The sequence below is a fragment of the Dama dama genome, chromosome 12, assembly GCF_033118175.1.
Source record: "Dama dama isolate Ldn47 chromosome 12, ASM3311817v1, whole genome shotgun sequence".
NCBI lineage: Eukaryota > Metazoa > Chordata > Mammalia > Artiodactyla > Cervidae > Dama > Dama dama.
Genome location: NC_083692.1, coordinates 76635766 through 76750951, shown reverse-complemented (window position 1 = coordinate 76750951; position 115186 = coordinate 76635766). Strand labels below are relative to the sequence as shown.

The 115186-nt window shown below is 39.3% G+C and overlaps 1 long non-coding RNA gene, 1 pseudogene and 5 gene segments (V, D, J or C); 1 reads left to right on the top strand and 6 right to left on the bottom strand.

Annotated features, from left to right (window-relative positions):
* Window positions 1-26086: 26086 nt before the first annotated feature.
* On the bottom strand, window positions 26087-27692 carry LOC133067353 (T cell receptor alpha variable 22-like; annotated as a pseudogene).
* Window positions 27693-40093: 12401 nt separating this feature from the next.
* LOC133066955 (T cell receptor delta variable 1-like) lies at window positions 40094-40897 on the bottom strand. The segment is given in 2 exon segments: window positions 40094-40554; window positions 40774-40897. Coding segments are annotated over 2 exon segments (510 nt in total).
* An 11119-nt stretch (window positions 40898-52016) lies between these two features.
* LOC133067352 (T cell receptor alpha variable 8-3-like) lies at window positions 52017-52741 on the bottom strand. The segment is given in 2 exon segments: window positions 52017-52439; window positions 52570-52741. Coding segments are annotated over 2 exon segments (393 nt in total).
* A 9115-nt stretch (window positions 52742-61856) lies between these two features.
* On the top strand, window positions 61857-101249 carry LOC133067351 (uncharacterized). Its single transcript, XR_009695232.1, has 3 exons — window positions 61857-61936; window positions 99150-99209; window positions 101091-101249. It is a non-coding gene; the product is annotated as an uncharacterized LOC133067351 (long non-coding RNA).
* Window positions 66237-66888, bottom strand: LOC133065868 (T cell receptor delta variable 1-like). The segment is given in 2 exon segments: window positions 66237-66583; window positions 66796-66888. Coding segments are annotated over 2 exon segments (396 nt in total).
* Window positions 75984-78827, bottom strand: LOC133067350 (T cell receptor alpha variable 24-like). The segment is given in 3 exon segments: window positions 75984-75997; window positions 76358-78564; window positions 78730-78827. Coding segments are annotated over 2 exon segments (414 nt in total).
* A 10758-nt stretch (window positions 101250-112007) lies between the features above and the next one.
* On the bottom strand, window positions 112008-112692 carry LOC133066954 (T cell receptor delta variable 1-like). The segment is given in 2 exon segments: window positions 112008-112327; window positions 112559-112692. Coding segments are annotated over 2 exon segments (369 nt in total).
* Window positions 112693-115186: the final 2494 nt, after the last annotated feature.

Here is a 115186-nt window from a genome sequence, read left to right as displayed (position 1 = left end):
AGCAGAAACGGTTCTCCTCCATGAGAAAAGATGTGTGAGGAGGAGCTGGAGGAGTGAGGCAGCTGCGAGGCTGGGGGGGCTGCAGCAGGGTTTGTGTGCAGGCAGCAGGAGACCCTGGAGCACCGCGCCCCTGCACAGAGGTGGGGGCCTGCATCCCCAGGCTGGGCTGCAGTGATGGGCAGCGAGCTGTCCTTTCTTGCCTCACCAAACGGAGCCCTTATTCTCTTCTGTTCCTTCATTTCTTTAGGTTTTGTTAATGTCATCGAAAGGACAGGCCCTTCCTCGGGCTTCTGTCTGTACCACTGAAAGAAGGTGAAGGTGCTTGAGGAGCTGCAGCGCACGGTGACATTTCCTCCCTCCTGGATACGTAGAAACTGCGGATTCTGCTCCAGCTGCTGGTGCTCTCCCCTGTTTAGAAACAAAGCAGAATGCAGCAGGGAAGGGAATTAGGGCCTCCTTCCCAACCCGAAATGATTATTTTCTCCCTTGCTCCTCTCTTGCTCTCTCCCTTTCTTCTTTCCTTCCTAACACTTCCTTTCACTCTTTACCATAAAATAACCTGCCTTCAAGGTTATTTTTCATCTGCTGAGGATTTTCTGTTCATGTAGTCGGTAACTTCTCAAACTCACATGCCAGTTGAATCCAAAAGACCAACACCAAGAGTTTCTGGAACATCTTTTCTTCTTATCATTTGGTGGCTACTGCCCCTGATTTTAGTTGTCCTTGAAAAATTCCCTCCTGAAAGAGGCTTTTCTGGGATATAGTAACACTTGCTATCCACTTTGATCTCAGTAAAAAGGCACAGACCTCTGTGTGTCAGCCAATTGAATCATTCACCCTCCACCCCCACTCCCGTTTCATCCAACTTCAAACTCTATTTTGATTCTGGGAATGACTTTGCCTTTTGAAATACTGCCCTCCTGTGGAGAGGTAGAAAAGTAATTTACTTTCTTTTTATTCTTCTTATTGACAGTCTCACGGATTGAACCCAGTAGAGTACAAGTAGAGAATACGTTTTTTCTTTTTTTTTTTTTCCTTTCTTTTTTTTTTTTATTAGTTGGAGGCTAATTACTTCACAACATTTTAGTGGGTTTTGTCATACATTGATATGAATCAGCCATAGAGTTACACGTATTCCCCATCCCGATTCCCCCTCCCACCTCCCTCTCCACCCGATTCCTCTGGGTCTTCCCAGTGCAACAGGCCCGAGCACTTGTCTCATGCATCCGAACTGGGCTGGTGATCTGTTTCACCATAGATAATATACATGCTGTTCTTTCAAAACATCCCACCCTCACCTTCTCCCACAGGGTTCAAAAGTCTGTTCTGTACTTCTGTGTCTCTTTTTCTGTTTTGCATATAGGGTTATCGTTACCATCTTTCTAAATTCCATATATATGTGTTAGTATGCTGTAATGTTCTTTATCTTTCTGGCTTACTTCACTCTGTATAATGGGCTCCAGTTTCATCCATCTCATTAGAACTGGTTCAAATGAATTCTTTTTAATGGCTGAGTAATATTCCATGGTGTATATGTACCACAGCTTCCTTATCCATTCATCTGCTGATGGGCATCTAGGTTGCTTCCATGTCCTGGCTATTATAAACAGTGCTGCGCTGAACATTGGGGTGCACGTGTCTCTTTCAGATCTGGTTTCCTCAGTGTGTATGCCCAGAAGTGGGATTGCTGGGTCATATGGCAGTTCTATTTCCAGTTTTTTAAGAAATCTCCACACTGTTTTCCATAGTGGCTGTACTAGTTTGCATTCCCACCAACAGTGTAAGAGGGTTCCCTTTTCTCCACACCCTCTCCAGCATTTATTGCTTGTAGACTTTTGGATAGCGGCCATCCTGACTGGCGTGTAATGGTACCTCATTGTGGTTTTGATTTGCATTTCTCTAATAATGAGTGATGTTGAGCATCTTTTCATGTGTCTGTTAGCTATCTGTATGTCTTCTTTGGAGAAATGTCTGTTTAGTTCTTTGGCCCATTTTTTGATTGGGTCATTTATTTTTCTGGAATTGAGCTGCAGGAGTTGCTTGTATATTTTTGAGATTAATCCTTTGTCTGTTTCTTCTTTTGCTATTATTTTCTCCCAATCTGAGGGCTGTCTTTTCACCTTACTTATAGTTTCCTTTGTAGTGCAAAAGCTTTTAAGTTTCATTAGGTCCCATTTGTTTAGTTTTGCTTTTATTTCCAATATTCTGGGAGGTGGGTCATAGAGGATCTTGCTGTGGTTTATGTCGGAGAGTGTTTTGCCTATGTTCTCCTCTAGGAGTTTTATAGTTTCTGGTCTTACATTTAGATCTTTAATCCATTTTGAGTTTATTTTTGTGTATGGTGTTAGAAAGTGTTCTAGTTTCATTCTTTTACAAGTGGTTGACCAGTTTTCCCAGCACCACTTGTTAAAGAGGTTGTCTTTTTTCCATTGTATATCCTTGCCTCCTTTGTCAAAGATAAGGTGTCCATAAGTTCGTGGATTTATCTCTGGGCTTTCTATTCTGTTCCATTGATCTATGTTTCTGTCTTTGTGCCAGTACCATACTGTCTTGATGACTGTGGCTTTGTAGTAGAGTCTGAAGTCAGGCAGGTTGATTCCTCCAGTTCCATTCTTCTTTCTCAAGATTACTTTGGCTATTTGAGGTTTTTTGTATTTCCATACAAATTGTGAAATTATTTGTTCTAGTTCTGTGAAGAATACCGTTAGTAGCTTGATATGGATTGCATTGAATCTATAGACTGCTTTGGGTAGAATAGCCATTTTGCCAATATTGATTTTTCCAATCCATGAACACAGTATGTTTCTCCATCTGTTTGTGTCCTCTTTGATTTCTTTCATCAGTGTTTTATAGTTTTCTATGTATAGGTCTTTTGTTTCTTTAGGTAGATGTACTCCTAAGTATTTTATTCTTTTTGTTGCAATGGTGAATGGTATTGTTTCCTTAATTTCTCTTTCTGTTTTTTCATTGTTAGTATATAGGAATGCAAGGGATTTCTGTGTGTTAATTTTATATCCTGCAACTTTACTATATTCAATGATTAGCTCTAGTAATTTTCTGGAAGAGTCTTTAGGGTTTTCTATGTAGAGGATCATGTCATCTGCAAACAGCGAGAGTTTCACTTCTTCTTTTCCTATCTGGATTCCTTTTACTTCTTTTTCTGTTCTGATTGCTGTGGCCAAAACTTCCAACACTATGTTGAATAGTAGTGGTGAGAGTGGGCACCCTTGTCTTGTTCCTGATTTCAGGGGAAATGCTTTCAATTTTTCACCATTGAGTGTGATGCTTGCTGTGGGTTTGTCACATATAGCTTTTATTATGTTGAGGTATGTTCCTTCTGAGAATACGTTTTTTCTTTTCCACCATTGTCCCCTGAAACCTGCTCTGTTGAGTTGCTCTTCCTTGACCTTAATTAAAATGTTGGCAGACTCCAGGGATTTTCTAGTCACTTTCAGATAGTAAAAACTATAAGAGTAGCCTAATATCACAGGGTTAATTTCTCTTTCATTCTAAGTCTACTTAAAATGTGAGGAAGTCATGTTTTCACCTTCTCTAGGCTAAGAAACCTGCAGCAGGGAAGGGAAATGTTGGAATTTCCTTACTGAAAAGTGGCTTGCTTTCAATGATGCTTCTGTTTCTCCCAATTTCATTGGGTATGCACAAGTATCAAGATTTACATGTAAATCTATGGCTGATTCATATCAATGTATGACAAAACCCACTGAAATGTTGTGAAGTAATTAGCCTCCAACTAATAAAAAAAAAATAAAGAAAGAAAAAAAAAAAAAAGATTTAAATAAGTCTGGTGACCTGGTCAGACATGAAAATATGACCTTTAAAATTTACCATTTTTAGCCAAGATAACAGAAGATAAAGAACATATCATCTTATCATTTCTGGTATCCTCAACAAGCATGCTGAGCAGTGAAGTGTCTGTGTAAACTGCATTTGTGGGTGAGTGTGCACTGTGTTTTTTATGAAATTGTATCATATTTTCTGAGTCATATGGTATGGGTCAGTAAGCAGCAGTGAAAGTCTCTCAGTCATGTCCAACTCTTTGCAACCCCATGGATGTAGCACGTGGGGCTCCTCCGTCCAAGGGATTTTTCAGGCCAGAATACTGGAATGGGTTGCCATTTCCTCCTCCAGGGGATCTTCCTGATCTAGGGATCAAACCTGGTCTTTTTTGCCTCCTGCATTGCAGGCAGATTCTTTACTTTGAAGTCAAAGTGGAATAAATACTTGACTTGACAATGTAAGAATTAAGGACAACCACATTAATACATAAGCAAAAGAAAAGTTTGTATGTTAGAATAAAATATGCAAAAATATAAAATCAAAATGCTAAGATATAGAAATAATTCTACAAATAAAAAGAGAAAACCTTAAAGAAAAATGATCAAAAAATAGAAATAAGGATATGACCAGTGTTAAACAACAGAGTGCCAATTCATGGAGAAAAAGTTGCCTAAAAGCACTCGGGTTCAAAAAAATGTATGTAGGTAAAGTATGTTCGGATTGTTAAAATAAAAAACACCAGTAATCCCCAATTTGTAGAGAATGCAAAATGTACCTGCTCATTCACTGTTAATTGAAGTATAATTGTTTAAACCATTTGGAGGGCAAATGGTTACTGTCTTCATTTACATGTGCTTTTCTTTAGGGTTCTTTGGTAGCTCAAAAGATAAAGAATTTGCCTGCAATGCAGGAGACCTAGACTTGACCCCAGGGTCAGGAAGATCCCCTGGAGAAGGGAATGGCAACCCACTCCAGTATTCTTGTCTGGATAATCCCATGGACAGTAGAGCCTGGTGGGCTACAGTCCATGGGGTCACAAAGAGTCAGACATGACTAAGCAACTTTCACTTTCACTTCTTTAGAAAAAAAGTGACTTTCTTTCACTTTCATAGCAATTACAATTTCATAAATTTCATTAAATAGACACTTCTACATACATTAAATTGCATGTACATAGATGTATAAGACATTCTCTATGACAGCAAAGAAACAGAAACACATCTGCATTAATAGGAGAACAATTAATTAAATAACGAAATGTTTCAAAGTGCTAAATCAGTATCAAAAAGGATAAAGTACATCTGTTCACATTTTTCAATTATAGAAATATCTCCAGGACACTATTAAATGAAAATATAAAGGTAAGTTGGAAAAATTAAATTAATCCAGCTTACATGGCAAATTCTGTGTGTCCATGTATGTGTACACATATATGAGTGCATGTGTGTGTTACTGTATAGTGTTAATCACTCGGTCGTGTCCGACTCTTTGTGACCTCATGGCCTGTAGCCCACCAGGCTCCTCTGTCCATGGAATTCTCCAGGCAAGAATACTGGAGTGGGTTGCCATTTCCTTGTCCAGGGGATTTTCCTAAGCCAGGGATTGAACACGGTTCTCCCCCACTGCAGATAGACTCTTTATCCACTGAGCCACCAGGGAAGCCCTGTTAATGTATACGTAGTTGCATAAAACGATCTGCAAAGACATACTTATTGAAACAGAATGGGCTGGTATCATAAACTATCAGAACTGGTTTTCTCAGAGAACCATGGGAGTTGTGCTGGAGTGAGTCATGGGCTTTCCTGTCTGAGACTTTCATGATGAGATGGATCTATGTGCTGCTTCTCTGTGTGTGTGTGCTCACTCAGTTGACTCAGCCGTGTTGAGAGAGTTAATTCTTAGGTAGGTTGGGATAAGAAGTCTGGTTCCCAATGAGGAGAAAGGGAGGAGAAAAGGACAACAATTTTAGTCTTAGTCACATAAAATATTTTTCTTTTTGCTTTTCTTCTTTAAGCCTAGAGCTAATGATTATATAGCAGAGAAGAAAAGTTATGACCAACCTAGACAGCATATTAAAAAGCAGAGACATTACTTTGCCGACAAAGGTCCATCTAGTCAAGGCTATGGTTTTTCCAGTGGTCATGTATGGATGTGAGAGTTGGACTATAAAGAAAGCTGCACGCTGAAGAATTGATGCTTTTGAACTGTGGTGTTGGAGAAGACTCTTGAGAGTCCCTTAGACTGCAAGGAGATCCAACCAGTCCATCCTAAAGGAGATCAGTCCTGGCTGTTCATTGATAGGACTGATGTTGAAGCTGAAACTCCAATACTTTGGCCATCTGATGCGAAGAACTGACTCATTTAAAAAGACCCTGATGCTGGGAAATATTGAGGGCAGGAGGAGAAGGGGATGACAGAGGATGACAGGTGATGGCATCATCAACTCAATGGACATGGGTTTGGGTGGACTCCGGGAGTTGGTGATGGACAGAGAGGCCTGGCGTGCTGAGGTTCAAGGGGTCGCAAAGAGTCGGACATGACTGAGTGACCGAACTGAACTGAACTGAATTGATTTACAATATTGTGTTAGTTTCAGGTGTACAGCGTAGTGATACAGTTACAAATATACATATATTCATTTTTTTCAGATTCTTTAACCAAACAGGTACCTATATTCATGAGGGATAGTTCTCTGTAGTTTTCTTTTTGTGACACTTTTAAAATGTTGGTACTAAAATAATACTAGTTTCAAAACATGAGTGAGAAATTATTTTCTTCTATTTTCTGGAAGAAATTGTGTATAATTCATGCTAATTCCTCTTCAGTGTTTGACAGAATTCTTCAGTAACACTGTCTGAGTCCAGGGACTTTTTTAATTAAAAATTCAGTTTCTTCGTAGACATCATGACTTCAGCTTTCTCTGGCCCTGCTCTGAGGGGAGTTGAGGAGGGGCGGCCCCTGGAGCCCACAGTGAGGTTTGGGGACAGACAGCAGGTGCTTCCAGAGCACTGTTTCTGGGCACAGAAGTAAGTTCCTACATCTGAGGGCTGGGCGGCCGTGAGGGGCAGGGAACTGTGCTGTCTGGATTCTCCAAACCGAACTGTCAGTCTCTGCTGCGTCTTTACTTTTCCACTCTTAGCTAATATCATCAAGAGGACAGGACTGCCCCCAGGCCTCTGCTTATACCACTGTAAGTTGTAAAAGTTGCTCGAGAAATTGCAGTATGTAGTGAAGTTCTCTCCTTCCTGTAGAAGCAAGAATTCAGGAAAATGCTTTATCTGTTGTCCATTCATTTCTGTTCAAAGAAACAGAGGGAAGCATCAGAGAAAATCTGGTTAGATGTCTAATCCGTCAACTACCCTGTCTCTCTCATTCTTGTGTATTTTTCTCCTTTGTTTCAAGTCTCCCTCCTCAACTCCCTCTATCTTCCTACTTTATTATTTCTGTGCTTTTTCACAGCTTTGCTCTCAATCAGAAAATCCCACTCCTGCAGTTGTCTGCAGATAAGATTCCACTGTGCTGAATTTCCTGGGAGCAATCAGGGAAACCCCAAACTCACATGGTATTTGCATCCATAAGGTTGACATTGGTGCTAAGAGCAGCATCTCCCTCTTCTTCCTCGTCAGGAAGAGTTGCTGAATCTATCTGCTCCTAAAGGGTTTTCTTTGTACAGGCTTCTTCCAGACCCACAGAAACACGGTCTGCACTGCTCTTTGGAAAGAAAGGTGAAAGGAGTGACCGCAGTTTGATGCAGCCAATCAGGCTTACCACTGCTTTACTCAGGTTATTTTCAAGAGAGGCGGGTTTATAGATGCTGCCCCCATGTGGTTGGATCAAATACTGCTGATTTTATAACTAATTTCTTACAAAGTTTTCTTTCTCTTTTTATTGCAGATATATTTTAAACATTTATTTTATCTTAGAGTATAGTTGATTAACAATGTTGGGCTAGTTTCAGGTTTACAGCAAAGTGATTCAGTTGTACATACACATGTATCTATTGTTTTTCAATATTTTTTCTAGCTCATGTGGTAAATACTTGTCAAGGCTTGGAAAAAGTTTACTCATGCTGATAGTGTTTAAAAGTTGGAAGAGAAAGTGAAATTCGCCCAGTCGTGTCCAACTCTTTGCGACCCAATGGACTATACAGTCCATGGAATTCTCCAGACCAGAATACTGGAGTGGGTAGCCTTTCCCTTCTGCAGGGGATCTTCCCAACCCAGGGATCGAACACAGATCTCCCACATTGCAGGTGGATTCTTTACCAGCTGAGCCACATGATAGTGTTTGGGGAGGTATGTTTTGCCCTTCAGGAATGGATTCTGTGATTCTTTAAAAAGCAGGGCATCAGAATGAAATAAAATGTTTCACTTGCCATTTCCAATTTTATCAGAATCATGTAGTGTGTTTTTCTGTATGTACTGATGGAATATATTAGGTCATTTTAATAAATGTGGAAAAGACCCATAATTTATTGTTAGACAACCTATGATGTCAAAATGGAAGATAAAATGTATCTTTTTGTCTGCTGTCATATAAAATACTCTGGCTGTAAATTATCCAGTTTAAAACTTATGGCTCTCTCACCATGTTACTTTACCACATACCAGGGATTTTAACAAATCAATATAATTCAAAAACAGTCTTATCTATCTATCAGACATGAACTACTCTAACGAGAATTTCTTAAAACTAAGCAGTTGAATAGAATACCATCCTATGGCTCTACAGAATTTCAGAAATTCTCACTTAGCACTATTAGCTTGTATTATAATGATTTGTTAATTGTGGGGGCTGGCTCCATGTGCCTAGAGGGCATGTACTGTATCATCATCAAGAACTAAGCTGTCCTATATGTTGGCTACAAGCAGCTTAATTTAAAATGAATTAAGATTAAACAGTGGAGGTGAGAAATAGACTCAAGGGATTAACTCTGATAGACAGAGTACCTGAAGAACTATGGACAGAGGTTCATGACATTGTACAGGAGGCAGGGATCAAGACCATCCCCAAGAAAAAGAAATGCAAAAAGGCAAAATGGTTGTCTGAGGAGGCCTTACAAATAGCTGAAAAGAAGAGAAGTGAAAGGCAAAGGAGAAAAGGAAAGACATACCCCTTTGAATGCAGAGTTCCAAAGAATAGCAAGGAAAGATAAGAAAGCCTTCCTCAGTGATCAATGCAAAAAAATAGAGGAAAACAGTAGAATGGGAAAGACTAGATACCTCTTCAAGAAAATTAGAGATACCAAGAGAACATTTCATGCAAAGATGGGCACAAGGACAGAAATTGTATGGACCTAACAGAAGCAGAAGATATTAAGAAGAGGTGGCAAGAATACACAGAAGAACTATACAAAAAAGATTTTCACGACCCAGATAATCATGATGATGTGATAATTCACCTAGAGCCAGACGTCCTGGAATGTGAAGTCAAGTGGGCCTTAGGAAGCATCACTACAAACAAAGCTAGTGGAGGTGATGGAAATCCAGTTGAGCTATTTTAAATCCTAAAAGATGATGCTATGAAAGTGCTGCATTCAATATGCCAGCATATTTGGAAAACTAAGCAGTGGCCACAAGACTGGAAAAGGTCAGTTTTCATTCCAATTCCAAAGAAAGGCAATGCCAAAGAATGTTAAAACTACCACACAATTTCATTCATCTGACATGCTAGTAAAGTAAAGCTCAAAATTCTCCAAGCCAGGCTTCAACAGTATGTGAACCATAAACTTCCAGATATTCAAGCTGGATTTAGAAAAGGCAGAGGAACCAGAGATCAAATTGCCAACATCCTCTGGATCATTGAAAAAGCAAGAGAGTTCCAGAAAAACATCTACTTTTGCTTTATTGGCTATGCCAAAGCCTTTGACTGTATGGATCACAACAAACTGTGGAAAATCCTTCAAGAGATGGGAATACCAGAACATGTGACCTGCCTCTTGAGAAATCTGTATGCAGGTCAGGAAGCAGCAGTTAGAACTCAACATGGAACAACAGACTAGTTCCAAATTGGGAAAGGAGTATGTCAAGGCTGTATATTGTCACCCTGCTTATTTAACTTATATGCAGAGTACATCATGAGAAACACTGGGTTGGATGAAGCACAAGCTGGAATCAAGATTTCTGGGAGAAACATCAATAACCTCAGATACCCAGATGACACCAACTTTATGGCAGAAAGTGAAGAAGAACTAAAGAGCCTCTTGATGAAAATGAAAGAGGAGAATGAAAAAGTTGGCTTAAAGCTCGACATTCAGAAAACTAAGCTCATGGCATCCGGTGCCATCACTTCATGGCAAATAGATGGGGAAACAATGGAAACAGTGGCAGACTTTATTTTTTGGGGCTCCAAAATCACTTCAGAAGGTGACTGCAGTCATGAAATTAAAATACACCTGCTCCTTGGAAGAAAAGTTATGATCAACCTAGACAACATATTAAAAAGCAGAGACATTACTTTGCCAACAAAGGTCCATCTAGACAAAGCTTTGTTTTTTCCAGAAGTCATGTATGGATGTAAGAGTTGGACTATAAAGAAAGCTGAGTGCCGAAGAACTGATGCTTTTGAACTGTGGTGTTGAAGAAGACTCTTGAGCATCTCTTGGACTGCAAGGAGATCCAACCAGTCCATCCTAAAGGAAATCAGTCCTGAATATTCATTGGAAGGACTGATGCTGAAGCTGAAACTCCAATATTTTAGCCACCTGATGTGAAGAACTGACTTATTTGAAAAGACCCTGATCCTGAAAAAGATTGAAGGTGGGAGGAGAAGTGGCCGACAGAGGATGAGATGGTTGGATGGCATCACCAACTCGAAGGACATGAGTTTGAGTAAACTCTGGGAGTTGGTGATGGACAGTGAGGCCTGGCCTGCTGCAGTCCATGGGGACACATAGTGTCAGACATGACTGAGTGAGTGAACTGAACTGAACTGAAAATTAAATAGAATTAAATTTTAGTTTTTCAGTCATACTAGCCACATTTCGCGGCTTCCTAGATGGTGCTAGTGGTAAGAACCTTCCTGCCAATGCAGGAGACATAAGAGATGCAGGTTCGATCCGTGGGTCAGGAAGATCCCTGGAGAAGGGCATGGCAACCCACTCCAGTATTCTTACCTGGAGAATCTTGCCCATAGTGCCTGCTGGGCTACAGGCCACACTTATACTACTAGGCTAGGGGTTATTAGATAGTTCAGATAGAGAATGTTTCCACCTCCTCTGAGAGTTCTATTGGACTGTGATGTTCTAGAAGGGAGAATATGAAAACAAGAAATTTTGTCTTTCATATTATAATTAAAGTCCCAGGTATGTGGTATACACTAAATAAATATTTGTTTATTGTTCATAACCAGGTTCCCAGAAACTACTTGAATACTTGGTGAATAGTGAACATTCAAACATTGTTGAGTGATAAATAAATGTGTGTATTTTCATGCTTGAGAGTTTGAACTCAACATAGGCCAAAGACCAATTTAAATGCATTCTCCCATGAATATAAACAATCAAAGATTGACTATAGCTATTTAGAAATGTTACTTTTAGGAACTGTGTTAGAATCCGCCTTCTATCATAACAAATTATCACAAATTTGAGACCGAAATGCCTCCAATGATCCCTGCTTCCTGATATCCATGCCCTTGTGTAGACCCCATGCACACTTGGTCTGTGCTGGCTTGGTGACTCACTGTAATAAACAAATGCATCAAAGTTAATATCGTGGCAGTAGTGAGACTAAACATGAAGACGCTTTCTCAGCTTATGCTTTTGTGAGGCATCAGGTGAGATGAACCGCTTCCCTGAGAGACCACTAAAAGAGAGCACATGGAAGGGCCATGGTAATGATTATGATTATGGAACTAATTTTATAACTAAGCTAATTTACCAAAAATTACTGAACTGTAGATGCAAAATGGATGCATTTTATGGAATGTCAGTTATACCTCAATAGAATTGGTTAAAGTAAATAAGATTTATGTTCTATTTTGCCTGTGTCACAGCTCACTAATCAGGTTAGTTTCACTGAACATGCACACATTAGTTTAAACAATGATTTTGTGCCCGTGATTTCTAAGCTCCAAAAGTTATAAAGGCAATATTATCTGTTCTTTGTAAGCTCAAAATGTTGTTGGAAAAATAAAACATAATCAGGGAAAATTTAATAGTGCAAGATAGCACTAATTAAGATTGTTCAGAATCTAAATCTACTTCTGGGAAATCAATAGTATAAATTGATTACATAAACTTCTTTCCAGTGAACAACTGAAATAAACAAAGGAAACAGAGTAGGTGCTAAAACTAGACAGCAGTGCCTTCTACATACTCAAATTTAAATTGTGTTCTGAAAAGTGGAACAGAATTGGAAGCCATCTCAATGACTAACCTCTATCTTTCCTGCCCAAGAGAAGAGATGCAGAAATCCTGTCATAAACACTCAACCAGCTGCAGGCAATGTACAAATTCTTGGGGCAGGGAATTGGGAGACAGAATTTGAAACTGCAGAGGAATCTACCCACAAGATAAATCTCAATATTTTTCTCAGGTGTATTTTATTAGTTTACATAGCATATTACATGTATTATCCTAAGTATCCATGGTCTATCATGTTTCTCACTGTCAATGGGAAATCAGTTCATAAGGTGTTATACTGAGAGAATGGGTGGAATATTATAATAAGTAATGAGTATAATCAAGCAATATTTGCCATGGTTGTTTATTTTTCCCATTATTAACTCTTGCTCCCACTTCTCAGGCTATTTCTATACTACAAGAAAGGACATAACAGTAAGCACAATTTCACTTCTCAGGGAAGAAACTCTCACCTTGTGAAGTAATTTAGAGCTTTCTTTCCAAGGTAGCCTCTTACTCTCCAGCCAGAATCATCCTATGTATTCTATGTTTGAAGTCAATCCCTTTTATATCTGGCAGGCAAAAGAGAGGGAGAGGAAAAAAGAAAAAGAAAAAAAGGCCAGTTCTCCTGAATTCTCTCTCTCCAGATGTCTGCATTGAGTTTACTGACTGGTTCAGCAACCACAGGCCCTACCTTGATGAGACTTCCTCACAACTGAGTGCTTCCCAGGTGGCGCTAGTGGTAACGGAGTGTAGGAGTGTCCGTGTAGGAGGTATAAGAGGTGTGGGTTTGATCCCTGGGTCGGGAAGACCCCCTGGAGGAGGGCATGGCAACCCCACTCTAGTACTCTTGCCTGGAGAATCCCACGTACAGAGGAGCCTGGCGGGCTACAGTCCATGGGGTCGCAGAGTCGGACACGACTGAAGAGACTCAGCACAGAGGGCAGCAAGGAAGCCCGTGTAAGTCTCACAGAATGTTCGAGTAGGACAGCAGGTGGCAGTGCTTCGGCATTTACTCCTGGTACATGCAGTGTGCTGGAGTCTGGTTCTCAAGGAAGGAAAATAGAAAGAGTTAAATTAAGAATTCACCAAGTAAAGATGGGTAAAGATGTAAAGGAACTTCAGAGATAACACCATGTAGATGTTTGGGAAGATAGCCTCACAGGAGTGTTTAAAGAATAATACCCCATCGTAGCTCTCAATTTCCCCAGCATACTATTAAATAAAAAACTTGCTAAAGCACTCAGCACTGTTCACTGATTAGTGGATGATTTCCTCATCTACTCATCCTGGGACTTTGTGTCTAGGTTTGGCATCTTCTCTTCTAGTTCACTTTAGGTTCCAGTTTAAACCAGTAATGTCACCATCACTCAGATGTCCAGCCACCCTATTTTGAGTCCAAGTGCTTCTCCATAGTCCAGACCTTGCTCCTCAGGAGCCCCCTAAAATGTTACACTCTGGCTGATAATAAAAGGTAAAGAAACATTTCACAGTTAGGAAAGTTATGGTTCATTTCCCAAAGACTAAAAAAAAAAAAGAAAAAAGAAACAATAAAACCTATCTCAAAGGATTTTGATATTTAAATTAGATGATGAATCTGAAATGCATACCACAGTGCCTGACATAAAATAAGCTCAAAAAATACCATCTTTTTTTCTAGTGAAACCTGCCTTTTCTTTAATATCCAGAATCTGTGACTTGTTACTACCTTTTTTTTTTCCTCAACATTGGTTTCATGAGGGAAACTATAGGAAATTTATTTAATCACTTATTTTCCTTGAGACAGTCATTATTTTTCCCTGTCCTCTTGGGTCATATTCTCCTAGCTACATTAGTACATTCAGGGTGCTGAAAGAGCACAGATGGAGCATTCAGAGGAAGCTTTATTTTCACTTACCTGATAAATAATAATATTATTTTTAGTATATTTATTAGGTATTGAATATCAAATTTCTGAATTGGATCTCCAAGATTGTCCCATTCTTCTTGACTGTTTTCTTTACTGATTAATATGTATGTATTTTATATATTTTTTTCATTTGAGTCCTTTTTCAGAAATATGCATTGCAAATATAATTTAAAAGTCTGCACATTGACTTTCCACCCTCTTAGCATTGATATTCAACACAGACATTTTAATACATGTCTTCATTTTCATAAGAAGCTAGCTTTAAAGTTCTGTTTATTTTCTTAAACACTTTAAAAATACTTTCCCATTGTAACTTCTGTTGGTCTGGATGAGAAGTCAGGTATCACTGTTTTTTCAAAGTTTTGATAGCTCTTATTTTTTCCAGTAGATTTATTATCTCTACTTTTAAAATTAATTTTTATTAGAGTATAGTTGCTTTACAATGTTAGTTTCTGTTGTACAGCAAAGTGAATCAGTTATATGTATACATATATCCACTCTTTTTTAGATTGTGCTTCTGTATAGGTCATTATAGATTATTGAGTAGAGTCTCCTGTGTTATACAGAAGGTTCTCTTTAGTTATCTATTTTATATATAGTAGTGTGTATATGTGAATCCCAGTCTGCCTGTTTATCCCTCATATCCCTTTCCCCCTTTGGTAACCATAATTAGTTTTCTACATCCGGGATTCTATTTCTGTTTTGTAAACACTTTCATTTGTAAATACCACTTTTTAAAATTCCATCTGATAAAAGAGATATCAGAGGATATTTGTCTTTCTCTGTCTGACCTACTTCACTCAGTATGACAATCTTTAGGTCCATCCAGGCCACTGCAAATGGCACTGTTTTGTTCTTTCTCATGGCTGAATAATATTCAATTGTATATATATGCCATATCTTTTTTATCTATTATTCCATCGTTGGACATTTAGGTTGCTTCCATGTCCATGCTACTGTAATTAGTGCTGCAATGAACATTAGGGTGCTTATATCTTTTCTGCTTGTATAGACTACTCCATCAGCTCTAGCAAATGCCTGAGTTCTAATCTTTACATATAGCTAAACTCTTATTCTACATCACTGATGGTCTGCTTCCTGATTGTACCTTAAGTGACACAAAGTCTAAGAAGAAAGGACTAAGGAAATGATTTTCATAATGATTCCAGATAACTATACCCAAGTTTGTGATGTGAGTGTATTTTAGTGAAGCAGTCACTTTAAATTATTATGGAGCAAGTTTATAGCTTTAGACAAGTTTACACATGTTCTGTATGATTGATTTAAAGTTGATAGTTCAAGAGAAGAATGTATTAGTAGAAAGTTACTGTGGACACCTGCTTCCAAATAACCTAGAAAGATCTTTGATTTACTTGAAGATTTAACTACAAAGTTTAATGAAGGGAATATTTATAGATTTGCAGGCAGGGTTAAGGAAAACAAAGAAGAGATGGGAAGCATCAAGATACTAGCAAGAGCTGAAAGCCTGTATTGACCTGGGCAGTCAGAGGAAACTCTGAGTGAAAGGGGAGGCAAGAGCTGTGAAGTGGATCCACCAGAAAGGAGTTGCAGGAGATAAGATGTGCTTTCACAGTTCCAGCGTCTACTGGCCTCCTGCTCAAATGGGGGACCCAAAGCAGTGGTGGGAAATTGGGGGACCAAAGGGAGGGAGAAACCACAGTGATTCCCTGTCTTCTTCAGGCTCCAGTTCCTGTGGGGCAGGCCCACCTGGTTCTAGCTGTAGCCTGATGATCCACCTAGAAGGAGCTTTTATTTAGAATTAAATCTTCTGATCCAGACCAGAGAAGAAGCAACCACAGGACTACCATTTCTCTTCTGGGATGTGCAGGTGTGCACTTCAACTGAGGTCCTGAAGCAGTGTGCTCTCTCTTATTAAGCTCTGGGGTTTTTGTTCAGCTTTTCCCATTACTTCAAGCACTGTGAGCTCCCAGAGAGCACAGAAGTACTTTGCAGAGTCTTGGAGCTGTAAGGCTGAAATGATGAGGCTGATGGATTTATCTGCTTTCTGGAAGTTTACAGAGTAGCGGCCATTCCTTGCATTCAGGTGTTCTGAATACTGATGAATAAGGAAATTCATCTCTCCACTGGGAAGCTGTTTATACCAAAAAATGTAGTAGTAGTCCGTGGTCCAGCTTACTTCATAGCGACAATTCAGGGTGACTGTCTGCCCCACTTGACTGGTTATGGCTGTCTGGACTTGAGTTACTTTCTGGGCCACACTGGGTCCTATGGGGAAAAAAGCAGAAAACAGAGATGAAGTAGTAAATAAAATAGTGTGGGATTTAGACTAATTTAGGACCCAGAGACAAATCAAATTGAAATTGTAAAATGCTTCTTTTTCTCCAGTCCTCCTTCCCCACCAAGTCCCTGTGAAGCACCGCACGTCTGTGTGCAGTCCTTTCACCCTGAACACTCACACCCATGCTTGGAAGCATCCCTACCAGAGAAGGTGAAGGCCAGGAACACCCAGAGCAGGCTGGAGAGTGGCATGAGGTGTGGATTCCCCTGCACAAATGTGCTCAGTCCTGCCTCAAGCTGAGAGTTCAGTGTCTCTGTGTGCCTGGCGGCACATTTACATAGTACCTGTGTGACTATGTGTGACTCCTCAGACAGGAAGTGGGGTTTGTCATGTTCATAGATCACATGGTCTTTTTCACAGATGGGAAAAACTTTTGGCTCACAGATGTTTAATTTTCTTTCCCTGATTATTATGTTAGGTAGATCCTGAAAGGGTCATGGAAAAAGCAGTTGGTATTATATGTTTGAGGGTTTCCCTGATGGCTCAGATGATAAAGAATATGCCTGCAGTTCAAGAGACCCTGGTTTGATCCCTGATTTAGGAAGATCACCCGGGAGAAGGGAATGGCAACCCACTCCAGTGTTCTTGCCTGCAGAATCCCCATGGACAGAGGAGTCTGGCGGCTACAGCCTATGGGGTCCCAAAGAGTTGGACACGACTGGGCGACTAACACACACACGTTAAGGGTTTGAGCTGAGAGAAACAGAAGACTCAGTAAGTTGACACACATTGATAATAATTTTGCCAGCCCATTCAAAACATAGTAGTATACACTAGGAATCCTTCCTGTAATCTACTTACTGGTCATTCTGGTCATCCATTTAGCCGATGCTTACATTTCTTTATCCAGAATTTAATGACTCTTAAAAAAACACACACAATAAAACAAACTCACGGATCTTTAGCTTTCTCATGTGTGTGTTGTGCTGCTGCTTCAGTCCTGTGCAGCTCTGTCCAACCCCATGGACTCTAACCTGCCAGGCTCCTCTGTCCATAGGGATTCTGCAGGCAAGAACACTGGAGTGGGTCCCCAACCCAGGGATCAAACTCGTACATCTCCTGCATTGGCAGATGGGCTCTTTAACACTAGCTCAACCTGGGAAGCCCTTTAGCTTTCTTGACAAAAGGCAGTCTTTTCCAAAATAATTAACATATCTTTTTCTTTTCTCACTTGGTTCTAGGTCTTTGTTTATATTTTCCAATAAATAAAGTTACTTACTTCAATATCAAATGATAAAAAATCACTCCTGACTTTCAGAATCTATTCGGTTGTGTGTGTTTTTTTAGGAAATGGTTAACAGGAAAAAATATTAATCTTTGAAATCTGACATTGAGTTTTACTTAATAGACTTTGAAGAGCATCAGTATATTCAATCCTGCTGCCTTTACAAGTAGAATTGTATTTATTAGATCAGGTGTCCTTAAATTGTCCTGATGTCATATTTTTTACCCCAAAGTGTTCAGTCTCTCTTGTTAGTGGTTTGTTATTTTTCTCTGTAAAGTCAAGCTAAGCATGCTGAATTTTTCTGTGACACAATGCTACAGCACGCTCCTAGAAAATATGGTATCTGTAAACACTTAGTAAATGTTGACACCACGCTATTTGGTGACTGAAGTTTTGTATACTGTACATGATCATGTAGAATGTCACTGTCAATCTTCCATTTGATTTCATTGTTTTAACAGCTGAATTAATATAAAAGAACCAAAGGCAAATAGACAAGTAGAAAAGAAAGTACAGAAAGGCCTAAAACAGTGCCGGTTCTTTGATTTTAAAGCCAAAATAACACATTAATGTGATGCAGGGAGGAGAGTTTATATTTGGTTGAGACATCTAGCCTGTTCCATTTCACCTCTGGGTGCTGGCAGGCAGCAGATGTCCTGGTTTCCAATTATCTGTAACTAAGTAGAGGACACCACAAATGCCCACAACAGCACGGGGAGCAGCATGAAGGCGGTTTTTCCCCTTTGTTGATATGGCCTTGCTCTGAGTTCCTGACAGTAAAGGTGCATGTTCCCTCAGCTGCGTTATAGAATCAGACTCTGAAAAATGTAGCTTCTGGCTGGATCAAGTCTGAACATGCTATGACACTCAGGTTGGAAGATTTAGACTGTCCTAAACATTGTTCTGCCTTTCCTTGTGATTTACTAATAAATGATAATACCCGGTAAAGGACAGCCAGAGTTTAATGTTGAAGGACGAAATTGAAAGAGATTTTTTACTTAAAACTTCCAAATTTAGTAGTAAATTAATCTCTTCTAAAACCCGGGACGTTATCTGAAACAAATTCATTATGAATCATGCTGGGATTACAAATATTCATTCATGTTCTGATTGTTCTCTTGCCTTTCTGATTTTAATTCTAAGATAATTATACTAACTGCTCCCTAGTTTCCCTAAAAAAGACCAACAAGAAGCCATGAGCTCCCTTTTCTTCCCACTTTCCCACCAAACCATGTGAACTGGTAACTTTAGCACATAACTTCAGAATAGCAAATATCACACAGACAAATGAACACAGAATAAACTTCTGACTTCTGCAATCTCTCCAGTTGTTATTGGAATACCAAATGGTAATGGCTGTGAAATCATACTCATTTGTGATGTAACTCTGTGATTAACTTCTTAAAGGTTTAGGAAGCAAGAACCAATGGGTCTTCTAAATTCAAATATTTGACCATGTTGCTGTCATGGATGCAGTTATACTCTTTAGTACAATCTTATAATTCTCATTATATATGTTTTCTAAAATAAAAAGATTTCTCTTTCTTGACATTGAAGGAATGAAAATTCTATTTCATTTTATTCTGAAATTTCATGTAATGAAGTCATTTACATCAAATTGATCAAATTTCAAACATCCTATTTTTGTTTCAACACCTCATAAAGAAACCCCAATAAGAATAACTTATTCTTTTTATAATTTTATTTATTTATTAATTTAGAGTGTTTTGGGTCTTCATTGCTACACGGACTGCTCTCTAGCTGCAGAGAGAGGGGTCACTCTGGAGCTGCACTTCTCATTGCGGTGGCTTCTCTTACTGTGGAGCATGGGCTCTAGAGCATAGACTCAATAGTTGTGGTGCACAGGATTAGCTGCTGCGTGACATGTGGGATCTTCCTGTATCAGGGATTGAACCAATGTCTCCTGCTTTGGCAGGCAGATTCTTTACTGAGCCACCAGGGAAAACCTAACTGAGTTATTTTATAATAGATTGTCCTTGGATTCTCCTTGGTTCCTTCATAGGAATTCCCAGACTCACATAGCATATGAGGGCACAGAATTACTACTGAGGTTCCCAGATCTTCCCTAGTCCTCCCTCTTACATCTCTGGTGACTGTCTTCTGAAGCTCACCCTGCATTCCAATCTGGGTACTACATCCTATTTTGAGTTTTGCATATTTCAGTCATCTTTCAATGAAAGATACTCCAGTCCAGTAGTTGTACATCCTATTCCAAACTTGTTATTCAACTGTTCAAAGCACTAGAAAAAAAAAGCAAAACAAACTTCAAGAGGATTTCGCTGGTGGTACAGTGGATGGGAGGTCACCTGCCAATGCAGGGGACATGGGTTCAATCCCTGGTCCGGGAAGGTTCCACATGCCCTGGAGCCACTGAGCCCAGGCACCACATCTATGGCATTTTTGCTCTAGAGCCCAAGAGCCGCAACTTCTGAGCCTGTGAGCCACAACTACCAAGCCCGCGTGCCACAACTACCGAGCCCGCGTGCCCTAGAGCCTGCATGCTGCAACTACTGAGCCTGTGCTCCTAGAGCCTGTGTTTCACAACAAGAGAAGGCATGACAGTGAGCCTGTGCACTGCAACCAAGAGTAGCCCCTGCTTGGTGCAACTAGAGAATGCCTGTGTACAGCAGCAAAGACCCAGAGCAGTCAAAAATTTTTTTTAATTAAAAAAGAAATCTTTGAGAGCCTAGAGGGTTTACATACTGACACCATTAAAAAATTTTTTTATAGTCATCATGCTGTACATTGAATCCCCAGGACTTATTTCTCTTATAACTGGATGTTTCTGTCTTTTGAACATAGTCACCTATTCCACACCCTACACCCCCAGTCTATTCTCTGTATCTATGAGGTCTGTGTGTGTGTGTGTGTCTGTGTGTCTATACGTCTGTGTGTGTGTGTGTGTGTTCCTGCATCTGTGTCTTAGATTCCACATATAAATGATTTCATACAGTATTTGACTTTGTCTGCCTGATTTATTTCACTTAGTATTGTGCCATCAAGATTCATTCATGTTGTTGTAAATCTATGAAAAAATTTCATTTTTTACCACGTTTTCTTTATCCATTCATCTGTCAGAGGACACAGGTTGTTTCCATGTCTCAGCCGTTGTAGATGAACTGCAATAAACATGGGGTACAGATATCTTTTTGAGATAGTGACTTCATTTTCTTCAGATGAATACTCAGAAGTAGAAATGCTGAATATCATAATAGAGCTAGTTTTAATTTTTTGAGGAACCTCCATACTGTTTCCATAGAAGCTGCACCAATTTATATTTCCAGCAACAGTGGGCAGGGTTCCCTTTCTTCTACATTCTTGTCAAAATTTTTTATTCCCTGTCTTTTTGATAGTAGCCATTCTGGCAGATGTAAAGTGATAGGTCTTTTTGGTTTTGACTTTTATTTCCCTGATAATTAGTGATGATGAGCATCTTCTGATTTACCTCTGGTCATTAGTATGTCTTTTTTGGGAAAATGTTTATTCAGATCATCAGCCTACTTTTAAAACAGACTTTTGTTCTAATGACTATACAAGATATTTATATATTTTGGGTATTAGCCCCTTATCAGATATATGTTTGGGCAATATTTGCTCTCACTCTGTAGGCTGCCTTTTCGTTTTGTTGATGGCTTCTTTTGCCGGACATAAGCTTATTAGTTTGATGTAGTCACACTTGTTTTTTACTTTTTTTTTTTTTTTCCGCTCTTGTTGTCCTTGCTTTTAGTGTCAAATACAAAAAAAACTGTGGCCAATACCGTTGTCAAGGAACTTACCCCCTATGTTTCTTCTAAGCTTTATTGTTGTGGTTCTTATATTCAATTCTAAAATCCATTTTGATGAGTCCAATTTCATTCTTTTGCATGTAGCTTTCCATTTCTCATAATACCACTTATTGAAGAGATGTTCCTTTCTTGAGTGTATATTCTTGGATTCTTTGCTGTGAATTGACCATGTATACAAGGGTTTATTTCTGGGTTCTCTATTTCGCTCCATTGATCTATGTGTCTTTGTTTAATGCCAAAAAACACACACACTGTTTTTATTACTATAGCTTTGTAATGTAGTTTGAAATAAGGTCATGTGATGCCTTCAGTTCTGATCTTTCTCTAGTTCACTTTGGCTATTGGTAGTCTATTGTCTCTCGTATAAATCTTAGGGTTGGTTTATTCTATCCCCATGAAAATGTCATTGAATTTTGATAGAGGTTTCATTGAATATGTAGATTTCTTTGGGTAGTATGGATATTTTAGCAATTGATTTTTTTTTTTTTTTTGGTCTGTAAGAACAAAGTATCTTCTCATTAATTTTTGTCTTCAATTTCTATAATCAAAGTCTTACAGATTTCAATATACAAGTCTATACTTTGCTTAAAGTTATTCTTAAGTATTTTCTTTCTGATGTGATGGAAAAAGAATTGTTTTCTTAATATCTCTTCCAGATAGTTCATTATTGGAATGCAGATTAATTTGTATCCTGCAACTTTGCTGAATTTGTGTATTAGTTACAACATAGACTAACATCTTGGGGGCATGTCTCCCACTGCTAAGCCAGATGATCTGATTTTCTTCTCACTTTCTCTTTTTGTGTACTCAAAAAGTGTATATTTTAACTCTGGCAGGATGTCTCAGTGCTGTTTATTTTCAGATGAGTAATTTCTAGAGCTTAAACAAATTAAAAGCTTTTTCTCTGGCATTTTATTGGCCTTTTATGGCCTATTAAAAGTACATCTGTCAAAGTTATAGGTAATAGGGCTTATCTTATTCCTTCCATGAATTGATTGTGGTTGCTACCATCCAATTTTTAAAATTTAAAAAAAATAATACTAAATAATTCTTACAGTACACAAAATTATGTGCAGACACATTTTCCCCTGCCAATGATGGTAAACAGATATTTAATTTTGCTATATTTTCTATAGCTCTTTCCAAACATTACAGACAAAACTAAAGAGTAACTTCTAGTACTTTTCCTATTTTTAAAGTAATAACTACTACTGGGAAGATTCCATGTATGTCTTTTCAATTTTACTGTTATAGCTATGTATCACAAAACAATATATTATATTGTGATTATATTCTGAAATTTCTCATAAGTAGTGTCATGAAGCATATATCATTCTGATGCTTTTTATATTCAGCATTTTATTTTTGTAAGATTTATCTAAGAAAACAATATAAGAACTGTTTCTTTGCTTGCAATAATTCACTGTATTTTGACTTCATATGTAAATCATTTTTCATTCATTCTGTACTTGAATGGTTACACGTTTGCTTACAGGGTTGGTGTGACTATCCTTGTAAATGCCTCCTTGTTCAAATGTTGGAATTACTTGAATGTAGGTAACAGGAAGTTGAATTGCTTGACTTTTTAAATATATACATTTTCTTCTTTATTAAATAGTTCAGGCAATTTTTCTCTGAAGCTGTTAAATAAGTGTTCTCTATGTGGTTGCTTTTCTCCATCTGGAGAAGTTTTAATAGTCTTCCTCTCCCTGTATTTGGGTCAAAACTTAATGCTACCAGACTTTCACATTTCTGGTTATCTGACAGAAATGAGATAGTAATTTGCTTTAATTTAATTTCCTCTGATTACTGCAGAAGTTGATGTTTTATATGTTCACATGTCTATTTCCTCTTCTTTAAATTGGCTTTATGCAAATTATCTTTAGTATCTCTTTTCATTTTGAATGTTTTTCTTATTTATTTGTAGAAACCCCCTATATAAACTTAATTTCTAATATTTTCTTGGTTACATGGTTTACTATATATCCTACTATGCATTCAATTTTTAATTATGTGGTGGGGCACACTTGCAGGTTAAAAACTTCCCATCTATTAGAAACTCTCTACAAATTTATATTTCTAATTGTCAAATTACTTTAATGATTACATACTTATTTAGCTTTTCTATTTCTTCTTTAACTATTTTTGGTAATATATATATTTTAGAGCATCTATCAGAACACTGAAATATGTGGCCAAGTCCTCTTCTTGTGTCAAGGATTTCTTCAGTTAGTAAATCTCTGCCCTTGTTGAGGTCCCTTATGAAACCTTCTCTGTTCCATATGGAGGCATGTCTCACGAGGGTCTGGAAGCCTTGGTCTGGGTGCTGGACACACCAGGAGGAAGCAGGGCTCTCAAAATACTCATGATAGAGCCTCACCTGTCCTGGGATCCCTTCAAAGGCAGAAACTGGCCCTCAGGCCGAGTCACTGCATGGGGCTGTCTCTCCTCCCATAAGATCAACATTAGATCAAGGAGATTGCTCACACTGAAGAGAATATGTCTCTAAATAGATTCTAAATCTGACAATTATTCAGTGTCATTAACAACACTTGATATAGTTGTCTTCTTATTTTTAGCCAAAATAATGTGTGTATGCTGCTGCTGCTATGTTGCTTCAGTCGTGTCCGACTCTGTGCGACCCCATAGACAGCAGCCCACTAGGCTTCCCTGTCCACGGGATTCTCTAGGCAAGAATACTGGAGTGGGTTGCCCTTAATGGGTGTATAGAGATCTAACTAACTTGCATTTCCATGATGACTAACGATGTAGAAGAGGGGATTACAAACATCTTCAATAAAGGGTAGAATAGTAAATATTTTTGTCTTTGTAGGCCATTCAGTCTGCTGCAACTACTGAACTCTGCCATTGTTTCATGAAATAAGTTATTGATAATACATAAATAAATAAGCTTTCTTATGTTCCAACCAAATTTATTTACAAAGTAAATGGCTGAATGGACTGGTTCATGAGCCATATTTTGTTGATTCCTGATATAGAGGACTCTGTGGCTTCACAGGGTAATTCTCCAAACATTTAAAGAATAGTTAGGTCCCATCCTTCTCAAATTTTTCCATAAAATTGAAGGTGAGGAAATATTACCAAACTCACTCAATGAAGCCTTCATTACCCTGATGCCAAAACTAGACAACAAAACTACAAAAAGAAGGTCAATTTCCCAAATGAATATAGATTAAAAAATCTTCAACAAAATATTAGCAAACTTCAATTCAGTCAGTTCAGCTGCTCAGTCATCCCGACTCTTTGCGACCCCATGGACTGAAGCATGCCAGGCTTCTCTGTCCATCACCAGCTCCTGGAGCTTGCTCAAACTCATGTCCATCAAGTCAGTGATGCCATCCAATGATCTCATCCTCTGTTGTCCCCTTCTCTTTCTGCCCTCAATCTTTCCCAGCATCAGGGTCTTTTCCAGTGAATCAGTTCTTTGCATCAGATGGCCCAAGTATTGAAGTTTCAGCTTCAGCATCAGTCCTTCCAATGCATATTCAAGACTAATTTCCTTTAGAACTGAATTAAGTTAGAAAACTTAATTCAACAATTTATGAAAGAATCATATATCATTTCCAAGTGGGATATAGCCTAGGTGTACAAGGATGGTTCAATATTTGCAAATCAATCAACATGATATGCATTAATAGCATGAAGGATAAAAACTTATATAATTATCTCAACAGACAAAGAAAAAACATTTGACAAAATTCAGCATACATTCATGTTAAAAACTCTTAATAAACTTGGTATAATGGGAACAGATTTCAAAATAATAAAGGCCATTTACAACAAACACACAATTAATATCATATTTGATGGTAAAAACTGAAATCTTTTCGCTAAGATGAGGAACAAGACAAGGATGCCTACTCTCACCATTTCCATTTAACATAGTACTTGAAGTCCTCGTCATAGCAGTCATATAGGAAAAAGAAATAGAAGGCATCCAAATTGGAATAAAACTATTAAAATGCAAAAAGACAGCCTATCAAACAGAAGAAGATACTTGCAAACCATTAGTCAATAAGGGGTTAATGTCCAAAATATATAAAGAAATTTATATGCAATATCAAAACTATAAATAATCTGATTTTAAAAAAGGCAGAGGACCTAAATAGACATTTTCCCAAAGAAACATACAGATGGGCAACAGACACATGAAAAGACATTCAACATCTCTAATCATCAGGTAAATGCAAATCAAAACCCAATGAGATCTCACTTCACCCCAATCAGAACACTATCATCAAAAAGCCAAGAAGTAATAAGTATTGCTGAGGATGTGAAGAAAAGGGGCCCTTTGGGCACCCTTGCTGGGAAAGTAAACTGGTGCAGCCACTATTTAAAACAGCATAAAAGTTCTTCAAAAATTAAAAATATAAATACTACATCATCCAGCAATTTCATTCCTGGATATCTATCAGAAGAAAACAAAAACACTAATTTGAAAATATATATGCACCCTAATATTCACAGCAGTACTATTTCTAATAGCCAAGATAGGGAAGCAATCAGTATTCATCCATATGAATAGATACATTTCATATATATATATATATATATATATATATATATATATATATATATATATATATATACAATGAAATATTATTTAATCATAAAAAGAATAAAATCTCATCACATGAGACAACATGAAAATCCTGGAGGGTATTACACTTAGCAAAATAAGTCAGACAGAGAAAGATAAATACTATATGTTTTCACTTATATATGGATTCTAAATTGCAAAACTAACAAATAGAACAGAAACAGACTCAGAGATACAGGGAATGAACTACTGGTTACTAGAGGGGAAAGGGGTGGGTGTAGGAGTGAAATAGCTGAAGCGGATTAAGAGGTACAAAATTATGTGTATTTTCCCAAACTTATAAATAAATTTATGTAATGTGCAGTAAGGAAAGGAATCGACCCTCCCAATACCTTAACTGTAGCCAGTGAAACTGATTTCAGACTTCTTGCATCCAGAATTGAAAGAGGATAAATTTGTTTTAATTAAACGACCAAGTTGATATGAACCATTGAGCATATATGTATTTTTCGTTTGCTGTGCTGCAGTAGTAGGATGAGATGTATCTGTAATTGTCTGTTGGGACACATCATGGTGAGGCAGGTTTGGATGGACATTCTTGAGACAGCCAACTTAGCTGAATAACATCTTCTTGGAGTCACTTTTCTCTTCCTTTAGTTCCTTTCACTTCTTACCATTTTGGAGTAGAGCATATTGTAGCTAAATATTTATTTTGAGAGGGCTTCCCTCACAGGTCGGTTGGTAAAGAATCCGCCTGTAATGCAGGAGACCCAGGCTCCATTCGTGGGTCGGGAAGATCCGCTGCAGAAGGGATAGACTACCCATTCCTGTATTCTTGGGCTTGCCTTGTGGTTCAGCTGGTTAAAAAGATCCCCTGGAGAAGGGAAAGGCTACCCACTTCAGTATTCTGGCCTGGAGAACTCCATGGGCTGTATGGTCCATGGGCTCGCAAAGAGTCGGACCGACTGAGCGCCTTTCACTTTCACTGTCTTATCTATTAATAGATACTCTCCTAGCTACAAGTTTGAGACTCTAGCGCAGAAGAAGATACAGATTGAGAGGAAGATAAAGACCAAAGTCTCAAATCTGGAAGGCCAGTAAGAAGCACTGCGAATGCCCTGTGGGGCCCACGGTGTGACTGAGGCTGGAGGAGGGGCCGAGCCCCGGGAGGGTTCGTGTCGAGGCCGCAGGAGCCTGGGGAGCACCGCACTGCGCAGCACAGAAGTTAGTGCCCGAGTCTGTGGTCCGCGAAGAGGAAATGTGCAGTGAGCTGCGGCGTTCTGCAGGGACTGTCGTGGCCTTTAATCTTCCATCCTGCTTTGTCCCTGAAGGAATGTAAATGAGGTGGATGAGGTGGCCCCCAGGGCTCTGAAGGTACCACTGCACACTCTCTGCCAAGGTGGAGAAATTACACCACAGTGTAGAGCTGGCTCCCTCCTGTGGAGTCAGGGCTGGGGGACTCTGCGCCACGTCCACCCCTCTCACTCCTGATGAGAGACAGTCACAGGTGAGGCTCACTGTAACTCTGGAAAAACCCCGAACGTGTCCCTCCAGCTCCCACAGACATTGAGAAGGACAGGACGTGTGCAGGACTTGCCAACCCTTTCTACTCCCTCCCTCAGCAATACAGCAGCTGCTCATTTCTTCAGATTCCCCTGCTGGGCAGCCCCAACTCACAGCAAACCCGGGCAAACAAAAGCCCCAGCACAGTGCCCACTAGCCTCTTCATGATGCCTTGACTTGCTGCTGAGAAATTTTCACCTTAAAATACACAGCTAAACCCATAAGTGGTGCGTCATTTCTTGTCTGGAAATTTCCTGCTCCTGCAACCAATCAGCTCCCCCAGCAAACCCTGCTCAGGAGACCCTCTGTGACAGGAAGCCTGCCTAACAGTCAGCTCCCCTGAGAACACGGAACTGGAGAAAACAAATCTTTCCTTTGCAAACTGAAAAGGAAAGGAAAGAAAAAAATCTAAGATGCCCATAGGAATGAAACACTTGCAATACTCTAATATTCTCTGTACTGTTTGCCTTCACAGAACATGCCTACTTCCTGAAAATGACACAGGCTGAAGCTGTAAGTCCTTTAAGCTCCCAGACCTCAGGGGTTTGCAGATAGCTCCCCCTATGGTCCTAGTCACCATGTCACTCAGAGCATAGAGGTACTTGGTCACATTACTTCAGTGGGCTTTTTCCTCAGGTGAAAGGAAGTCTCACTCTTCCTAAATTCAGACGCAAAACCTCTGATGGCTGAAACAAGGTTGTTTCCAGACATGTACTTCAGAAGCTAGAGTCCTTGGTTGGGGTACTGCACATATTAGCAGAAGCAGAGATTTGGTTGAAGGGAAATTGAGTAGTTGCACCTCAGCTCCAGAGGGTGATGTGGCCATCGGTCTGGGTCACTGACTGGGCTCCTGAAACATTACTACTGAATCAGTGAACTCAACTAAACGAAAGTCTCTATTCAAAGTCAAACCAGAACAATGTTCCATGTGTGGACAAGAGAGTAAAATGGGACAGTACTCCCTCAGCAGCAGGAGTGCCTCATGCATCAAGGTGAACACCAAGGTCTCGGTGGAGCAGTGAAGAGGCAGTGAGCTGCTTTCTGGGTGATTCTCCACAGACAGAAGTCTCATGACTGGGGGACTTGAATCCAAGTTGCTCTGAGGTTGAGGAGCAATGATGGTGATAGAGGTTTCTTCTTCTGGTGGAGACTGTAGACTGGGCTAAGAAGAGAGGCTGTCTTAAAACTTCCTGTCTCTAATGTCTGAGATGCTTTACATGTCATTGTGTAAAAAATGGTGTCAGGATATCTCTTTAAATTGTAAGGAAGGAAGGTTTTTTTTAGCTTATTCTGATCCTTTCTAGTTTTCACAACAGTGCCCTCCAGGGGTCAGATAGAGAAATAAAGAGAAGTTCACAATTTTTGTTCACCCCGTTGCTGGCTTTGTAGGGTTGAATTTTAAAGCATTATAATTATGTAAGGAGGAGAATTTATGTTTTGTAGACTCTGAAACTTAAAAAATTGCACTTTCTAAAACCACACAAAATTATGGATAAAAATTAAATACAAAATAATGTTTAGAATGAGAAATAAAATCATAACAAATTATAAATTTTAGAAAGCAAATTCCACAGACAGCATAAATCTAGAAAATTGAATCCTATTTTAGTACTTATTTCCATGACACACTGCCATAATACTTTTTGTTTCTATGCTTTTTGCCTTCATACTTTTTGCTTTTTTCTTCATATGACAATAAATTTATAAAAGCTTCCAATACAGAGAAAAGAAAGATAATCATTGATTGAAATTTGCTTTCTTAAAAAATGCAAAGTGTATTTTGATAATGGATGAAAATTTATAGGATTATGGTCAAAATTTGGAAACTGTCTATCACAGTACTATGTGCTACAAGATTTCATTACATTCCAAATTTTCTTGTCCTAACAAATCCTATCAACTGATCAATACTATCAACTGATCACACCAATTAACAAGTTTATTGTCTATGTTAGTTTCCTATTGATAGTGACAAATTACCTAGAACTTTTGTGATGGAACAACATCTGTTTATATCACAGGTTCTGTAAGTCAGAAATCAGGACACAGTTAAGCTGAATCTCACAAGTTTGTAGTCAAGGAGTCAACTAAGACTGTCTGGGGCATGGGCTCCTCTTCCAAACTCGGTGGTTGCTGGTAGAATTCATTTCCTTGTAGCTGTAGCACTCATGGCAACTTGTTTCCTCAAGACAAGGAGGATGTCTCTGATCTCAGGAAACATTTAAGCTCTTTTTTAAAGAGCTCACTGGATTAGATTAGGCCCACCTAGGACAATCTCCTTTTGATTCATTCAAGGTCATACTGATTAGAGACTTTAATCCCACCTGCAAATTTCTTTTGTGTGTGTGTGTGTGTGTGTGTGTGTGCTCAGTCCCTTAGGCTCTTTGTGACCCCATGGACTGTAGCCCACCAGGCTTCTCTGTCCATGGCATTTTCCAGGCAAGAATACTGGAGTGGGTTGCCATTTCCTCCTCCAAGGGATCTTCTCAATCCTGGGATCAAACCGGCATCTCTTGCATCAGCAGGCAGATTCTTCACCACTGCACTACCTGGGGGACCTTAGTATCATCTACCTACCATAGTTGTTAATGCCCTCATTGTACTGGCATACTATGAATTTCACTTTATTCTCATAAATGTAAAAAATTGTGACCAGTCAGCATGGACTTAATATGAACAGTAATAAATATGATCGAACAAGGCTGTTTTCATACCAAAGGAAGAACATAAGTGAACTCATTTTCCAATCTATAGAGTGAAATGCACAGATATTCCACAGAGTGGAATGTAACAGCATGCAAGGAAACCATAAAAACATATTGGAACCAATTAGGAAAGTGTTACATGCTTTTAAACACTGGAAGTTCTGGCAATAGACTATCATGCCTTTTGGAAACAAAGACTTGATGAATCATTACCAAAGGAGGAGCAGTACAGTGTAATGTAAGGTAATCAGCATTAGTGTCAAACGGATTTTTGTTTGAAATCTGTCTCTGATGTTTAGCCTGTGAGATCTTGATGACAAACACTTATATACCAAAGTGACTGTGAGCTGCATAAATAAATTCCACTATGTCAAACTTATATGCATTCTTAATTTAAATTCACTCTTGCAGATGCCAAATAAGCCTGTGGCTCACTCTGTCACCACCTGACAAACTAGAATTATAGTAGAGTGGAAGGTGGGGTTTAACAGGCAAGGATCTTAACTCGTTAAGATATCTTATTTTTTGGTGCTCTGGCCTGGTGCACTGGGAAGACCCAGAGGAATCGGGTGGAGAGGGAGGTGGGAGAGGGGATCGGGATGGGGAATACGTGTAAATCTATGGCTGATTCATATCAATGTATGACAAAACCCAGTGAAATGTGAAGTAATTGGCCTCCAACTAATAAAATAAAATAAAATAAAATAAAAAGAAAGAAACATTTATAAAATATGGCTGGGGCCCTACACATCTTGGAAATGTCATGTTTATGTAAGGGGCACTGAAGCTTAAGCTTTATTTTAAAATGAAATACTAAAAGTGTTAGTTACTCAGTGGTGTTTGACTCTTTTGATCCCATGACCTGTAGCCTGCCAGGCTTCTCTGTCCATGGGATTCTCCAAGCAAGAATCCTGGAGTGGGTTGCCATTCCCTTCTCCAAGGTATCTTCCTGACCCAGGGATTGAACCCAGGTCTCCTGCATTGTAGGCAGATTCTTTACTGTCTGAACTTCATAAGAAATATCTTATTTCATACAACAACATCTTGGATTACTCATTTTTACCCTCCATTTTACAAATGGTAAACCTAGCTTCAAAGAATTTAAATTACCCAGGATTGCAGTATTTTTAAGTGACAGGGTAGCGATTAGAATCTAGATCTATTTTGATTTCTTCTATGATTTGTTGGTTATTCAGAAGCATGTTATTTAGCCTCCATATGTTGGAATTTTTAATAGTTTTTTTTTTCTGTAATTGAGATCTAATCTTACTGCACTGTGGTCAGAAAAGATGACTGGAATGATTTCAGTTTTTTTGAATTTACCAAGGCTAGATTTATGGCCCAGGATGTGATCTATTCTGGAGAAGGTTCCGTGTGCACTTGAGAAAAAAGTGAAATTGATTGTTTTGGGGTGAAATGTCCTAAAGATATCAATTAGGTCTAGCTGGTCCATTGTGTTATTTAAAGTTTGTTTCCTTGTTAATTTTCTGTTTAGTTGATCTATCCATAGGTGTGAGTGGGGTATTAAAGTCTCCCACTATTACTGTGTTACTGTTAATTTCCCCTCTCATTCTTGTTAGCATCTGCCTTACATATTGTAATGCTCCTATGTTGGGTGCATATATATTTATAATTGTTATATCTTCTTCTTGGATTGATCCTTTGATCTTTATGTAGTGTCCTTCTTTGTCTCTTTTCACAGCCTTTACTTTAAAGTCTATTTTATCTGATATGAGTATTGCAACTCCTGCTTTCTTTTGGTCCATTTGTGTGAAATATTTTTTTCCAGCCCTTCACTTTCAGTCTGTATGTGTCCCTTGTTTTGAGGTGGGTCTCTTGTAGACAGCATATATAGGGGTCTTGCTTTTGTATCCATTCAGCCAGTCTTTGTCTTTTGGTTGGGGCATTCAACCCATTTACATTTAAGGTAATTATTGATAGGTATGGTCCCGTTACCATTTATTTTGTTGTTTTGGGTTCGCGTTTATACAACATTTCTGTGTTTCCTGTCTAGCGATGATCCTTTAGCATTTGTTGAAGAGCTGGTTTGGTGGTGCTGAATTCTCTCAGCTTTTGCTTGTTTGTAAAGCTTTTGAATTCTCCTTCATATCTGAATGAGATCCTTCCTGGGTACAGTAATCTGGGTTGTAGGTTATTCTCTTTCATTACTTTCAGTATGTCCTGCCATTCCCTTCTGGCATGAAGAGTTTCTATTGATAGATCAGCTGTTATCCTTATGGGAATCCCTTTGTGTATTATTTGTTATTTCTCCCTTGCTGCTTTTAATATTTGTTCCTTGTGTTTGATCTTTGTTAATTTGATTAATATGTGTCTTGGGGTGTTTTGCCTTGGGTTTATCCTGTTTGGGACTCTCTGGGTTTCTTGGACTTGTGTAACTATTTCCTTCCCCATTTTAGGGAAGTTTTCAGCTGTTATCTCCTCGAGTATTTTCTCAGGGCCTTTCTTTTTGTCTCTTCTTCTGGGACTCCTATGATTTGAATGTTGGGGCATTTCACATTGTCCCAAAGGTCCCTGAGGTTGTCCTCATTTCTTTTAATTCTTTTTTCTCTTTTCCTCTCTGCTTCATTCATTTCCACCATTTTATCTTCTACCTCACTTATCCTATCTTCTGCCTCCGTTATTCTACTGTTGGTTCCCTCCATAGTGTTTTTGATCTCATTTATTGCATTATTCATTTTTAATTGACTCTTTTTTATTTCCTCTAGGTCCTTGTTAAACATTTCTTGCATCTTCTAAATCCTTGTCTCCAGGCTATTTATCTGTAACTCCATTTTGTTTTCAAGATTTTGGATCATTTTTATTATCATTATTCTAAACTCTTTTTCAGGTAGATTCCCTATCTCCTCCTCTTTTGTTTGACTTGGTGGCCATTTTTCATGGTCCTTTACCTGCTGGGTATTTCTCTGCCTTTTCATCTTGTTTAGATTGCTGTGTTTGGAGTGGCCTTTCTGTATTCTGGTGGTCTGTGGTTCCTTTTTATTGTGGAGGTTTTTCTCAGTCGGTGGGGTTGGACGATTGGCTTGTCAAGGTTTCCTGGTTAAGGAAGCTTGCGTCGGTGTTCTGGTGCGTGGAACTGGATTTCTTCTCTCTGGAGTGCAATGGAGTGTCCAGTAGTGCATTTTGAGATGGGTCTATGTGTTTGGTGTGACTCTGGGCAGCCTGTATATTGATACTGAGGGCTATGTTCCTGCATTGCTGGAGAATTTGTGTGGTATGTCTTGCTCTGGAACTTATTGGCTCTTGGGTGGTGGTTGGTTTCAGTGTAGGTATGGAGGCTTTTGGATGATCTCTTATTACTTAATGTTCCCTGTAGTCAGGAGTTTTCTGGTGTTCTCAGTTTTGGGGCTTAAGTCTCTTGCCTCTGGATTTCAGTCTTATTCTTCCAGTAGCCTCAAGACTTCTCCAACTATACAGCACTGATAATAAAACTTCTAGGTTAATGGTGAAAAGATTCTCCACCGTGAGGGACACCCAGAGAGGTTCACAGAGTTACATGAAGAAAAGGAGAGGGAGGAAGGAGATAGAGATGAGCAGGAGGAGAAAAAGGGGGACTCAAGAGGAGAGAGACAGATCTAGGTTGTACTCTGTTCCCTAAGTGTTCTCCATAGCCCAGAACACCCACAGAGTTTCACAAAATTGGATTGAGAAGAGAAGGGGGAGGGAGGAAATAGAGGTGATCTGGGGGAGAAAAAGGAGAGTCAAAGGGGGAGAGAGTAGTCATCACACTCCTAAATAAAAATGGGCACTGAATATTGGATTCTCAAATGTCCAAAATTGATATCAAATACTGAAAAACAAAGATTAAAAATCTAGAGTAGAGGTTAGACTCTTAAAAATACAATATTAAAAACAAAAACAAAAAAAAATAAGAAATATATATGAAGTTTGCTTTAAAAATAGGGTCTTTTTTTTTTTTTGCAAGGTTATAGTGAAATGAAAATGAAAATTAAGGAGTAATAGAGGACTTTAAAATAAAATATAATAAAAAGAATCTAGATCTAACTCCAGAGACCAGTCTTATGTGCACTCCACTAAGACTGCTTGCATGATAATTGAAGCAATATGAGCAGATGAAATTTTCAAAGAATAGTGTACAGATTGAGAGGAAAGAGGCCCTAAGCAGTAGGAATGCTCTTGATGTGGGATGGGTAAAGAAGAATAGGAGATCTTGCAAGGGATCTCCCAGAAATTAAAGTTTAAAGTTGGGGTACTGTGTGCCAGGAGCACAAAGGTCTCCAAAAGAGTGGCAAGCACTGCAGAGAATGGCTGCTCGAATGTGGTCTATAGGTGGGGAGCATTTGCATCACCAGGGAGCTACTCTGACTTCAGAATCTCAGGCTCAACCCAAAATTCCTATGCCAGAATCTGCATTTGAATAATATTCCTGTGCACATTAAAATTTGAGAAATACTTGTCTAGATGAAAGAGGTTAAAAACATCCTTTGGATTTAAAAATAAAGAAATTATTGGTGATTTTTAAGAAAACAGATTTTAGAAAGTATTGGGAGAAAAAACAGAAGTGTATGGAGTGAAAAAGAGGTGACAGAGTGTAAGCAGTTATATGATTAGGGCTTTTAAACAATAACCAGGGAGTAAAAGATAGATTGGTTGCAGGAGTGGCATGTATGGGGTTTGGGGGAATATGAAATATTTTTTTCTGAGATGAGAAAGCTTGAATATTTTAAATGAGTCCTAAAAAATCAGACTATAGAATTTGGATGATCAGTGGCCTAAGGTGCCATAGAAATCAGAAAAAATGGTGTCGGTGAAGTGTTTAGGCAAAGAGATACTACTTCAAAGTAAAAGAGATAACCTGTTTTATTATTATGGGAGGGAAGGTGAATTACAAGTGTAAAAGCAGAATGTTTTATGAGATGTAGAAAGTTGAAGATTCATTTAAATATACTGAAATGGAGTTGGGCTCTATGGTCCTTGCCTCCTATGTCCTCAGCCTGCCCTTGTCTATGAAAAAACTTTAGCCAAAGAAGAAGCTTAATCAGACATCCCCTGTAAAGTCACATGCAAAGAGAGCTGACCCCCCTCTTTCAGCAAAGAGAAACTGAAAGTTTCTGAGAACTTTCAGAAATCAGTTTCCTCACTGTGGACTGCTGCTGTTCAACTTGAGAGAGATTGGGATGGCAACCCATGGGAGGAAAAGCACTTTGGTTAGAAATTTTTTATATAAAATTTTAATTAAAAAATTTAAAACTTTCAAATGGAAAGAAACAAAAGTTCCTTCTTAGCTTTGTTTAATGGTGAAACTACTATTATTTTGTCTTGCTTGACTGCTTTCCTCTCCTTCTGCATTTTTTTTCTGATTAAGTATATTCTTTGGAATTCAGGGAAAGCCCAAGAGGCTAATTGTTTTCTTTGCACAAGAAGCAACAGAAGGTGGGTACTGGGAGTCTGTTTCCGAAAGACCCTATAGAACCCTGCTGGGTTTCATTGTGCGTGTGTGTGTGTGTGTGTGTGTGTGTGTGTGTGTGTGTGTATGCCCTCTTATGTGCCAAGCATTGTTCAGGTCTGGAGGATGAAGTAGTAAAGAGATATTAATGCCTACAGTTCAGTAGGAAGAGAGAAAAATGAATGGTTTTTTTTTTTTTTTTTTGAGAAAAAAATAATTTTAAAGAGTAATAAGTACTATAAACACAATACAATACTATATTGAGACAGTTGCTCTTGGGGTGAGGAAGGGCATCTGCTCTAAGTAGGATATGGAGGGTATGCTCCGCTCTGATACTTACTATACAATACCAGGCAAAATACTGAGCCCCCTTCAAGTTCAATTTCCTTTCCTGTAGGTAGTCAGTATCTTTCTGCTGGGCACTGGTCTCAGCACTGACACTTACTATCTCATTCACTTCTCATGAGAACTCTGCATGGTAGATTCTATCAATATCCTATCAATATCTAACATTGTAGATATGAGAAAACTAAAGCAAAAAATCATAAAGTCATTTTCCCAAGATACTCAACTAATGAGTGGTAGATCTAGAAATAAAAACCAAGTCTTCAGTCTCAAGCACTGCCACATTGCCTCCGTAAAGGTGAATTGATCCAACCTTGAAGTGTTCCAATAAGAATTAAGTAGGAACACACATTCAAATCACACAACAAAATACCTTCCCTAACTTAGATATTCAATCAGCTGCAGCAATGTGCAAAATCTTGGGAGTGGGGTTGGGAGACAGAATCTGAAATTGCAGAATAATCTATCCACAAGAAAAGTTCAATATTTTTCAATGTTTTCAATATTTTTAAATATTTTCAATATTTTCAATATTCTCAATATTTTCAATATTTTTAATATTTTTCAATATTTTCAATATTTTTAATATTTTTCAATGTTTTCAATGTTTTTAATATTTTCAATATTTTTAATATTTGCAATATTATTAATATTTTTTGATGTTTTCAATATTTTTAATATTTTTCAATTTTTCAATGTTTTCAATATTTTTCAATATTTTCAATATTTTTAATATTTTTCAATGTTTCCAATGTTTTCAATGTTTCAATATTTTTAATATTTTTCAATATTTTTAATATTTTTCAATATTTTTAATATCTTTCAATATTTTTCATTATTTTCAATATCTTTCAATATTTCAATATTTTCAATATTTTTCAAAATTTTTAATAGTTTCAATATTTTTGATATTTTTGATATTTTTCAATATTTCAATGTTTTTAATATTTTAATATTTTCAATATTTTTAATATTTTCCAATTTTTCAATGTTTTTAATATTTTACAATATTTTCAAAGCAAATTTACAGATATGTGGAGTCAGGAGCAGTTAAGGCAAAGCAAAACAAAAAAACAACTAGGAATGTTCACACCTTTCCCTACTGAGACTTCAGGGAATCCCTATCAGGGCTTCCCTGATAGTTCAGTTGGTAAAGAATCCACCTGCAATGCAGGAGACCCTGGTTCATCTCCTGGGTTGGGAAGATCCTCTGGAGAAGGGATAGGCTACCCACTCCAGTATTCTTGGGCCTCCCTGCTGGTTCAGCTGGTAAACAATGTGCCCGCAATGCAGGAGACCTGGGTTCGATCTCCGGGTTGGGAAGATCCCCTGGAAAAGGAAAAGACTACCCGCTCCAGTTTTCTGCCCTGGAGAATTCCATGGACTACAGTCCCTGGGGTTTCAAAGAGTTGGACACGACTGAGTGACTTTCATTTCACTTCAGGAATGTTCAGGCCTGCTCACTGTTCTCTTTATTTTCTTTGTTCTCAGGAAAGGGAAAGGAAAAGACCTTATTCCTCTTTTTTCCTTTTCACTGCAACAGGCTTCCTGGCAGTTTAACCCATGATCACTGGAGGGGAGCAGCAAGGCCAGTGTAAGCATCATAAGATGTTTGAGCAGGACACCAGCTGGCAGAGCTTTAGCTTTCACTCTTGATTCATGCAGTGTGTTACAGCCTGATTCTCAGGGGAAAAAAATAGAAAGATTTAGATAAAGGATTCGCTTTCATGTTCCTAAGAAGCTAGTTTGAAAGTGTTACTAGTTTGAAAGTATTTGCTTCCTTTTAACACTTTAAAAATGCTTTCCCTTGGTGACTTCTATTGCATCTGATATGAAATCAAGCATCATTCTTAATGATATTTCCCAGAATACAGTCTATCAATTTTCCCTGTTTATTGGCAAGATTATTTCCACTTAAATAGACCCTTGGATTTGCCTTCAATACCCTTTGAACTTCTGTCAAAACCACAGTGGAGGACTTGCAGAATGTCTTATTCACCTTGATGATTTCCCACATAGCATTGCTCCTATGTAAGGAGCTTGTTTTATAGGAAGTCAAGTATGGCAGTGAGTGAAGGTGCTTGTTATGAGCAAAAATGTTATGGAATGGGTAAAGGAAACGGTAGTTATAAATACTACCAACAATCATGTGGTCATTTGCAGTAACAAAAACTGTAATAGTCAGAAATGGAGCATTTCCTGCCATATCAGTAAACAAGGATATCAGTCATCAGCAACTGCAGCCCAGTGTGAGCTCCTGAGCCTAAGGGCACTCAGGAAGGAGAAGAATATCTGTGATCTAACAACCATCAGAACTGCAGTCACTCCCTGTCATGAGCCTAAAGGATCTCAGGATGTAAGAAACATAGATACTGGCCCCAGGATAGCTGAGGTGAATAGTAAAAGAATGACTTCAGTGAGCCCAGATTCTTGCATCTTCCCATGCATAGAAAAGAGCTAGACTCCTTAACTTGAGATATCCATTTTTCTTTAATTAACAATAATCTTTTGATGTTCAGACTACCTGCATTTTGTTGCAAAACTTCTACACAACCTGGATCCTCTGCTCACCTCCTTAGAGCAGTTCTTTCAGGGTTTCTTGGGATGTTATCTCCCAGGCTTGAAGTCCTAAAAATTCCCACCAGATAAAACATAACTCTCAACTTCTGGTTGTGAATATTTTTTAAGTTGATAGTAGTTATGACAATCTCTTTTTCAGTTTGATGTGAATATGTTTGTGAATACAGTAACCATTTTTAAATCTCTCCCCCAATAGCCTGCCTATGGAAATGTATGATGTGCAAAATACAAGTTAATCTTGTATCTGATTGTATCTCAGTAGTTAAGATGCAGGATCCAATGGGACAGTGTGGGTGAGGTATAAAAGGAAAGAATAACACCCAAAAATGGATAAGTGAACTTGGTATCCCTTGAGGAGGGTATGGCAACCCACTCCAGTATTCTTGCCTGGAGAATCCCATGAACAGAGGAGCCTGGTGGGCTACAGTACATAAGGTCATGAAGAGTCGGATGTGGCTGAAGCAACTTAGGAATGCTTGCACAAACCTGGTATACTCTTTTCAGGAGAAGGTTACAGTGATTTTGGTCGAATGGGGAGTAATTGCATCGTATTAACAAGAAGCATAGTTTTGCTGTTTTCTTTATTTGAAAGTGTGTTGTTAAAAGAGGTATAGATGGATGACCAGTTGACATAGAAGGTACTGGAATAGCTTTGTAGTGTCTCTACTAGCTGGAAATCTATGACTCAGAATTTGTTTCCCTGTATTGTTCTGGGTTAGGGTTGGCCATAAAAAAGATACTGCAAGGTGTAGAAGGTAGTTGTCATAAAGTAGCCACATTTTTTTATGTCCTGCTGGTTGGTGCAGGGCTCCAGCCACTGTGCAACTCACACGTGTTGCTGCTGATCTGCTAACTCACCTTATTGCTGACTTACAACTCCTTGACCTCCAACCAGATCTCCCATCTTGTGCCAAATGTGCATGTAGCATGATGGGAAATATCCACTTCCCCTGAAGGTCACCCATTACCGTGAGATTGAAGGAGACAAGAGACAGACAAGTTTTAGTGTGTCTTTGTGGGTTCCGATTGTCCTCATGGGTTCTAGTATGTCCTTACACGTCAGTTTTTCCATGTTTTTGTCCATATCCAATTTTCCTTTCCAAATGACACTCTAGTTAATTTAAAGTAAATTTAGGCTCGCACCAAATGCAAAGATAACAGCTTTGTATAAACTCCTCCACCAACTCTAGCAATTGCCTGAGAGTTCTATTCCTTAAAATGAGTCTCTTATTCTGTATCACTGTGGTTCTACTTTTCTGATTGTACCCTAACTGACACAAAACCTAAGAAGAAAAGACAAAGGAAATTATATTCATGACAATTTCTGAAAATTAAACCCAGATTTATGATGTGAGATTTTTTAGGTGAAGTTGCCACATTAAATTATTATGGGACAAGTTTTCAAATTTAGACAACTTCGCACATGTTCTGTATGGTTGATATAAAATTAAAAAAATCAAGACTGAGAACATATTACTAGAAAGTTAGTCTGGACATCTGTTCCTAAGCGACTTAAAAGGAGCTTCCAGACCACAGATTAAGTAACCACACAACTGCCATTTCTGGTCTGGGATATGCAGGTGCATATTTCAGCTGGAGTTCTGCAGCAGGGAAGCTCTCTTTTATTAAACTCTGGGGTTTTTGTTTAGCTTTTCCCATTACTTCAAGCACTGTGAGCTTCCAGAGAGCACAGAAATACTCTGCAGAATCTTCCAGCTCTAAGTCTGAAATGGTGAGGCTGATGGATTTACGAGCTTTCTGAAAATTTACAGAGTAGCGGCCATTCCTTGCATTCTGGCTAGAAGAAACCTGACCAATAAGGTAAATCATCTCTCCATTGGGAAGCAGCTTGTACCAAAACATGGAGTAAGAGCTCCAGGTTGTTCCATACCGACAGTTCAGGGTGACTGACTGTCCCAGTTGACCGGATATGTCTGGCTGGTCTTGAATAACGTTCTGCGCCACACCAGATCCTGTGGGGGGAAAAAAATCAGGAAACAGAGCTGAAATAATGAACAAAATAATGTAGGGATTAGACTAATTTGGGGCCCAAAGAAAACCCAAATAGAAATCATAATAAGTATGCTTTTCCCCAACCCTCCTTTCCTCCCCAAGTCCCTGTGAAGCACCATGTGCCTGTGTGCGGACCTTTCACCCTAAACACTCGTACCCTTGTTTGGAAGTATCCCTACCAGGGAAGGTGAAGGCCAGGAACACCCAGAGCAGACTGGAGAGCAGCATGAGGCATGGGTTCCCCTGCACAAATGTGCTGAGTCCTGCCTCAAGCTGAGAGTTCAGTGTCTTTGAGTGCCTGGCAGCACATATACATACTACCCGGAACCTGTGTGACTCCCCCCAACGGGAAGTGGGGCTTGTCACGTTCATAGCCCATGTGGTCTGTGCACATGTGGGAAAACGTCTGGCTCACCACAAACTTTATTTTGTCTACTTGTCTTTCCCTGGTAATTGAGTTAGGCAGATCTTGAAAAGGAGTATGGAAAAAAACAGTTCGTATTAATGGTATGAGCTGAGGGGAACTGAATTTTAAACAAGTTGACAAATATTGATAATCAATCAGTAAAGTAATTTTACCAGCTCATTTAAGATAGAATTTAGCATAGGATATGAACTCTTCTTGTAACTTACTGGTCATTCATTTAGCCTATGCTTACCTTTCCTCCATTCAGAAACAATGTCTTTTTTAAAACACACAGGTTTTCAACTTTCTTGGTGAAAAGCTATCTTATCCAAAATAATTATTTTTTTTTCTTAACTGGGTGTTAGGGCTCTATTTAGATTTTTTAGTAAATAAAATTACTTTAACATGAAATGAGGAAACATCAGTTCTTCTGACTTTCAGAATCTATTCATTTGTATGTGTTTTTATGAAACTGTAACAGGAATAAAATATTATTTTTCTGAAATCTGACAATGAATCTTATTTATTAGACTTTAAGGAGGATCAGGACATTCAGTCTTGTGCCTCTACAAGGAGAATTGAACTTATTAGATCATGTGCCCTAGAATTGTACTGATGTCACTCTGAAAGCTATAAGATATTGATGAAGAAAATTGAAGATACTGCAAGTAAATATAAAGATATTTCATGTTCATGGGTTTTAAGAATTAACAATGTTGAAATGTCCTCTGAACCAGAGCAATCTACAGATTTAATGCAACCCCTCTCAAAATAGTTATGGCATTTTTCGTGCAACTAGAACAAATAACCCTAAAATTTGTATAGAACCACAAGTTATCACAAAAGACCACAAATTATCAAAGCAATTTTGAAAAAAAAAAAGAACAAAATTGAAGGTATCACACTCCCTGACATCAAAATATGCTTCAAAGGTGTTATAATCTAAAATGTACACTGCTGGTCCAAACATAGAGATTCAGTCAATGGAACAGAATAGGGAGTCCAGATTTTAACCCTTGTGAACATGGTCAATCAATCTATAACAAAGGAGGCAAGAAGAAGCAATGGGGGAAAAATGCTTCTTATATAAGTGGTGTTAGACAATTAGACAGCTACATGTTAAAGAATGAAATTAGAATATTTTCTCAGAGCATATACTAAAATAAACTCAAAATGGATTAGAGACTTAAATATATGACCTGAACTCATAAATTCTTAAAGGAAGTATAGGCAATATGGTTTATGACATTCATCTTTGCCATATTTTTGTATCTATTTCCTCAGGCAATGACAAAAAAGAAATAACACAGAAAATAGGACCTAATTAAATTATTTTGCACAGTGAAAGAAACCATTCACACACAAAAAAGGCAACCTATCAAATGGGAGAAGATACTTGGAAGTGATCAGTCAATAAGGGGTTAATGTCCAGAATATATAAAAAAAAACTTTTGCACACAATATCAAAACCACAGGCAAAGGACATGAATAGGCATTTTTCCAAAGAAACATACAGATGGCAAACAGACACATGAAAAGATGTTCAACATCTCTAATCATCAGGTAAATGCAAATCAAAACCAAAATCACCTCACTCCTACCAGAATTCTATCATGACAAAAATGAAAAATAATTGAGTATTGTCAAGGATGTGGAGAAAAGGGAAAACTTGTGCATTCTTGCTGGGAAAGTAAACTGATGTAGCTTCTATTTAAAACAGCATGAAGATTCCCCAAAATAATAAAAATATAACTACTATATGATTCGGGGTTTCCCAGGTGGCTCAGCGATAAAGAAGCCACCTTCAATGCAGGAGACACTTCAATTTTGATCCCTGGGTCAAGAAGATCCCTGGAGTAGGAAATGGCAGCCCACTCCAGTATTCTCGCTGGGAAAATTTCCAGAGACAGAGGAGCCTGGCGCTCTATGTTTCCATGAGATTGCAAAGACTCGGACATGACTGCAATGACTTAGCATGCACATGCATTATATGATTCATCAATTCCATTCCTGGGTATCTATCAGAAGAAAACAAAAACACTAATTCAAAAATATGTATGCACCCAAATGTTCAATGCAGCATTATTTCCAATAGTGAAGATATATAGAAACAACCTCAGTTTTCACTCATATGAATGGATCTAGAAGATATATATATATATACACACACACACACACACACACACACATATATATATATATGAGGGTGTGTGTGTGTGTGTGTGTGTGTGTGTGTACAATGGAATATTACTAGCCATAAAAAAAGAATAAAATTTTGCCTGTAGGGACAGCATGATAGACCTGGAAGATATCACACTTAGTGAAATGTCAGATAGAGAAAGACAAATACTGTATGCTTTCACTTTTATAAGAAATCTAAAAAGCAAAACAAATTAACAAATATTACAAAACAGAAACAGACTCAGACATATAGGGAACAAACTACTGGTTACTGCAAGGGAAAGGATGGGTGTAGGGGTGAAATAGGTAAAGGGGATTAAGAGGTAGAAACTTCCACTTATAAAATAAATAAATTAAAACTATGTAATGTGCAGTGAAGGGAAAGAATCCACCCTGCCAAGAACTTGACTGTAGCCAGTGAAACTGATTTTAGACTTCTTGCATCCAGAACTGAAAGAGGATAAATTTGTTTCAAATGATCAATTTGTGTATGAACACTGAACAAATATTTTCTGTTTGCTTTGCCCCAGTCATAGGATAAGATGTGAGTATTTGCAATTTGCAAAAGTGAGTAATTGCAATTGTGAGTTATTTGTATTTGCATTTATGGTAAGGCAAATTTGAATATTCTTGAGACACCCAACTAAACTGGATAACATCTTTATTTGAGTTATTTTCTCTCCTTTTAGGTCCTTTCACTTTTTATCATTTTGAAGTCCATCATAACGTGTTTAAATATTTACTTTAAATCTGTCGTCTTATCTAGATACTCTCCTAACTACAAGTCAGAGGTTCTAGTGCAGAAGGAGATACAGGTGATATTCAGAAGGGAAAAGACCAAATCTCAAATTCATTGGGCCAAAAAGTGTTTGTGGTTAAAACTGTACCAGTGTAGGTAAGAAATACTAAACAGTGCAGATACCTGGTAACGGCGTCACGGTGTGACTGAGGCTGGAGGAGGGGCTGAGCCCCGGGAGGGTTCGTGTAGAGGCCGCAGGTGCCTGGGGAGCACCGTGCTGCGCAGCGCAGAAGTAAGTGCCCGAGTCTGTGGTCTGCGGAGAGGAAATGTGCAGTGAGCTGCGGTGTTCTGCAGGGACTGTCTTGGCGTTTAATCTTCCATCCTGCTCTGTCCCTGAAGGAATGTAAAACAGATGGATGAGGCGGCCCCCGGGGTTCTCATGGAACCACTACACACTGTTTGCGAGGGTGGAGAAATTACACCGCAGAGTAGAGCTGGCTCCCTCCTGTAGACTCAGGGCTGGGGGACTCTGCTCCACATCCACCCCTCTCACACCTGATGAGAAAGATCAGTCGTAGGAGAGGGTCACAGTAGTATAGTGTAAGTCACTCAGTCATGTCCCACTCTTTGTGACCCCATGGACTATATACAGTTTATGGAATTCTCCAGGCCAGAATACTGCAGTGGGTAGCCTTTCCCCTCTCCAGGGGATCTACCCAACCCAGGGATCGAACCCACGTCTCCCGCATTGCAGGTGATTCTTTACCAGCTGAGCCACAGGGCTCCTGCAAAACCCTGAAAGTGTCCTCAGAAAGAGAAATTAAGGAATCAATATCATTCACCATTGCAACAAAAAGAATAACATATCTAGGAATAAACCTATTTAAGGAAACAAAATACCTGTATTCAGAAAACTATAAGATACTGATGAAAGAAATTAAAGATGACGTAAACAGATGGAGAGATATTCCATGTTCCTGGGTGGGAATAATCAATATTGTGAAATGACTATACTACCAAATGCAATCTACGGATTCAACGTGATCCCTATGAAATTACCAATGGCTTTTTTTCACAGAACTAGAACAAAAAATTTCACAATTCATATGGAAACACAAAAGACCCTGAATAGCCAAAGCAGTCTTGGGAAAGAAGAATGGAGCTGGAGGAATTAACCTTCCTGACTTCACACTATACTACAAAGCTACAGTCATCAAGACAGTATGGTACTGGCAGAAAAACAGACTAGTGGAAAAAGATAGAGAACCCAGAGATAAACCCACACATCCATGGTACCTTATTTTTGACAGAGGAGGCAAGAATATACAATGGGGCAAAGACAGCTTCTTCAATAAGTGGTGGTGGGAAAACTTGACAGCAATGTACAAAAGAATGAAATTAGATCATTACCTAAAGCCATACACAAAGATAAACTCAAAATGGATTAAAGACCTAAATATATGACCAGAAACTATTAAACTCTTAGAGGAGAACATAGGCAGAACACTCGATGACATAAATCAAAGCAAGATCTATGACCCACCTCCTAGAGTAATGGAAATAAAAACAAAAATAAACAATTGGGACCTAATTAAACTTAAAAGCTTTTTCACAACAAAGGAAACTACAAGCAAGGTGAAAAGACAACCCTCAGAATGGGAGAAAGTAATAGCAAGGGAAACAACTGATAAATAATTAATTTCCAAAATATACAAGAAGCTCATACAACTCAACAACAACAACAACAACAAAAAACCCCATCAAAAAGTGGGAAAGGGACCTGAAGAGACATTTCTCCAAAGAAGACATACAGATGGCTAGCAAGCACATGAAAAGATGCCCAACATCACTCATTATCAGAGAAATGCAAATCAAAACTACAATGAGATACCACCTCACACCAGTCAGAATGGCCATCATCAAAAAGTCTACAAACAATAAATGCTGGAGAGCATATGGAGAAAAGGGAATGCTCTTGCATTGCTGGTGGAAATGTAAATTGATACAGCCACTATGGAAGAAGGTATGGAGACTCCTTAAAAAGCTAGGAATAAAACCACCGCATGACCCAGAAATCCCACTCCTAGGCATATACCCTGAGGAAACCAAAATTGAAGAAGACACATGTACCCCAATGTTCACTGCAGCTCTGTTTATAATAGCTAGAACATGGAAGCAACCTGGATGTCCATCGACAGATGAATGGATAAAGAAGCTGGTACATATATACAATGGAATACTATTCAGCCATAAAAAGGTATGCATTTGAATCTGTTCTAATGAGGTGGACGAAACTAGAGCCCATTGTACAAAGTAAGTCAGAAAGAGAGATATAAATATTGTATACTGACACATATATATGGAATCTGAAGAGATGGCACTGATGAATTTATTTTTAGGGTAGCAGTGGAGAAACAGACACAGAGAACAGACCTATGGACAAGGCAGGAGAAGAGGAGGGAGAAGGGGAGGCGTATGGAAAGAGTCACATAGGAACGGACAGCACCGTGTGTGAGAGAGGGCCAGCGGGAGTGTGCTATGAGACTCAGAGCAGGGCTGAGGGAGGAGCTCAGACGGGGGCTCTGAGACGGGCCGAGGGCGGGAGGGAGGGAGACGGGAGGAGGTCTGGGAGGGGGGACATGGGTGTGCTATGGCTGATTCTTGTTGCTATGAAAGAAAACCACACAATTCTGTAAGGCAATTATCCTTCAATTAAAAAAATTAAAAATAATAAAAAGAATGATATCTATCATCTTTTAGATCTTACAAGGAACAGGTGGCAAAAAAAAATAAAAAGATTTGTTGCTGGAGAGGCACATATAGGTTTGTGGGAATATTAAATATTTTTTAAGATGAGAAAGCTTGAATATTTTAAATGCTGGGAGGGAATTAGCAAGAAAATCTTGAAGAGTCAGACCAAAGTTTGTATGATCAGTGGGCTGAAGTGCCAGAGAATTCAGACAGAATACTGTGGGTAAAGCATTTGGGCAGAGGGGTACCATTTCAAAGTAAGAAAGACACCTTTTTTATTATTATGGGAGAGAACGTAAACTATATGTGTAAAACAGGAATGTTTTACCTAGGATGCAGAAAGTTGAGGAGGATTCATTTAATGATACGAATTGTCTTTATTGTCACCTACCATGACTCATCAAATTTGGTCAGTTGGCTATTTTAGGAGAGTACAGAGTCAAAGGAGATATAAATGATATATTATAGAAACATGAAAACGTTTTCATTCACCATTTCATTTACTATTGATGTTAAAAGCCACAAATATATGGAGGCAAACTTCAGTAAGACTGTATGATTCATATGGCTGGATGGAGTAATTTTGTCTTCTAGGGATTATGGTTTAAGTAGGTAAAAGTGGGAAGCATAGACATGTGTTGGTTTGAGGGATGTAATGAGGTTAAGGTGTCCTCAAGGGTTGCCATGTTGGAGGTTTCCAGTCCACCTGCATATCCAGCTTCACAAACCAGCTTTCATTCATCACTGCACATGTCAAAAGCACCCTGTGGTCAAGCTGTGACTCATCTGCTGAATGTTCCTTGTATGTCAGGAACAGTAATAACAGGTGAGATTAAAGAATAGTGTGGAATGGCCCCTATCCTTGAGGAACTTGTACTAGTAAAGTGTCAAAAACCAAACAATATTCATAACATTTTAAATATTGCTTTTGCAAAATTGTGTACAAAATACTATAAGAGGAAGAAGACAAATGAATATAAGGTGTAAAATCTTTTATAAAGTAAATGTGACATTTACTGAGTCCTGAAGTTTGAGTAGGCTTTTGCAAACTTGAGAAAAGAATAATATATATGAGAAGAAAATATTAAAATGAGTTCATTATGTCTGATGTTTAGAAATCCTGTGGTAGTGGTGGGGATGAGGATGAAAACTTCCTGGAAGTAATACTGTAGATGGCCACAGAAACCTTGATTTTCATTTGTGGGTCATCGTGAGCTACAGAAGGTCTTGAAATAGAATAGCAATCTAATCCAAATGTGTGTTTTAGAATGATTACTTTAGAGAGTTTGGAGTGGTAGGAGCTCATGGGTAAAGGATATATTTAAGAAGTTATTCCAACCAACTTGGTGAGAGATTATGAGAACCTGAACCAGGATAGTAACAAGGCAACTAAAAAGTGGTGGTTGAATGCGAGAGATATTTAGAAGACAGGATTGATGTGACTTCATGTATCAGTCAACTTTGGCTAGCATAAGACTTAGTACAAAGAACCTCACACTCTCAGTGGCTCACAGGAACAAAACTTAATGAATGGTCCACTGTGTGTTACTTGTGGGTCAGCTGCCATCCCAACACGGTGGCTCTGCTCTTGCACACAAGGGGATTCAGGTCTGCTCCCATGAGTTGTCTCTTCATTCTGGAATAAAACCTGAAAGGACAACCACTATCTGGTATGTGCAGGGAAGAAACAAAAGAAGGCATATCATGTAAATATATTTAGTTTTAACTAGGATATAAATACCCACTCACAGTTTATTGGTCAAACATGGTCACGTTGTTATGTCCAAAGTCCACAGTGTGGTGAAGTATCGGAAATACACTCTGGCTAAAGGTTAGCATAGCAAGAGTGAGAGAGAACAAGTAGTCAACAAACAATATATACTATTGCTTTTGGGCTTTCCAGGTGGCACAGTGGTAAATAATCTGTTTGCCAATGCAGGAGATGCAAAAGACGCAGGTTCAATCCCTGGGTCAGGAAGATCCCTTGGAGACTAAAATGGCAACCCACTCCACTATACTTGCCTGGAAAATTCCATGGACAGAGGAGTCTGGCTGGTTATAGTCCATGGGGTCACACATGCACACTTGGAAATGAGCTACATGAGAGTGAGCTTATAGGGCAGTCACAGGTTAACCATTTTAGGGAAAAGAAGATGTATTAACTTCCAATATTTAAGAAAGGTTTTTGTGAAGACCTAGATGAAATCAATAATAAAAATAACTTGCTTTTCCCATTTTTCTCTTTTGTTCTTTTTGTAAAATTTGAAGAACATGCCTTAAGTGAATTAGTTGCTCACAGTAACAATCTCTTGTATAAGATCTTGTCCCATTTATCAGAGCAGATGGTTCGGTTCTGGTGATGAAGTCTTTATGGCTGCTAAGTTTCCAGGTTCACACTCAAATACTTGGCTCACAAAGTCATAATAGTGAGAGATTTGTGATTTAAAAAAAAATTATTTTAGCTATCATGTAATTTTCTTCAAGTGCATGTGACTACATGATAGAGAAAACTAGAGGGCTAGAGTCCACCATATCAAAACATGTCACCTTATACTTGAAATTCAGAAGTGAAATCTTTCCCTCCAAAATACTCAGCAACCAAAATCATTTTGGCTGCTGACTTACAGCTCTTCAGAATGGTCCAGAATCTTGCTGAAAAGCCAGAATCTTTATTTTCTTTCCATGGGTGTCACAGCAGTCTCCAAATGAGCCAGACTGGACTCATTTTTCCATCTACTATCTTTTGAACACTGTCCTATGGCTCCTTTCTTTCTTGTAACTACCCCAGTATACAAGTAACAAAACTAAGATTAAAATATTTATTAATTTCTTTTTGCTGTAATTCAGTTGAGTTGGAATATGCCTATACCTACCCTCTTAAATGCCTTTATATTGCTTTACTTACCAGGGGTTATTTCTACTTTCCAGGTTATGATTATAATTGAATTACATACATACTCAAATAGTCTTGCATAATACATGCTGCATAGTACATACAATACCAGAGAAACACCAAGAAAAAGTTGAAGAGGGTAGACAGGGTAGGAAATTAGAAAATGACTTGAGCTGTGCATAGTAAATATTTCTATGAGATGACGCTCATAGATTTTCTTTTTGCCTTTTACTTTCTGTATGAAAATTAACTTTTACAAAGTTAATCAACTTTAATTTTGTAAAGCTTTTTATTTTATATTCCCCTAGAGTAGGAAATGGCAAACCAACCCAGTATTCTTGCCTGGAAAATTTCATGGACAGAGGAGCCTGGAAGGCTACAGTCCACCGGGTCACAAAGAGTCAGCACAACTGACTGACACATACAGCCAATCAACAATGTTATGACAGTTTCAGGTGGACAGTAAAGGGACTCGGCCATACACATACATGTGTCCATTCTCCCCCAAACGTCCCTTCCACATAACAGTGAGCAGAGTTCCCTGTGCTATACAGTAGGATTTTGTTGGTTATCCATTTAAAATATAGCAGTGTGTACATGTTGATCCCAAACTCCCTAACCTTTCTCCTCATTCTTCCCCCCTGGCAAGCATATGTTCATTCTCTAGGTCTGTGGATATGTTTCTGTTTTGTAAATAAGTTTATTTGTATCATTTCTGTTTAGATTCTGTATATAAGGGATGTCACACAATGTTTCTCCTTTTCTGTCTGATTTAGTTATCTCAGTTTGATAATCTCTAGGTCCATCCATGCCGCTGCAAATGGCCTTTATTTCATTTGCTTTAATGGCTGGGTAATACTCCATTGTATACCTGTACCATATCTTCTTTATCCATTCCTCTGTCAATGGGCATTTAGATTACTTCCATGTCTTGACTATTGTGAATAATGCAGTGAACATTGGAGTGTAGATATCTTTTTGGACCATGCTTTTTCCTCTGGGTATGTGCCCAGGAGAGGGATTGCTGGATTGTATAGGAACTCTAGTTTTAGTTTTTTGAGGAATTTCCATACTGTTTTCCACAGTGATTGCACCAGTTTACATTCCCGCCAACAGTGTAGAAGAGTTCCCTTTTCTCCACATCTTCTCCAGTGTTTATTGTTTGCAGATTTTTTTGATGATGGCCGTTCTGCCTGGTGTGAAGTGATACCTCACTGTCATTTTGATTTGCATTTCTCTAGTAATTAACAGTGTTGAGCATCTTTACACGTGCCTGTTGGCTATCTGCATGTCTTCTTTGGAGAAATTTCTATTTAGGTCATATGCCCATTTTCCCACTGGGTTGTTTGCGGTTTTGTTATTGAGTCATATAAGCTGCTAGTATATCTTGGAAATTAAGCCCTTGTCCATCACAACATTTGCAAATACTTTCTCCTAGTCTGTAGCTTGGCTCTTTGTACTGTTTATGAATTCTTTTGCTGTACAAAAGCTTGTAAGTTTTATTAGGTCCCATCTGTTTATTTTTGCTTTTATTTCTATTGCCTTGGGAGACTGACCTGAAAAAAACATTGGTGAGATTTATGTCAGAGAATGTTTTGCCTATGTTTTCTTTTAGGAGTTTTATAGTATTGTGTCTTATATTTAAGTCTTTAAGCCACTTTGAGTTTATTTTTGTGTGTGTTGTGTGAGAGTATGTTCTAACAGCATTGATTTACGTGCAGTTCTCCAACTTTCCCAATACCATTTTCTGAAGACTGTCTGTGTCATAATATGTAAAGTGGGTTTCAGAGTAATACATTTGAGAGATGAGCGTGGTTTGACCAAAGAAGTAGCAGTGAAAATGGCAGCGGTGGTTCGATTTGGCATTAATTTTTAAGATACGGCCAACCGGATTTCTTTCTGAGTTAGATGTAAGCAGTGAGAAAACAATAAGATTCAAAGATCACTAAAGTTACAGCAAGAGATGTGGACAGAATGGAGGTGCTCTCAGCCGTAAACGAGAGCTGTGGGAGGAGTGTGTTGGAGGACAGCTCAGAAGGTGAACGATCAGAAGGTTAGTTCTGCTCACATTGAACTGGGGCTTCCCAGGTGGCTCAGCGGTAAAGAACCCGCCTGCCAAGCGGGAGATATGGGTTTGATCCCTGGGTCAGGAAAATCTCCTGGAGAAGGAATGGCAACCCACTGCAGTATTCTTGCCTGGGAAATCTCATGGACAAACGAGCCTGGGGGACTGCCATCCAGGGAGTTGTAAAAAGCTGGACATGACTTAGTGACTAAACAACAACAGCAACACATTAAATTAGAATCCTGACCCTTCAGAATGCTACGTCACCACGAAAAAGGAGACTATTCATTCAAGTCTATTCCAGGTCTGGTCTTGCATAGATGTAAAACAAGGGACTCATTGAAAATCTTGTTTTTCCTTGGGACCACGCACTCCCCAGGACTCTGCTTCTCCTTCTGCTCACTTTGATCAGATCAGAGACCTCTCTAAAACCAGGTCAGGCTGAGGCCCTGAGTGTTTTAAGCTACAATGTCTGAGAAGGTTTTTGTTCAGCTCCCCCTGCAGACTCAGGCACTGTGTCACACAGAGCACAGAAGTACTTGGCAGAGTCACTCCAATGGGCTGACGCTTTCTTCAGGTGGAAGGATTTTTCATCCTTCTTGAATTCAGCCTCGAAGCCTTTGATGCCTTTAACCCAGGTGGGCCCTGGTAAATTCAGTAGAAACTGGAGGCCTTGGCTGGGGTACTGGACATACCAGAAGAGAGAAGTAGATCCACCATAAGAATAGTTGTATCTCAGCTCCAGATGGTTTCCTTCAGAGACGCTGATGTGACCGTCAGGCTGGGTCACTAACTGGGCTCCAATTCCTCCTGCAACAGCAATGCAGCATCAGTGAATCCAGGACACACCTATCTATAATAAGACAGTGTTTCCATTCAGACACCCTCAGAACAAAATTCCTTCTATATAGGCAGAAGCATGGAATATAATGTTACTTACTTGCTGTGAAGAGCATTCCAAGTAGCAGAAGAGTCACTGAGAGCATGGCCACAGAGGGAGGAAGATCTCCCTTGAGGAGCAGGAAGGAATGTGCCAGGGTGTGCTGAGTCCTTGTAACGGGGAAAATCTGAGAGTTAAAGAGATCCCTGTTTAGGCAATCCTAGCTACTACCAGTAAGAAATGCTTCCTTAAGAATGACTGCTCCTAAAAAAAAAAAAAAAAGAATGACTGCTCCAGACATTGAGCCTGTTCAAACATGCACTTCAATGAGCTGTAAGATAAAGAAGCTCATAGGAGGGAGACAAACACTTCCAGTTTATGCAACATCACCCTCTGCAGGTCAACAAAAGAAAAAATTCGCGTCTTCAGGATTTTGTGCCCCATCTCCTTTCCGCTCCTATTTAGGCTTGAATTACTTAGCATTTTAAACTGATGAGAATGTTTCAGGGGTTTGCTTAGTAAGAGGCTCTTTTAATACTATGAATTAAATAGTTATTGTGATTATATAATCACTATATATATAATATACATTATAATTAATATTATTATATAATAATAATAATATAATAAAATATAATAAAGTATAAAATATATAAAATATAATATAAATATTTTATAAATAAAATTTAAAAATATATAAAATATAAAAATTAAAAATATAATAATAAAATATAAAATACAATAAAACTATTATAATATAGTAGTTTATGTGATTATATAATCACATTATCACATAAATCACCTTATTTTTATAGATGAGGAAATTGAAGCAAGAAAGGAAGGATGTAATTTGTTCAAGATTACAGTAAGTGATCTGGAATTTGTCCCATTGGTATGATTCAAGAGTCTGTATCATTGGCCACTGACAATTCAGCACTATGGCCATTAGGCTAGATAAATCAAGTCCTTTAGAAGTGAAATGATTTGTCCAAGAACATATAAAGATTAACATCTAATTCAATTAGACTCCACTATGTTGTCATCTACTGACAACTACTGACAATATTACTCTTTAGAGTAAATGTAATTTCACCAAGACACACACCCAGAGCAAACTTCACAAGAGAATAGAAACCAAAGAAAATCTCTAAGGAACTCAAACACTGACGTGATGGCCAATAGAAAAAAGTATCAGAGAAACCTCAAAGTAGTCCAGAGAGGTACATGGCAAATCAGAATTGACTGGTGTCCTGAAAGAGAAGCAAAGTGGAGTTTCAAAGAGGAAGGACTCTCCATCAGAGCAGATGCTAAAAAATGTCTACCTAGTGAGATGATGACTGAAAAGTGTCTATTGACTTTTAGCAACACAAAGATCATGATTTGAGTCTTTCAGCAGGAACTCAGCTATAGTAGAGACAAGACAAAGGAGAAACGTTTTGGAATACAGAAATCTCCTTCCAGAGGCTGAACTGAGAACGGGAGAAAAGACATGGTGCTAACTAGACAAAGATGTTGAAGTGGTAATAGTAGGGGTTTTAAAGGTTATAATATATTTACATGTTTTTGGAAATGTTCTATAAACAATGGATCAAACTTCTGAAGAGACAGCCAGGATGGAATATGGATCACAGGTAAGAGAATTAATTTGTGAGGAGAAACAGTTATTTCCAATTTTATTGGAATGAAGGAGGAAGGAATTGGTTTGGATTTCAGTATTATTTCAGGGTATGAAGGCAGAAAGTTGACACATCTATTAATTTAATGAATTTTTTCTTCTTGTAGGTAGAAATTAAGTACCTTCCAAGATAATTGACAGAAGAGATCCTGGGTTAAGAAATCTGATGAGTGTGAGAAGTTTTGAAAAAGTCACTGTAGGAATTGACAATGAAAAATTATTACAGAGAAAAAGAATACTTTCTTGGAAGCACTGTGGGTCTAGTTAGTGTTGGAGGTGATCACAATTTCAGTGACACCAGCCTGCCCATCTGTGTGATTTTCTTGAACTCTGCTTTAACAAAGTATATAGGAAAGTAGATTTTTTAAATTTGACCTTTATAATGACTGAATGGTATTCCATGGTATCAGTGTAATATAGTGTTTTTAATCATTACCCCAATGGGGTACATAAGGCAGATATTAATCCATGATTAGGAATTAATAAGATCATTGATATGACATAAAATTAACTCAAAACAATGAAGTTAGTGACTAAAGACTGATTGAAGAAGAGCTGTGAAGTTTAGATATTGTAGAAAGAGAAATAAAAGATTGAAAACTTCTGAGAAATAAGATAACAATAAAGAGATCTGGGGACTAAATGATCATAAAGAGTCAAAGAGCGAATGCAGCAGAAGTATATGAGTGTAGGAATCTGAGGATGCAAGGTTGAGACAGGATGTAAGATTTCAGAGGTGGAGCGGCATCTACCTGGAGAAATATCATCACATCTTTCTGGAGTGTGGCCATGGGAGTTTGTGACTGAGAGGGATCCTAACTGATAGACGTCAAAGTTGACAAGTTCAGGTTTCTCTCTGAATTGCCCTCTCTGAATTTAAGTCAAGGAGTATTTTAGGTTACAGTAGAATCTTATGTGTGTACATCTTCAATATATAAGGGAGAGTGCGGCGGCGTCGCACTGATTGATTCTCACAAACACACAGGATCGTAAGAGACAGTGCCGGGAGGCTCGGGAAGAGCAGCTCTGAGGAAACGCGGGGCGCGCGTTTGTTGGTCACGTGTCAGGTGATCTTTAACTGAGAGCAGGAAAGCCAGACGGAGGCAGCACTCTGGGGCTAAGGAAGCGACCTCCTGGAGGTCTGGAGGAAGTCACACCAGAGTCCTAAAGAAAGGCCTTTGAAGAAAGGGGGGCTTGTTTATCATGCAGAACAGCACCCTGCAATGCTGACGTGTCAACCAGAACATGTAACTTAAAGGCAGGGGAGAGCAAGCGAGGAGGAGGGAGTGAGTGAGAGTCAATTCCAGGAGACGTTTCTGAGCAAACAGTGAAACATGGTTCCCCCAGAGAGTGTCTGATGTCTATAAAGATGGGAGTGATGAAAGGAATAGGGAAAAGTAGGGGTAAAAGGCAAAGCCTCAAAGGGTCAAAGACAAGAGTCCGTTTTTGGGGGGTGTGGGAGTGACAAGCATGCTGTTCTCATCTCTAAATTTGAAGTGTTTTAGATGAGGGAGGACCAGAAGTAACCACAAGTGAAAGAGCTGTATTACAGTCAGGTTTCAGTTAAGATATGTGGAAGGAATTTTTATAGGGGCTACTGAATATTTGTTTTCAATAGAATGAGGATTTAGAGTACAAAGTAGAAAGCAGTGTGGGATGGTAAGAGGTGGTTAGGTCAGTGTAGAAAATTAAACAGGTCAGACTCCTTGGTGAATCATTCCTCTCTACAAGGAGTCAATCAGGGGTAGAAGCAAATGTGCCTTCAAAGGTCCTAGTACAGAGGAAGGTGGCCACAACCAGATCAACTGGTGCTCAAGTCTCTAAGAAGATGTCATAAATCAGTAAATTTTGGCTATCCCAATGGATTATTTTCAGAAGTTTTCTTTTCTTTGTGTTCAGGAAATTGTCTTTTCCATGTGCCATATATATACACTTGTTACTTGTTTCTTATAACCCTCTTACATCTTATCTACTTCAGGGGGCAAGTCAATTTGAAATCACTTAGTATGTTGCACATTTCACGCAATTCTGATAGAATGAATTAGATATGCTTCTAACTTAGACTCAGTCTCTCAGATATGCCTAACAGATGGAGTTTGTGAAACACTAGAATCCTCAGTGTGGCATCGTTCACATCGTATTCTTGGATATTCAAAAAGACAGAAATTTGTTCTGGTGTGTAGGATGTGTGTGGAAATGTAAATAGCTATGTTTATCATACATTGGAAATTGTTTTGAGTCTGTGAGTGAAATCTGAGGTAACAGATACTTGTACTCAAGTCTTGGAAAGCACAATGAGAGGTGCTCTAGCACTTTCCAAAGATCAGCATATCCCTTCAGGACACTTTCAGTCACTTTTTCCCTCATTTCCTCCCCTTCCCAGCTTTAGAGCTCACTTGCTTATTTCTTCACTTTGCTTTTCCTAAAACTTATCTTTTTATCTGTTTTATTTGTTAAAATGTCCTCAGTAATTAGCATAGTACCTGACAAATAGTAGCTGCTCAATAAACATTTACTGAATAAAGAAATATTCTTGGCTGAACATTTTACTGACAATTGCTAGGGATGCAACAAAATATAGAGGGCATGAGTTAGATCTTCTAAAAACATAGAAGAAAGAGTCAAAGGACATCACATGGGATCTCATAATGAAGACAAGAATGTATTCCAAAATCCTTATTCGTTCACGGACTCATTAAATTTTTCCTTCCTATTTACTTTTTTTCTTTCCTTCATCCAATCCTCTCTCTTTTTCTTCCTTCCTCTTTGTATTCCCCATTCCTATCATTATTAAATGTGAAATTGGTCCCCAACTATTTTGTTAGGCTCTTCCTGTGAACTTCAGTTCATTCCAATACACACTTCTCTTTATCTCTGACATTCTTCATAGACTGTGATAAATGGCACAGATTTCTACTTGTTTTATCAAAGTGTTTAATTATTGTTTGTCATAAGGTTGACACCAGATAGTTTGAAAGATGATGATTGCATGTAGCTAGATAGAGTCCCCTGGAAAGATGCAAGGAATTCTCCTAACTTCACATAAAAAAATAACAAAAAAAAATTCATTTAGACATCAGTTGATACTCACAGTCAACGTGTCATCACAGCTGTAAGTCAATGAAAATGTAAAAATGCACATGATGACTCAGCAACGTGCCCAAGGAAGCACAGTGCTTGTCAATCCTAAAGTAGTGAACCAATTTGATTAATAAAAAGCCTTTTCTCATATTGGGGCTTCCCAGGTGGCACTAGTGGTGAAAAACCTGCCTGTCAGTGCAAGAGATATAAAAGACAGGGGTTCAGTCCCAGGGTTGGGAAGATCCACTGGAGTAGGGCAAGGCAACCCACTCCAGTATTCTTGCCTAGAATCCATGGACAGAGGAGACAGTCAGGATACAGTCCAGAGGGTCACAAAGAGTCGGACATGACTGAAATGACTTAGCATACATGCACATTGTGTATAGATAAAATATATTTGGACTGTTAAAATAAAAAACACAGGTAATTTCCTATTTGTGGAGGATGCAAGATATGTCCTCTCACTCTGTTGAAGTGTGACTGTTTACAGCATATAGAGGGCAAGATGCCACTTCTCCAAAAATTTTAAATGCACCCTTTATTGAACATCTAATCAAATTTTCTAGTATCTAATTCATATATCTAATTAAATTTTTCATGTAGATGCCAAAGTGATTCTACAAAGATGTGTAAGACAAAGATGTGTACACATCTACAAAGATGTGTAAGATTCCACAAAGATGAGTAAGATGTTGTCTTCATTATAATTATTATAATAATTATTATAATTACTAATTAATTAATTTAATGATAAAATGTTTCAAAGTACTAAATAAGCATCAGAAAGAATGTAGTGGGCCACTCCACTTTGTTTCAACTGTAGAAAGAGCTCCAGGACATTATTAAATGAAAATCAAAAGGCACAGTGTGAAAAACCCAAATAAATTCAATTTAATGGCAAATCGTTTGATCTGTGTGTGTGTACATATGTATGTATGTGTATAAATGTGTATGCAGTTGCATAAAGTGATGTGCAAAGATATGTGCATGTGTGTTCAACTGTGTCCAACCCTTTGCGACCCACTAGACTGTAGCTGCTCAGGCTCTTCTGTCCATGGAATTTCTCAGGCAAGGATACTGGAGTGGGTTGCCATTTCCTACTCCAGGGGATCCTCCTGACCCAGGAATTGAAACTGCCTCTGTTGTATCTCCTGCATTGGCAGGCAGATTCTTTACCGCTGCACCACCTGGGGTTCAACTCAGTTCAGTCACTCAGTTGTGTCCGACTCTTTGCAACCCCATGGACTGCAGCAGGCCAGGCTTCCCTGTCCATCATGGAGCTTGCTCAAACTCATGTCCATTGAGTCAGTGATGCCTTCTAACCATCTCATCCTCTGTCATTTCCTTCTTCTCCTACCTTCAATCTTTCCCAGCATCAGGGTCTTTTCAAATGAGTCAGTTTTTCACACAGGTGGCCAAAGTACTGGAGCTTCAGCATCAGTCCTTCCGATGAATATTCAGGACTGATTTCCTTTAGGATGGACTGGTTTGATTTCCTTGCAGTCCAAGGAACTCTCAAGAGTCTTCTCCAACACCACAGTTCAAAAGCATCAGTTCTTTGGCACTCAGCTTTCCTTATAGTCCAACTCTCACACCCACATATGACTACTGGAAAAACCATAGTTTGACTAGACAGACCTTTGTCACAAAAGTAATGTCACTGCTTTTTAATATGCTATCTAGGTTTGTCATAGCTTTTCTTCCAAGGAGCAAGTGTCTTAATTTCATGACTGCAGTCACCATCTGCAGTGATTTTTGAGCTCCCCAAAATAAAGTCTCTCACTGTTTCATTGTTTCCCCATTTATTTGCCATGAAGTCATGGGACTGGTGCCATGATCTTAGTTTTTTGAATGAAGAGTTTTAAGCCAACTTTTTCACTCTCCCCTTTCATTTTCATCAAGGGGAAGCCTTTCACCTGGGGAACTGTGCAAAAATATATGTAATTGAAATAAACAGGCTGATATGATATACATTAAACTGTCAGAAAAGGACAGTGGGAGAAATCTCCTTCATTTGGTGGAATGAAGGAGATATAGCTATGAGCCTTCACTTTTGCTCTGCCTGAGACTTTTATGATGTGATGGATCTATATACTGCTTAGAATATAAAAAAAATTATGAAAACTCTTTATAGAGGCAGAACTTCTAGACAGATTAAAAACAAATATTCACTTAGCTTTCGTTTCCTTACATTTTGTTTATCGCAAACATGCGTGTTCTAGAGTAGTAACAAAATAACATTTCAGATTTTCCTCTGAGTAAGATCTATTTGCAAGTGAAACAACTGTAATAATATGTGTTCTGAGTATGGTTTTGTCCTGGGTCCAAACAAAAGAAGCCTTTGGAACAGGAGAATTATTTGTGTTTCCCTCTTTTCATCTTTAACACACTGAAACCAACATTTTATTGACACGAGGAGGAGCCATGAGAAATTATTAATACCTCTTCACTTTATTCCTGTGTTAAAATTATGATCCTTAATTGCCTTGTCATTCACAGCCACATCAACCAGTGACGCACTTTTTGCTTGTCCTCTTTCTCTTCTTTTCTTTATCCATCTTCTTCCCTTTCCCTTCCCTTCATTTTCCTCATCTCTCACTGCTCTCTGACTCTCCTTCCAGATGACTCTAGATTTGCTCTCATGAGTGCTCCCCCACTGTGTCCCCCCTTCTTCCCACCAGAGATACTGCCCACGTGCAGACCCATCTGTCCCCGTGTGCCCTCTCAGGACGCAGTAGTACACAGCGGTGTCTCTCAGGGTGACCTGGGGCAGGACCAAGGTGCTGGACTTTCTGTCTGAAGCTATGGTCAGAGAGGCCAGGCTTTTGTTCACTGTGCCTCGTAAGCCATGAATGACTTACTGTGGACTCTGATTGGGATTTTGCCAATACCAATGTATATAACCATCTCCACCAATGGTAGAGTGGTTACAAGGTAGGTTTACATCCTCTCCTTCAGCATAATCCATGGAGCTGGGCTGAGTGGTCTTAGCATCAGTCACAGTCCCTAAAGGGTCAAGAAAATAAAATTATCCCCCGACAACAAATCAGTGTAATTCTGTGGAACAAGGGCACAACATTCCCCAAACTGTCTGGACTTACCCCCTACTCCAGTATTTTTATCTGTGTCCTGAGAAATATTATTGGTGCTTATTATATAGGGACCAAAGACACATGCAAGATTCTGAGAACTCTATAGGCTTTATCCCATGGGTCTTTGGCTCAATAACCCCAGAGATTTCCTCCAACCTGCTTACTGCTAGGTCTCTTCTGGGATCATGGCTATGGATTAACCTGTCATGTAGAAGTTTGCACTCACTAGCAAATTCATAGATCTGTTCTCAATTCCATTGCTATAAAGCTGAATAAAACACAGGAAGGAGAGTAGAGAGCGAATGATGCTTTATGCTCCCTTGGCCTCAAAGTCAACCCTTGTAGACACAGAACACTTACCCAAGGTCAGAAAAACAGTTACTCCAACCACCAGCCTCATACTTCAAGGACAAACCAGGATTGTGGGCTCAGGGCTCACACTTGTGTCTGCTCTTGGGCTTGTCTCCAGAGAACAAAACAACTGCTGCTAGTAGAGACTTAGAACCAGTGCAAGTATCTGTTGCAGTGTGTTGTTGCCAGGATCTGTCAGCCAACGATCAAGCAGTTCCTTGTGTAGGTCTTCCTCCCATGTTTCAGTCATGTCCTCCAAAGAAGGAGAGACATCCCCAACTCACAGGGTACAGACTGATACTCTTGTGAAGTTTAAAGTCTGGCTCTGGAAAAGGAACACCAATCGCAGTGGTGTGTCTATCCAGAACCATTGTTCTATCATTTCTTCTTCAAAGAAATTTTCTGATGCTCCGTGAAGCTTGTGGAAAACATTGTTTAATCCCAGAAAGCTTTACTGAGCTCTAAAATGTAAAGAGGTGAAAATTCCCATCCACATTCTAGCAAATGTACGTGAGATTTCAAAGTAGGCTCTGGTTGTTCCGAGGGACAGGAAATATTAGTAACACTGAGACAAAAAGCTAAACATCTTGATCTCGGACATTGGAACTCAGCGTCCTGAAAATGTTCTTGGAATCATGCATCTGTCTCCATCTAGGCAGACATTTCTCAATGCATCGTTTCTTGATATAGTAACTGATGACACGGATGGTATTCTCCTCGTCCTCCTTGAACAATTGCCCTTAAAGGCCCTCTGTGCCCACGTTTGTAGGTGCTCTGCACCAAGGATGCAGACACTGAGAGAAAAGACAGAAGGGAAGGCAAACTCTCTGGGGTGGAGAAGGGTGGAGGTGGATGATCCTGGCAAAGAAAGAGGAGTGAAGAGGAAAGAGCATAAGCAATAGGGAAGGGAAGAGTTAACCAGGGGTGGGAAATGGGAAAGCAGTGTTTAGGGAGGTAAATGGAAAAGGTTTAGGCTAAGAGGCTATGATTCCCTGAATCCTCGACCACATGCACTCAACAAAGGATTATAAAATCAGTTTATCTAACGACAATGAAAATCTGTTCTTTTTTTTTCACTTTTCTGTGGAACATTGATGGAAAACATGTTTCCTTTCCTTTATAGCCATAAAGGACCATTGTTTCCAAGTGAAGCAGCCCCCTCTTGTGACTGAATAAACAGACCGCAGAGCTAAACTCCCACCTTTTGAAAAGTTGCTCAGATTGAAAGGTAAATATCCCTGGTGGCTCAGCCGGTAAAGAATCCACCTGCAATGTAAGCAATGGGGGTTCGATCCCTGGATCAGGGATATCCTGTGGAAAAGGAAATGGCTACCCACTCCAGTATTCTTGCCTGGGTAAATCCATGGACAGAGGAGCCTGGTGGGCCCAAGAGCTGGACACAACTGAGAACTCACACACATCATAATTGTACTACCTCTGCACTCAGCTGTGTTTTCTTGGTTCTATACCGCTCCACAAAAGATTTTAGTTATTTCTGGCTCCTTTCTTTGTCACACCCCGATTATGATCCTCAGTTGTCGACTTCTTTGTAGTTCTCCTTTTGTCTTTAACCTTCCCATATTTTAAGGTTATTCAAAGTTTATAAAGAGAGGTTCCTACACAAAAAGCACTCAAGAGTTATCTGTTTTCTGAATGAGTAGATGAGTTGTTATTCATGAACTTAGTGAAAGAAGTTATGCTGAGCAACTCTTGAAATTATTCTAAAAGCAATCTTTCAATGCCATGGAAGTCGAGTTAAACAAAAGACTCCAACAGGATAAATAGAGGGTTATATTTGTGGACAAACTGCAAGAACAGATAACAAACATCCCAACTCTAGGATGGAGGAAAATTAAACTGATGATATGGGAGTAAATATCATGATAATCATGCTGCATTCATTTAACAAATAATCATAAATATTCTTTGGGAGTCTCTCTGTGGCAGATCACATGCACACACAAGTCAACACCCACTACTACTGAAAATATAGGAACAAATGAAAATGAATTCATTTAAGCTATGTAGGAATATATTATTTTATTATATTAGCAAAAGGCAGAAGAAAACTAGCATGAACATTTTGTTTGTTGGTTTATTTGACTTTATTTTTTAGAGGATTGTATGAAACACTTCAAAGTGTCATTTTAAATAATATCTCCAAAAACATATGGAGAATCTGAAAATAAGTTTTCTAGCCTATTGTTGCTTTTCAGAATTTTTAATTTTAGAAGATTATATCTTGACCATATGAGGTGAGGTTATCTTTCTTTGCTTGATGAAAACCAAAATTGTGTACTTAATTTACTTTCAAATAATCAAGAGAATTTGCTGAACGGCTAATGTCTCTTTTGTTATGTATGTATGATGGGAGTTATGGGAGGTAAGTATGATGAATACTCCCAACAATCCAAAAATAAAAGACAAATTCCCAAATCTAATAAAGGGTATCATTGAAAATATCAAAGTCAGTATTATTCCCTACAGGATCACAAACAAGACAGGTAGACTATCAGTACTCCTATTCACTGACTTGATGGAGGGCCTGGGATCAAACCAGGAAAGGAAATAAGATGTATTAAGTTTGAAAAGGAGAAGTAAAGCTATTTTTATTTAGAGATCATAAGTTTGTATGTGTAGAAAATACAAAGTACCTCTAAACAAGCTGTTTAAGAACTAGAACCTATTAGTGCATTGATACAGTCACTAAACACAAAAAATCAATTTTATTTCTAGATTCTAGCAAAAGCATTAGAAAATGCAATTAAAATGTCATTTATCAAATGCTTGGGAACTAATTTATTATAAGGTATGCAAGTCCTCTTCTTGATTCCTCTCCAGTAACTCTAGAATAGTTTTGATTTGGGAGAAAAAAATGACAGATTATTATAGGGAGATGAGAAACATCCTCACTTCTGATGTCTGGGGTAACTAACATAAACCATGGCCTGGTACTCAGTGGTGACCAGTCCTTGCCACCTACAGACACTGATATCAGGAAAGACCATTTCCTAAGTCTGCTCAATGAAATAGTGTTTTCAAAACCCCAACAAAAGGTTGGTACCATCTATTTGGCTGTTTAATTGAATCTGTTCTCATATTGACAGGTATCCAGCTCTGTTCTGGCCATTTCAGAGCACAATTAAATCCCTGTATTCACATTTTTCTTAACCCAGTTAACCCTAGCTCTGGATTTGATGCTGGGCATTTAGGTCAATTAAGGTAAAAAAATTTATATGAAATAAAAGATAAAATTGTTATATCAATAAGTAGTCTTGCTTCCCAGGTGGCTCAGTGGTAAAGAGTCTGCCTGCCAACCAGGTGGATTATTTTTATTTACACATCATACATTTGTATATGTAGAAAATACCCCTGCATTGGGAAGATCCCCTAGAGATGGGAATGGCAACCCATTCCAGTATTCTTGCCTGGGAAGCCCATTGATAGAGGAGCCTGGCGGGCTACAGTCCATGGGGACGCAGAGTTGGACACGACAGAGACTAAACAACAGCAACAATGCATGTCCTCTACAAAAATCTTAACATTAATGAAAGAAATTAGGACATAAATAAAGAGGCTATGGATCCAAAGACTCCATATGTTAAGATGTCAATTGTCCCAAATCAATTCATAAATTCAACACAATCCCATGAAAATTACCTCAATCTCTTGTGGTAGAAGCTATGTATAACTTATGTGGAAGTAAGAAAACCTAGATAAGCCTTGAATAAGACAAACAAAGCATCTCTTGCATTTCCAGATTTCAAAATGTGTATGAAGCCCCAGTAATTAAGAGAGAATGGTCTGTTGGTATGAGGATAAAATAAAGTCAATAAACAGAATCAAGTCCAAAAGGAGGTCATAATGCATGTGTCATCAATTTTTTTTTTTTCTCTAAAGGTGCCTATGCACCTCCATGGGGCTTCCCCTGTGGCTTAGCTGGTAAAGAATCCACCTGCAATATGGGAGACCTGGGTTCGATCCCTGGGTTGGGAAGATCTCCTGGAGAAGGGAAAGGCTACCCACTCCAGTATTCTGGCCTGGAGAATTCCATGGACTGTATAGTCCATGGGGTTGCAATGAGTTGGACATGACTGAGGACTTTCACTTTCACTTTTAAAGATGCCTATGCAGCTCCATGGGGGAAAAGTTGGTCTTTCTAGGATAATAGCTAGAATAATTGGCTATTTGTATTTTCTGGAAGTACCAGTGTTTTGTAGCTTTCTGTGTATAAGTTCTGTACATGTTTTCTTAAATTTTAGCTTAAGGATTTAGGGTCTTTCTTGAGTCATTGTAAACAGTATTATATTATTAATTTAGATATCCACATGTTTACTGCTAGTATATAGAAATGCATATTATTTTGTGTTTATCTTATGTATCCTGAGACCTTCTGAACCTACTTATTAGTTGTAGGAGCTTTGGAGGGTATATTCTTCGGGATTTTCTACATAGATAGAAAATAGTGGTAATTTGACTGCCTTTCTGGCTTATAAGGTTGATCATATATTTACTTTCTTTACTGCCCTGGTTACAATGTCCAGCACTGTGCTGAAGGAGAGTGATTAAAGCGGATATTCTCCCTTTGTTCCCTTCCTTAGGGAAAAGTATAGTTTTTTACCAGTAAACATGCTAAGAGCTGTTGAGGAACTTCTCCATTATTGCTGTGTTTCTTAGAGTTTTCACCATGGTTGACTATTGGATTTTGGCAAATGCTTTTTCTACATTGCTGCTGCTGAACTAGCTCATCTTATTGTTGACTCACAACTCCTCCACTTCCCATTAGAAGTCCTCCTCATCTTCTTTGTCTTGGGCCAGGTATGCGTGTAGCATGATGGCAAATGACAGCTACTTCTCTTCAAGGTCACCCAGTATTGTGAGACTGAAGGAGAATGAGACAGACAAGTCTTTGTGGGTTCCAAGTATCCTCGCAGTTTAAGTATGACTTTATGTGTCACAGTTTGTCCATGCTTTTGTCCTCATCAAACTTTCCTTTACAAACGTTACTCTAAGCTCACTTAAAGTGAATTCAGGCTCAACATCAGATATAAAATAACAGCTTTGTACAGACTTGTCCACCAGCTCTAGCTATTGCCTGAATTCTAGTCCTTATAAGTAATCTCTTATTCTACATCACTCATGGTTCTGCTTTTCTGATTGTGCCCTGACATGAAGTCTAAGAGGAAGTGACTAAGCAAATGGTTTTGATGGTGACTCCACACAACTAGACCCAGGTTTGTGATGAAGTAAAACTGCCAGTTTCGAGTATTATGGGACAAGTTTTCAAATCTAGACAACTTTACACATGTCCTGTATGGTTGACTTAAAGTCAAAAATTCAAGAGGAGAATGTATTTGTAGAAAGTTACTTTGGACACCTGTTTCCAATGACATGGAAGGAGCCTTTATCTAGAATTAAATCTTCTGATCCAGACCACAACTTAAACAACCACAGGACCATCATTTCTTGTCTGGGGTCTGTGGGTGTGAATTTCAGCTGGGGTCCTTCAGCAGGGGGGCTCTCTCTTATCAAGCTCTGGGTTTTTGTACAGCTTTTCCTATTACTTCAAGCACTGTGAGCTTAGGGAGAGCACAGAAGTACTTTGCAGAATCTTCCAGCTGTAAGGATGAAATGATGAGGCTGATGGATTTATCTGCTTTCTGGAAGTTTACAGAGTAGCGGCCATTCCTTGCATTGCTGTCTTCTGAATACTGATGAATAAGGGAAGTCATCTGTCCACTGGGAAGTTGCTTGTACCAAATAAGGTAGTAATTTCTCCAACTTGTTTCATACCGACAATTCAGGGTGACTGACTGCCCCACTTGACTCGATATATCTGGCTGGTCTTGAGTAACTTTCTGGGCCACACCAGATGCTGTGGGGAAAAAAATCAGAAAACAAAGATGAAGCAGTGAATAAAATAGTGTAGGAGTTATTTAGGACCCAAAGACAAAAAATTGAAATCATAAGATGCTTGCTTGCTTTTCTCCATCTTTCCTTTCCTCCCCAAGTCCCTGTGAAGCACCAATGCCTGTGTGCAGTCCTTTTACCCTGAATAATCACATCCGGGTTTGGAAGCATTCCTACCAGGGAAGGTGAAGGCCAGAAACACCCAGAGCAGACTGGAGAGCGGCATGAAGCATGGATTTCCCTGAACAAATGCGCTGAGTTCTCCCTCAGGCTGAGAGTTCAGTGTCTTTTAAGTGCCCGACAGCACATATACATACTACCCAGTACCCATGTGACTCCCCGCAACAGGAAGTGGGGGGTGTCATGTTCATAGACCACGTGGTTTGTGCATGCATGGGAAAAAGTCTGGCTCACCACAAACCTTTACTTTGTCTGCTTGTTTTTTCCTGGTCATTAAATTAATCAGATCCTGAAAGAAAGCATGAAAAAAAAGCAATCAGTATTAAAATTTAAACTGAATGGAACTGAATATTAAGCAAGTTGACATACATTGATAATTATTCAGCAAAATGGTTTTTCCAGCTGATTTAAAATATAATTTACTATAGCCTATGAAATGTTCTGTTATCTATTAACTGGTCATTTATTTAGCCTATACTTACTTTTCTCCATCCAGAATCTAATGACTCTTTAAGAAAACTTGCTTCTTGGTGAATGGAAATTTTATTCAAAATAATTATTGTATCTCTTTGTCTTTGTATTGAGTTCTATGACTCTATTTAGGTTTTTCAATAAATAAAGTTACTTCACCATAAATGACAAAAAATCAGTCCATCTAACTTTCAGTGTCTATTCAGTTTTAAATTTTGAATGAAATTATACAGGAATAAAATATTCTTTTGAAATTCAAAATTGAGTCTTATTTATTAGACTTTGAGGAAGACCAGGATATTCAGTCCTGTCCCCTCCACAAGCAGAATTGCATTTATTAGATCATGTGTCCTGGAATTGTCCTGATTTCACATTTTCTATGTCAGTTGTCCAAGGTGTTCAGTCTCACTTGTTAGTGGCTCATTATTTTTCTCTTTGTAAAATAAATTCAAGATAAGTATGCCAAATCTTTCTGTGACATAATGCTGTAATGCTCTCCTACAAAAGCTGGTATCTACAGGTTTCAAACACTTTGTTGTTGTTCAGTTGCTAAGTTGTGTCCAACTCTTTGTGACCCCATGGACTGCAGCACACCAGGCTACACTGTAATTCAGTATCTCCCAAAGTTGCTTTAATTCATGTCCATTGAGTCAATGATGCTATCTAATCATTTCATCCTCTGCCTCTCCCTTCTCCTTTTGCCTTCAATCTTTCCCATCATCAAGGTCTTTTCCAATGAGTTGGCTCCTCGTATCAGGTGGCCAAAGTACTGGAGTTTCAGCTTCAGCATCAGTCCTTCCAGTGAATATTCACAGTGATTCCTATTAGGATTGACTGGTTTGTCTTCCTTGTAGTCCAAGGGACTCTCAAGAGTCTTCTCCAGCACCACAGTTCAAAAGCATCAATTCTTCAGCTTTCAGCCTTATTTATAGTCCAACTCTTACACCACACATGACTATTGGAAAAACCATAGCTCTGACTATACAGACCTTTGTCAACAAAGTGATGTCTATGCTTTCTAATATGTCATCTTAAGCTTCCTAGGTGGCACTAGTGGTTAAGAACTTGCCTGCAAATTCAGGAGACATAAGAGATGTGGGTTCAATCCCTGGGTCAGGAAGATCCCCTGGAGGAGGGCATGGCAACCCACCCCAGTATTCTTGCCTGGGAAATCGCACAGACAGAGGATCTGGGAGGGCTACGGTTCACAGGGACGCAGAGCCGGACATGACTGAAGTGACTTAGCCCACCTGCAGGTTTGTCAGATCTTTTCTTCCATGGGGCAAGCATCTTTCAATCTCATGGCTGCAGTCACTGTCCATAGGGATTTTGGAGCCCAAGAAAATAAAATCTGTCATTGCTTCTACTTTTTCCCCTTCTATGTGCCATGAAGTGATGGGACCAGATGCCATGATCTTAGATTTTTGAATGTTGAGTTTCAAGGCAGCTTTTTCACTCTCCCCTTTTGCACTCATCAAAAAGCCCTTTCAGTTCCTCTTCATCTTCTCCCATTAGAGTGGTATCTTCTGCGTATCTGAGGTTTTTGATATTTCTCCCAGCAATCTTGATTCCAGCTTATGATTCATCCAGCCCGGCATTTCACATGTTGTACTCAGCATATAAGTTATATAAGCAGGTTGACCATATACAGCCTTGAAAGACTCCTTTCCCAATTTGGAACCAGTCCCTTATTTCATGTCCGGTTCTAACTGTTGCTTCTTGACCTGCATCCAGGTTTCTCAGGAGACAAATAATGTGGGCTGGTATTTCCATCACTTTAAGAATTTTCCACAGTTTGCTGTTATCCACACAAAGTTTTTAGCATAGTCAATGAAGTAGAAGTAGATGCTTTTCTGGAATTCCTTTGCTTTCTCCATGATCCAGTGAATGTTAGCAACTTGATCTCTGGTTCCTCTGCCTCTTTGAAACCTAGCCTGTACATCTGGAAGTTCTTGGTTCACACACTGCTGAAACCTAGCTTAAAAGATTTTAAGCATAACCTTACTTGCATGTGAAATAAGCACAATTGCATAATAGTTTGAACAATCTTTGGCATTGCCCTTCTTGGGACTGGAATGAAAACTGACCTTTTCCAGTCCTGTTCAAACACTTAGTATATGTCAGTACCACCGAAGCTGATGATTGAAGTTTTGTATACTGTGCAAGATAATGAAGTATATATCTCTCAATCTTCCACTTAGTTTCGTCATCTTAATAGATGAATTAATTTAAAAGAACCAAAAGCAAATAAGCAAATAGAAAAGGAAGTATAGACACAGTCTCCAAATCAGTGCCAGTTCTTAAAATTTAAGGTCAAAAGAACTCATTAATGAGTGATGCAGGGAGGAGAGTTTATATGTAGTTGAACCATCTACTCTTCTGTCCCATTTGAACTCTGAGTGACAGGCAGCTGATGTCCTGGTTTCTAATTATTTACAAGGAAGCAGGGGAGACCACAAATGCCCAGAGAAGTCTGGGGAGAAGAACGATAATACATATACTATATGTATCATTATATTATATGTATCATTTTATTATACATATCACATGATTTTATATCCACCTTTTTATGCATAGCTGTGAAATTTATCCCATTTGTAGGTTCTTGTTACTACCACTAAAATTAAGATACAGAATCATTCCATCACCCTGAAGAACTTACTTTGCAGACCATCCCCACCTCCACAACCCTTGAAAATCCCTGAAATCTGCCGATGTTCTGGTTTCCATTTATTTGTAACTAAGCAGAAGAGACCACAAAGGATTGCAGCAGCCTGAAGAGCAGCCTGATATTCTAAAATATATATGCTAATATAATAATTACATATACATACCAGGAAGTTGATATTGCTAAAATTTTATTAAAATACAGATCACAATCTGATACCTCAGTTTTATATGCACTCTGGTTTTGATGCATAGCTCTGTGAAACTTTATCACATGTATAGGCTCTTGTTACCACCATTAAAATCATGACATAGAATTGTTCCATCTCTCTAAAGAAACCCTCTTTGCACACCCTCCCGAGGCCTGCAATTCTTTACAATCCAGGTCACTACTGATCTCCTTTCATCTCTGTATTTTGTCCTGTTGAGAATGTTGTATAAGCAGAATCACACTACATATACAGTCATAATAATCCTATAAGTATAATCATATACCATGTAGCCTCTGAGATTGACTTTTTTACTCAGCATAACATCCTGAGATCTATCTAGACTACTGCATATATCAATAGTCTGTTCCTTTTAGTCACTGCAGACTATCCCCAACTTATGATAATTCAATTTAGAATTTTTGACTTTACAGTAGTGAGAAAGTGGTATGCTTTCAGTAGAAACCATACTTGGAATATTGAAATTTTATATTTTCCTGGGCTAGCAACATGCAGTATTATGTTTCCTGGTGATTCTGGGCAGCAAGAGTGAGCTGAGCTCCTGGCCAGCCTCAAAATCATGAGTTTAACAACTAACACATTTACAGCCATTTCACACCCGTATAACCATCCTGATTTTCACTTTCAGTACAGTATTCAATACATTACATAAGATTTTCATCATTTTAGTATAAAATAGACTGTGTGAGATGATTTTTTTCCCAACTGTAGACTAATGCAAGTATTGGCCACATTTAAGGGAAGCCTAGCTTAAATATATTAGATGGATTTTCTTTTTTTTTATTTTAATTTACTTTTATTGGAGTATAGTTGCTTTACAATGTTAGTTTCTGCAGTGCTGCAGAGTGAATCAGTTTTAATGTATATATTTATCTCCACTCTTTTATAGATCTCCTTCCCGTATTAAACGAACTTTTGACTTCCTATTGTTTCAACTTAAAATGATTTATTGCAAAATAACCCTCTTGAAGTTGAGAAAGATGTATAAATAGTATTTCATTGTGTGAATGCACTACAGGATATTTATCTGTTCATTCAGTGAAGATCACTGGTTGATTTCAAGTATTAAGAATTCTGCAAGTGAATATTTAAATGTATTTGAAATTCTTGGACTATTTTCTAGAATGACTGGGCCATTCACCCACCAGCAAAACATGAGTGATCCAACTTCTCTGCATCCTTGCCAGAACTTGGTATTGTCAGTATTTTTAATTTTAGCCCTTATGATATATGTGAAGTGGTGTCTCTTTGTAGTTTTAATTTGGATTTTCTTAATATAAATTTAGGGGTATAGTCTTTGTATTTTCTACATAGATAATCATGTTACCAGCAAATAGTGACAGTTTTACTTCTTATTTCAACTCTATAAGATCATTACATCTACTTTCTTTATTGCACTTGCTCCAACATCTAGCACTGTACCGAAAGAGTGACAAGAATGGACACTCTGGCTTTTTTCTCTTTCTTAAAAAAATTATAGTCTTTTACTAGTAAGAATAACATTAACTATTGAGGAAATTCCCCACTATTCTTGTGATTCTCAGAGTTTTCATCATAATTGACTACTGAATTTTTGCAAATCTTTTTTTTCTGACTAGATTAATATGATGATATGGTTCTTCTTCTCTACCCTGCTAATATGGTGAATTCTATCCATTAATTTTCAATATTAAAGTGTCTTGCACCCTTGAAAGAAATTACATTTGTGCTTGGTGTATTATTCATTTTACATATCAATGAATTTTACTTGCTAAAATATTTTAAGAAATTTGTGTCTATCTTCTAGATAAAAGATATTTCCCTGTAGTTTTCAGTTCTTTATTGTATTTGTCTGATTTTGGCATCAGGGTAATATTAGCCTCATAAAATGAGTGAAGAATTATTTTCTTTCTATTGTCTGCAAGAAATTGTGTATAATTCATGCTAATTCCTCTTCAGTGTTTGACAGAATTCTTCAGTGACACTGAGTCTGGGGATTTTTTTTTATTAAAAATTCAATTTCTTCATAGACATCATGACTTCAGCTTTCTCTGGGCCCTGCTCTGAGGAGAGATGAGGAGGAGCGACCCCGGAGCCCACAGTGAGGTTTGGGGACAGACAGCAGGTGCTTCCAGAGCACTGTCCCCTTGCCCAGAAGTAGGTTCCTACGTCTGAGAGCTGGGCAGCGGCGAGGTGCAGGGAGCTGTGCTGTCTGGACTCTCCACACCGATCTGTCCATCTCTGCTGCGTCTTCACTTCTCCACCCTTAGCTAATATCATCAAGAGGACAGGACTGCCCCCAGGCCTCTGCTTATACCCCTGTAAACTGTAAAATGTGCTTGAGGAATTGCAGTATGTGGTGAAGTTCTCTCCTTCTTGCAGGAGCAAGAATTCAGGAAAATGCTTTATCTGTTGTCCATTCATTTCTGTTCAGAAAAGCAGTGAGAAGTAACAGAGAAAGTCTGATTAGATGTTTATTCTCTCAGCTGTCATGGTCTCTCTCATTCTTCTTGTGTATTTTCTCCTTCTTTCCATGTCTCTCTCCCCAACTCTATCTCCCACTTTTTAGTTTTCATTTTCTTCTCAACATCCTTCTCTCAGTCAGAAAGTCCCCCTCCTACAGTTGCCTGCAGATAAGATTCCTCTGTGCTGAATTTTCAAGGAGCAATCAGGGAAACCCCAAACTCATGTGATACTGGCATCCTTAAGATCAACACTGGTGCTAACAGTAGCATCTCCCTTTTCTTCCTCTTCAGAAAGAGTTGCTGAATCTGCCTGCTCCTGAAAGGGTTTCCCTTGTATCAGCTTCTTCCAGACCTATAGAAACCTGGTCTATACTGCCTTTGGGAAATAAAAAAGAAAGGAATGACTGCAGTTTGAGACAGCCCATCACTTACCACCATGTTACCCACCCATCTTCCCCAGGGTCTATATTTGCAGATGCTGCCCCTCTGTGACTGGATCAAAAATTTCTGATCCAGTAATACCTGGTAAATAGTGGTTACTCAAACATTTCAATGATAAATAAATGTGTACATTTACTTATGTGAGAATTTGAATGCAAATGTCTCAAAGAGTAATTTAGTTAATTCCTCTTTAAAGTAATTTAAAAATGTCCTTCCAAGAATGTAAACATTCAGGAGTTGCTTGTAGCTATTTAGAAATGTTACCTATGGAAAACTGTGTTAGCCCCAGTAGCCCTTGTTCTACCATTACAAATTATCACAAATGTGATGGCTCCAAAAAGCAAAAATTTGTTCCCTGCAACCTGGAGGTCAGAAGTCTGATGACAAGGTGTCAGCAGGAACACACTCCTTCCAGATGGTCCAGGAGAGACTCTTTCCTGCCTCTTCTGGCCTCTGGTGGCTTCAGGTGCTCCTTTGCTAGTGACTGTACACCTCCAGCCTCTTCCTCCACCGAGAAGACTTCACGAGGCCTTCTCACCTGTGTGTCTCTTAAAAGGACACGTCGCTGGATTGAGGCCCCACCAAGATAATCCAGTATGCTTGGATTTTGACACCCTTTTCTTAATTCCATTTGAAGAGTTGCTTTGTTAAATAAGTTCACATTCACAGTTTCCATGGGTTAGGATGTGAATGTATCCTTCGGGGCCCGCCCTCCAACCCACTATAGGGTCCTTAATGTCTTTGAAGTGTTGCCATGCAGTTATATAAATGGTAGACATCTCAAAACTTCTTTAAAGTCAAAAGTAAATGTGAATCTGAATTACTTTATGTGTAGAAACAGAAAGAGTAGCAGGTTTAGGATGCAATGGAAAAGAAAAATCCCATGAGTTTACAAAGTTCTTTGAAATGCACTTCATTGGGATAACTGTTCCTTTTCAGGCATGTTGGATTTGAACCTCCAAATGAAGACAAATCTAGCAATGCTATGTTGCTAAAGGCTCCACCTCCACCCTAAAAGAGCAAGGGGTCTGGAGCAGCACTTGGGGATGCTTTAAAAGTTCCCTGGTCTTCATGCAGATCAGGAGCCCTGCCGCAGTTTACACAGAAGGATGTAAACCAAGACAGACCAGTCACCCCCAGGAGAAGGCCGTGCTTTCCCAACTCACAGCATCGTATTTGCTGCAGCCTATCTCCGGGGCTTGTGCTGTGAAGGAGATATTTGCTAAATGAAAAAAAGGGAACCTGACTGTGCTTTGGTTTGTGGACTAAAAGGAATCTCTTCATGCCTCGTAGGAAACAGTTTGAATGAATATAAATATAAGATGGCCCTCAGTAGCAAATATTCCTTTCAAACCATCCTAAGAGGGGATGAGATCTAAGAATATTATAATTAAAAGTTAGCAATATTATCCTCTAAGACTTCACATAAGAAATAATGTTGCTTGAACTGGACTGTAAAGGTTGAGTACATATATGTGTTTTGAACAAGTACTTGGGAAAAACCATTCTGACCAAAGAGGACAGCATCCGCAAAGGTTCAGATTAAAGAAAGAGCTTAATACCAGCATAAATGGTTTTATTTTAAAGTGGCTGATGTGGCAGAAAAGGGTGAATGAGAAAACCAAAAGTAACTCAGGGAAAAATTGTACATTGCCTTGTAATTCTTAATATAAAATTTGATCTTTACAATTTCTAATGGTTCCTCATTATCCAAAGATGAGCATGAAGTGAGCTAATTTCATGTTACTGTTGTTATTATTGTTGTTATTGTTATTGTTGTTCAATCGCTAAGCTGTGTCTAATTCTTTGTGACCCCGTGAACTGCAGCACGCCAGGCTCCTCTGTCCATGGGATTTCCCAAGCAAGAATACTCTAGTGGGTTGCTATTTCCTTCTCTAATATATGTATAGTTTATCTATATATGTATATATATATATATGTATAAACTCTGTGGTCATGTAAAAGTCAGATTCAAAGAGTTGAGAGTAAAGGCAGGAAGAGAGTGAAGAGGCCTTTGCAGTTATCCAAGTGAGAGGTGCTAAATGCTTAGATTAGGGCAGTTGCAAGGAGTATAGAGATGAGGAAATGGATGTGGGTGTTATTTGAGAAGTAAACTGACTTGACCTTGATGATTATTAAGGCCTATGTGCTTCATTAGCATTCTGGCGCCAGTTTGCCACAAGGAATGTATTTATTCTATCAGCTCACGTGGAAACTGGTGGCCAAAGTTGCCTCCAGTGATCCTTGCTTCCCGATACCTGGGACCTTGTGTAGCCCCCGTGCGCACTGAGTCCAGGCTCGCTGCGTGACTTGCTGGAGTAAACAGACGAGCAGAATTAACATCATGCCAGTTCTGAGGCGAAAGGGGGCGACTCTTTGGCAGTAGACATTTCTGTGATTTTGGAAGCCCCGAGGCACAATGTAAGATGCCCAGCTTCTCTCAGGGCCACAAAGAGAGATCACATGTATGGGCCATGGTCACTCCTGAGAACGTCTGAAGAAGAGATGAGTCCGGGCCTCTGAGGTTTCAGGTGCAGGTGAGCCTCAGCTTCCAGTCAACCCGACTAATTAAGTGAGTAAACTGAGGGATTCTAGTGCAGTTGAGCCCCCTTTCACCGCATGGAGCAGAGGTGTCATGAGATAATTAAACAGTGAGTTTTGAGGTGGTTTGTTGTGCAGCAAAACACAATGACACTACGCCCGTGAAGAGAATCCTGTTGAAGACTTGTAAGATATTAGCAAGAATGAAAGGTGTCTTTCCTCGCTCTGATTTCTGATTGTCTCAAAGAGCTGGACCTGAAACATCTGTCTGTTTCACCAAACTTCTTCACGTGTGGTCTGAGTGCTCCTGCCTTAGCACAGAAGATTAGCTGGTGATGCTCAGGTGTGATGAGCACCTTGGGCCCCACAGAACAAGAGCAGGTGGTTGTTGCTCATGTTGGAGTCCTACAATAAACAGGGAGATGTGAGCTTTCCTTGTTCAATTTGATTTTTATATTTCACTCATTCTCACTCCATATGACTTTAAAAAATGAGGGGCTATTTAAGAGGTCAGATCTGTATCTCTATAACTAACACAACAGAATATTTTCAATTTCAAATCCATTTGAGAACCCAAAGAAACTGAAAAGTTTGGTGCATGTTTGCTTGGTTACATATGACTTTCATAAAAACACAGGTATTTTTGAAGAAATCTCATTTCCGGGTTTACTTTTTCCCCATGTTTATAAGAGTAGATTTTCCAGATTATGTGCCACTGCATCCCAGGAATTGATTACCTGGGTGGAAAGTGCTTTATCTCCTTACCTCCTAAGGTGAGGAAGAACCCAGGGAATGTGGAATCACAGGTCAGTTTCAAGCAGCATTCTATATTGAAGGGCTGTACAAATGTAATCAATTTCTATGTGTTCTTTGGTATGAAAAATACATGAAGCACTGTGTTTTAGCAACACACAGTATAGACAGATTGTGTCCTTGCTTTTTCTGTGTGCTTTTTGTTTCTACCAACTCAGAGTCAGCTAAAACTCAGGGTCTTCACTGATAGTATTAGAAATTTCTTCCATTGATCTTTATGCCAATCATGTTGAAGACCCAGTTTGGGAAGTTGACCAGCAGCTCTTTTTTGGCATGTTGTTTTATTCCATCAACACTACTGTACAATGAACTACAGGTTCACCTCACTCACTTCTGTGCTCTACCTTCCAGTTCTATGCACATTCATATCACAAAACGGATTCAACCCTTTGCAATCTGATGGACAAATAGATTCATTGCTGCCTTGTGAATGACCTTTGAGAAAGAAATCTTTCACATGAATGTCTCTTAAATAGTTTCGGTCTGAGGGATTTGTATGCAAACCAGTATGGTTTTTATAATATATATTATCTTTCCTAAACATAGTGACAGTAGTACATTTTTTAAAATATACATTTATGAAAGAGAGCGAGCACAATAGCACCATACTTCAGGAGGCTGGACAGAGGCTGGATTTTAATTACTAATGTGTATGGTGGGGATAAACCTGAAAACACAAGCTATAAGATGAAGAGCCCAGAAGCAAATTAATTCATGCTGACAAACCCCAGAAAGACCCCAGAACTAGCAGCCTGTGCCAGAGGAGCCTGGAAGGCTGCAGTCCATAGCGTCGCACAGAGTCACACACACCTGAAGTGACTAAGCAGCAGCAAAGCACCAACGCGGCATTAAGTGAGAGTGCTAGTCACTCAGTCACGTCCAGCTCTTTGTGACCCCATGGACCACAGCCCACCAGGCTCCTCTGCCCACAGAACTATCCAGGCAAGAATGTTGGAATGGGTAACCATTCCCTCCACCAGAGGATCTTCCTGACCCAGGGATCGAACACGGCTCTCCTGCATTGTGGGCAGATTCTTTACTGTCTGAGCCATCAGAGAAGCCCAATATGATATTAAACTGGTGGGCTATTTGGGAATCTGCAAAATGAGCACAGAACCAGATGATTGATCAGCTTCATATACCTGGAAATTACTAAGTAAGAAACTCAGATCCTGGAGTTCAGTTACTTATTCATTATCACAGTTACAATATAAACTGGGGGAAAGACCAATTTTAGTAGTGAATTTCCCCTATCAATACTTCTTCCAGATATCAAAGCGATTTTTTAAAATGCAAACAGCCACATAGTAAAGAAATGACATACAAATGTCCATGTAGTGGGAAGTTTGAACTAAAGCAAAATCAAAATCTCCAATGAGTTAAATGAGACAGAATTGACTGCTCTGGTATAAAACATGCAGACTTTCATGCCAAATGTGTGACACAGCGTATCCCCATATTACATTCATGCACATAAAGAAATACCATAAAGACTAGCTCTTAGGATATAGCAATAGTGAAGGGTAACTATTACCCAGGTATAACCATATTATTTCAGATAGGTTTGAAAACTGTCTAGTTTACTTGGAATCACAGGAAAAGAGGAGGCTAGGATTGGAATCAATGATATGGCCAGTATAGTGGTGGTAGTGGAGATTAGTGATGTTTAGGAACAGTCCAGTTGGTTGAGGGAGGTACAGTGACTGGAATGCCTGTTTATCTGTGTCTGCATTTCCCCCTGATTACTGCAAACACTGTCATTCATTGAATTTCCCTTTCCCTCCCGACAGTGGCTCTTCCTCAGCGCTGGTCCCAGAGCAGCAGCAGGCCCGGGTTTGGGTGAGGGCTGCAGGGGGCTGAGGGGCACTGTGTGGAGGCGCAGAGGTATGTGGCTGAGTCTTCAGGCTGGGATCCTCCAATGTACATGGAGCTGTCGCCCTCCTTAGTGTTCAGAGTGACTCTCACTCGTCCTCGCTTCTTTTCATCCCCATTTACACTCACTACAAACAGGTTCTTGGGGCCCTTTGCAGGTTCCCATCTGTACCAGTGTAAGGCATAGAAAGAGCTGGAAGGGAAACTGCAGGTGAAATTGGCGCTCTCTCCTTCCTGAACCCCCAGCGAGGCAGGACGCTGTTCCACAGTCAAGAGGCTGCTCACTCCTGTTCAGAAAGACAAGGTCACACATAGAAACTGATTTCTCTACAGTGTTCGTTGCCTTCACACATTCCCAAATATTAGAATCTTGAGGTGCCTGACTGCATCTCCCTCCTTCTCCATCACCACCCCAGACTGTTCAGAATGTCTTCAGCAGCCTCAGGACTTACGGCCAAGATGAAGCCACAGGATCAGCCATGAGGTTGTCAAGGTGTTCCTCTCCATTTATCCTGCTCAAGTATCCTCAGTAGAGGAACGTTCTGCAGCCTAGATCTGTGAAACATTCTGCTTCAGAAAATAGGTTTCTGTACCTGGTTGCCCAACCAATCAGAGACAAGACCACATACATGTGCTAGAAACACCAACCATTTCTGCCCTAGAATCAGTTTCCTGTTGTTCACAATGAGAGATCAAACACTGCTTTCTTGAGACCAACTTCACAAACATTGAGATGAGCTCACTACACAAAGAGAACCGACAACCTTTCAGAAGTGGGCTACTTAATCATGGACTGCTACTATTCAAATTGAGAGAGTGGGATGGTAATATGTGACATGCATCCCACTTTGGTTAAGAATCTTTATATGTATTTTAAACAAAAATTTTAAAATTTTCAAATTCCCCAAATAGAAATGTTCACCCACATAATGTGCTGAACTTTGTTTAGCTTCAAGTACATTATTCTAATATGAAAGTCACACAATAGAGTTACTATTATTCCTAATTTACAAATAACAAAAACTGAAGCTCAAAGAGTTTGGGTGATTAACTCAAGGTGAAATATCAGATAAGTGGCATAGTAAGAATTAGAACACTTATCTATCTGGTACGGAGCATATGGTGTTTGGAATCTGTCATGCCCCTACATTTGTGATATTCTGTAAATGTTTTAAATGTCAGAGTTTATATGTTTTAAAAATAATAGGAGTCTACTTGTTGATTTTCTTTCTTTTTTAAAAAAGAATTTTCTTGATGTCAATCATTTTTTAAGACTTTATTGAATTTGTTACAATATTGCTTCTGGATTTTTTAATGTTTTCTTTGGGGGGGACAAAGTGTGTGAAATCTTAGCTCCCTGATCAAGAATCAAACCAGCACAGCACCCACTGCACTGGATAAGCATTTTAAAGACAATACAATACTATATTAAGACAGAGAGTTACTCTTGGGATGAGGAAGGCATCTGCTCTAAGTAAGTTACGGAGGGAGGGCTGCACTCTGACACTTACTCTGCATTGAACCTCTCTCATGTTCAATGTCCATTTCTGTGAATAGTCAATATCCTTCTGCTGGGCACTGGGCTCACATTGGCATTCATCATCTCATTCACTTCTCCTAAGAACCTTGCATGGTAGATTCTATCAATATCCACATTGCAGATATGTGGAAACTGAAGCATAAAAATAATTAAGTGATACTCCCAAGATCACTCAACTAGTGAGTGATAGGTCTAGAAACATAATCCAAGTCTTCCATCCCAAGCACTGTTACATTACCTCCCTAAAGTAGCATGGACCCAACCTTGAAGGGTTAGGATAAGAATTGAGTGAGAACACACCTGAAAATCACCTCACACAACACTTTCCCTAGTATAGGCACTCAGTCAGTTACAAGCAATGCACAAAACGTTGAGGATTTGGGGGCCAAACTCTCAAATTGCAAAGAAGTCTATCCACAAGATAGAGTTTAATATGTTTTGAGGTGTAATTGGCAGTTTAAATGGTAGATTTCATGTATTTTCATAAGTTTCCATGGTCTATCATGTTCTTACTATTCAGGGAAAATCAGTTCACTAGGGTGTTATATTGAGAGATTGAGATGTTGTTGTTGGAATGAGTACACCAAGCAATGTTTGCTATGATCGCTTAGTTTTTTCCCCATTTTTGAGTCTTGCTCCCATTCTCAGAATACTTGTATACTATACTACAAGAAAGGACAGAGCAGTAGAAACGATTTTACGTACCAGAAGAAGAAGAAAAAAAAAAAACTTTGTGCAATAATTCTGAACTTCCTTTCCAAGGTAGCTTATTACTTGCCAGCCAAAATCATCCCATGTAAGATATTTTACATAAAGGTAAACATGAAGATACTTTTTGGCCAACCCAATATTTGTCGTTTGAAGTCAATCATTTTCACATCTTGTAGGCAAAGATTATCAGGGCTTCCCTGAGAGCTCAGTTGGTAAAGAATCCACCTGTAATGCAGGAGACCCCCGTTCGATTCCTGGGTCTGGAAGATCCGCTGGAGAAGGAATAGGCTATCCACTCAAGTATTTTTGGGCTTCCCTCGTGGCTCAGGTTGTATAGAATCTGCCTGCAATATGGGAGACCTGGGTTCGATCCCTGGATTGGGAAGATACCCTGAAGAAGGGAAAGCCTACCCACTCCAGTACTCTGGCCTAGAGAATTCCACGGACTGTATAGTCCATGGGGTCGCAAAGATTCGGACACGATTGAGTGACTTTCACTCACAGGTAAAGATTAAAACCAGCCTGTTCTCCCGAATCTTCTCATCTCTTATGATTCCTTCAATGAGATGTTTACTGATTTTGGTTCAACAGTGGAAGCCCCTATTGTGACCAGCGTGCATGCATACTTAGCCTCTCAGTCTTTGAAACATTTGGACTGTAGCCACTCAGGCTCTTCAGTCCACGGGGTTCTCCCCATAATACCAGTGACTAGGTTTGCCCGCAGTTTAACCCATGACCACTAGAGGGCAGCAAGGTGCCCAGTGTCCGCCTCACGGAATATTCAGCAGGACACCAGGTGGCAGTGCTTCAGCTTTCATTCCTGCTGCGCAGCTGCTGGAGCCTGATTCTCTGGGAATGCAAATAGTAAGACTGAGATAAGGCATTCACGAAGCTGTGACATTTGAGTTTTCAGAGGTGCCCCACGTTAATGTTTTGAGGGATAGCATCACAGCAGAGAGGGCTAAGGCAAGGGGCACAGGTCTTGATATAGGAATATGCTTGGAGTGTTTAAGGAGTGATATCTCTTCTTTTCCTGTAGCCTCTTGTTTTTCCAGGCACTATACAACTAACAAACTTGCTAAAGTATTTAGCACTTAATGGGATAGTGGGTGATTTCCTCATCTACTGATCCTGGGGCAATTTGTACCTAGGTTTACTGTCTTCTTTCCTAGTTGCCTTTAGTTTCCAGTTTAAACTAGTATAATGTCACCATCACTGAGACATCCAGCCACCCTGTCTTAGATCCAAGTGCTTCTCCATACCCAAACTTTCTCTTAAGGAACCCTCTAAGATGGTACACTCTGGAAGACAATAAAATTTTCGGACACTTTTCACAGTTAGAAAAAAAGTTATGTTTTACTTCTCAAAGATTAAAAGAAATGGAACAATAAAACCTGTCTAATAGGGTTTTAACACTTAAATTAGATAATGGACTGGAAATGCATCCCATGGTGCCCTACTACATTATGGTAAGCTCAATAAATATCAACTTTCTTTTACTAAAGCCTACCTTTCCTTCAAAGTCCACTTCTGTGACCTACTCCCCCCCGCCGCCACACATCAGTTCAGTAATGGAAGCTTCCAGGGCACTTACTTAATCACTTACTTTCCTGGAGACAGTCATTATTTTTCCTTATCCTTTTGGTATCATATACATCTAGCTACATTGATACACTCAGGCTGAAAGGACACGGATGGAACAGATGAGGTTTGATTTTGGTTTCTGTAAAAACAGTAAAATCAAGGTCATATTGCATGTTTACTACCTATTGGATATAATATTTCTGATTTGGATCTTCAAGATTTTGCTATTCTTATTGCCTATTTTCTCTTCTTATTGATTTATGAGCTTTTAATATGTCCTGCATTTGAGTCCTTTTTCAGGACTGTGTATTGCATATATAGCCTTCCAGTCAGACCTTGACTTTTCCCTCTCTTTGCAGTGATTTTTAACAAACAAAAACAATCTTAAAATATACTTGCATGCTCATAAGAAGCTCCCTTGAAACTTTTATGTGTTTGTTTTCTTTAAAAACTTTAGAAATGCTTACATTTTGTGGCTGTTATTGCCTGTAATAAGTCAGGTATCATTATTAATGATGTTTCCCAGAATACAGTATGTCAATTTCCCCTGAGTATTAGTAAAATACTCAGTAAAATACCCACTAAAATAGACGCTTGGATTTGTCTTCAATGCTTTGCAAACTTCTGCCAAAACCACAGAGGTGGACTTGCAGAATTCCTTATTCATCTTTATTACTTTCCATATAGAGTTGTTCCTGAATAAAGAGCTTGTTTTATATGAAGTTAAGTACAACAGTGAGTGGAGATTCTTGCTATGAGCAGAGAGATTATAGAATGGGTAATGCACGAGGTAGTTATAAATACCAGTTGCAACCATGTGGTCATTTGCAGTACCAAAAAATATAACAGTTATGAAACTACTTTCATTTTATATGAATATATTTATGTATACATCAACCATTTTTAACTTCCATCTCCAGTTTTCCTGCCTGCAGTAGCATAAAATGTGCTACTACAAGTTACTTTTTATCTCCTTGCATCTCAGTAGGCAAGTTAAAGAATTCAGTGGATCCTCTGATTCAGCTATCAGAGGAAAAAGCATCACCCCTAAATGGATAAATGAACTTGGTATTCTCTTTGAGGGAGAGAGGTTGCTTTGGTTGATTGAAGAAATAATTGCATCATATTAACAGGAAGTGTAATTTTCCTGTTGTCCTTATTAGAAAGTTGTGTTGTTCAAGGAGTTACCGATGAATACCTAGTTAACAAGGAGGGAAGTTAACTAGTTAAGGTATTATGGTAGCTTTGTATTGTTTCAACTTAACTATCTGGAAATCTGTTTTCTCGAATTTACTTCCCTTTTTTGTTCTGGGTTAGGCTTGGCCATGAAAGAGATTTGTGTAAGTTTTGGAAGATACTTGTGATGAAGTAGCCATATTTTTATGTTCCACAGGTTGGTGTAGAGCTCCAGGGACTATGGCAATACATAATGTTGCTGCTGATCTGATAGTTCAACTTATTATTGTCTCACAACTCCTCTACCTCCCATCAGAGCTCTTACTCAGGTTCTCTTTGTATTAGACCAAGTATGCATGTAGCATGATGGCAAGTGACATCCACTTCTCCTGAAGGTCACCCACTACTGTGAGCCCTAAGGAGGTTAGAGAAAGACAAGCTTTAGTGTGTCTTCTGGGTTCCATTGTCCTCATGTATTTCCATACATGTCACAGTTTCTCCATGCTTATGTCCACATCCAACTTTCCTTCACAAATGTTACTCTAGTTGACTTACAGTGAATTCAACTCAACACCAAATACAAATATAACAGATTTTATGGATTCTTCCACCAGCTCTAGCTATTGCCTGTGTTCTAATCCTTATAACTTATCTCTTACTCTACATCATTGGTGGTTCTCCTTCTCTGATTGTGCCCCGACACAAAATCTGAGGGGAAAGGACTAAAGAAATGATTTTCATGATGATTTCAGCTTCCAGACCCAGATATGTGATGTGAAGATCTTTAGGTGAAACTCCCATTTTATATTCTTATGGGGCAAGTTTTCAAATTTAGACAACTTTACACATGCTCTGGATGGTTGATTTAAAAGTCAAAAATTCAAGATGAGAATACAGCAGTAGAAAGTTACCCTGGACACCTGCTTCCAAATGACATGCAAGGAGCTTTCTTTTAGTGTTAAATCTTCTGATCCAGACCACAGATGAAAGAAGCATAGGACTACCATTTCTTGTCTGGGGTCTGCAGGTGTGTATTTTGGCGGTCGTCCTGCAGCGGGAGTGGGAGGGGGCGGGTTTGTGGGGGAGGGGGGTCCTCTCTCTTATCCAGCTCAGGAGTTTTTGTTCAGCTTTTCCTATCACTTCAAGCACTGTGAGTTCCCAGAGAGCACAGAAGTACTTTGCAGAGTCTTCCAGCTTTAAGGGTGAAATAATGAGGGTGATGGCTTTAAGTGATCTCTGAAAATTTGTGGAGTAGCGACCATCCCTTGCATTTGGGCCATAAGAACTCTGACTAATAAGGTAAATCATCTCTCCACTGGGAAGCTGCTTATACCAAAAAATGTTATAACTCCTCCAACTTGTCTCATACTGACAGTTCATGGTGGCTAACTCCCCAACTTGACTGGATATGTCTGTCTGGTCTTGAGTAACTTTCTGGGCCACACCAGATCCTGTGGAAAAAAATCAGAAAACAGAGATGGAGCAGTGAATAAAATAGTGTAGGAATTAGACTCATTTAGGTCTCCAAAAAGAAAAACCAAACTGAAACCCTAAGATGCTTGCTTTTCTCCAATCCTCCTTCCCCTCCAAGTCTCTGAAGCACCACGTGCCTGTGTGCAGTCCTTTCACCCTGAACACCACACCCACGTTTGGAAGCATCCCCACCAGAGAAGGTGAAGGCAAGGAACACCCAGAGCAGACTGGAGAGCGGCATGAGGCATGGATTCCCCTGCTCAAATGTGCTCAGTTCTGCCTCAAGCTGAGAGTTCAGGGTCTTTGTGTGCCTGGCAGCACATTTACATAGTACCTGGTTCCTATGTGACTCCTTCAGACAGAAACTGGGGTTTGTCATGTTCATAGGTAACGTGGTCTGTGCACAGATGGGAAAAAAAAGTGTGATTCACCACAAACCTTTACTTTGTCTATTTTTCTTTCACTGGTAATTAAGTTACACTGAGTCTGAAAAAAGGGCTTCCCCGATAACTTAGTTGGTAAAGAATCTGCCTGCAATGCAGGAGACCCTGCTTCAGTTCAAGCCTGAAAGAGGACTTTGCAAAAGCAGTTATTAGTAAAGATTTGAGCTGAGGAACAAACAAGTTGACATTCATTGATGATTATTCAACAGAATAATTTTGCCATCCCATTGAAAGTAGGATTTGTTTTTTAACTTTTTATTGGAGTATAGTTGATTTACAATGTTGTGTTACAGCAAAACAAAATGTCCATCGACAGAGGAATGGATAAACATGTGGTACATATGTACAATGAAATTATTGTTGCCTTTAGTTGCTAAGTCCTGTCGAACTCTGTGGCCCCATGGACTCTAGTCCATTAGGCTCCTTTGTTCATGGAATTTCTCAAGCAAAAATACTGGAGTGGAGTGCCATTTCCTCTCCAGGGGCTATACCTGACCCAGGGATCGATCCCACATCTGCTGCTTGGCAAGCAGATTCTATACCACAGAGCTACCAGGAAAAGCCCACAATGAAAGCACTCAGCCATGAAAAAGAACAAAATAATGCCATCTGCAGCAATATGAACAGACCTATAATAAGATATAGTATAAGCTATGGACCCTTCTTGTAATCTACTTACTTACTAGTTATTCATTTAGCCTATGCTTACATTTCTCCATCCAAAATCTAAATACTCTATTTAAAAACTCACAGACTTTTGTCCTTGGAGAAAGGCAGTCTTATCCAAAAATTTTAATGAATTTTTTTCTGGGTTTTAGAGTTCTAAAATATTGCTAAAATACAAATGATAGCCTGATACTTCAGCTTTATATGCACTCTTTTTTATGCATTGCTCTATGAAATTTTGTCACAGGTGTAGGTTTTTGTACCACCACTAAAATCGTGATACAGAATTGTTCCATCTCTCTAAACATAACCATTTTCGTACCCTCCTCACCCCTGCGACTGGTGATGACCCCTAGGAGATACTGATCTTTTATCTCTATATTTTGTCTTTATGAGAATTCTATGTAAGTAAACTCATACATTATGTATACAATCATAAAAATATGTTAAGTGTAGTCATCTACCATGTAGTCTTCTGAAACTAACTTTTTTTTCACTCAGCTTGAGATCCATCTGGGCTATTGTGTGTATCAATATTCTATTACTTTTAATCACAACAGACTGTCTCTAACTTAAGATGAATCAACTTAGGATTTTTGACTTTCTGGTGTGGAGAAAGCTATGTATGCATCCCCTAGAAACCATACTTTGAACTTTGATCTTTCCCCATGCTAGCAGCATGCCGTATTATCTCCTCTGATGGTTCTTGGCAGCAACAGTGAGCTGAGCGCTCAGTCAGTCCCAGGAACAGGAGGGTAAACTATTGATACACTTACAACCGTTCTGTACCCATACAACCATGATGTTTTTCACTTTCAGTATCATACCTTTAAGGTAGGCCAGGCGAAGCTCTGACTCACAGTAGGTTAAGTATATTAAATGCATTTTCCTCTTACTGGTATTTTCAACTTAAAATGGTTTATTGAGACTTAACCCTCTTGCAAGTTGAAATATACCTATAAATTATCTTTTACTGTATGGATGTTCAGTTCAGCTCGATCACTCAGTCATGTCTGACTCTTTGTGACCCCATGGACGGCAGCATGCCAGGCTTTCCTGTCCATCACCAACTCCTGGAACTTATTCAAACTCACGTCCATCGAGTCGGTGATGCCATCCAACCATCTCATCCTCTGTCATCCCCTTCTCCCGCCTTCAATGTCTCCCAGCATCAGGGTCTTTTCCAATGAGTCAACTCTTCGCATCAGGTGGCCAACGTATTGGAGCTTCAGTTTCAGCATCAGTCCTTCCAATGAATATTCAGGACTGATTTCCTTTAGGACTGACTGGTTTGATCTCCTTGCAGTCCAAGGGTCTCTCAAGCGTCTTCTCCAACACCAAAGTTCAAAAGTATCAATCCTTCAATGCTCAGCTTTCGTTATAGTCCAAATCTTACATCCATACATGACCACTGGAAAAACCATAGCTTAGACTAGACGGACTTTTGTTGGCAAAGTAACGTCTCTGCTTTTTAGTATGCTGTATAGGTTGGTCATAGCTTTTCTTCCAAGGAGCAAGTGTCTTTTAATTTCATGGCTGCAGTCACCATCTGCAGTGATTTGGAGGCCAAGAAAATAAAGTTTGTCACTGTTTCCACTATTTCCCCATCTATTTCCCATGAAGTGATGGGACTGGAAGCCATGATCTTAGTTTTCTGAATGTTGAGTTTTAAGCCAACTTTTTCATTCTCCTCTTTCACTTTCATCAAGAGGCTCTTTAGTTCTTCTTCACTTTCTGCCATAAGGGTGGTGTCATCTGCATATCTGAGGTTATTGATATTTCTCCCAACAATCTTGATTACAGTTTGTGCTTCATCCAGCCTGGCATTTCACATGAAGTACTCTGCATATAAGTTAAATAAACAGGGTGACAATAGACGGCCTTGATGTACTCCTTTCCCAATTTAAACCAGTCCATGTCCAGTTCTAACTGTTGCTTCTTGACCTGCATACAGGTTTCTCAGGAGGAAGGTAAGGTGGTCTGGTATTCCCATCTCTTTCAGAATTTCCCACAGTTTATTGTGATCCACACTGTCAAAGGCCTTGGCATAGTCAATAAAGCAGAAGTAGATGTTTTTCTGGGACTCTCTTTCTTTTTCGATGTTTCAGCTGATGTTGGCAATTTGATCTCTGGTTCCTCTGCCTTTTCTAAATCCAGCCTGAACATCTGGAAGTTCACAGTTCATGTACTGTGGAGGCCTGGCTTTGAGACTTCTGAGCATTACTTTGCTAACGTGTGAGATGAATGCAATTGTGCGGTAGTTTGAATGTTCTTCAGCATTGTCTTTCTTTGGGATTGGAATGACAACTGACCTTTTCCAATCCTGTGGCCAATGCTGAGTTTTCCAAATTTGCTGGTATATTGAGTGCAGCACTTTCACAGCATCATCTTTTAGGATTTGAATTAGCTTTCTGGAATTTCATCACCTCCACTGACTTTGTCCGTAATGATGCTTTCTAAGGACCACTTGACTTTCCATTCCAGGATGTCTGGCTCTAGATGAGTAATCACACCATCATGGTTGTCTGGGTCATGAAGATCTTTTTTGTATAGTTTTTCTGTGCATTCTTGCCACCTCTTCTTAACATCTTCTGCTTCTGTTAGATTCATACCATTTCTGTCCTTTATTGTGCCCATCTTTCCATGAAATGTCCCCTTGGTATCTCTCATTTTCTTGATGAGATCTCTAGTCTTTCCCATTCTATTGTTTTCCTCTATTTCTTTGCATTGATCACTGAGGAGGGCTTTCTTATCTCTCCTTACTATTCCTTGGAACTCTGTAGGAAGCCCAGGGACCAGTAAAATGACTATCAATAAAGTTTATTCAGATTGTTAAAATGAAAATACTGGTATTTCTCAATTTTTAGAGGATGCAAACTGCACCTTTTCCCTGTTAGCTGAAATATAATTGTTCATACCACAGGAATGGCAAGTTGTCACTTTCTCAAAAAAATGTTAAAAACACCTTGTTTTGTGAATAGCCATTGTAGTTTCAGAAATTACATTATAATAGAGGTGTCCCTGTAGATACAAAAATGAATTACAAAGATATATAAAGACAACACTCTTTATGATAGCACAGCAATAGAAGCAATTATTTATTAATGGAAAGGCAATTAATGACAGAATGTCTCAGAGTACCACATGGGCATTGTAAAAACTGATCTGGACCACTTCCCAGGTGGCACAGTGGTAAATAATCTGCCTGCAGTGCAGGAGACAAAAAAGACCAGGTTTGATCCCTGGGCCAGGATGATCCCATGGAGGAGGAAATGGCAACCCACTCCAGTATTCTTGCCCGAAAAATTCCTTGGACAGAGGAGGCTGGCAGGCTGCAGTTCTTGAGCCTGCACATAAAACAAGCCTTTGGAACAGGAGAGTTATTTATATTTTTCTCACTTTCAGATTGAGACCAACACACTGGAACCAACATTTTATTGACACAAGAAGGAACCATGACAAATTGTTAATGGTTCTCACTTGATTTCTGTGCTGCAATTGGGATTCTTAGTAGCCATATGATTCTTCCCAGCTACATCAACTAATGAGGCACTTCTTCCTTGTCCTTTTTTTCTTTTCTTTATGCATCTTCTCCCCTTCTCCTTCCCTTCATTTTCCTCATCTCTTACTGCTCTCTGACTCTCCTTCTAAATGACTCTAGATTTGCTCTCGTGACTGCTCCCCCACTGTGTCCCCTCTTTTTCCCACCAGAGATACTGCACAGATGCAGCCCCATCTGTCCCCGTGTGCCCCTCTCAGGACACAGTAGTACACAGTGGTGTCTTTCAGGGTGACCTGGGGCAGGACCAAGGTGCTGGACTTTCTGTCTGAAGCTATGGTCAGAGAGGCCAGGCTTTTGTTCACTGTGCTTCATACTGCATGAATGACATACTGTGGACTCTGATTGGGATTTTGCCGATACCAATGTATATATACTCATTTCTACAAATAGTAGAGTGGTTACAAGGCAGGTTTACATCCTCTCCTTCAGCACAATCCATGAAGCTGGGCTGAGTGGTCTTAGCATCAAACACATCCCCTGGGGGATTAAGAAATCAAATTAGTTCCAGAGCACAAATAAGTGCAATTCTATGAATCAGGGGCATAACCCTCCTGTAACTGTCTAGCCCTAACCTCTACTCCTGTGTTTCTATTTATGTCCTGCAAAAATATTATTGGTGTTCATTATTGGACTGCAAGGAGATCAAACCAGTTATCCTAAAGGAAATGAACCCTAAATAGTCACTGGAAGGACTGACGCTGAAACTGAAGCTCCAATAATTTGTACACCTGATGAGAAGAGCTGACTCATTGAAAAATACCCTGATGCTGGGAAAAACTGAAGGCAAAAGGAGAAGGGGGCGGTAGAGGATGAGATGGTTAAACAGCATTACTGTCTCAATGGACATGAATTTGAACATATTCCAAGAGATTATAGGGGACAAAGGAGCCTGGCATACTGCCGTCATTCGTTGGTAAAAAGTTGGATACAACTTAGTGACTGAACAACAAAATTATAGAGACCAAAGATACATGTCAAGAATCAGAGATCCATAGGCTTTGTTCCGTGGGTCCTTGGCTCAATAAAGCAAGAGATTTCCTACAACCTGCTTGCTGCTAAAGACTCTTCTGGAATCATGTCCATGGTTTAATCTGTCATGTAGAAGTTTGTGTTCCCTAGCAAATTCACAGATGGTTCTCAGTCCCATCACTGTGATGGTGATTACAGCACAGGGAAGGGAGTGGAGAGTAAGTGACTCTTTGTGGCCTTTGCCCTCAAGTCATCCTTTATAGACACAGAACACTTACTCAAGGTCAGAAACACGGCTACTCCAGTCACCAGCCTCATACTTCAAGGACAAGCTAGGATCGTGGACTCAGAGTTCAGATTGTGTCTGATCCTTGGCTCAAGGAGGTTCCAGAGAAGAGAGGCTACAGCTGTTAGTAAAAACTTACAACCAGTGCAGACATCGCTGTGTTGTTGCCAGGACCTTCTCAGGCAATGATCAAGCAATCCCTCATCTAAGTCTTCCTCCCCTGTTTTAGTCATTTCCTCAAAAGATGGTGAAACATCCCCAGCTCACAGTGCAATCATCTCTGAAGTTTAATGTCTGCCTCGGGAAAAGGAATACCAATCACAATGATGTGTCTATGCACAACCATTGGTCTATCATTTGTTTCTTAAGAAATTGGCTGATGCTCCATGAAGCTTGCAGAGCATAATATTTAATCCAGAAAAATGTACTGAGCTCTGTGTTGTAAGATAATGAAAATTTCCATCCACATTCCAGAAAATGTATGAGAGATTCAAAAGTAGGCAGTGATTTGCTCTGGGAGATGAAAAAATTAACAACATTGAGACTAAAAGCTACACATCCTGGAAATCGGAGCTCTTGTAAGTGTTCTTGGAATCATGCAACTATTGCCATCTAGGTAGACATTTTTCATACATCTGTTCTTATTGACATATATGTATTGACATAGATGGTGTTCACCTCATCCTCCTTGAACAGTGGTCCATAATCCTCGTGTTCCCTATGCCGATGCTTGTGGGTGTTGTGCAGCAAAGATGCTAAGGCAGAGGGATAGACAGAAAGAAAGGCAAAGTAGGTGGGGGTGGGGTGGAGGTGGATGTGACTGCTTTAAAAAGTCAGAGGAGGGAAAAAAGGTTATAAGGAATAGAAAAGGGAAGAGATAATCAGAGCAGGGAAATGGGAAAGCAGTGTTAGGGAGGAACATGGAAAGAGCTTAGGCTGTTGGGCTAAGATCCCCTGAATCCTTCATCACACACATTCAACAAGGGATAAAAAGCTCAAGCTGTCTAAAGAAGATGAAAGCATGTCATTTTTCCTTTTTTTGGCGCATCAATGGAAAACAAATTTCCCTCCTTTTCTCCCAGAAAGAAACACCGTTTTCAGATGAATCAGCCCCCTCCTGTGACTGAATAGAAGACCTGCAGAGCTAAACCCACACCAAAAGTCAGCAAGGAACTTTTTGAAAAGCTCCTCAGATTTGAAGGTAAATGGGCTTCCCAAGTGATGCGAGTGGTAAAGAACTCACCTGCCAATGCAGGAGACTTAAGAGACCCATGTTCAATTCCTGGATCAGGAAGATCCCCTAGAGAAGGGCATAGCAACCCGCTTCAGTATTCTTGCCTGGAGAATCCACTGGACAGAAGAGCCTGCGGGCTACAGGCCATGACTCGCAGAGCTAGACACGATTGAAGCAACTTGCCACACAGCACACACACCTTCCTTGTCACACCTCTGTGCTCATCCGGATTTCCTTGGTCCTAAATACCTCACAGAAAGTTTTAATTATCCTTGACTGCTTTCAGTTCAGTTCAGTTCAGTCGCTCAGCCGTGTCCGAATCTTTGCGACCCCATGAACCGCAGCACACCAGGTCTCTGCAGTCATACGATTCTCATTTGTGGATCGCTTTTTCATTTGTCTCTAACATTCCTATATTTAAAATTTACTTCAAAGCCCATGTAATTCAATATTTATAAGAGAGTTTGATACACAGTAGGCACTCAAGAATTGCATGGTTTCTGAGTGAGCCGATGAATCACTATTCATGAATTTGATGAGAAATTACGTTAAACAACTGTTTAAGTTATTCTGAAAACAATCTTCCAATTTTATGGGATGCATGCCAAATAAAAGACTCTGATAGTATAAACAGAAGGTTATTGTTGTGAACAATGAATAATAGACTATAAATAATAAATCCAAGTCTAGCATGGAGGAAAATTATACTGAAGACTTAGGAGTAAATGTTATAGTAATCATGCTTTGTTCATTTAACAAATATTCATAAATACTCGCTGGAAGTGTTGTTGTTGCTCAGTCTTTAAGTCATGTCTGACTCTTTGTGACCCCATGAACTGTAGCACACCACAATTTCTCATCCTCCTCTATCTCCAAGAGTTTGTTCAAGCGCATGTCCATTGTGTGGATGCTGCCATCCAATCACCCCCTTCTTCTCCTGCCCTCAAGCTTTCCCAGCATCAGGGTCTTTTCCAGTCAGTCAGCTCTCTACATCAGATGGCCAAAGTATTGGAACTTCAGCTTCAGCATCAATCTTTCTGATGAATATTCTGGATTGATTTCCTTTAGGATTGACTGCTTTGATCTCTTTGCTGTCCAAGAAATTCTCAAAGGTCTTCTGCAGCACCACTATTAGAAAGCCTCAATTCTTCAGCACTCAGCCTTCTTTAGGGTCTAACTCTCACATCAGTATGACTACTGGAAAACCATAGCTTCAGCTCTGTGGAACTTTGTTGGCAAAGTGATGTCTCTGCTTTTTAATATGCTGTCTAGGTTTGTCACAGCTTTCCTCCCAAGGAGCAAATGTCTTTTAATATCATGGCTGCAGTCATCTTCTGCAGTGATTTTGGAGCCCAAGAAAATAAAATCTGTCACTGCTTCTGCTTTTTCCCCATCTATTTGCATTAAGTGTTGGGACCCCAGATGCCATGATCTTAGTTTTTTGAATGTTGAGTTTGTCACTGTCCTCCTTCACTCTCATCAAGAGCCTTTTTAGTTACTCTTCTCTTTCTGCCATTAGAGTGGTATCATCTGCATATTTGAGGTTGTTGGTATTTCTCCTGGCAAACTTGATTCCAGCTTGTGATTCATCTAACCCAGCATTTTACATAATGTACTCTGCATATAATTTAAATAAGCAGGGTGACAGTATACAGCCTTGATGTATTCCTTTCCCAATTTTTAATCAGTTTGTTGTTCCATGTCTGGTTCTAACTGTTGCTTCTTGACCTGCATACAGGTTTCTCAGGAGGCAGGTAAGGTGGTCTGGTATTCCTATCTATTTAATAATTTTCCAGTTTGTTTTGATCCACACAGTCAAAGGCTTTAGCATAGTCTACAAAGCAGAAGTAGATGTTTTCTGGAATTCCCTTGCTTTTTCTATGCTCCAGTGAATGGTCTAGTGGTTTTCCCTACTTTCTTCAGCTTAAGCCTAAATTTTGCAGTAACGACCTCATGATCTGAGCCACAGTCAGCTCCAGATCCTGTTTTTGCTGACTGTGTAGAGTTTCTCCATCTTTGGCTGCAAAGAATATAATCAGTTTGATTTCTGTATTAACCCTCTGGTGATATCCATGCGTAGGGTGGGCTCTCATGTTGTTGGAAGAGGGTGTCTCTATGACCAGTGTGTTTTCTTGGCAAAACTCTATTAGTCCTTGTCCTGCTTCATTTTGTACTCCAAGGCAAAACGTGCCTGTTATTCCAGGTATCTCTTGACTTCCTATGTGTGCATTCCAATCCCCTATGATGAAAAGGACATCTTTTTTTGGTGCTATTTCTAGAAGATCTTGTAGATCTTCATAGAACAGTTCTTCATAGATCCCTTTAGGTTCCAGTTTAAACCCATCATGTCACCATCACTGAGACATCCAGTCACCCTGTTCTGGGTCAAGTGCTTCCTCATACCCAAATCTTCTCCAAGAAGCCCTCTAAATGGTACACTCAGGATGACAATAAAAGTTTAAGATGCTTTTCACAGTTAAGAAAGTTGTGTCTCATTTCTCAAAGATTAAAAAAATTGGAACAGTAAAATCTGTCTCATAGGGTTTTGATATTTAAATTTGATAATGAATCGGAAGTGCCTGACATACAGTAAGCTCAATAAATACCGTCTTTCTATATTCTACTAAAACCTCCTTTCCATTAATGTCCAGGTCTGTGACCTGATTTTTCAACTCCACATCAGTTCAGTAATGGACACTTCTAAGAAATTTATTTAATCACTTGTTTTCCTGAAGATAGTCATTATTTTTCCTTATCCTTTTGGTGTGATAGCCAGCTAGCTACATTGATACACTCAGGGTGCTGAAAAGACACAGATGGAACAAGTGAGGTTTGACTTTGATTTCCATAAAAATAGTGAAATCAAGGACATCTTGCATATTTACTAGCTATTGGATATAATATTTCTGAATTGGATCTCCAAGATTTTGCCATTCTTATTAATGACTATTAATAAGTTGTTCTTATTAATGACTAAGAAGTGACTATTTTCACTCCTTTTTGCTTTATGGGCTTTTAATATATTCTGCAGTTGATTCCTTTTTCAGTGATGTGTATTGTATATATAGCCTTCCAGACTGGCACTGGCTTTGAACTCTCTTAGCAGTGTTTTTTAACAAAAAAGACAATTTAAAAATATGCTTTATGCTCATTAGAAGTTTCCTTGAAAGTTTTATTTGTTGTTTTCTTTAAAGACTTTACAAATGTTTTCCTGTTATGACTGCTATTGTTTGTGATGAGAAGACAAGTGTCATTCTTAATGATGTTTCCCAGAATACAACATATCAATTTCCCCTGCCTATTAGCACGATTTTTTTCCCACTAAATAGACCCTTGAATTTGTCTTCAAGACCTTGCAAGCTTCTGCCAAAACCACAGCGGTCAACTTAAAGAACTCTTTATTCATCTTTATGACTTTCCACATAGCATTGCTCCTGAATAAGGAGCTTCTTTTAGAGGAAGTCAAGTACAACAAGGAGTAGAGGTTCTTGCTACGCTAAAGAGGTTATGGAATAGGTAATGGATGAGGTAGTTATAAATACTAGTTACAGCCATGTGGTCATTTGAAGGAACAAAACCTAGAATATTTATGAAATTATTTTCATTTTATATGAATATATTTATGTATACATTAGCCATTTTTAGCTTCCCTCTCCTCTTTGCCTGCTTCTGATAACAGAAAATGTGCTGCTACAAGTTAATCTTATATCTCACTGTATCTCTGTAGTAAAGATACAGGGTCAATTGGAGAGTGTGATTCAGCTAGAAGAGGAAAGAACGTCACCCTTAAATAGATAAATGAACTTGGTATTCTCTTTGAAGGAGAGAGCTTGTTTTGGCTGAATAAAGAATAATTGCATCATATTAACAGGAAGCATAGTTTTCCTGTGGTCCTTATTCAAAGTTGTGGTGTTCAAGGAGGTAAAGAATGAACACTCATTTATGATTAAAACTCTCCAAAAAGCAGGAATAGAAGGAACATACCTCAACATAATAAAAGCTATATATGACAAACCCACAGCAAGCATCACCCTCAATGGTGAAAAATTGAAAGCATTTCCCCTGAAATCAGGAACAAGACAAGGGTGCCCACTCTCACCACTACGATTCAACATAGTGTTGGAAGTTTTGGCCATAGCAATCAGAGCAGAAAAAGAAGTAAAAGGAATCCAGATAGGAAAAGAAGAAGTGAAACTCTCACTGTTTGCAGATGACATGATCCTCTACATAGAAAACCCTAAAGACTCTACCAGAAAATTACTAGAGCTAATCAGTGAATATAGTAAAGTTGCAGGATATAAAATTAACACACAGAAATCCCTTGCATTTCAATATACTAACAATGAAAAAACAGAAAGAGAAATTAAGGAAACAATACCATTCACCATTGCAAAAAAAAGAATAAAATACTTAGGAGTACATCTACCTAAAGAAACAGAAGACCTATACATAGAAAACTATAAAACACTGATGAAAGAAATCAAAGAGGACACAAACAGATGGAGAAACATACCATGTTCATGGATTGGAAAAATCAATATTGGCAAAATGGCTATTCTACCCAAAGCAATCTATAGATTCAATGCAATCCCTATCAAGCTACCAATGGTATTTTTCACAGAACTAGACCAAAGAATTTCACAATTTGTATGGAAATACAAAAAACCTCAAATAGCCAAAGTAATCTTGAGAAAGAAGAATGGAACTGGAGGAATCAACCTGCCTGACTTCAGACTCTACTACAAAGCCACAGTCATCAAGACAGTATGGTACTGGCACAAAGACAGAAATATAGATCAATGGAACAGAATAGAAAGCCCAGAGATAAATCCACGAACCTATGGACACCTTATCTTTGACAAAGGAGGCAAGGATATACAATGGGAAAAAGACAACCTCTTTAACAAGTGGTGCTGGGAAAACTGGTCAACCACTTGTAAAAGAATGAAACTAGAACACTTTCTAACACCATACACAAAAATAAACTCAAAATGGATTAAAGATCTAAATGTAAGACCAGAAACTATAAAACTCCTAGAGGAGAACATAGGCAAAACACTCTCCGACATAAATCACAGCAAGATCCTCTATGACCCACCTCCCAGAATATTGGAAATAAAAGCAAAAATAAACAAATGGGACCTAATGAAACTTAAAAGCTTTTGCACTACAAAGGAAACTATAAGTAAGGTGAAAAGACAGCCCTCAGATTGGGAGAAAATAATAGCAAATGAAGAAACAGACAAAGGATTAATCTCAAAAATATACAAGCAACTCCTACAGCTCAATTCCAGAAAAATAAATGACCCAATCAAAAAATGGGCCAAAGAACTAAACAGACATTTCTCCAAAGAAGACATACAGATGGCTAACAAACACATGAAAAGATACTCAACATCACTCATTATTAGAGAAATGCAAATCAAAACCACAATGAGGTACCATTACACACCAGTCAGGATGGCTGCTATCCAAAAGTCTACAAGCAATAAATGCTGGAGAGGGTGTGGAGAAAAGGGAACCCTCTTACACTGTTGGTGGGAATGCAAACTAGTACAGCCACTATGGAAAACAGTGTGGAGATTTCTTAAAAAACTGGAAATAGAACTGCTATATGACCCAGCAATCCCACTTCTGGGCATACACACTGAGGAAACCAGATCTGAAAGAGACACATGCACCCCAATGTTCATCACAGCACTGTTTATAATAGCCAGGACATGGAAGCAACCTAGATGCCCATCAACAGATGAATGGATAAGGAAGCTGTGGTACATATACACCATGGAATATTACTCAGCCATTAAAAAGAATTCATTTGAATCAGTCCTAATGAGATGGATGAAACTGGAGCCCCTTATACAGAGTGAAGTAAGCCAGAAAGATAAAGAACATTACAGCATACTAACACATGTATATGGAATTTAGAAAGATGGTAACGATAACCCTATATGCAAAACAGAAAAAGAGACACAGAAATACAGAACAGACTTTTGAACTCTGTGGGAGAATGTGAGGGTGGGATATTTCAAAAGAACAGCATGTATACTATCTATGGTGAAACAGATCACCAGCCCAGGTGGGATGCATGAGAAAAGTGCTTGGGCCTGGTGCACTGGGAAGACCCAGAGGAATCGGGATGGGGAATACGTGTAAATCTATGGCTGATTCATATCAATGTATGACAAAACCCACTGAAATGTTGTGAAGTAATTAGCTGCCAACTAATAAAAAAAAAAGAGGTAATGAGTGCTTAATTAACAAGGAGGGAAGTTAACCAGTTAAGCTATTTTGGTGGCTTGGTACTATCTCAACTTAATCTATTTCCCAGAATTTGCTTCTCTGTATTGTTCTGGGTTATGGTTGGCCACAAAAGAGCTTTGTGTAAGATTTGGAAGGTACTTGTGATGAAGCATCCCATCACTTCATGGGAAATAGATGGGAAAACATTGGAAGCAGTGTCAGACTTTATTTTTTTGGGCTCCAAAATCACTGCAGGTGATGATTGCAGCCATGAAATTAAAAGATGCTTACTCCTTGGAAGGAAAGTTATGACCAACCTAGAGAGCATATTAAAAAGCAGGGACATTACTTTGCCAACAAAGGTCCATCTAGTCAATGCTATGGTTTTTCCAGCGGTCATGTATGGATGTGAGAGTTGGACTGTGAAGAAAGATGAGCACCAAAAAATGGATGATTTTGAACTGTGGTGTTGGAGAAGACTCTTGAGAGTCCCTTGGATTGCAAGGAGATGCAACCAGTCCATCCTAAAGGAGATCAGTCCTGGGTGTTCATTGGAAGGACTGATGCTGAGGCTGAAACTCCAATACTTTTGCCACCTGATGCGGAGTTGACTCACTGGAAAAGACCCTGATGCTGGGAGCGATTGTGGGCAGAAGGAGAAGTGGACGACAGAGGATGAGATGGCTGGATGGCATCACCGACTCGATGGACATGAGTTGGAGTAGATTCTGGGAGTTTGTGATGGACAAGGAGGCCTGGTGTGCTGCGATTCATGGGGTCGCAAAGAGTCGGAAACAACTGAGCGACTGAACTGAACTGTGATGAAGTAGTCATGTTTCTAGGTTCCGGTGGTTGGTTCAGGGTTACAGAAACTATGGCAACCCATAATGTTGCTGCTGGTCTGATAGTTCAATTTATTGTTGACTCACAACTCCTCGATCTCCCCCCAGATCTCTAACTCATATTCTCTTTGTCTTTGACCAAGTATGCATGCAGCATGATGGCATACTTCTGAAGTTCGCCCACTACTGTGAGCCTGAAGGAGGTAAGAGAAAGACAAGTCTTAGTGTGTCTTGTGGGTTCCATCGTCCTCATGTACATGTCAGTTTGTCCATGCTTTTTCCAGTTTGTCCACAGTTTGTCCAGTTGCCACATCCAACTTTCCTTCATAAATGGTACTTTAGTTGACTTACAGTGATCTCAAGCACAAACCTAATACAAATATAATAGCTTTCATAGACTCTTCCACCAGCTCTAGCCCCTGCCTGTGAATAATCCTTATAACTAATCTCTTATTGTGCATCACTGGTGGTTCTCCTCTGAATATGCTCTGACACAATGTCTAAGAGGAAAGAACTGTATGATAAGTCACTTCAGTCATGTCTGACTCTTTGCACCCCCATGGACTGTAGCCCACGAACTTCCTCTGTCCAGGGGATTCTCCAGGCAAGAATACTGGAGTTGGTGGCCATGGCCTCCTCCAGGTGATCTTCCCAAACCAGGGATCAAATCTGTGTCTCTTATGTCTCCTGCATTGGCAAGCGAGTTCTTTACCCCTAGCGCCTGGGAAGCCCTAAAAGGAAAGGACCAAGGAAATTATTTTCATGATGATTTCAGACTCTAGACCCAGACTTGTGATGTGAGGATCTCTAGGTGAAACTACCATTTTATATTACTGTAGAGAAAGTCTTCAAATTTAGACAACTTTGCACATATTTTGTATGGTTGATTTAAAGTAAAAAATTCAAGAGGAGAATGTTATCAGGAGAGAGTTACTCTGGACACCTTCCATATGTCATGGAAGGAAATTTTATTTAGAATTAAATCCTCTGATGCAGACCACAGATGAAGCAACCGCAGGATTACCATTTCTTGCCTAGGATCTACAGGTGTGTATCTCAGCTCTGGTCCTGCAGCAGAGGGGCTCTCTTTTATTAAGCTCTGGGGTTTTTGTTAGGCTTTTCCTATTACCTTGAGCACTGTGAGTTCAAAGAGAGCACAGAAGTACTTTGCAGAATCTTCCAGTTGTAAGGTTGAAATGGTGAGGCTGAAGGTTATTTAAGTGATCTCTGAAAATTTATAGAGTAGTGACCATCCCTTGTAAGGAAAATCATCTCTCCACTAGGAGGTTGCTTATACCAAAAAATGTTGTAACTCCTCTAACTTTTTTCACACCGACAGTTCACAGTGACTGCCTCTCCAATCTGAGTGAATATGTCTGCTTGATCTTGAATAACTTTCTGGGCTACCAGATCCTGTGGAAAAAATCATAAAACAGAGATGAAGCAGTGAATAAAATAGTATAGGAATTAGACTCATTTCAGACCACCCTCCCCCCAAAAAAGCAAACTGAAATCATAAGATGCTTGCTAATTCCAATCCTCCTTTCCTCCCCAAGTCCCTGTGAAGCACCACATGCCTGTGTGCAGTCCTTTCACCCTGGACACTCACACCCATGTTTGGAAGCATCCCTACCAGAGAAGGTGAAGGCCAGGAACACCCAGAGCAGACTGGAGAGCAGCATGAGGCACGGATTCCCCTACACAAATGTGCTCAGTTCTGCCTCAAGCTTAGAGTTCAGTGTTTTTGTGCACCAGGCAGCACATACGCATAATACCTCAGTTCTTGTGTGACTCCTTCAAACAGGAAGTGGTGTTTGTCATATTCATATGTCATGTGGTCTGTGTACAGATGAGAAAAAACGTCTGACTCACCACAAACTTTTACTTTGTCTATTTTTCTTTCACTGGCAATTAAGTTAGGCTGATCCTGAAAGGGGGCATTGAAAAAGCAGTTAGTAATAAAGGTTTGAGCTGAGGGAATTGAGGAACAAACTAGGTGTCATTCACTGATACATATTCAGGACAATTATTTTTCCATACCATTTAAAACACCATTTGCTTTTTGTTTTTAAACTTTTTATTAGAGTGTAGGCAAAATGTTCGTCTGAGGAGGCCTTACAAATAACTAAGAAAAGAAGAGAAAAGAAAAGCAAAGGAGAAAAGGAGCGATATACCCATTTGAATGCAGAGTTTCCAAGAATAGCAAGGAGAGATAAGAAGGTCCTCCCCAGTGATCAGTGAAAAGAAATAGAGGAAAACAATAGAATGGGAAAGACTAGAGATCTCTTCAACAAAATTAGAGATATCCAGAGAACACTTCATGCAAAGATGAGCACAATAAAGGAGAGAAATGGTATGGACCTAAGAGAAGCAGAGGATATTAAGAAGAGGTAGCAAGAATACACAGAGGAGCTATACAAAAAAGATCTTCATGATGCAGAAAGCCCCGATGGTGTGATCACTCACCTAGAGCCAGACATCCTGGAATGGAAAGTCAAGTGGGCCTTAGGAAGCATCACTACAAACAAAGCCAGTGGAGGTGATGGAATTGCAGTTGAGCTATTTCAAATCCTAAAAGATGATGCTGGGAAAGTGCTGCACTCAATATGTCAGCAAATTTGGAAAACTCAGCAGTGGCCATAGGACTGGAAAAGGTCAGTTTTCATTCCAATCCCAAAGAAAGGCAATGGCAAAGAATGTTCAAACTATGGCACAATTGCATTCATCTACATGCTAGCAAAGTAATGCTCAGAATTCTCCAAGCCAAGCTTCAACAATATGTGAACTGTGAACTTTCAGATGTTCAAGCTGGATTTAGAAAAGGCAGAGGAGCCAAAGATCAAACTGCCAACATCACCTGAAACATCAAAAAGAAAGAGAGTTCCAGAAAAACATCTACTTCTGCTTTATTGACTATGCCAAAGCCTTTGACTGTGTGGATCACAACAGACTGTGGGAAATTCTTCGAGAGATGGGAATACCAGACCACCTGACCTTCTCTCTGAGAAATCTGTATGCAGGTCAAGAAGCAACAATTAGAACTGGACATGGAACTGGACATGGACTGGTTCAAATTGGGAAAGGAATACATCAAGGCTGTCTATTGTCACCCTGCTTATTTAACTTATATGCAGAGTACATCATGTGAAATGCCAGTTTGGATGAAGCCACGGAATCAGTAATGAGGCTGGCAAAGTGCTCCTCTCCATTTATTCTGATCAAGTATCCTCAACAGAGGAAAGTTCTGCAACCTAGGTCTGTGGAACATTCTGCTGCAGGTATGGATTTTGCATCTTGTTGCCCAGTCAATCAGAGATGAGACCACATACATGTGCTAGAAATACACCATTTCTGCCCTAGAATCAACTTCCTGTGGTTCAAAATGAGGAATCAAACACTGCTTTCTTGAGACCAGCTTCACAAACATTGAGGATATCTCTTAAGAGCTCACAATGCAAAGAAAGCTGACTACCTTTCAGAATTGGGTTGCCTTGGGATGGACTGCTGTTATTCAACTTGAGAGAGATTGGGATTGCAAATGTGGCAGGAAACACACTTTGGTTAGGAACCTTTTACATAAAATTTCAATGAAATTGATAAACTTTCAAATCACCAATTTATAAAGGTGCACAAATGCTATGTGTTAAATTATCTTTGTGCACACTATTCTAATAGAAAATATATGCAATAGAGATATTATTTCCAACTTACAAACAAGAAAACTGCAGCTGAAAGAGATCAAGTAACTAACTTGAGATCACACATATGGCAGGTAGCATAGTAAGAATCACAATATATACCTATTTGGCTAAGTAGTCTATTCCCTGGGATTCCCCAGTGGCTCAGACGGTAAAGAGTCTCCCTGTAATGCGGGAGACCCCGGTTCGATCCCTGGGTCAGGAAGATCCCCTGGAGAAGGAAATGGCAACCCACTCCAGTATGCTTGCCTGGAAAAATCCCATGGACGAAGGAGCCTGGCGGACTACAATCCAAGGGTCGGAAAGAGTCAGACACGACTGAATGACTTCCCTTTCACTTTCAAGTAGTCTATAGTGTTTGGAATTTGCCATGTGACCTACATTTGTGATACTCAGTAAATGTGTAAGTGTTAACAAAGTTACGTTCTAAAAATACTGAGAACCTACTTTGTGGTTACCCTTCCTAATAACCCCCAAAGGAGAAGCAACCAAATGTGCAAAATCTGGTGAGTGGATAAACAAAATGTAATTAATTTGTCAATGAATTTCTATTCATCAATAAATATGAGTGAAATACTAATGTATACTACAAGATAAATAATTTTTTTCTAAAAAATTATGTTAAGGAAAAATAGCAAAACACAAAATTACATATTGAAAGTTCCCATGTATATGAAATATTCACAAAAGGAACTTATAAAGCTGTAAATTAGATCAGTGATTGCCAGGGGGCAAACGTGGAAATAAAGGACAACTATAATTGGGGATGCAGGATAATTTACTAAAAATTATTAGATTGGGAATTCAAAATGGAAGAATTTTAGGGAATGTCACTTATACCTCAGTAGAGTTTCTTAAAAATAAATAAGAATTTTGTTCTGTCTTACCTGTGTAACAGTACAGGAAGAATGTTAGTTTAATTCAACATGTAGGTATTTATTTAAACAGTGATTTTGTCCACAATTTCCCTAGGACCTTTAAAAGTTATAAAAGCAACATTGTCTGTGAGCTCAAAATGTAGTTGAAAAAATAAAACACGTCTAAAGAAAATTTGCAAATACGAGATAATATTAATAGAGACTGTTCAGAATCTAAATCTACTTCTTGGAATCTGGTACTGCATACTGACTACAAATCTTCTTTCCAGGGAACAACTGAAATAAGCAAAGTAAACAGTATGGTTGTTGCTCAGTAGTTAAGTCGACTATTTGTGACCCCAAGGACTGAGGCATGCTAGTGTCCTCTGTCCTCCACTATGCCCTGGAGTTTGCTCAAATTCATGTCTATTGAGTCAATGATGCTATCTAACCACCTCGTCTCATCTCACCTAAACAGCATGGGATAGGTGTTAAAAATCAGAGCAGTGCCTTCCACCAGCTTAGTCGCTCAGTCATGTATGACTCTTTTCAACCCCATGGACTGTAACCCATCAGGTTCCTCTGTCCATGGGAATTCTTCAGGCAAGAATACAGGAGAGGCTTGCCATGCCCTCCAGGGGATCTTCTCAACCCAGAGGTCAAACCCAGGTATCCTGCACTGCAGGTGGATTCTTTAGCATCTGAGCCACCAGGGAAGCCCATGAATACTCAAATTTAAATCATGTTCTGGAAAGAGAAACAGGATTGGAAGGTTTCTCAATGGCTAACCTCTGGCTTACCTTCCCAAGAAAAGAAACACACCTACGGTTAATAAAGGAATATCTGAAAAGTCTCATTAACGTCTCCTATTCAGAAGTATGAATGTATGTTTGGGGAGGGGATGCTAGACAAACAGCAGTGTAGTATAGTGTTAGTTGCTCAGTGGTGTCTGACTCTTTGCAACCCCATTGACTGTAGCCCACCAGGTTCTCCTGTCTATGGGATTCTTGGGGCAAGAATACCAGAGTGGGTTACCATGCCCTCCTCCAGGAGATCTTGTGGACCCAGAGACTGAACCCATATCTCTTATATCTCCTTCACTGACAGGCAGGTTCTTTACCAATAGCACCACTTGGGAAGCCCTGACAAACAGAAGTCACTACAAATCGATTTCCTTTTTCTTTTCTCCAGATCACAGCAATCAGCCCACTTGAGGATAAGATCATAAGAACATGACCACACCATTCAGAAAGCTCATTTACTACGGAGCTTAATTCTGATGAGACGACTAATTCTTTGATAAATTTACCGACATACTGGAGGGGCTGTGTCCAAACCAGGAAGTATAGGCTTCCAACAGCAGGAAGCATTCCTTCAACTAATATGGCAGAATCCTGAAATCTAAAACTATCATAATTATCTGAAATAGAGGCCAAGTCAATTGACCATTAGGTAAATTAAATAAATCTTCTTGAAGTGGCATGCAAGGTAGAAATGTTGACAAATATAGATAAAATGAATCCCATTTAATCTTTTACTTTAGAGTTTGAATACTGTGTACTCTTAGAAATACTTTCATCTTTCGCACTACACACACACACACACACAAACACATACTCACATACATTGGCTTCCCAGATGGCTCAGTGGTAAAGAATCCACCTGCAAGGCAGGAGACATGAGTTTGATCACTGGATCAGGAAGATACCCTGGAGAAACAAATGGCAACCCACTCCATTATTCTTGCCTGGGAAAGCCTGTGGATAGCGGAGCCTGGCAAGCTACAGTCCACCGGGTCACAAAAAGTCGGACATGATTTAGCGACTAAACAACAATATATATTCCTGGAACATTTCTGGATCCACTTGCCCATGTGGGTTGCAGTGAAGCAAAATGCAGTGTTTATCACAGGGCACCAAGCAAGTAGCCCATGCAGCCAGGACTCAGAAGTCTGGAATTCCCTGATGGCTTTGAGGAAAATGTTTTAAAGATAAGGTGAGGGAAGCGAGTTGTGGGGTGTGTGATCATGTTGTGGACATTCTTCTGGTTCGTTGGTGGTAAGATAATCAGGAGTCAACACAATCAACCTTTTGTTTCCAACCAGTCTGAGTACTGGGGCTTCATTAGTAGCTGGGACGGTAAAGCAGCCACTTGCAATGCAGGAGACCCAGGTTTGATACCTAGGTCAGGAAGATCTCCGGGAGAAGAAAATGGCAACCCACTCCAGTATTCTTGACTGGAGAATTCCATGGAGAGAGGAGCCTGGAGCCCCCTACAGTCCATGGGGATGAAGGGAGTCCAACACAATTGAACAACTAACACAGATAGTCTGAGATCTAGTGTTCGTGAGCACATACAGTTAACTTCTTCCACTTGGTAGGTGTTTCAGGTTCTACAAAACAGCTCAAAGGACTTGGCTCAGAATGTTACACACAGTCCTTGAGGGGGATCTGAAGGTCCTTGAATTTGTTTAATGGCTAAACTATTGGTGAAGACTCTTGAGAGTCCGTTGGACAACAAGGAGATCAAACCAGTCAAACTTAAAGGAAATCAGTCCTGCATATTCACTGGAGGACTGATGCTGACGTTGAAGCTCTAATACTTTGGCCCCCTATATGAAGAACTGACTCATTGGGAAAAACCCTGATGCTGGGAAAGATTGAAGGCAGGAGAAGGGGATGACAAAGGATGAGATGGTTGGATGGCATCCCTGACTTGATGGCCATGAGTTTGAGCAAGCTCTGGGAGTTGGTGATGGACAGGAAGCCTGGCGTGCTGAAGACACGACTCCATGACTGAACTGAACTGAAACTATTATTGTTTTGTCTTGCTTGATTGTTTTCCTTTCTTTCTGCATTTTCTCACTTCCCTGATTAAATTTATACTTTGGAACTTGGGGAAGGTGTAGGAGCTAAAGTTTTTCTATACACAAGAGGCAGAGAGAGGACATTGCAGGGGCAGATGGAGTGGTCTGCTCCAGGAAGGCCTCATAAGGTCCTGCCCAATTACTTATAGATAGATAGATAGTCTCCTGTGTGTGCTATGTATTGTTCAGGAATGCAGGATGTAACAGTGAAGAGCAATAAAAAAGGAAAAAAAGGCCTACAGTGCAGTAGAAGGAGAAAAAATTAAACAACTTTGTTTTCTAAAAAATTAGACAATTTTAAGTAGTGATAAGCACTTTAAAGACATTACAAAACTGTGTTAAGATAGAGAGTGACTCTTGGGATGAGGAAAGGCATCAGCTCTAAGTAGGGTATGGAGGGAGGGCTCCCCTCTGACACTTACTCTGCAACACCAGGCTAGGCATTGAACCTCTCTCATGTTCAATTTTATTTCTCGAAGTAGCCAGTATCTTTCTGCTGGACACTGGGCTCAGCATTGGCACTCATTATTCCATTCACTTCTTATCAGAACCCTGCATGGTGAATTCTATCAATAACCACAGTGCAAAGATGAGGAAATTGAAGTGTAAAAATTCTTGTCCCAAACCCAAGGTCACACAACTAATGAATGCTAAATCTAGAAATACAACTTAAGTCTTTGGTTTTAAGCACTTTGCTCCACTGTCTCCCTAAAGTAGGTGGACCCAATCTTGAGGGGTTCCAGTAAGAATTGCGAACACACATGCAAATCACCTAGTGCAACACCTTCTCTGTCACAGGCTCTCAACCAGCTGTGGCAATGTACAAAATCTTGGAGGACAGGAAGCCACGGCATGAAATTCCAGACGAGTCTATCTACAAGATAAAGCTCAATATTTTCTGAGGTTTGTTTAGCAGTTTACACAGAAGATTTCATGTATTATCATAAATATCAGTAGTCTATTATGTTTCTTACTGTTAATGGAAAATCAGTTCCCATTAACTGATGTTAACCACCTTAAATATAAAGTATTACATTGAGACAATGGGTAGCATCATATAACATAGAAAGAGTACACCAAGCTGTGTTTGCTACTATGGTCTATTAGTATTTTCATAATTGACTTTTGCTCCCACTTCTCAGGATATTTCTACACTACAAGAAAAGACAAGCAGTAAATGCAATATGACTTAATAGATAAAAACCTCCCATCTTGTGCAACAATTCCAAACTTTCTATTCATGCAGATCACAGTCATCTCATGTGTTTATTTTTCATTTGGAATCAATCACTTTCACATCTGTCTGGCAAAAGAAAAAAAAGAAAAAAAAAAAACAGCCAGTTTTCCTGAATCCTCTCCCTCTTGATTTCTGCACTGGGACGTTTACTGACTGGCTCAGCCTTGGCAGCTGCTATTGTGATTAGGCTTCCCCACAATTTAATCCAAGATCACTGGAGGGGAGCAGGGAAGCCAGAGAAAGCCTCACAAAATGTTTGAGCAGGACACCAGGTGGCAGTATGTCAGCTTTCATTCTTGCTGCATCCAGTGTGCTAGAGTCCGACTCTCAGGAAGGAAAAACAGATTTAGACAAAGGGTTCACAAAGGGGTGACATTTGAGTTGAAACATGAAGGGATTCAGAGGTGCACCATGTTCATATTTGGGGGGATAGCATCACTGGCTCAGTGGTAAAGAATCCACCTTCCAATGGATTCAATCCCTGGGTCTGGAGATCCCCTAAAGAAGGAAATGGCTTACCCACTCCAGTATTCTTGCCTGGGAAACCCCATGGACAGAGGATGAGTCACACACGACCTAGTGACTAAACAACAGCAAAGCATCACAGGAGAGAGGGAGAAACAAGGGGCACAGGACTTGATAGGGAAACAAGCTTAGGGTGTTTAAGGAATGAAATCTCATTGTAGCCCTTGTTTTTCCCAGCACACTATTACTTAAGAAACTAACTAAAGCATCTGGCACTGTTAACTAGTTAGTGGATGCTTTCCTCATTTACTGATCCTGGGACAGTTGAATCTATGTTTGGGCATTTTCTTTCTTAGTTCCCTTTAGCATCTGATTTAAACCAGTAATGTTACCACCACTGAGACATCCAGCCACCCAGTTCTGGGGCCAAGTGCTTCTCCATAGTCCAGACCTTGCTTCTAAGCAGCCCTCTAAAATGCAACACACTGGCCGATAATACAAGGTAGAGAAGCTTTTCACAATCAGAAAAGATAGGGCTCATTCCCAAAGTATTTTTTTTAAAGGAAACAATAAATCCTATCTCTTAGGGTTTTGATATTTAAATTAGATAATGAATCTGAAAGGCAAACACAGTGCCTGACATTGAGTAAAGCTCAGTAAATATACCAACTTTCTTTTTTCCAGTAAATCCTACCTCTCCTTCAATGTCCAGGTCTGTGACTTGTTACTGTTTGTTCTTTTCTCCACATCGGTTCAATTATGGAAGCATCTAGAAAATTCACTTAATCACTTATTTTCCTGGAGGCAGTCATTATTTCTCCTTATTTCCTGGAGTCATATTCTCTTAGCCACATTGATGCTCAGAGTACTGAAAGGACCCAGATGGTATGCCTAGATAAAGTATTATTTCCATTTCCCTAATTAATAATAATATTAAGGTCTTTATATATGCATTAGCTATCAGTTATCTTATTTCTGAGTTGGATCTCCAAGATTTTGTCATTCTTTATTATCTGTTTTCTTGATGATTTAAAGGAAGTTCTAACATATTCTGCATTTGAGTCCTTTTTCAGAAATATGCACTGCAAATACTGTTTATCAGTCTGTGCTTTGACTCTCAAAACTTTTAGTGGTGATTTATAACAAACACAATTTAAAAGTATATTTTCATGTTCACAAGAAACTGGCTTGGATATTTAGTTTGTTTTCTTTAAACTCTATAAATGTTTCTTTCTTTCTTTCTTTCTTTTTTGCCCTTGGTGGCTTCTATTGCTTATGATGTGAAGTTATCAGCTCAGTTCAGTAGTTCAGTCATGTACTACTCTTTGCGACCCCTTGGACTGCAGCACACCAGGCTTCCCTGTCCCTCACCAACTCCTGGAGCTTGCTAAAACTCAAGTTCATTGAGTCAGTGATGCCATCCAACCATCTTATCCTCTGTATTCCCCTTCTCCTGCCTTCAATCTTTCTCAACATCAGAGTCTTTTTCCAATGAGTCAGTTCTTCGCATCAGGTGGCCAAAGTATTGGAGTTTCAGCTTCAGCATCAGTCCTTCCAATTAATATTCAGGACTGATTCCCTTTAGAATTGACTGGTTGGATCTCCTTGCAGTCCAAGGGACTCTCAAGAGTCTTCTCCAACACCACAATTCAAAAGCATCAATTATTCTACGCTCAGCTTTATGGACCAGCTCTAACATACATGCACAACTATTGGAAAAACCATAGCTTTGACTACATGGACCTTTGTTGGTAAAGTAATGTCTCTACTGTCTAGCTTTGTCATAGCTCCTCTTCCAAAGAGCAAACATCTTTTAATCATTCTTAATGATGTTTCCCAGAATACAATGTCTTGCAAACATCTGTCAAAACCAGAGTGGTGGACTTGCAGAATTCCTTATTCAAATTTATGGCTTTCCTTATAGCATTGCTCCTGAATAAGGAGATTGCTTTATAGGAAGTCAAGTGTAGCAGTGAGTGGAAGTGCTTGCTATGAGCAAACAAGTTATGGGATGGGTAATGGAAGAGGTCATTATAAATACAAGCTACAATCATATGGTCATTTGCAGGAATGAGAACAATAATACTTATGAAAATTTGTTTTTTATTTTTATATGAATATTTATGTATTATATTAACCAATTCTTAATTCCCCCCTCCCATTTTCCTGCATTTAGTAACATAAGGAAGGTATGTTAACATAACTCAATCTTATATCTTATTTTATCTCAGTAGTGAAGATACAGGATTCAGTGGGAGAGTGTGGCTAGCTAGAAGATAAAATAACATCACCTACAAATGGATAAATGAACTTCCTCTAATCTTTGAAGGATAAGGTTAGAAGGTTTTGGATTGAATGAGGAATTACTGCATCATAATAGCAAGAAGTGTGGTGCTGGAGAAGACTTTTGAGAGTCCCTTGGGCTGCAAGGAGATCAAAGTAGTCAATCCCAAAGGAAATCAACCCTGAATATTCATTGGAAGGACTGATGCTGAAGCTGAAACTCCAATACTTTAGCCACTTGTTGAGAAGAGCCAAGTCACTGGAAAAGACCGAGCCTGATGCTAGGAAAGACTGAAGGCAAAAGAAGAGGGCAGTAGGGGATGAGACGGTTGTATGGTACCAGCAAATCAATGGACATGAATTTGAGTAAACTTGGGAGATAGTGGAAGATCGAGGAGCCTGGTGAGCTGCAGTCCATGGAGTCACAAACAGTCAGACACGACTTAGTGACTGAACAGCAACAACAACATGAGCAAGAAGCATAGCTTTCCAATCATCCTTATTCAAAAGTGGTTAAACGAGTACAGATGGATGACAAGTTAACAAAGAGGGTACTGTAGCAGCTTTGATCTATCCTAACTAACTGGAAACATCTTTCCCAGAATCATATTGTTCGGACTCAGAGTTGGCCGCCAAAGGAACTTGTCTAACAATTGGAAGGTCATTGTGATGAAGCAGCCACAGTTTTCACGTTTGGGGGTTTGGTGCAGGGCTCCAGGGACTATGGTTAATCACACATGTTGCTGCTGATCTGATAGTTCATCTTATTGTTGACTCACAACTCCTTCACTTCCAACTAAATCTCCTCCTCATCTTTCTCTGTCTTGGGCCAAGTATGTATGTAGCATGATGCCAAATGACACCTACTTCTCCTAAGGTCACCCACTACTGTGAAACTGAGGGAGGTGAGACATAGACAAGTTTTAGTGTGTCTTTGTGAGCTCCATTATCTTCATGGTTCTGGTATGTCATTTGAGTCACAGTTCGTCCATGCTTCAGTCTCTGTCCAATGTTCTTATACAAAACTCCAACTGACGAACACTAAATTCAGTCTCAACACTAGATACTAAGATAACAGCTTTGTATACACTCTTCCACCAGACCTAGCAATTGCCTGAATTCTAATCTTTATAACTAATTTCTTATTCAATACCAATAGTGGTTCTGCTTCTCTGATTGTACCTTAAGGGACAAAAGTCTAAGAAGAAAGGACTAAGGAAATGATTTTCATGATGATTCATGATAACTATACCCAAATTTGTGATGTGAGTGTATTTTGGGGAAACTGTCACTTTAAATTATTAAGGAGCAAGTTTACAGCTTTAGACAACTTTACACATTTTCTGTACTATTGACTTAAGGTCAAGAATTCAAGAGGAGAATGTATTAGTCAACAGTCACTCTGGACACCTGCTTCCAAGTGACATCAAAGAAGCTTTTATTTAGAATTAAATCCTCTGATCCAGGCTATAGATGAAGCAACCACAGGACTACCATTTCTTGTCTGGGGTCTGCAGGTGTGCATTTCAGCTGGGGTAGTGCAACAGAGGGGCTCTCATTTATTTAGTTCTGGGGTTTTTGTTCAGCCTTTCCTATTACTTCAAGCACTGTGAGTCCCAGAGAGCACAGAAGTACTTTGCAGAATCTTCCAGCTCTAAGGCTGTAATGGTGAGGCTGATGGACTTATGAGCTTTCTTGAAATTTACAGAGTAGCGGCCATCCCTTGCATTCCCATCATCTGAATACTGACGAATAAGATAAGTCATCTGTCCACTGGGAAGCTGCTTGTACCAAAAAATGTAGTACTTGTCCATGCCCCAACTTGTTTCATACCGACAGTTCAGGTTGACTATATTCCCCACTTCACTGACTATGTGTGGTTGGTCTTGAGTAACACTCTGGGCCACACCAGATCCTGTGGGGGAAAAAAAACAAACAAACAAGAAAACAGAGCTGAAATAGTGAACAAAATAATGTAGAAATTAGGCTAATTTTAGACCCAAATATTTACAAACCAAACTGAAATCCTAAAATGCTTGCTTTTCTCCAATCCTCCTTTCCTCCCCAAGTCCCTGTGAAGTAACACATGCCTGTGTGCGGTCCTTTCACCCTGAACACTCACACACATGTTTGGAAGCATCCCTACCAGAGAAGGTGAAGGCCAGAAACACCCAGAGCAAACTGGAGAGCGACATGATGCATGGATTCCCTTGCACAAAGGTGTTTAATTCTGCCTCAAGCTAAGATTTCAGTGTCTGTAAGTGCCTGGCAACACATTTACACAGCACCTGGTTCCTGTGTGGCTCCTCCCCCAGACGGGAGGTGCCATTTGTCATGTTCCTAGACCAGCTGGTCTGTGCTCAGAAGGAAAAAAGTTTGGCTCACCACAAACTTTTACTTTGTCTACTCATGTTTCCCTGGTCATTAAATTTGGCAGATCCTGGAAAAGGGCTTGAAAAAAGCAGTTAATATTAAAGATTTGAATTGAGGGGAACTAAAGATTAAACAAGTTGACATACATGGTAATTATTCAGTAAAATTATTTGCCATCCTGTTTAAGATATAATTTTGTATAGCCTACAAAACTTTCTTGAAATCGACTAATTGGTCATTCATTTAGCCTATACTTAGTTTTTGCGGGGACCAGCCGGCAAAGAGAACAAGTCCTGACTGCAACAGCATGGAAGCCTGAGAAAGAAGCCGATAGTAAAGAATGGGGTCGAGAGGAATGAATGCTCTTTAGGCAAGTCAGTGATTTTATTGAGTAAAACAGCTACCTTTATACTAGTACAAGCAGAAAACATAGTTCATAAAAATGCCATCTGGTTTTTGTCACATCAATACAATTCTTTGTCTTAAGTGATTGCAGAAGCTTACATCTTGTTTTTGGCATTCCAAGATAAACTACTAAGTGAAGGTCACTACTATGTTTTTCTCAAGGAAGAACAAAGGAGACCCGGCAAATGTTTTACTACTTTATCATGGGGTGGCGGGACAGGGAATGGCCTCTTTCAAGGCTTTCCCAGGGCCTTTTTGGGCCTTGAGCAGGCTGGCTCCCCGCAACTTTTCTCCATCCAGAATCTACTGACTGTTTTAAAATATTCACAAATCTTAGGCCTTCTGGGAGAAAAACAATCTTATCCAAAACAATTAATGTATCTCTTTTGTTTTTTCACTGAGTTCCAGGGCTCTACTTAGATTTTTCAATAAATAAAATTACTGCAACAGAAATGATTTTAGAAAATCAGCCCATCTGAATTTCAGAGCCTATTCAGTGGTTTATATTTAAATGAAATTATAACCAGAATAAAATATTATTCTTTTGAAATCTGATATTGATTTCATATCTATCAAGAAATTGATATTAATACAATTTTACCAAAATATCATAGCCTTATAATCAATTTTGACATACACTCTTAGGTTTTCATACATCGCTCTAAGAAATTTTATCACATGTATAAGTTCTTGTACCACCACTGAAATCATGACACAAAATTGTTTCATCTCTCTAAAGAAATCATCTTTGAATACCCTCCCCATCCCTGCAACTCTTTATAACCCTGCTAACTACTCATCTCCTTTTCACCTTTATATTTTGTGCCTTTGAGACTGTTGTTTAAGCAAAATCACACTATAAAAGCATCATAATAATCCAATAAGTGTAATCATATACTATGTGGCCTCTGAGAGTGACTACTTTTTCATTCAGCATAACATCCTGAGATCCATCTAGGCTATTGTTGTTCAGTCTCTGAGTCCTGTCTGACTCTTGTGTGACTCCATGGACTGTAGCCCACCAGGCTCCTCTCTCTATGGAATTTTCCAGGCATGAATACTGGAGTGAGTTGCCTTTTCCTTCTCCAGGGGATTTCTTGACCCAGAGATCAAACCCACATCTCCTGCTTTGCAGGCAGATTTTTACCACTGAGCCACCAGGGAAGCCCCATCTAGGCTATTGCATGTATCAGTAGTCTGTTTCTTTTAATCACTAGACTGTTACCATCTTATGATGTTCTGACTCTAGATTTCTTTACCTTACAGTGGCAAGACAGTGATGAACTTTCAATAGAAAGTAGAAACCATACTTTGAATTTTTAAATATGATCTTCCCCCATGCTAACAACATGTGGTATAACATTCCCTGGTGATTCTGGGCAGCAGCAGTGAGCTGAGCTCCTGGCCAGCCCTGAGATCAGGACAGACACACTTACATTCACTGTGTGCTCATACAACCATCCTGTTTTTTACTTTTAGTGTGTGTGTTAGGTTCCTGCAGTTGTGTCCGACTCTGAGATAGTATGGACGGGAGCCCACCAGGCTCCTCTGTCCATGGGGGTCTCCGGGCAAGAATACTCGAGTGTGGTGCTGTGCCCTCCTCCAGGGGATCTTCCTGATCCAGGGATTTAACCTGCATCTCTTATGTCTCTGCTTTAGCAGGCAGGTTCTTTATCCATTAGAGCCACCTTGGAAGCCCCATTTTCAGTACAGTATTCAATAAATTATATGAGGTTTTCAACACTTTAATATAAAATAGACTTTGTGTTAGATGATTTCGCCCAGCTGTAGGTTAATGTCAGTGTTGAGCACCTTTAAGGTAGACTGGGTTCAATTCAGTGGGTTAGGTGTATTAGATGCATTTTCCATTTATGATCCTCTCAACTGAAAATGGTTTATTGAGCCACAATTCTATTGCAAGTTGAGAAAAATCTATAAATAATGTCATTGTACAGCTGTATTACAGTGGATTTATTTGTCTATTCACCCACTGAAG